Source organism: Talpa europaea, assembly GCF_964194135.1.
Source record: "Talpa europaea genome assembly, chromosome: 3".
Classification (NCBI taxonomy): Eukaryota; Metazoa; Chordata; class Mammalia; order Eulipotyphla; family Talpidae; genus Talpa; species Talpa europaea.
This window is the reverse complement of record NC_140069.1, coordinates 47,793,408-47,924,112: the sequence shown is the minus strand read 5'-3', so window position 1 is coordinate 47,924,112 and position 130,705 is coordinate 47,793,408. Positions and strand designations below refer to the sequence as shown.

The window sequence follows — 130,705 nt, the reverse complement described above, 5'->3', positions numbered from 1 at the left end:
TCTCTCAACAACAGTGAAAAAGCACATTCATTTCTCTACACTATAGCTGGTTACTGAATATCATTCACTTTTGTTATTTTTCATGTTCTGATGGATGAAAACTATCATTTTTCTGGTCATTTGTATTTTCCTTCAGTAATAGATTAGATTAGATTTGGACTGATCTCCAATGCCCTTTCATTTAAAGACATTTTTCTAAGGAAATATTTCTTTTCTGAAGGAAATATGGTAAAATATTTTGATGCTTAACATTGGATTTTTTTCACTGGCTTTACTTTTTATTTTTTGTTGAGGTCATATTGGTTTACAAGAGAGTACAGGTTTCAAGTGTACAGTTTCTCACCTCAGCAACTGGATATATCTCACCATGCCCAACACCAAATGTAACAATGGAATTTTTGATAAGTCATTAGTATTCAGAAAATAGGGAGCAGCTGCTTTTTGGACTAATGAAAATTAAAAATAACAGAAAATATGTTTTAATGAGTTTTGCTGCATGGTTTTAGAGTAAGATAAAAATAGAGATGGTGAAAATCATTAGAGCCTAAAGGAAGAGTCCAGTAGACCTACCCAAATCTTAGCTCTCTCTGGGCAGTGTTTGGTGCAGTATTTGTTGCCAGTCATTTTTTCTCTACTTGACAATTTTATTTTCTTCAAGTTGCACAATTTTCTTACTGTATGGTACTCTTAGCACGTACACCAAAATTATACTTCTGTAATTTACATTTCAACAATTGCTGCAACAGAGCTTGAGGAATGCAAATAATACTCAAGGTTTGAGACCTCATAAAAAACTTGAATATGCATTGCTTATATTTGGGCAAATACATAAATATACATAGAGATCTCCATAATTAAAATGTTGTATTAGGATAAATATAACATTCACAGAAATATTTCACATACTAGAGCAAAAAGTCAGTCTTTGCAAATATCGTAACATTTTCATACAGGGAGACAGAATATATTCTCTGAGTGCAATTAAGTTAGCAAAAATTAATCAAAAGATATCTTCCAAATACTTTTGGACTAATAAAATCACTTCTAAGTAATTCATAAGTCCATGAAAATAATCACAATTGAAAGTTTCCTTTTGATTATAGAAGTTCCAAATGAAATATTTCTATATTGAAACCACCAATGTGCTGGGAAAAAATTTATCAGAACCAATTATCCTGTGAACTAGCAAATACACTTCTAAGATGTATGTCCTAGAGAAACTGTCACATATGCCAACATGAAAACATGTGAGAATGTTCATTACACTATTGTTTTTAGCAAAATATTGTGAACAATTATAATGTCTTTCAAAAAAGGACATGTTCATACAATGGAATCATAGACTAGTTAAAGGGATGAATAAAAGATGAACAAAGAGTGATGCATCAATAAACTATAAAGCTGAAGAAAACAAAGTCATAATTGTGGTAAAAACTTTGAACATATGTGTAATAAAAGTATAACAACATACAAGGGAGGGATAGATATCAATCACAGACCAGTATCCCTGGGCACTAAGAGAAGGGAGTAGTATGCACTGGTTGGGGGATTTGACTATTTTGATGTTTGATTTTTCAAAGAATAAAAGTTAATATGGGGCCTCCCCTGGTGGCACAGCAGTTGAGCTCTGGGCTGCAAAGCTGTCCGCAGTCTCTGCAGCACGAGTTCGATCCCCGGCTGCTGGCGAGGGTCCCACATGGCGCGACAGACCTCTCCTAACGCCCGCTTCTCCCCTCAGCAGTGTATTTCGTCAGTCTGCCTGTTCTGTTCCCCGCTCTGGTTCTGGTGAATTCTCTCACCCTTCCGTGCTTCTGACTGTACCCAGTGCTTGTATAAATAAATAAATAAATCTTTAAAAAAAAAGTTAATATGACTTAATGCTAATATTTGCTAATAAGGAGTAGTTGAAAACACAGGGTCCATTATTTCTATACTTTTCTGAATTCTTAAAACTAGTTTAATTAGAACAAACAAGCAGGGCCTCCCTGGTGGCACAAGGGGTTAAGTCTCCGCACTATGAAGCTATCAGTAGCCACTGCAGCACTAGTTAGATCCCAGACCAGCGAGCTGACCCACATGGCACGGCAGACCTCTCCTGTCTTGCCTGCTGCTTCCCCCAACAGAGTATTTCAGTAGATCTACCTGTTCTGCTCCCACTCTGTCTCTGGTGAATCCTCTCACCCCCCACACCTCTGGCCTACACCCCAGCTATTGTATGCATACATAAAATAATTTAAAAAAAAAATAAGAACAAACAAGCAATAACATGCACTTGCACTTTACAGCCAAGCCAACCTTAGAGGTTGTTTGTGAATAAATGACAGACAAAATATTCAGCAGTAAAACATCAATTTACTACCTCCAAATATGTTTACCAGATAAAGTTCTATGGGATCAGAGGTGCTAAGTAGTAAAGGGAAATAGGGTTTGGGGAGCCTAATGCAGCAGGAAAGAGGAAAAAGAGGAAAGCAGGAAAAAAAAATCACCCACATTTCACCCACCTCACAGTGGATCCAGGACCCGGTCTGGTGGATAATAGTACCAGGAATCTTAAAATAGTCCCAAAAGGAAGCAGAGGCAGGGAGCAGGGAAATGCTGGACATTTGTATCACTTTGATGACTGCTGTGTGGATAATACATCTAGAAAAATAATTGATGTGAAATTCACATACCATAAAAGTAATCATTTTAAGGTGAAAAATGCATTGGCATTTAATAAATTCACAATGTGGCATAACCAGGAGTGATGGAAATATTTTGGAACTAGATAAATACATATCAAAAATATGCTCATGGCTATCTTCACTCTCAATCTTGAAGCAAATATACTGATTATATGTGTGACATGTGTCCACATACCTGAGAAATTTGAATTCCATCTCATCTACTTCTGTTATATACACTAGACCCACATTGAAACTCACATTTCTGCTCTGAAGTTTGGAAAAAGAAATACATTGTGTTGTGACTCTTCTATGTTTGATTTCAGATGAGAATAGCACATGAAGAGATTCCCTTATTGAAGGAATAACAATGAACTCAGGCCACATAAGTAGCATAGTCTAAAATCGTACCTGATTAATCTCCACCTGTCTTCTGGGGAAAGTGTGTGTCTGTGTCTCTCTCTCTTTCTCTCTCTCTCTCTCTCTCTCCCTCTCTGTGTGTGTGTGTGTGTGTAGAGTTCTATGAGTATATATTGGCAATTAGGTATATATCAGTGTGCTTTCATAAGGGTGATGTTGGTAAGTGCTAATATTTGCAAGTGTGGGGCCTCCCTGGTGGTGCAAGGGGCTAAGTCTTAGCACTATCAAGGGATTGGCAGCCACTATAGCATGAGTACGATTCCTGGCCAGGGAGCTAACCCACATGGCTCAGCAGACCTCTCCTGTCTCTCCCGCTGCTCCCCTGAGCAGTGTATTTCAGTCAATCCACTTGATCTGCTCCCCACTCTGTCTCTGGTGAATCCTCTCACCACCACCACCCCCGCACCTCTGGCCTACCCACCAGCTCTTGTATGCATAAATAAATAAAAATAAATTAAAAAAAAAAAAGATTCGCAAGTGTGTAGCTATGATTCCCTCTTCTCCACTTTCACAAATTGTTAAAATGCTCAATATAATACTATACAGTGTTGCTTAGGTCAAATACAAACATAAAAGCACAGTGTAGAATCTAAATATCTGACATGATATTATCATAATTAAAGAACATCTTCCTATAGGACTATGAATCCGTATCAGTTGATGAATCCAATGCAATGAATGGTATTAGAGAATGTACCTCAAATCTGAAAATTACAACTGGTAACTGGTGCTAATATTGTTTTTTAGGTTTCTATTTTAAACTGCATTTTTAGATTACACGTCTTCCTAATGAAATTTATTAATTTACTTTTTATTTAATTTTTAAGAATGAACTGAAGGTTTGCATTTTGAATATGAAAATAAATCCCCTTCATACTATGACCATCCTGTCATCAAAGTAAGACTGTCCTCACATTGTCCACAAATGTTTGGTCCAGTATAATTGCAAGGGAATAAGCTGTCACCACTGGCATAGACAACGTTCCATTGCAATGGAACTAATAAACTGTTAGGAGATTTATCCTGATACTCAATATGTGGTTTCCTTCCAATAACATTGTCTATTGCTAACTCATTTTGAAGGCATGACTTAATTGATGCCATGAAACTAAACCACATTTTCTAGCTCCTGTAAGAATTCTGTGCTTCTGAGTATTAGCTTTTGTTTTTTTAGTGACATCAGTTTGTTTTAACATTTCCATCTGGGGTTCTATTGTGAGAGGAGATTTAATTTAGGCTTTACTTTATTTTTCTGAATTTCTCATGAGCAGAATTTTGATGAAATAATCTTTGACAATCCAAAAGACCCTATACACTACTGTAGCATAATCCAGTTTCCCCCTCATCTGACAGTTTCTATCTCATCTGACATCCTTTTGGGGGAAAAATGAATATTTTAGACAGAAGACAAACACAAGGGAAAGGAGGGATTTGGGGGGTGAAATTAGGGGCAGATGAGAACTCCGGTGTTTTGGTGAAATGTATCTGCTTGCTTGGTGTACGGTGTACTGATTCTCAATCTTCCAACTTCCTCCACATTTCTACCCCATTTGACTCCCCCACCTGCAAGGTCAGCTGCTCCAAGGAGCAATTTATAAACTTGCAGTTCATATTGTGGTTGCAGTTCCAGGACTGACATGAAATTAAATCAGTCTTGAGTGCTATAGGATACAAAAGCTACCTTCCGAGTTTACTGAGCCCTCCACGACTCCTAATAAATCTTGGAAAGGTAGCATTCCACCGGTAACTGCCCAGTTTCTCCTCTCACAAAAGGTCCTTGAAATGGAAACAACGAAGTTTTCTTTGAGGCTATATTTCACAGTGCGAAGAGAAGGATGTACATGGAAGTCACATTTGCAGGTGCCCTTTTCCAACTCTGGGGCAAGCACTTTGTGTGACAATGTTAAATGAGCCTTTAACGTCTATGTTCCATGCTGTTGGGGGTCCATGTGGTATGAAAACACCCATGAAATGTTGACTGTATCTGTTAGGTTGCTCTATAACATATCCACGAAAGTTCTTAGTTTTTCACTGGCCACAAGGTACATCTTTACAAAGTCGTAGGAGCTTGTAATTATGTCTTTGCCACAAACATGCCACTTCTCAGTTTCTGGGGACTCTGGAGTTTACTTCCGGAGGCTGGTAAGGAGTCTGAAGAAATAGATGTTGTCATATGGTAATGCTGAATGCCCCAGCATAACTCATGTTTTCTGAATGCTCTAAATTTAATTTTAAATCATTAGTTGTATTAGCTTAAAAGCTTGGGACACAGAGTCAGTTACCCCGTACAGTGCAAAGTGTAACACTTCTACCTCTCTGGCTGAAGTATTAGGATCTCCAGTGATGGTATAGGTGTCAACTAGCTAGATCATGGTAACCAATATTTGGCCAAACACCAGTCTAGGTGTTACTATACTGACGACATTAGATGAGATTAATATTTAAAACAGTGGATTTTCAGTAACACAGGTTGCCTTCCATAATGTGGGTAAGCTCACCCAATCAGTTTGCTATACCCTAACAAGTTGAATATCCTAAGGAAAAAAAGAAGGAAGTTCACAGAAGAAGAGGGAATTCTACCTCCAGACTGTTTTTGGACCCAGCTACAATATCAGCTCTTCCCTGCCTTCCGGTCTGCTAGTCTGCCTGCAGTTCTCCTACTTGTCATAGTCCCAGGCACTCTAAATTTCTTTAACTCTTTCTTGTACCGCACATACATACACACACATATATATTATCTCTCTGGTGAACCCTGAATTATATACATTTTACAAATACGAAACAAAATCTCAGAGATAAAACACCATGCCACAGGCCACACAGCAAGCTGGTTAGCCAGAGGCAGGCTGGGCAGCACTCAGCCGGCTCCTGCTGGCAGGGACATTCTCCTTCTAGTCAAAGAAAGCCGGTGTCCCTCCAGCCTGTGGCCAGCAACCACCAGAGGGGCTTGTGAGAAGTTGCTTGTATTTAATCCTGTCATCAGTTTATTGGAAAGCTTTTCACTGCAGATCACTTGAGGGAAAGCGATTTGCTCAGGATGAATGTGGCCACCAATGTGTTATTTCCCTTCATCTAAACAGTGTCTCAGGCACACTTCATTGATCATGCCTCTAAGCTGAAAGGTCTCCTTAATGCTAGCCAGCAAATATTATGTTTCTCAAGCAGCCCAATGCTGTCAACCACATTTCCTGATCTACTCTGATTAGATATATAAACAGGCTCAGTAAAACAGAGCCTGAGCTTTGCTGTTAAAAATATAAGATAAGGCTTCCATAAAGATTCATCAGCAGCAGAGATGCTGTCTAAGTTAGATCTGAGCCCTCAGAGCTGCTGCTTTTTTGGCATTGTAAAGGGTCAGTGAGTAAGTAACCACAACTTATAATCATGTTTTAATAGTGGCTGGTATTCTCACCGAGTAGTACACCTTGGGGAGAAGAAAGGGTTGAAATAATTGAACAGGGTCACAAAGTGGTCTTGCATTATTGACCCAGCACATGATTGACATAGCTGAAAGTCCCTTAATCATTTATATAAGCTAAGTGTTCCCCAGCAAGGAATGGGGAAAAAAATGGGCTGATACCTGCAGGGTACAAAATGCTTATGCAGGAAGACAAAGGACTCCATTGAAACTCAAATAAACCAGACAATTAAGGCAAAGTTGCAATCAAACCCAACATCTTATACCTTCAAGCCATCAGGCCTACTTCATTTACATCTTTTACCATAAATATGCCTAAGACAGAAAAAGTTTGTGAAGTTTTATGATAGATAAGTGTGCTTAATTGTGTGCATTTCAAAATACTCATAACATTTGTCCAAATGAAGAACTAGCTGATCTAAAGGATCTTTTCAACTCTAATTTCTTTAAATGAGAACATATGCCTTTTCCATATCATTTTTTTTTAAAGATGATTTTTTTTTATAGAGGCATGTTTTATTTATTTATTTGTTTGTTTGTTTTGTTTATACATGCACTGGGTACAGTCAGAAGCGCAGGAGGGTGAGAGAATTCACCAGAGCCAGAGCGGGGAGCAGAGCAGGCAGAAGGACCGAAGTACACTGCTGAGGGGAGAAGCGGGCGGCAGGAGAGGTCTGCGCGCCATGTGGGACCCTCCTCCGGTGGCCGGGGAGCAGCCGGGGATCGAACCCGCGCTGCAGAGGCCCCGGGCAGCTTCGCGACCCAGCGCTCAACCGCTGCGCCACCGGGGAGGCCCTCCATATCATTTTTGGTATTTGTTTTCAGAAGACTAGAAAGGGTTATCAGTATCAGTTTTAAAGAGAAAAAGGAAGAGTGAAAATAAAAAGTTAGATGATCCAAAATGTTTGTTAGAAAAATGAGAAGTTAACATACTGAATGAAGTTTTAATGTGTTTTGATATTTATATATAATTTCTAAAATATATTGGGCTCACAGAAAGAACTGATTATCCAATTAAATGATCACTTGCAATTTTCCTCAACTAGCCTCCATAATTTCCACTTAATACTAAAAATAACTGCTAACTCAATTGAGCATTTACTTGTGCCGAGCACTGTTCTAAGCACTTTACACTAATTAGCTGAAAAAATTCTGTCAGCAGCCAAGGAGCTTGCTGCTTTTTCCCCTTAGTTGTTTTGGTTTATAAAATTATATGTGTTAAATTTAAACTTTTCTTAATTAAAATAGTCTTCTTCCAGTTGATGCCTAAGATAAGATGATGTTTTTATTTTCTAGGGGTTAGAGTAATCAGTGGTCCTGGTGTATGGCTACATATCAGAATGACAGGAGGAGCTTTCCAAAAATACAAGTTGCTGGCTCACACCCCATACCAGATGAAATCCAGGAATCTGCATTTCCAATGAGAATGGTATTTTCAATACTCCTTTCAAAGAAAAGGTAACTGCTTTGCATGAAAGTTAAGTAACAGCCTGAAGTTACAAAGATAGTAAGTGGAAGAGCTACATTCAAACAAAGGATGTCTGCAGGGTTTTTTTTTTTTTATATGATTCATAATTTAATAATTTTTAAATTCTAGCTAAAAGTAAACATCACTTACTTAGAATGCTCTTTTGTGTGTGTATCAGAAAAAAAATCGCTAACCATTAATTTCAAAGTAAATTCAGTGTTCTTAAGCACTTTCATCCAACCTCCAACTGATGATTTCAGGAACAGAGAAAGAGACTTCTTGAAGAAAGTTTTCTGAAACTTTCCTTAAGAGTAATTATGAAGGAAGAGTTCCATGAACAACTAAATGATTTAGTGGTCCAAAATGAAAACTTTTTTCCGAAGAGTGTTATAGGACAGGGGCAGCCCAAACCCCGCAAACCTGCCTATTCTACATGGGTTCTGCCATCCGCCGCATCAACACAAAACATAGGAGACTTTAATGGGAAGGAACTTTAATAAAACTAGGAAACAATACAGGTAAGGCAAAGAGTCTAGTTTCTAAATGAAGCATCCAGAGTTACCCGTCCCCTCGTGGGTAAAAGTCCATCCAAATGGGATTGGCCCAGAACAAGGCCCCAAAGCCTGCTACAAGTCTAAAGCATCTTCCAGTGGGGACCCACAGAAAAGGGTCACAAACAACTGGACAAGCCCGGAAGGAAAAGAGCAAAATCAACATCAAGATAAAAGCTGCTATTGTCACCTCTCCACGGGTCTCACCCACATCTGTGTCACCCAGTCCATGACCAAAAGACAAGTGCAGTTTCTTCACGTGTCTCTAGGCTCCATGCGCCTCCTCCAGGTCTCCTGGCTCCATCTTGCTTCCTTCCTCAGTCTCTTCTGCAGCTTCTCCTCTTTCTGCTCAGCTCCACCCTTCCTTGGGAGGGGCAGGGAACCTCCCCCTTTCCTGGGGACCACCCTGTTACAAGAGGACCAAAAACTAATATAACCATAGGGATAAAATCCACCAGATTTTAATATTAATTTTAGTAGATAAACCCTTTAATCATTTTAAAGCTCCTTTGTTAAATAAAACTAGATTTTTAGGACCTGATGTTTTTATTGCATGACTATTAATTGTAGCTGTTAATCAAAACATATTAAAAGGAGTTTTTGAAATTTTTTGGAAATAAACAATATGATTACTTCTCTAAATACATCCACTCTCTCACACAGACATATTCCCTCACAAACATAAATCATTCTAAGAGTTATGTTTGAAGAGAAGCTGTCCTATAAAGTACTTTTCTATTAGATTAGCCATATCATTTTAGAGTTGGAATTTCTTGTATATCAAAGGGAAAAGATTATAAATTTTTTTTTTAAGTTGTACTCCTGTTGGTCTTAGTGTTATTCATGCTTCTATAACAAGCAACCTATTTCCTTTTCCAAGGTCTCAAATGCTAAAAGCTAAAGGGACTTTGGGTCATACTGAAAGGTACATTTGGAGACCTTGTGCCACCTCTCCCAAGCTTTCAGAAGGGTGAGTCAGTATGGACCACCTTTCTACCTTTCCTTTAGAGTGGGGTATCATGAGGCTTAGCTTACACATGTAAATGTGTTTCAGGTACTTTGACTGGAGAGAATCTCTCAGATGATTGGGTCTATTAGCACAGCTGTCCAGACTTCTAGGACCATCGGTGTTTCTTTGGGAGAAGCAGAAATGACCCTGAACTAGAATCAGGAGCCCAGGGTGCCAGTGCTGTTGGGGTGTTAGGTGTAAGGGCAGGAATGGACCACAGTTCAGGTTTTCTGATCCCATGCAGACCGAGTAAAGGAGGAGTCAGAGTCCTTAGTGGGTTTTTGCAGGTCTTTTATTGGGGTTCACCAGGCATATGGCAGGCAGGGGTGCTGGGGGACCGGGAGGCTGGCAGGCCTCCCAGCCCCCAGCAAATCCTCACTCTATCTGGGCTCTCTGGTGTTCTCTCTGCTTCTCTGGTCTTCTGTTCGTTCTGCTGCTTCTCAGCTTCTTGGCTTCTCTTTCGGCTTCTTCTTCTGCTTCTCCTCGCGTCCCTGTGACGCCACCCTTAAAAGCACAGTCTTAGCCCAGGTGTACCCACTCCAGGTGCCCGCCATCAGGCATGCATTCAGGATCACAGGGTTCCCTCATCTATCCTGATGGCGGGAGGGCAGAAAAGCCTGATATTTTTCCTTACCCTACAGTAGGGTAAATGATTGTCAGGCTTTTCTGCCCTGCCGCCATTAGGATTGATGATGGATCCCTGCAGTCCTGAATGCATGCCTGATGGCGGGCACCTGGAGTGGGGCGTGGGCATACATAGGTGAGTACACCTGGGCTGAGAGACTGGGCTTATAAGGGCAGCGTCATGGGACGCCAAGAGAGCGAAAAGGAACTAGAAGGAGGAACAAGCAAGAGACCAGAAGAGAACCAGAAGAGAGACAATGAGACCATGAGAGAACACTGGAGAGCCCAGAAAGAGTAAAGATTTGCCAGGCTCCAGCCCCCCACCTGCACCCCTGCACCCCTGCCTGCTGTGTACCTGCTAAACTCAAAGCCTGAAAAAGCCACCAAGGGCTCCCAGGACTCTCCTTTACCCTGTCTGCTCAGATCCTACAGTGATCCTGCCCTGTGCCCTTCCTACTGCTGCAAGGTCACTCCCTGTCACTCAGTCCCAGGCAAATCCCAGGACCTTGTTGGGCTTTTGCCTCTAAAGCGTCAGGGGCGGTTGAAGCACTCCTGGGTACTCTCTGATGGGGGGTCTACAGCTTCCTAACAGTGCTTCACAACAAAGGTGCAGGACAGGCATTTGAGGGACACATTTCTGAGTATGGTAATTTTTTCCCAAGGGACACAATGTGAATCTCTAATAAAATCTAACAATGGAGGGCCTGAGCAAAGGTCTGTCAGGCATTCTGTATGTTATTTTAAAAGTTCCCACACATATTCCCCCACCTTTTCTAAGGAAAGGAATTTTATATTATAAACATTACACTCAGGCCTATACTGTAAAGTGAGTTTTTTCCTTAATTCTGTCTTAATTCTCAAGTACACAATGCAGAGATAAACAGATCTTACTTTTTACTGTTTAAAACTCTGACTTATTTATATATAAATCCAGAAGCCCTGCAGTCAATGGTGTGCAGGGTGATACAGGTCAGGTTACTCTGCCGTACACCACATTCTTGGTTGTAATTTCCTGTTTATTCAAGGTAAAGAAGAGTCTCGCTACCACAGGCTGGAAACAGGGAAAAGTCCTTTGCTCCCACAGGAGTTAGAAGAAATTTAAGGACTATCTCTGTTTTTTAAGCAAGCTGTGTTTACTCTAACCACTACAGGGTGTAACCCTGCCAATTTCCTCATCATGTTTATGTTCCATTGCTCTATTTATGTATTTCTTCCAAAACCTCATGATTGCAGCTGCACACGTTGTGATTTCTTTCCACCATAATATAACACCTTTCCCTGATATATCACATCCTGAGACTGCTACCTTTCCACACTATAAAATCCATCCTCTTCTGCTGTCCACTGTCTGTTGATTACCTAGCAACGTTTGAAATAAACATGAGGTTGACAATGATTCAATTCATGAAATAAAGAAACGACAATTCTCTGCAGCCCCAACCTTATGAAGTGCAACTCTTTCCCTCCTACCTGTTAAGTTTAGTTAAGATGAAAACTGTCTGTCTCACCAGCTGAGGTGTGAACAACTTGACTATTGAGGCTGAGCTTGCACATCCTTTGTCTTTTGTACCTTCAGGATTATTGGTAGAGTTAGTGGCCCCTGCGCTGCTAACCAACCACTGTGCTTACTCTGACACCCTTCAGAATGCAGCTGTGATTGGTGATTAAGCCCTTTGCCTTCAAAGCAAGTACTTAAAAAAAAAAAAACACTCATTTTCAGTTTCTGACTAATCTTCCCATTTTCAGATGCAATGCTGACTAATCTTTCTATTTTCAGATGTGATACTGAGTGGACTTACGGAAATGCAAAGTAAGGAGGTAGTTTAAGAATTAGCAAAAGTCCCTTAACGAGAAATAGATCGATCATTGAGGGACATCCTTGTGGGTAACTAGAACACATTCTGAGAGTACCTTACAGTCTTGAAACTAGGTTCTGTAAATGAGCCCGTGCACACTGATGGGAGGTAAGTAGGCCAGTTGTTCTGGAAATTCACAGTTGTGATGGCTCTTCTCAGTTTCTCATTCTGTTCTACTTCAGTTTTAACTCACGTAGGGTTTTATAGACTTTTGTAGAGTCCTGAATATGGCTACTCTGATCCAGTGTGTGTTGATCTCAGGCTGTTGACATTTCAGGAACAATCCTCTGTTGTGGGAGCTGTCATGGACAGTGGAGGATGGTTAGCATCATAGCATGAGATGATTACCATTCTTTTATAATGGTAACTTGAACATTCCCAGACCACCCCCCCACCAATAATCTACTAAATCATACCAGTTAGGAAGCTTCTACTTTCCAATAGTGGGGGGGACCTGTCTATGATATTGAATACAAAACACAAGGTGTGGTAAGGCAAAAGAACCAACACTAGGGGACTGCAGTAAAAGGTCCAGCAGAGACTCCCAAGAGCCCATTTAGTTGCCCGTGAGAAAAAGTACTCTGGGCCTCTGCCATATCGAAGGGTACCAAAGATAGACTAGAGCCGCATTTATCCAGTAAGATTTCTCTTTTTGCTCTTCCAATAGGGGGCAGGAGCAGCACACTGAGTGTGGAAGGAGGATTGAATGAGGAAAGAGGACAGGAGCAAAATATGACTCATTCTCTACACCTGCTGCCATTTAAGGCCAGCCAGGCTAGGACAGGGAAACCTGATAGATGAGAAACTTTGGGTTTCAGATCTACACGTGTGACTGGAGTTTCACCTATGGGTGACGAAGACAAAGGATACCTTAAAGTGCACTTATGGGGTGAGATATAAAGAAAGAATAAAATGCTTCCATTTTGTCATTTACCAAGTATTAAGTACTGTAACAGGCATATTGCCAACTTTAAGCTCTTCAAAGTGTATGAAAAGAGCACAAGTTCTGCATTGAAATTGTCATTATGACATGAAACAGATGGTCATTAGGAAAATAAAAAAGCCTAAAGAAGAGAAATATTGGCTTCTGTTCCCAGAAGATCCAAAGATTGTTCCAGTCCCACCCTGTCTTGGCTTCCTCTTTTGTAAACAGTAGTTTTTTTCTGGGGATTATGTTCTAGCTTCTTAGGTTCCCATGAATGTCTGCATACTGTATCCCATGGTGTGAGACCCATGGCTGCCTACTCTCCGCTCTAGATGCCCTGAGGAATGGCCACAAAACTCCTGTTCTATCCAAGGCTCTTAAAGGACACATTGATAATGGAAATGTTGGGCGTCCCTGCTGGCGCAGGGGTTAAAGACACAGCGCTATCAAGCTATCGCTAGCCGCTACAGCACGAGTTTGATCCCCAGCCGGCCAGGGAGCAACCACATGATGCAGCAGACCTCTCCTGTCTCGCCCACTGCTCCCCTCAGCAGTGTATTTCAGTCAGTCTGCCTGTTCTGTTTCCCACTCTGCCTCTGGTGAATCCTCTCATTCCCCCGCCCCCCACACCTCTGGCTTACACCCCACTTCTTGTATGCATAAATAAATAAATTTTAAAAAATAATGAAACTGTTACTGCAGGAAGACCAACAAGATGTGGCGCAGTATCCATAGATTATTTCATTTTAAAATATTGGGGGAGCAGCCTGACAAGATAGCAGAGGAGTGGAATTATCAGGTTTGCCTCCTCCACGTGTTCTCAAGCAACTCACAACAAAACAAAGCAAGCAACCACTGAAAGATAAATGGATGACTATCCCTTACACCAGGAGCAATGCACAAGGGAAAGGACTAGGAGAAACTGTCTATTGTGTTTAGAGTGCTACTGATACGGCTGCCATATGAGCCTCTCTGATGTTAACTCAGGAGCACATGCCTACATTAACAATTTAAAAGCTGGGTACTCCACTGCAGAAGGGGAGCACAGAGTCAGTGTCCAGGACAGAGGGGGCATCACTGGAAAAATATAGGAGTAAGGGAGCAGAATGGTGATTACTGATTTAAGCCTGAGGCTCTCAAACTAGAACTGTTGGAGTCCAAACTGGTAGGTAGAGCCAGATCAGATCACCTCCTTCTCCTCCTAGAAGAGGCTGTTATTTGCAGCATGTGGCTATGATTTACTAAGTACCTGACCAAGGGCAAACTGCCACAAACACTGAATGCTCTCACTATCCAGGGATTGAAGCACCTGTATATTAACAGCAGGAACAAGTACCCCAGGAAGAGGACCTAAACTAAAAAGGCAGAGAAAAATTCTCCACCAGGACTAAGTCTATTGTTCAACCACAATCTAGCAGTTAATGTTGGCATGGGATTAACTGTATGTAGTGCCCGTAGGCACAGGGCAGCTTCACTATCTATTTGGATAGAGGGATAAAGGAGATTACTGGAGCCCTCAGGGGATTTTTCAGGCTTTATGCTCTCAGGGAACCAGGTGCACAGGCACTCTAGACAGGGAGGCTGTCATGTAAGGAGGCAGGCACTGGCAGGGCAGTGGGCTGGGAGGCAGACAGGTAACCGAGCTTCCCAACCTTCCCCATGAGTCTCTATGTCTTTCTCTGGGTTCTGTCTGTTGTTCTCTCTCTTACATCATCTTGTGGTCTCACCTTTTTTGTAGTCACGCCACTGGCCTTTTCATTGTTGCTGCCGCCGCTGATTTTTATCACCACCTCTAAGTTCAGGTGTGCACACTTGCACATGTGTATGTACCCATACTACAGGTGTCCACGCTCAGGCACGCTTGCCCTGTGATCATGTGCCTTCTGCATTAACACAATCAGGGCCACAGGTGATAGCCACAGAGGCTAGTGGTGAAAAAAAGCCTGATTGATTCATTTACCCTACACTGTAGAAGATATTTTGACCAAGATATCCTAGGGGAGGGGCTCATTGAGGAATCCCACCATACAACTAGATACCAACGGTATACTAGGGAGCTTGAACCTTGATGTTCATGGAACTAGACCTGTTGACTCCTTACTGCTGTTAACTTTGTCAGCACCAGTGCCCCAGGCATCTGACCAGGTGCCAAGGCAGTAGTCTGTAAAATAGTAGATACCTAAGATCCTGGGCATTAAACCTAGGATTATACTCAGCTTCTCATAGAAGGGATATAAAGCCAATTTACTAAAATAAGGAAAAGGAAACTCCCTACTACAACCCATATAAACTAAAATGAAGAGACAAAAGAACATATAACAAATGCTAGAGCAAAAAAAAAAAAAACTTCTAAGAGAAGTTTCCATTGTGCATAATTGCTGAATATGCCTGCAGAGGAGTTTAAGGTAACAATTATAAAACATGCTTGCTGAATTAAGTAAAACAATGGATGATGTTAAACAGGAACAAAGACAAGGTCAAGAAAACACGAGACTGCTACAACCAGAGCAAATGGATCTAAAATATATTATAACTGAATTTAAAAACATAATAGAGGGCCTCAGCAGTAGACAAACACAAACAGTGGAGCTTGAAAGCACAGTCACAGAGAACCCACAAACTGAACAACAAAGAGAAAAAAAAACAATAAAAAATGAAAAGTGTAAGAGCTCTTTGAGATAACCTAAAGACAAATAACATCCATATTATACAGATCCCAGAGGAAAAGAAAAAGGCATAGAAAATTTATTTAAAGAAATAGTAACCACCAGGTCAGTCTGGGAAATGAACCAAGCAGATGTCCTGTCCAAGAGGCCCAAAGTGTTCCAGAAAAAAACAGAAAGTCTATAACTCACAAATAAATTGGGGAGATGACTAAGAAAGCACTCCTTCATTTTTTTTTGTAAAAAGTTTAAACATTTCTAACTTTACTTTCACTTTAATAGAACTCCAAAAGATACCTCTTTCTATTAAATACTCAAGGTTGGAAGACTGAAATATTTTCTAAAAGCCAGCTAAAACTTACTTGGGTAAATGTCAAGTTGTTTCCTGTCTGTCTATATAATAAATTCACCTACAGATAATCCATACATCTGTGGACATATACAAAGCGGTCTTTGCTTCAAAAGTCTCCAGTTTCTCTTCTAAAATTTTTGTTGTTTTGTGAACTTGCTGAATAAAAATATCAACAAAACACTAAATTATTTAGAAATAGAATAAATAGAAAATAATTTATTCATTCAAATTTAAATCTTCTTTGTTTATAAATACTATCTTAATAACTCTATCAAGTTTCACTTTGCAATTTGCATAATCCCTTAATGGTAGTGAAATATAAAAATTTCAAAAACACATTTTGCAGATCAATATTATTATTATGTTCCTGGATCCTTCAAAGTAAGCTTATCTGACAATTGAATTACCTCTAATCTTAAGATATAGGGATAAGAAAATGAACTCAGTATTTGGTGGGGAGAGATTTAATATAAATAATGGAAAATGTGTTGAAGCAAGAACATCCTTTATTTGTTCACTTAATCCATTCTTTTCTTCCCTATTTCATTTTCTAGATAAAGCAGTTTTTTGCTTTCCTGAAGATGAAGATTTCTATCCAAACTTTCCATACTTGTAAGTCTGTTGGTGCTACTCACTTGGGGCTGGATTTTTAGTACAACTTCTAGAATGAAGTAAATCCTCTTTTAATGTTATCTGTTATTCAATCAGTGGTATGCTAGATCTTCCCATACCAAGAACTTTGTGAGTTATCCATACAGCAACCTTTCTCTCCTCTGCTGTTGGAGCTGTAACAGATACTTGCAAAATTTTTGATAATGTAGCACACACACTCCAAACTTCCAAAGTTAGCTCTATTAGTCTATAAATTCTGCTATAAAGAAGAGGGTGTGATGGACCACACAGTGTAACATCTGTAGCCAGAGTAATTCCTGCTTCCTCTACAGTATTTACCTCAGGTGGACTGTTTCATCATTTCAATATTCTGACCTCACCATGAACAAAATCTCTCAACTCAGCAAGTGGCTCACAGCTCAAACAGAAATGAAATGTTCAAAAATAAACTACAGAAATGCTTAAGTAAAAGAGAGAAATAAACACACAGAGTGTCATAAACTAAATAATTTGTCTTGCAAAAAAAAAAAAAAAAAAGAACTGATTTTCTGGGGTATTTCAACTGTTACCCAGTCTTCCTGGACCTCCAGAAAGAAAAAGAAGGTAAATGCTTTGCTTGGGCTATGCCATTAACCCGCTTCTGTTATATTTCCTTAAGACTGGCTTTCTGTTTAACACTTAACCTCTTGCAAAACCTTTTGAATACCTCTGCCATTTCTCAGATCAGATTCAGCAAAATTCTTGTTGCCATTTAGCTATGAGTCACTCTTCCAGAAAATGTTTTTGTTCTGAGACCCATGGCTTCCTCAGCAGATAAAGTAACTGACATTAGAAATGACGGCCTCCTTCAAAGTTCAGTCTCCACTAAGGGGTAGTTTGATTTTGTAATGTTTTCTTATAATCTTGTTGGTTGACTGCCACCTATTGGTCGACTCTTCCAAATAAAAGCAAGGTTCACCAAGGATGAAATTGCTTGGAAAAAAAGAACTCTTATTTTTCAGTGTCTCTTAAAGCAATACATAGTCATTTTACCCAGTTCAATAATTCACATATAAACCAAGTAAATATACAGGTTCCAGGAACCTTTTTAAGAGATGATTGTGCTGTTTTTTTTTTTTTTCCCCATGTCCTTTCCTTTAATGCACAGTCTGGAACATGAGTGCCAACATTCTAGACTTTGAAGTCAAAGGCACAGGCTGGATGGTAGGATGGTGAGTAGAGGATTCAGTGGAACAAGGTTGCATGTAGCGCAGTGTAGTCACCTCTAGACTTTGTTATGTTACAAAGAAATATACTTTAGTTTATTTCATTTTAATTTAAACTTTTCATTTAGAGTCATGCTATGACAAAAAGCCAGCATTTTGCTCTTATAGTTAGATCTGTCTGTTATGTGTTGAAATATATCCAAATAAGATTATTGCAGATGTAATTAGTTAAGATGAGTCATTAATGGGGCCCTTATCCAATATGATGGTCGTCCTTATAAAAAAGGACAAACACAAACACACACACAAGGAGACCCCCAGCTCAAGAAGAAGGCACAGATTAGGGAGATGCTACTACTAGCCAAAGAATGCCACAGTTTGTCTGAAAATCACCAGAAGCTTGATAACAGGCATGGAATAGATTGTTCCTCATGGGCCTGCTGACACCTTGATCTTGGATTTCTAGTCTCCAAAACTGTGAGAAATTAAATGTCTATTGTTTAAGTCACTCATTGTGTGATGACACATTATCTTCACTAAGTAAAGACTGATTAAAATAATCTGAGCTTAATCTAGGCTAATATTCTTACCATTCTGATAACAAGAATTACATATGCATCCATGTGCCCACCTGAACTTCTATCAGAACCTGTTAGCTAAGTTCTTCATCAGCAGTTCTGGAGAAATCTCAGTTTATCTGAAACACTATAGTAAGGGACTCTTGTCATTGTCCCATGGAAGTCAGCTCTGTCACACAGGAGTGCACTGGTCACTCCAAATGTTGGTTTGTTTTGGTCTCTATGCAAATTATCTTCATTCAAGAGAAGCAACTATGAGGTTCTTGGCCAAAGTGTATTTCCCATTTTTGACTATTACTGGCCAGTTATTGAAAGAATAAATGAACAATGAGGTGGATTTGTATGACACTAGCCTAGGAAATTACATCAGACCTTTTCAACAAATTCTGGGCCAGGTAGGGCCTCTGGAGTCACATGTCCCTGGATAGAAATCTCAGCTCTACCATTTACGATGTACATGACCTTGGAAATTATGTGATCTTTCTATATCTCAGTTTCCTCATCTGTAAAATGGGCAGATAATAATTACTTTGTCACAAGGTACTGAACTGCTTAAAATGACTCATGCCATGGTGCTGCAGCCAGTTTGAACTGACTCTCAGAGATCGATAGTTCACATTCTTTATGGTTCTGCAAATCTTCCCAATCCCACATTCGGGGCATCATTTTATATCTTGAAAATAATTAATGAGAGTATAAACATGATGGAAACTGGTAAACCTCAGGGACTTTCTTGCATGGCCGTTGTTTATAAGGAACTTTTACAGGAAGCTCTACATAAATGTTAACATCATGACCCAGTAGGCACTGCAACTCCCTTGTGGTTTTGTGAAGGCATTTTGCTAATTAAATAATTTGAATTAAAATAACATCGATGGGATTCCTCTAGCAATTGATTACCTCAGAAGAATCAGTGCATACATTTGTGGTTTATAGATCTTAATCTTTAATTCACTAGGACTGGCCTTTGGTTCCATCATTGCTGTAAGGAGTACAAAGAGCGTAGGTGTTCCTAAATATTTGTTAAGTGAATAAATAATGAAGAAAATTTCCCAAACATTTGCATTTTTCAAAGGGCTTTCTCATCTATTTCATCTTTTCTCCCAAACTATTCTTTTACTTTGAGAGGTTGAGTTTTATCCCCATTGCATAGCAAGGAAACTGAAATCCAAAGAAGTCCCTAGTTAATGATTTGCTTTCTTTCAAATGAATTAATACATCCATTAGTCCAGCATTTCCCAAAATGTGTTTCATAGATTGTGAATTCTGGCAACTGTTAATAGTGATTATGTGACAGAGGAATCTATGGAAAAATATTTCAAGAATAGTGAAGTGAAAAAATAAAGACAATCTACTTAATTACTTCAGGTTTTTATCAGACTTTATTAAACCAATGTGCTTTGTGAACCTGGGGTAATATAGGTAGCATTTCTCATCTTTGCAGATTTTTTAAATAATGTATTCAGCAGCAATCCAGTGAAACTCTCATTGAAGCAGTGCTTTTCACACAGTACTGTTCATTTCAATGATCAGGCAATCTTGTTAAAATGCAAATTCTGACTCAGTGGGTCTAATACAGGGTCTGAGATTCTGCATTTCTAACAACCATCCATGGGATACTTTCCCACACGTAGACTGGCAAGACATTAGCATCTACCAAAATCAAGAAGAAATATTTGGCATCCTATGAAAGGGCAAACACTACTGAAGCACATCCTACTTGCCACTAGACCAACTGTTTAAACAAGTATGCTGTTTGGAAGGGATTAGGGAATGTGGAACAAACCACACGAAGAGCAAGATTTGGAGGAGCAGAGAGCAAGACTAAAGTTAGATAAGTAGGTCAGGCCTCATTCACCTAAAATGTAAGTGGTAAATTGTTTGGGAAAGGGACAGAGATGGTTAAATAGCCCCTCAATTCGTTCATGGGCTTAGGTGCCTTCATTTTTGTCATTAAAACCCAAGAAAAGGGCCTCCCTGGTGGTGCAAGGGGTTAAGCACAGCGCTGTGAAGCTACTTGCAGTCTCTGCAGCATGAGTTCAATCCCCAGCTGGCCAGCCAGGGAGCTACCCACATGGCACAGCAGACCTCTCCTGCCTTGTCCTCTGCTCCCCTCAGCAGTGTATTTCAGTCAGTCTGCCTGTTCTGTTCCCCACTCTGTCTCTGGTGAATCCTCTAACCCCTAACCTCTGGCCTGTACCCCAGTTCTTTATGCATAAATAAATAAATAAATCTTATTAAAAAAAAAAAACAGGAAGAACCAAGAAAGAGCTAGCGAGCAGTAGAGGAGAGAGCAGAGCAGGAGCATGGGAGGGAAGGAGGGTAAGAAGGAGGAAATAAGGAAGGAAGAAAGGAAGGAAGTATTGGTCTAATTTAGTATTATTTCCTCTCTCTAGTCATAATCTCAAGTTCCATGGGTTATGAATTTTTAAAAAACTCTAATAAAACATGGGATATTAACCTCAGAAATTAGAAGGGGAAAGTGGGCTGGGATAAAAAGAAGGCTAACCTGAGCCAGGTGAACGCATTATATATTATACAAAATATAATCAGATATTTAAAAGCTTCACAAATCTGCCTATTTCAAAGACCCTTCTTTCTGATCAGACCCTGTTCTTGCCTGGGAACCCAACTTTGGCAGGAGTGCTGCCAGCAGCTGCTCTCCCTGCCAGCTGTCTTGGTCCAGAGACTCCTCTCCTGGCAACTGTGTTTTAATAACCTTTGTGGGTCACACAATTCATAAATGTAGAGCTGGGATTAGGCTAATGGAGGTGTGATAAGATTCTCCCATGATGTTTCTACCGATGATTCATTTCTACCAGTTACAGCTTGACATATTTTGATAACTTGCTAGAAACAAAAAGTTTAAAACTCATGACTTCCTAGTAGATCAAAACCTTATCAGTGTAAAACAATATTTTTGCCTAATTTTATATTTTCCTCCTTGATTTCTTTAAGTTCATTTGTCACTCTTGTTTACATTTTTAAACTTATCTTTATCATCTTTCAGGATGGAAATTTAGATTATTCCTTAGTAATTAACTTTCCTAACTCAAATGAAGGGCAATGTGACTTTTATAGATGTTTAGATTTGCTATTGGAATTGATATAATCTATTTCATCTGTATAGTGATAATGTTTTGGATTTTTGTGGGGTTTGCTCTTTTATTTTATTGCTTGTTTTCCTTTTTTATTGGTAGGTATTTATTCTGTTTAAATTATGTTTGTGGTTATTTAATTTTAAAACAAAATTAACCTATATTTAGTTAGAAGTACCGGGTATGAGGCAGTATTTTTAACTTTTATTTGAGTAGAATGGACTCCTCACTACAAAAAAATGAATGATTTAACATTCATATTCACCACCAAAATTGTGAAATGTAAACAGTTTCACTTTTTTCCCCTTTGTTGTAGTTTCCAGAGCCATCGGGGTCAATACTGAAAGTATAATCTAGTTACATAGAGCTGGCTTGCTCTATGAGCTGTACACAGTGGAAATTTGGCAATGGGTTAGTCATTTTCTCATAAACATATGTCCTATGTCATGCATATTCCGGAATTCCTGATCTCTTGGAACCTTTGATTAGTGAGAATTCATAAGTGCCTGTTGTTTCACACTTGGCATTCAGGCATGGGAAGTTAAAAATAACTTTTGAAATATAAAAACAGCCAGTGACCAACAGGACTTTAGGAAACATTCTTTTTCTTTTCTTTTCTTTCTTTTTATTTTTTTTTCCCTCATGTTTCAGACCTTACTGTGCCTTACTGCCCTTGTCTTATCTCATGGATTTGTAGCACTTGTCACTTGGGACTCCTCATTATGGTGAAAAATGAAACAAAGGGTGATATTTTCCCCCATTACCTTGTATCCTGAGTTGGCCAAAATATATACACAGGCAATGGAAGAACTGAGAATTTGCCTTTTCTCTAACCTGTTTTAAAATGCAATGCAGACAGGCTAAATCCAGTTGGGAATTCTGTGGGTCACAAGTGTCATTAGCAGTGCATAGAAGCCCCCGTCTAGCTAGACCTGACTCTTCGGAATATTTACATGGGAAGGTTAAAATGAAATCATATTTTTGTTTGTGTTAACTTAAATTTTCTTCTTTGAATGTTATGATAGCTGCTTAGTGACCAAGCTGTTTTGTTTTTTAATCAGTAATACATTTCTTGTTTAATTCAAAACCAATGATACTACATATCTTAATAAAAACATTTAAATGATACATATAAATCTCTGTATATTAATATGACAGTCTAAACATATAATCCTAATCTGCTATTTGCTCATCCTATTTGTGTCATTTAAAATATACTGTTTAGATCAGATTTGACATTTCAAAAATTATCATCAGTAGTAACTCTCAGTATAGTCATAGTAAACAGTCCTTAGTATAATTTTCAAAATATGAAGATATAACTATATGTTCTTGTGAACTTAAAATTCTGCACCAAATTACTATTTTCTGGCACTGTGTGTGTACATACATGAGTATTTTCTATAATGGTTTCTTAAAATTTATTTAAAAATAATATCATCAATAAATGAAAATTATAAGTATAAAATATAAATAAGTATAAAATAAGTATAAATAAGTATAAAATAAGTATACAATAAAAATAAGTATAAAATTATACTTATTTTTGCAATTGCCATTTTAAATGGTTTAAGCAAAACATCCATCTTGACTTTTTCCCACTCATTCTTTGCAAGTAAAGACCTGCATCTTAGAAAACATTTTACCCAGTGTAGTATCCAACCTGAAAGATCTAATCCACATTTTTGCTCTATTGGTATGCTTTTCAAATTAAACTATTTTAAAAACTAAAATTAGAACAACTACTATATGCATCCCAGCACTATTTTACTAGGGCCCTATTTTACTATGTTTTCAAAATGGGTTATGGTATTTGTGCACCAATTTGGGGTGCACTAAAACAAGTTACTCAGTTTTCACAGATACTACTCTTTTTTTTTAAAGATTTATTTATACAAGAACTGGGGTACAGGCCAGATGCATGGGAGGGTGAGAGGATTCACCAGAGACATAGCAGGGAACAGAACAGACAGACTGAGTGAAATACACTGCCGAGGGGAGCAGCGGGCAAGACAGGAGAGGTCTGCCACGCCATGTGGGCTTCTCATCGGCCGGCCAGGATTGAACCTACGCTGCAGAGGCTGCGGACAGCTACACAATGCAGCGCTCAACAGCCTATGCCACCAGGGAGGCCCGCAGAGACTACTCTTGATGAATCTCCATATGCAAAGAACATCAATGAAGCCAATGTGGTACTATCTAAATAACAGTGAAGTTCCCAGATTTTTATATTTCTTATAAATGCTAAGGCTTAAAACATGTCAAAATGGGGCCTCCCTGGTGGCGCAAGGGTTAAGACGCAACCTATGAAGCAATCCACAGCCACTGCCGCACAAGTTCGACCCCTGGCCAGAGAGCAACCCACATGGTGCAGCAGACCTCTCCTGTCTCGCCTGCTGCTCCCCTCATCAGTGTACTTCGGTCAGTCTGCCTGTTCTGTTCCCCACTCTGTCTCTGGTGAATCCTCTCACCCCCACACCTCTGGCCTGTACCCCAGTTCTTGTATGCATAAATAAATTAATCTTAAAAAAAGATTATTAAAACATGTCAAAATATTTTCATAGAATTTAGCTTTTTCTATCTCTGGGTTTTTCTTCATAATTGAATTTAAAGCAACTTAAAAAGACTTACTATTTTGAAAAATTATACCTGTCACAGAGGCAGTACACTTCATATTAAAACATAAACATATTCTGTCTTTCAAGGGCTTGATAAGTTCTGTGGATTCACTAGTTTATGAAAACTTTCAAAATCCCTGATCTCTGGAAGGTCATTAGCTGACAGTGTTATTTACCAGGTTGGCTTAAATTCATTTCAAGGCATGATGCCGCCAGCATAGCCATTACAGGATATTAAAGTGTACAGTCAGGGCTTGTACCTTGAGTGTTAAAGGCCACAATGACTTAAATGAGATAAGGGCCATTGATCTTACAAATTGAGTGGCAATGACAGAGTTGACCACTAGATGGCAGTGTTCTCACAGTCAGAGAGCCGGTCCTGCTCACCTGAGCAGAGCGACAATCTGATTTAATAATTTTCCCAACGTTTTTAAATTTGGATGAGAAATATTTTTTTGCAAACTTATAATTGGTAAATATTTCAGGGTGCCACCAGACAGTGGTAAGTGCACACTTTTTTTTTTAATTTTTCTTTTCTTATATTGTTCATTTTTGTACAGTATTTGAAGCGCACATATTTTTAAAGATAGGTCAGCTTTGCAGTTCTTTGGGACTGTTCTGGTTCCTTAGTACACCCAGCATTTGATGAGTAAACCTCACTGAGTCACGGAGCTTAGGCCCTTGTTGGGGTGGGAGAGACTGAGCCCCTCTTTGAAGACTGAAGTTTGGCTAACTGGTTTCATTTCTTCATAGGACCTAGCCTGTATCTCAAAGACTGGGGATATCACCAGCATCACAGTAAACTCAGGACATGGAGGTTTATGCTGTCATATGTGATTTTGTGTCTAGCTAAGGTCCTGAAAGTAAACATGTCTGCACTTCAACCCCAGCTCCTGCTTTTTTTCACTATGATTTTCCTCCTGCTTTTTTTCACTACTGGCATCTTCAGAATCAATGATCTATAACTGTATGGCAGTTTGCCTGAGCTGCAGTGTTTTTACCTTTATGGACTCAATTTGTAGACAGGAAAACAATAGTCTCTGAAGTGCCCCTTGATTCCCCCCCTCAATATTTCTCTTTTTGTGGAATCCTTTCATAAAGATCCTGCTTTGCCTCTGGCTGTGCCTATAATAGGTCTTGAGAAATTTGAGTTCTGAGCACAATAGTTTCTTCAGTATTTCTCCAAGAGACTTGCAAGCTTGTTTGGAAAGATTAAGTGAAGTCTTCTTTCCAGGTTTTGTTGTTACTGATATATTGCAAATACCATTTCTGACCAAGAGCCAAAATCACCTCTTCTTCCTCTATCAATTTTTTAAAAACTACTGAATTTCTCAATGATAACTTTCTCTTACAGAGTTTTCTTCCTTGATACTCACTTTTTTTTTTTTTTCAGATTTGGTTCAGAGAGTGGATTATAGCTCCCTTAGGCTTCTAAATACTTCTGATTCACATAAAAGTACCAATTTATGCATCTGGTTGTTCTGTGTATATTCATTGGCAGCCTAATACTGTAATGGTGTAATTGCAATTGAAGATTATTTAAATTAGTACTACCACCTCTCTTTGAATTTGCAACTGAGCAATAAATTTCAATAGAAGTTTGAGCATAATTACTTAACTGTCCCTGCAGGTTTTCTTGAGATTTAAAGGGTGCGGGTCTAGTTGCTGACATTAGTTGGGTTGGCCCATAGTGATCTTGTTACTTATTTTCCTCCTCAGGACCTGTGGAAACACTTGAATAGCCTTTTGGGAGTACAAGGGGTGGACATCACAAAGGGTGGCCTGCAGCTTCCTGTTCTCATTCATATCCCTGCTGAAATTGCTTGACCCCATGTCAGTATCAAACATGTCGGTGTCAGAGACTTCAGACCAGAGGGTCCAGTTGTAGCAGAGCAAAGCTTAACCCATCATAAAGTCACACGAGTCCTCTGTCTTTGGGCTCTGACTCTGCTGGTTCAAAACCACTCCCATAATGTCAGCAGGAGGTTTTCTAGTTCCACAGTCTGGCAATTTGCCCTTCCTGGCACTCTGGATCTTGTAGCCACGAATGTGTCACTCTACAGCAGAGTTCCCAGGAGGCTTGACATCCAAGCCCCTGGGGTTGTGGGGCTACTGGCTATTGTCAGGCCTTTTGTCCATGTGCTGCATGTGTTGGCTAAGTGATTTTTAAAGTGAAGTATTTCTTAGACTTGATATGTTTTAAAATAATCCTTTTGTGCCATGGCAAATAATAGTTTTGGAAGGATGCCACCAATTTTCAGCTACCTTTTAAATCTCATTCTCCTTAAATATCAGCCTATAAAACAAATCTGTGATTTCAATGTATTTAGCAGAGAAACTGGAAGTTCTTACATATATTAATTCTATATCTAGTCCTCAAATGATTTTTTTTATTTACATCATCTTCGCATAAATCACCACCACTTGAAATCATATAGCTGACTGGTGAAATGAAACCATATCCATCTAACTTAGAATAAAAGAAGTAAAATGTATACTTCAATTTTTATAACTTATCCAGATATATAAGTGGCCAAAGACATTCATCAAAGATATTACCTCCTGGGGAATAAACTTGAGAATCAGGGTAAAGGGGAAATGAAACAAGAGGACATTGAGAAGATCAGTGGTGAGGCAGATGATTGAGTCATACTTTATATCAAACAACCAAAGAAAAAAATGATACATGTGATGGAGGCATTTTTGCAGAGCTAAAAAAAATTAAAAAAAAAGAGACTCACACAATAATTGCTGAGGTGATAACACAGATTTTATATTTGTTGTAGTTACTGGCAAACAAAAAAAAAAACAGAAATAACATGCTATCTCCAGTAAAATTCACATACATCATGACATCTATTAATTTGGGTCTTGACTAAAGTGCCATTGGTTGTGTTGGAGCAGCAAGAGAAGAGGTTGAAGAAATTACTTATTGTCAGAACAGAGGACACAGGGTACCACCCACAGGATTTTCAGGGCAAAAAGCCTACCAAATGATAGAAACTAATCCAATTATTCATTGTCAAATGCATCACATATTATATCGTTTGTAAGCAATTCAATATTGACATTTATATTCTAGCTTAACTGTTACATTTATAACTCCTTATCATCATTAAAAATGTGTGCTCTAGCAATTTAGTTTCAAATAATGAGAGGTAAAGTCTAACTTGAACATATCAGCAAGGTTTCCCAATAGGAGTGACTCGCAGAAAATGCGGAGAGAAAGATAGTTTATTTTTATATAGAATGCAGGAACCATGTTTCATGTGCAATGAAGTCAGAATCAAATTTCTGCTTTCTTTCCCACTCTTTCCAAACTGGAACTTAGACCCAGCAAGCCCTGCAATTGCCCACAGGAACCCCACTACAGGCTGGGGTGACTAATGCTAAGGGGCTTGTGTCTTTGCCTTGACTGCTTTCAACACAGAATTCCATTTGCTATTCTTTTGTTCCAACTGCTCTTTTTTAAACCTGTCTTGGAAGGAACTGTGGTTATCTTCATTATCCCCTGTCTCTGAGATGATTTCCATCTTCTGAATGATGAGTTTAATCAGCTCATGCTGTTTTTCCAGCAGAGAAGTGAGATCCTTCAGCCTAAAAGGATACACGTTTCATCAATTTATTTCTAACTATTCTTTTAACCCATTTACATGCAAACCCCCCACCCCCCTGGTTCTAAGTGTTCCATATTAGATTAACTGTGCTCAGGTCATAGCCTCATTCTAGTCATAATCCTACTAAGGAATTTTTAAAGTTTAAGTAATTTTCCTAAGGTAACCCTATTAGTTCATGGCTAGTTTTTTTTTTTTTTTCAGTTTCTGTTTTTTTTTTAAAGATTTATTTATTCATTTATACAAGAACCAGGGGACAGGCCAGATGCAAAGGAGGGTGAGAGGATTCACCAGAGCCAGGGTGGGGAACAGAATAGGCAGATTGACGAAGTACACTGCTGAGGGGAGCAGTGGGCGAGGCAGGAGAGGTCTGCGCGCCATGTGGGACCCTCACAGGCAGCCAGGGATCGAAAGGGTGCTGCAGAGGCTGCAGGCAGCTTCACAGCCCAGTGCTCAACCCCTGTGCCACCAGGGGAGGCCCTAGTTTCTATTTTAAAGATTAAAACACTGCTACACAGAAGGTCTGAGCAGCTTCCCAGGGTATAGTTAGCAATATAGTACAGTTGGTATAGTACAGTTAGTAACAGTTGAGTGGGGCTTTGAACTTTGGCAAATGTACACTAAAGCCCTTCTGTTTAATGACTGCACATAATATAGTTTCTCCAAAGATCCTCAAAAACCTTTATAGCTCTGATGTATGAATTCAGATGACTTGTGATGAAGACAGTTCAAGATACAGACTGGCCAAGTGAATGGTGAATAGCAGCAAATAAAATGCTCGGTCTAAAAAATGCTTCATGATTTTCAACATATTGGCACCATCAGTCAGTTAAGGTATGACTTAATATATGAAATATATAAACACTAATACATAGTACAGCTTTACACAATGCCTCATTGTTGAAGAGTTTTATGTTTGTCAAATACAAAAAAAAAAAAATGGAAAAATACATACCGGTATTTCTGTTTCAATATTTCTGTTTCTAAAGATGTATCAACATTTGGCATTTCTTGGTTTGCTTCGCAGGTGCCAAACAGAGAACGAAATAAACACTATGGAATAAAAGATTAGTAGTTACTTAAGTAGAACTAAATTTAGGAACTATTTCTTGAACACGTGCCAGAATTCAGCTATTGAGCCAGATATTCTAAGATATTCTACAAGCACAGATATTCTAAGACACAGTCTGGCCCTCAGACCTCATGGTCTGTGAGAAAAGTAGACATGAAAAGAACCACAAAACAAAGACATATAATGTAATAGAGGACAGTATAAGATGTGCTAATAATACAGTAAACTGATGTGAGGGATGGATGAAGAAAAGGTTTAACTAAATCATTTTATATATGCTCATGAAAAAATGTCCATCATAAATGGTACTATTTCACACAGGATTAATTTTTAATTCTTCAAAATGGCTCTCTACTGTTATCCAGCACAACTGAATTTCACATGATGATATTTCTGAAATGATATCTCATTTTTTTTAATTTGGTGTATTTTATTTATTTATTTTAAAGATTTATTTATTTATGCACACAAGAACTGGGGTATAGGCCAGAGGTGCAGGGTGTGAGAGGACTCACTAGAGAGAGAATGGGTAACAAAACAGGCAGACTGACTGAAATATACTGCTGAGGGGAGCAGCGGGCAAGACAGGAGAGGTCTGCTGTGCTATGTGGGTAACTCCCTGGCTGGCTGGGGATGAAACTCATGCTTTAGTGGCTGCGGACAGCATCATAGGTTGCCTCTTAACCCCTTTGCACCACCAGGAAGGCCCCAATTCGGTGTCTTTTAAACAACTGGTAGGCTGGAGAGGGTGCAGAGCAGATGTGAAAAGACCACAGATAAGATAATTCCAGGCAGGAAAAGAGGAGCACACGCTCAGGTCACCCAGGAAGTCACCTGGATGCCTGAACATGGGACTCGTTTGTGAAGGGAGAGGAAGGAAGAGGGCTGTCATGGATGACGTCCTGCCCAGAAAAATGACGTGTTGAAATGAGACTCTCTGGAGAAGAAGGGGGCTTGTTCACTTTCTTTCTGTAGTCAATGACAGGAGGAAGTATACATGTGAGCTGAGAAGATCATGGGTTTGTTTGGCCTGAGTTATTTATTTATTTTTTTTTAAGATTTATTTTTATTTATTTATTTATATAAGCACTGGGTACAGTCAGAAGCGCAGGAGGATGAGAGAATTCACCAGAGCCAGAGCGGGGAGCAGAGCAGGCAGAAGGACCGAAGTACACTGCTGAGGGGAGCAGCGGGCGGCAGGAGAGGTCTGCGCGCCATGTGGGACCCTCCTGCGGTGGCCAGGGAGCAGCCGGGGATCGAACTGGCGCTGCAGAGGCTGCGGGCAGCTTCGCAACCCAGTGCTCAACTGCTGCGCCACCGGGGAGGCCCTGGCCTGAGTTATTTTGAACATGCTGAATTGGAGGTACCTTTGAGAGGTAACAGTGAAGAGTCCAGGCAGACACTTAGCATAGTCCCTTTTTTTTAAAAAAGATTTTTTTATGTATGCATACAAAAACTGGGGTACAGGCCAGAGGTGTGGGGGTGAGAAGATTCACCAGAGACAGAGTGGGGAACAGAACAGGCAGACTGACTGAAATACACTACTGGGGGGAGCAAAGGGTGAGACAGGAGAGGTCTGCTGTGCCATGTGGGTAGCTCCCTGGCCGGGAATCCAACTCATGAACTCAGGCAGCAGTGGCTGTGGATAGCTTCATAGTGCTGTGTCTTAAACCCTGGGCCACCAGGGAGGGCCCTAAGCATAATCCCTTTAACACTATGATGCAATGGTGTTGCTGAGTCTTGGATACTTTATATGTTTTCTCTAATGCACACTTCCATGTATGTTCGTTTGTATCTGTGAATATGTACATGTGTGCTCTGCAGGTGTCACAGGGATGTGATGCATGTTTTACACAGATGCCACAAAGATGCCACTTGGCCAGGGAGAATAGATGTGTCCCTCCCCACTGCCCATCACGCATGCATTGAGAATTAATCATGCACTTTTTAAAAAAAAATCATAACTACAGAGCAGAGCAGACGTAACGTTTATAAAAGGGCACCCTTACAGATAATACAGTGAGTAAATGCCTAGCATTATCTAATTATTTGTGCTGGTATTTGCCACATGTACTTACAAATAATCCTCTGCTGTATCTGGGTCTGTTGGGATAGACAATGATGGATTTCTGATCCACTTTGCGTAGAAACCAGAGTGGCAGCTTCTTTTCTAAGCTGGTATGAAGTTCCACCTAAAGTGTATTTTGGATTTATTGATAGGAAACATTAGTTTGCAATTGGAATGATGACTCTGCATGGAAGGACTCAGAACAACAGAATGAGGCCTCTGTCGTGGTCTGTGTGGAAGAAAAGACAGTCCAGGCACTTGGGGTGGCTAACACTACAAAAGGGCACCCCTGGGAAGCTGAGGACAGCAGGACTGAATGCCCTTGCGGGAGAGGTGGGGAAAGCCTTGAGATCCACAACTATACATCTCAGGGCGTTTCATCAATTGTTCATGACACTCAGGTGTCAAATGGTTTACCCATAAGCTATCGTAAGTATAATTTCTGTTTCCAGAGATGCAATCTTTTGTCTCATTTAACATTTTTACCTTGAGTTTAGATTTAGGTTAATTCTCAGAGTATCAACTTTCTGTTTGTACTTGCCATATTTATCTTTGACACTTTTTAAAAAACTTTGTACCTGTGTTTATCTACATTTATTGTAATTACTACATAAATGAGATCTTGATTTCTAATCTAAGACTGCATGCTCTTAACTACATGGGCATTGAAGATATTTCTATTTCCAAATGATGAGATGCCAAGACTTCCCTTCCCTGTGCCACTTTCTAAAATCATAGCCCCACAACCCCCTTCCCTTTATAGCATACCTTCTGGCTTGCTGGCTATTTTTATGGCACTTTGTCACTTTGTATGTTAGTTCCAGTTTCAAGAAAAGCTTTGTTTTCTTGTACTGTATTAATGGCACCAATTAGGTGTTTTCTGTGAGTTTTTATAATAAATAATGTTTAGGGTTCCTTTTCCCCTTAGGTCTTTAGTCAAGATTACTTTCCCCTTGAGTGCAAACTGGTCCAACCACTGTGGAGAGCTGTGTGGAGATTTCTGGACCTACTAAACATAGAGCTTCCATATGATCCAGCAATTCCACTCCTAGGTATTTACCCAAAGGACACAGAAACATCAATTCCAAAGAACACCTGCACCCCTATGTTTATAGCAGCACTGTTTACAATAGCTAAGCTTTGGAAACCGCCCAAATGCCCAAAAATAGATGACTGGATCAAGAAGATGTGGTACATATATACCATGGAATATTACTCAGCATTCAAAAAAGATAAACACATGCAATTTGCAGCAACATGGATGGCGCTGGAAGGGATCATGTTCAGCGAAATAAGCCAAAAAGAAAAAGAAAAACACCGGATGGTCTCACTCATAGCAGGAATCTAGAAAACTTAAATAAGGGACCAGGAAAATGAATAACTATAAGAAAGTGAAAATCAAAATCAACAAAAAACTATGAACCAGAGACACTTTTAGGGGGGCGGGGGTGGGAGGGGAGGGATTGGGGTCAGAATGGGGGGGCTGCAATTGTATGGGGAATATAAAAATAAAATTTATTATTTAAAAAAAAAAAACATTTGCTTTTGACCCACTAATCTCACGTCTAGAAATGGTTTCTAACAAAAGCATTAAAAATGTAATCAAAAAAAAAAAAGATTACTTTCCCCTTGCCATATACATTTTTCAGAGATTGTGTTACTCTTACTTATACTTACTTGATTGAAAATTTTTTATTCAAGCAGTGTTTGCCAGCAGATAAGGCACATGGTTTGTCTTAACCTGATTCATTCTCTACAAAGTAGCTGCCAGGTTTCCTCTCTCAAATATGGCAAGCAAAGACTCCAGTCCAAAGTTGGGGGGTGGGCCTGGAGGAACCGACTGGGTCATGGTTCCTCTGGGCTAAGGAGCTTCTTCACCTCCTCTAACAGGGGGGATTTCCATGTAGACGAGTAAAATGTACCCCATGAGTTTCCTCTCATAATTTGGAGCACATATATAAATGTTCATACAGTTCTTACAGCTGCCTGCCCATGCTGAAAAGACGGAATAATGACGTCAAACAGCATCAAGTCCCCCAAAATACAATGCCTGTCCTCAGGACCCCAATGATTGTCACTTTAATGAGCACATCTCCTGAATGTGCTATCCCAGGGACTTACTGTCCTCACTTGGTTTGAGATGATTTTGTCAGCAGAACAAAGTTCTCTGTAGGGTGCAGAGCTGCCTGTCCCCACCTGCTCCTGCTTCTGTGGTGGGATCAGACTTAGGCTGGAAGTCTGATGCAGAGGGTCATGCATGGATTAGAGCATCATAATGGAGGTAGAGAGTTGCTTGAAAACAACTCCGGGGCAATAGGAGAATGCTCTCTTGGGTTTTCTAGCCATGATACCCTTGATACAAAACAAGGATGGAAAACACAGGTATTTACTTTGCCTACTTCCTTCATAAGGCTTTGTGCTGCTTTGTTTCAGGAAACACAATAAATCCAGTAGAGATCATGCTTTTCTAATCAACTGTGCTGACAGTGCCATTTAACCGGCTTCCCCAGCCATGTCTACTGTTTATATATATATTTTTGTTTATTTTCCCTGGTATTTTAAGAGTTATCAATTGTGCAGGACTGCTGACACGCCAGCCAGGATGTTGCTACATCCCTTCTCCCCCTCATCCACCTACCTGGAGTCTTACACTTCATCATGATTATGGTAATAGCCAACCATTAGAGCTTCCTTCCTCTAGTGTTTCCCACCAAGCCAAGATCGTCTTAAACACCACATTCATTTTGTTCCCATTCTTTAGAAGGACTGATAACTTTCCACTCACTAACCAAGTAACTTGAGGCACTTTCCATTTATCACAATTCCTTTCAAAGTTAAGGTCTTTCTGGGCTCACTGTTCTGAGACAAAGCCTCCCAGCATCTGCATCAGCCTTAATACCCTCCAGTGAGACTCCTTCCAGGCAAGGGGAGTCCTGTCACACCTGTTAGCCATTTCCCTTTGTTCTGCCTTCATTTTTTTGCTCTGTGAGTCTGCGTTTCTCCTTTCTGCAGTGGCTTCATGGCCCATATAAATCCCATCTCTCAATGTGCAGTTCATAGCCAACTCTTCCATTTAGCATTCCCTCAAATATTTTTTCATTTATTTTCTGTGCCTGATATTTTAGCAATTTAATTCATATATTTTATTCTTTAATGTTCCAAGCTGCCTGTGTAATACCTAGTCCGGTTACAGAGTACAGAATTTGAGAATGATTCTAAGTTGATATTTGATACATAATGCTCTCTAAGAGAGTTGGTTTATGGAACTCAAAGATAACATTCATTTAATTTCTCTGGGCTTGAATGCTACGTGGTACTATACCTTGCATATACCATGCAGTAAAAACATATGCTTTAAATATATGCTAATGTATAATGGAAGAAAGCAGTGTGGCAAAGAACAATCAAGGGAAGAATAAAGAGAGTTATATCTTAGCATGAATTTTTCTTTCTCTTCAATTGACCTAAGTTTCTGAACAAGTACATACCACTGGTCATCAGATAATCCTGAAGCATGAAATATTCCTATTCAAATTTGAAATCTGAAGACAATGTAAACAAGAGCACAGAATTTGTTTTGTGTTGTTTACCAGGAAACAAATTCACAAGATTCAACAGTCAAGGACCTATCCAAAACTGTTTCACAAATTTTACATCAAATTATCTACAAAAATGAAAGGGATGTCACAAAGGAATAAAAGCTCACAGATACAACCAACACTTCAATCTAACAAAGCTGCGGGGACCTTGTAACTCTGTGCTCAGCATGTTAAGAGCTCTGTCCAGCAGTTGGGCTGTGACAAGAGAGACTACCTCTTACCTGTGATGTTCTTGGTCCAGCTGCTACCTACCTTGTCACCATATTTGACATAAAATGAGGCGGTTTCTCAATTCCTCCATTGACATTGTTCTAGGGCATTTTTTTTTTTGATTCTCAAATACAGCAGGGAGCACAGAGAATACGCACAGTGCACAGTATAGTTCTTCTCTGTACAATGTTCTCAGAAATCAGTTATTCTTCTGTGTGAATAATTACCATGCCAATTTCAATAAGTTTTAAATAAATATAATACTGACCTGCATAGCAATCCTCTTCAGTGATGCATGTTTCTGGACCTCAGCAATGTCACCAACTGCCAAACCAATCTGAGTTCCAACACATCAACGACACACTGAATGAGTTTAATGGCTCATCTGAAAATGGACTAAGGCCTCTCTGGCCACAGTAGGAGGAGTGGGCACATAATTTATTTAGTGACCTCAAAACACTCTGCTTGCACACCTGACAGAACAGTGCAAAGCTGTATATTCTTTTGTGATAGTCCCAGCGGTAGGTCTTAATGTTATTGGTGAAAACTGAAGACACACAAATTAATCTGAAATTCACCTTAATTTAAAATAATAATATGTCATTTGGGAGGACAGGGGTGATGTGATATCACATGCAGCTGGTGTAGCCAAGCAATATGGCTGCTAACCACAGATGTTTAGCATATGATATAAATGAGAATAAGTGGACAATATGGAAAAGTTAAAACATTAAACAGAAGGAACAAAGAAATTCATACCTCACATGTTTGGCAGGAAAGGTACAGTTGATCCCTAGCCTAACCTAATGTAACACATACCATTCATCTTTACTTCCTTATTCTGCTTTGTGGTTCTTCATAGAAAGTGTCACGCCCATGGAATTACATTACATATTTATTTGTTTACTGCTTAACTTCCTGACCAGTCTTTAATCTAAAGACTGGGTGTCAGTCTTTTTTGTTCACCTCTCTTTACCAAAACCAGGAACCTTTGTTTCTGGAACCTAGTAGATTCGTGATAAGTGTTTGCTAAGTGAATGCATCTTTGCATCCCCTGCGTTTTACATTCTGCCTAATATATCCCAGGCACATAATGAAAGTGGAATGAGTGAATTTTTATAGTAGTGCCTTTTTTTTTTCTCATGGATGGAGGTTAAGCATTATTATTAATTATCCCAAGTGATCAAAAAATAGAAAATATAAGAATAAACTACTTACAAGTAAATTCATGAGGACAATTGGGACAAACATTGTGAAGGTAATAAGTTGTGCAAAGGACAAAACTGGATATACCAGTTCATTTCTCAAAAATGGCTCTAGGAAAGCATCACGATAATTGGTATCTCCTAGCATCATGGTGAAGGTCTGGATTATAGAAAGCAATGGAGAGCTGAAAGCATCCTGATTAAAAAAAGAGAGTAAAGTAAAAATGAAATGAGAAATGTTGTAATGAAGAACTCTTTCCTAGAAAGTAAAATGATAAAAATCATATTTAAAAATTTTTTTAAGTCATGGACTGAGGTTCTGGAAATACAACCATAAGAACTACTAATAAATTGCTAGTGAAGTCATTGCTAAGATTTTTCTGTATGTATAACAAATCATCATGCATTATACATGAACCTTCTGACCATAGAAAAAAATCATTTAGTAAGACTATACTTTTCCTGCAATAAAAGTCATATGAATGCTATGATTATCAGATAAAAATATTCACATACTATTCTGTTATTATTAATTTTTAGGCTAGTTAGATTTAAAATAAATATATATTCAATTTCAATATTTGAAGTAACAAAATCAATTACCCATGCAAGTGACTCACCTGTAAATTCAGGAGCACATAGAAGCTGAGTCCATATGCCAAAAAAAGGAAGACAAACACTACGGTAGACCTCAACATAGTTTTCATAATGACCTCCAACATAACAATGAAAATTCCACAATTTTCAAATCTGGGAAAATTTTAGAAATTAAAATATTTATACATTTTTCTGATCAAATTACATTTCATTCAATGTCAGTATTTGTGACACACTAGGCACTTGATTTCACAGATGAGACCATAAATGACAGCTACTTTCAAAAAGGAGACATGAGAATTCAGGAATAGCCAAGTTTCATTTTGAAACTGTTCATTGACCTTCTATTTTATTTTCTTCTTCTTTTTCTTTCTCATTAATATTATCTTTGTGTTCTCACTTGACCACTGCACATTACTTCAACCAAAGTGAGAGAAAATTCATAGCTTTCCATTATCAAAGGTCATGCTATCACATGTCTAATGAAGGAATTAGAGAGAGGAGTTATGCTTTGCATTCAGTGGGGGCTGATTCAATGAGCTCATGTCACCAAAGCCACCTACAGAGACGCGCATATGATTTACATTTGCCATCCTCAAAGCCTCCCTTGGTTTCCATTTTCTCTTTTAGCAATTTATACTGTGAAATATTTGGGGGGAACTGTTGGGTGTGGCAGTTAGCTTGTACATTTCCTTGAGCAAAGACAACTTGTTCAAAGGGAAAGTCACAAGTTTTAAAAGCTTGAAGGAACTGCAGAGGTGTCAGAACTAGTTTCCATTTTTGGCTAGTAACTAGCTAGGGTCACTGATCATGTCAAAGCCAAGGGAGCAGCAGTGCTGGGACCTGTCTTAAAGGCTACTGTTGTCCGGACCACTGCTCTCCTCCCACACCCTGTTCTTTGTAAGGAGCTAGGCTCAATCCCTAACACTGAGCTCATGACACACTAATGCTGATAATATGGTAAAAAAGCATAATATCTGGGGCTGAGAAGACTTTGGTAAAATGCGTACATCTTATCTTCTGAAATCTTGAGCAAGTTAACTAAATGCTTCAGCTTATTTTATACACCATGATTAATAACATTTACTTCTTTTTATAAAGATTATCCAAAATCACATATTTATCTCAATAATATAGTAACTGTAAAAGGTAAGGGAGCTTTGTCCTTTTAACTCCTCTAGAATTAGACTCTTTAGGCTTACTTTTTCTCTTATACTACTATGATTTCCTATACTTATCACTTCTCTTTGTTTTAATTTAAAGTAAATGCACAGTAATAATACCATTGTTAATACCATTTATTTCTCCCTACATTTGTCTAGACCAGTGGTTTTCAACCTGCAGTGATTTTGCCACCCAGAAGATATTTGGAAATATATGGAGACTTTTTTTGTTGTTACAGCCAATGAGGAAGACACTACTAGTATCTGATTGGTAGAGGTCAGGGATGCATCTAAAATGTTACAGGCTAGGAGCCTCCCTGGTGGTGCAAGGAGTTAAGCTCAGCATTGTGAAGCTATCCACAGCCTCTGCATCATAAGTTCGATCGCTGACCAGGGAGCTACCCACATGGCACAGCAGACCTCTCCTGTCTCGCCCGCTGCTCCCCTCAGCAGTATATTTCAGTCAATCCACTTGTTCTGCTCCCCACTCTGTCTCTAGTGAATCCTCTCACCCTCCCCACCTCTGGCCTGTACTCCAGTTTTTGTATGCATATATAAATAAATCTTAAAAAAATAAAAAATAAAATGTTAAAGGCTAGTCCCTCAAAAGAAAAATTGCCAAGGTTGAGAGGTATGAACTCCAAGCCTCCCTCCATTCTTCTTTTACAGGATACAAAATGCTGCTCCATAATCTAAAACAACTGGACAAGTTAAAAGCTAATTGTAAGTGTATAGTGTTTATAACATTTTATTTGATATTAAAAAGCCTAATAGATGTAGAAATCACTTAAGCTGGTTTTACCTCTGAAGATACAATAAGAAGTTCATCCAATAGAAGAATATAGAAATTGCTCCACACTGCCACTGCATGTAAGCTGGTAAACCAATGAACAAGGGTGCCACAAAAATGATGCTTGTTGTATAGATGATCCATTCAACTGCGTTGTTAATATCCAAAAAGTAATTCCTTTTCTGAGGTTGAAAAGAATGAGAATTACCACATTAGCGACAGAGACCCAGCATCCTATAGGTGGGGAAACATAGCTAGTAATAACAGTTTTCTGGCATAGTAGCTGGAAAGAAATTTAGGACTAAAGAACCAGCTGGTGCCACTCTGAATTGAACTCAGAACCCTAAGTATCGATGGGTTTTGGAGATGACCTGGCATGTGGGGAATCTGATGCCTAAGGAAGCTTTATAAGCTTGTAGGCTTTCCCCATGGAGAATACTCCATGTTAAGGAAACTGAGGGGCTACAAGTTGACTTAGTAGACTATCGGGGGTAAAGGGAGCAGACACAAATTGTTCTGCACATGTAACTCTTCACTCCCCCAAAACTTAACAATTAATAACATTCTGTTGACTGGTAGCCTTACTATTAATAGCCAATATGAGTTTCATATGCTACCTGTATTATATACTATATTTTATAATAAAGTAAGCTAGAGAAAAGAAAATATTAAGGAAGAGAAAATACATTTACAATACTGTACTGTATTTATAGATTCCATAAATTAATGTTTGCAAGAAAATCCATATATAAGTCCATATAAGTCCACCCATACAATTCAACCTCATGCTATTCAACGGTCAGATGTAATTCCTTTCTGCCTATACAAGGACATGCAACGTGCATCTCCCAAGATACAAATGAACTAAAATTGCTTTTAAGGAAGTTTTGAGACCCATGCTAAGACTTCATTACCAAAATATTTGGTGTCATTTAATATTCTTAAGAATTTTATACTTTGACATCAAATTTCCTGTAGGGAATATGACTTAAATACCAATAAGATAATTGGGGGACGGATTTGATAGAGATATTTTAACTTTATAGTTCAACTTCTAAAATAATTATTCTTAAGAAATTAAAAATAATGATAACAGATTAAATAATATCCTCTAAGCCATTTAAGGTACAATGGAATAATTCAGTCAAACCTTCAGAATGGTAATAATTTGTTAAAAGTGTATATTCAGAATGTATAATATCAAGCAAAAGCAAAAAATTGTAATTATCAACATTCTTTAATGCAAATATCCATATGCTTATATTATGTCATAAAGTAAATTTTTATATAAAATGAGCTTTGTATAAAAGATACATAACTTACAAAAAACAGCATTCACAAAATATACACCCCAAAATCAATAATAAAGGCATTTAAACCTCCACATGAGAAAGATTGGTGCCATTTATCAACCAAAGCAAGACCTACAGATAATTTTACATAATTCTTGGGTCAACCTGAACGTGGCTCATCCATTTTTGAAAGTAGAGTATAAAGTAAAAATTATGCTACAAAAATTTCACAAATTTTATTGAACTTTGAAATTTTATCCAATACAGCAAAATACTTCTGTTAGAAAAGAAAATCAAGAAAAGCCTCCTTTGAAATGGAGTCTTAGATCAACATTATAAACATTTACATTCAAAATGATTTAATGAAAAAAATCTATCATGTTAAAATGTGAAACTAATATAAGAAAAATAACCCCAGAAAATTCATTCCTGAGTTCATTTTCAGCCAGTAAAACTGATATGGCTGAAATATGGACCATCTTTACTTTAGTCACACCAAACTAGCACTACTCAGTTCAGAGACCTTATATAATATCATTTGATTTCCTAATTTTGAACATTTTATGCTTGCTATTCCCAATCTATATATTGTTCAAGGTATGTGATTTTATTCTGACATACATTATTTTAGTAATATGTTAGCAATTAATTTATATTCTGGATTGTTAAAAATATTATAATCTTAGCAATATAAAATGCATCGTGTACCTGTTGAAATATTTGAACCACTTCTTTGCAATATCCAAATATGCTGGCAAGGAAAACGAATATCATACACACTTTTATAAGATATGAATTCTGAAACAAAAAAAAGTATAAGACAAGCACTTATGAGGATTATAAATTAAAACATTTTAGTTTCATAATTTCTACTATTTTTTGTTTTGCTTCATTTCTATGTATTGTCTATTGTTTACTTTAAACAGAAAATTACTGTTACCAGTCTAACAATGACACATACTCATTTCAGTGTCCTTAACATTTATATCACTCCCCTGTTCCCACTAAGTATCATTTGCTTCTCTCCACAATCCCTAGCAGTTAGAAATCTGCTTTCTTGTATACCTATTTTAAAGTTTAAACTTCAGCAATCAAACTACTATCTCACAGTGTCAGTTTCTTTTAAATTAGTTTCAAACTCATTTATGGGCTTCTTTATTTATATTCCCTCTCATTCCACAAAAGATTTTAGAAGAAATTGCTACCATAAATGTACGTTTTAGTCTATTTATAGTAATTAAAGTCTTGATACTTTAGACTTACTATGGGGTTAGTATTCCTAAAGAAAAAAACACACCTTTGGTCATCCTGTATTTTTAAAAGTTGAAATATAAAAACCAATTGAAAATACCGTTGTGTCTAAAATTTCTGAATGATCGCTTGTTTCGTTGATGATTCCAGTTGAGTTGAAAGCCATACCTGGCTTTATACTGATAACAAGAAAGGTCATAGGCAAGAGACCAAGACAGTAAAATCCTAGGTTCATAATATGGGCTCTAAATCCATAAGCCAACCTACAAAAAGTAAGCAAACCATAACTGAGTCATTTCAACCAAAACAATTCACATACATGTGGGAAAAGAAATTATAATCACTTAAAAAAAATTTTGCAGTGAATTCATAGAGCTTAGAACCAAGAATACCTTCAAATTCACCTTTTTCATTTTAAGAAAAGGAATCTCAATTTCCATGCAAGTCATGACTTACTTAAAATCTCTCACCAATTAATGGAAGAGAAGAAACTTTAGCTCTTACCTTCTGACTCCAGGTGGTATGCTTTTCCCAGAACAACTCTCACATCACCCATTACTGTGCTCTGAACTGCAGAGCCCAGGAATGATCCTTCATGTATGATTTAGTGACACTCCCCCATTTTCATTAATGTTTCATTAATGTTATTTAATGAATGTTAAATTTCATTATTGTTAAACATAAACAACAGCATTTTTAGATACCAAAAATTTGCCATTGGCATTTCTTTTCAAAGTGTAAAACATTAAAATATTAGAATCTAAAGCATTAAAGTACATTAAATACACATAAAAACATAACTTTTAAAGTCTTTTAATAAATTCAATGGGGATATCATTAAAAGGAAATATGACTTAATACCCACCATTTCATAAGTAAATATTCTTTACACACAGGATGGTTGAGAAGCTCTATGCGGTTATGATGTACCATTACCTGAGAAATAAGGAAAGATCAGTAAAAATGCAATCATATTTTTAAGATGTTGAGTATAAGCTAAGATTTCCTGCTTAACTTGACAATTCAATTTATAAATTAATTTTGATATATACAAATAATACTTAAGAAAATTTGAAAACTCCAAAATTATATCAAGAATATATATACATATATTTAGGGCCTCCCCGGTGGTGCAGCGGTTGAGCGCTGGGTTGTGAAGCTGCCCAAAGCCTCTGCAGCGCCGGTTCGATCCCGGGCTGCTCCCCGGCCACCGGAGGAGGGTCCCACATGGCGCGCAGACCTCTCCTGCCGCCTGCTGCTCCCCTCAGCAGTGTACTTTGGTCCTTCTGCCTGCTCTGCTCCCTGCTCTGGCTCTGGTGAATTCTCTTACCCTCCACACCCTCCAGCACTTCTGACTGTACCCAGTGCTTGTATAAATAAATAAAAAATAAAAAATCTTAAAAAAAAAGAATATATATATTTAAAAACACAAACTAGAGAGAACCATTTATACAAGCTTTTGATTCAGTTTGTCTCTTTCTGTTTCTCACTAACTGAGAAAGTTTTTCAATCTTACAAGAAAGGAAAGGACATTAATAATAAATAAACAAGAACTTATTTTTTGAAGACACTAAAGCTTATCTTCCTAGAAAGATTTTAAATTGTAGAATTCACATGATAGTGGTTAGATTAGTCTATCAATTCTAAGTGCCCATGAATTAATGGTAACTACTAGCATCTATTTTAAAATTAATTATTCAAGAGATACACAGAGGGAGTGATGACGACATGGTGGGACAGGAACCCCCAAATCCTTCTTCCCCCAGAGAAACAGAGATAGGGAAACATCAACTGAACAATTCATAGACCAACTTCTTTTGTGAGAAATCCAGAAACCAGTTAAATCAACCTGCAGTTAAAAAGAACCCCATCAAACACAGCAAGGAAATTCTAATTTTTGGGGGAAATGCCCAAGTAACCCCCTTCTTTCTGACTTACTTGAATGTAAGCACTGACAGGTCCAACTAGATATTCAGACTTCTTTGCACAGAAATTTACTATGCCAGGCTAGCTGCCCCTCGAGGAGGGTGTCTCATAATTTAGGCTGGGTTTGCTATCTGTGGTGTCTCATAATTTAGGCTGGGTTTGCTATCTGTTAAAGCATTAATCAATCATGCTGACAGTTATCCACTGAGTGCAGTTGTTCATTCAAATGAACTACTATAAATTATACTAAGTGTATTTTATAGAGAGTCTATTTCTTTTTAGCAGCTACAAAGATTTTATGTTCTCCTATTCTCATTCTGGTGGTGGCAACAATAAACTTTGATAGAAATTTAAATTATTCTTTTTAAAACCCACATGCAGGGACTCCCTGGTGGCACAGGCATTTGAGCACAGTGCTGTGAAGCTGTCCACAGCCTCTGCAGCACGGGTTCTATCCTTGCCGGCCAGTGAGAATCCCACACGGCGCAGCAGACCTCTCCTGCTGCCCACTGCTCTCCTCAGTAGTGTATTCCGTCAATCTGCCTGTTCTGTTCCCCACTCTGTCTCTGGTGAATCCTCTCACCCTCCCACACATATGGCCTGTACCCCAGTTCTTGTATAAATAAATAAATCTCTTTAAAAAAAGAGATTTTTTAAAGATATACCCACATGCATACACAAAAATTCTCTGAAGTGCAAATGTCCTTGTAGTTGCTTTTAGTCACTTGGTCATTGAGTCTGAATTATAATAACAATTGCAAAACCTGAAGACTCCAACAGAGTTAAAAAGGTTTTGTGTCCCTGATACTTCAAGTACTCAGTAAGCCCTTGGTATCATGATCTGAGCAAAAGCTCCCATGCAGAGAAATGAATTCATTTAAGGCAAATGAAAATGCCTAATTGATTGAGACCAGTACTGTCCAACAGATACTTTCTGCAATGGTAGAATTCTTCTGTATCTGTGCTGTTCAATATGAGAGCCAAGAGCCTTGACATGTAAATGAAGAAGTAAATTTTGATTTTTTTTTTCAAAAGACTGCTTTTATGGCTGTACCAGTAGACTGAACCATGATTTGGATGGCATGGTAACATCAATACAATACCCATCACAGGAGCGAATAAACCAAGGTGTCTGAAATGGCTTTACAGTGATGTGATGCCTAAATCAGTTAGGGAAACAACTGCTCATGAACTGCTTTCTCATTTCTTGTTCCTCACAAACTCTTCTCCTTTCCTTATGGAGGCCTTTGACTCAGAAATGGCCTCTGCTGTCATCTTCTCTTCAAAGGGGGAGAATTTTCTGATGCCAAGTTTCTTCTCCAAGCTCCTACTCCCCAGCAGCAGTGGTGTGGAGAAATAAGTAGAGTCTGTGTCTTGGAACTTCACAAACATTGCACAACTCCTTCATTTCTGTTCATTGCATCGACAAGGAAGAAGACAAACCAGGCCAAGGATAGGGTAGCAGAGCCTGCCCCAGCTTTGCCTTGACCATGTCCATGCCAACCTCCTAGATCTGTCCTGTGAGGCTGTCAGCTGGTCCTGGGGGAGGTCCATCTTGGAAGTGCACTGAGAGATCAGGGATGATGGGCTGCCCAGCATGGCTGCCAGGAATATCGTTTTCAAACCCTTCAGTTCTGCAACAAAAATGTTGTCTCTGACGATGCCCAGAGTTGTCACCACAAAGATTTTATTGGAGTTGTATACTCTATGTTTCTTGAAAATGTCTGCTGTGATTGGGATAGTGGAGTTAACTGAATTTGCAAAGATGCTGATCCTGGCCTCCAAATTAAAGCAAGAAACTCCAGGGCCCCTCAGGACTCCAAGGCTCCATCAATTAAGACCACAGTGATCAAGAGTATGGAACTTTCAATGGGACCAAATTATAACAATTGTAGAAAATGATTGCTTTCTTTACTGAAAAACGAAGACTTGAGACACATGAAAGACACAGATATAAAACTATAAACCTAGAATTCTCTCAAGGCCCCTTTCTGGAAATACTTAGTAAAACATTACAGAACCAGTGTAGAAACTACCCAGATAATGAAAACATTAGACTTACGTTGAGGGTTGTAAGAGGTTCATATGTAATATCCTGTGGAGATGTTACTTTTTTGGTGAATTCTAATGGACATTGAAGATATGTAAAATTATATTCGATCTGTAGAAGATATAATTTGAAAAAATTAACACCTAGTATAGCCCCCAAAGTCATTGTTGACAAATCAAATGCACAAGGTATAATTCAGCTGAAAATTAAGTAACTCAAATAAAGTTGAGTCATTTCACCTGGAGAAAAAAAAGTAAGATATTGCATATTTAAGATGTAGATATCCTAGAAGGCTGCTATTTGGTTGTTTTATACCTCATAGTCACAGGAAAAGACGACTTCTTAAAAGATCACTTAAATCTTTTAGAACTACATTCTAAATATATATAAGTAATATAAATATTAGATATAGATGTTAAATAGTAGAAATAACCCTAAATAATGTTATTATAAATAAGTGAAATTATAGGGGAAAACTGAGAATCTAAGGGAAAAATTCTCTTGCCTATAGCTAATATAATAATATGGAAAATGAAGACAATGATTACCACTTTGGATGATCATGGAATGCCAGAAAATCTTCTGCTAATCTTTAAAGAATTATAGTAAAAGAAACTTCAATTTATAATGCTAAAAGCGACTTACGTAGTAGTCTCGACAGGACTTGTCTTCTGTGGAGGGCAGCATACAAAAATCTAAAAGTACCTTTGAAAGAGAGAAGCCAGCTAAGATACTGGGCAGGAAATTAGACAGGATTGGATCCCATTTCTAATATCACTCCTGAGATGTGCCCTTCCCCTTCCTTTGCTTCTTGCACTTCAAAAATAAACTACAGTCTTCTAGGAACAAAGTTTAAAATACATAGTGTCACAACTACTACAGCATGCCTCAGAAATACCAAATGACTCAGAAAAATGTACTTGAGAATGAAAGTGCATTTATTAAGATTTGGTAAGGAATATCCCATTATTTTTGCCCAAGGTTTGATGTCTTTCTGGCTTTCTTGAGAATATACAGATTATTAAGGATTACTTTGCACATCATCTTATAGTGATAACTTATTGTCCCTAATCAAGACCTTGTAGAAGAGTTTCCATAGTCAAGATCGTGTCTTCTGTATTCCACAAGAGTACCGTGCTGCTTCTGAATCTTTTTGCTACAAAAGTAATTGTCCAGGGTGAGGAATAGGATAGTGGGGGATAGATGTTAAAATGATAAATAGTTGAAGACATTATAGATGTTTAATAAATGCAGCTAACACTTAGGGGTTAATAGAGTTGCCCCTAGGGTGTGTGAGCACAAAATTTTGTTGGGTTCCTTTGATATGAACATTTGAGTCATCCCTATAAAATAATAAGTCATTATAGAAAACTAACTAGAAAATAATTACTGGCAAAAATGAAGAAAAATAAACCAATTACATAGCACAGTTGTCATAATTCTAATTAACATTATGTTGCAATTTCTTCAATTATTTTCTACGATTTTCACATGTGAGAATTCCATCTATGTATGTGTATATATATGTATATATACACACACACTAATATTAAGAATGCTGGTTAGAAAACATTTCATAAATTAATCTGTCTGTACCTCTGATCATTAGAACAGATTGCAACAACAGGAATTACTGAGTAAGAAAATGTGAGAGATCATTTTCAATCCCAATATTTATGTGCTCTTTGATGGGATTAATAAACCTAAAATGTTAATCTACTTTGGACAGGCTGCAATGTCCATTAGACATCATATAGAAAGACTGTCCATGAAACAGTCACACATACTTAGTGCTTTTGAATAAATCAAAAACAGTAAGTGGTAGTGGTACTAAAAAAACGTCATTGAGCAGTATAAAAATAGCAGGGTGTGTAATATGCACCAACCACTATCCTGAACACTTTATATATATTTACTTCTAATATTTGTAACTACATTGTGAGATCAGTATCAGCATAACAGCTTTAGAGATTTAGGAAATAAAGCTTAGAGAGGCAAAGTGATTCACCTAAAGCAGCACAGCAAGAGGCAAAGCTGGCACTAAATTCAAGAGCCACTGTCTCCTGATCTGGTCCTCTATCCCCACGTCACTATGTCTCACGGACTTCTATTATATTTGGATATATTTTTTCCTTCAAATGACATTTGAAGCCATTTGTCTTTTCTTCTTCATTCCATGTCTGATGAATCCCAAGTCTTTTTGACGTGTACTTTAACAATCATGTTCTCAACAGTTCATGCATGTTTGTCATTGCGTGAGCATCCTGTCAGTGCTGGGGTATGTTTAATCTAGTATAGGCTTACATTCGGAGGCCCACAGAGACCAGACAGGAACAACGGGCCCCTGAATGGTGTGAATGGTAGGGGCACCAATCTCCCACACAATGTAAAATCTGTATACAACTTCTGACTACCCCAAAACTCAATTACTCATAGCTTTCTGTTGACTGAAAGTCTTACCAACTAACATAAATAGTCGATTAACACATACATTTTGTATGTTATAAGTATTGTGTACTATATTCTTAGACTAAAATTTTAGAATTTTGTTCTCTAGAATAAAATTCTAGAGAAAAAATTATTAGGAAAAGGAAAAACATTTACAGTACAACACTGTATCAATAGAGCAAGTTTGCAAGAACTGTTTACAAATAAATCTGCATATAAGTGGACCTGCACTGTCCACTTATATGTCCAAGTGGACCTGTGCATGAGATAACTGTAGTGTGAATGAACTGTAGAACTATCTTCCTATCAAAAGGAATGAAACTGTACAAGAAATTTCTGACAATACATGGCAAACAACATGGCAGCAGAGCCAAATGCAAAAAAGGAAGAGGTAGATGGTCTCAAATGGGAGTGTGCTGGCCAGCTAAGGAGGCAGCTGCTACTGGGCCCAGTGATCCGGTCTTGAAAAGCAGACCCAGTAAAGGTCAGCTTCTGGTTTTTATAGGAAGGCAGGTATCTGGATCCTTAAGGGAAGTATTCTGGTTTTAACTGTTAGAAACTAATACAATTTTATAGATTTATTTATTTTTATTTAATTTATTTTTTACATCATTTTTCATTTTTGCACAATATATACATGTTCATTTTGGTTAGCATCCCCATGTAATTCCCATTAAAACAATAATGGGGAGGGAGTTCAATGCACTATGGTAGAGGATGATATGAGTGCTATGGTGGTGGATGGGGTGTGGTAACATACATCTGAACAGGTGTGAGCCTATTCTTCTGGATTATATACAGGGTTAGTCATATACCTCAATAAAAAAATAACATGCATGCCAAAAGTACAAATATTTATATCTATAAATCTATATTTATATATATGATTTATTTGGCCAGCAACAACCAACCACTGGTGGTCTCTGCTCTAGGCTTGGATGGCTTGAGTAAAAATTCTGTTTAATACATTTTCCTATTCTGTACCTAAAACAAGCAGGATTTTTTAATCCAAGTATATTCTTATTAAATATTTGTTAATTAATCAACTTCCTTACAGCCTATGAAAAACTAGAAACTTAATCTAAAGGTGAACATTTCTATTATTTAGGTTGTGGTCATAATAATAAATCCTCACATTATATTATATGCCAAGTATAGACCCAGAAAGAATTTTGTTTTGAAAACTTACTTTCATGCATTCAGGGAGGTATTCTACCATTTCCATGACTGGACATTTATTGCTTGAAGAATGATGACTAAAAACCTCTAAACATTCTTGCCATCTGCAAAACATCATAATGAGAGATAAATAAATCTTGATCCTTCTGTTCTGTATACCAACAAAGCTACCAGTTGAAACTCAAGATTGAATCTTATCAGAAAATGAATTGTTTCTAAAACTGATAACCAGTTTGAGAGTCTCTGTTGACAGGAGAGTATAGGATAAGTTCATGTAGCGCTGCACAGTTTACTTGATAATGACTCTTTTGTCCAACACGACACATTCCTGAACTCTGTGAGTCTCACAAATGTGCTATGAAGCTGTTATGTGCCTTGATCTAGAAATGGAAACTAAAGATCAGAGATTAAGCAACATATCTATTATCTCTCCAAGAGTTCACTAAAAATATTATGTAAGTAATGACTTTTAAAGCATATTGAGATATATTATTTTTCTCCTGTTTCTTCCTAGGTTGGGAATAATCACTGATGCCAGAGTACACTAAAAGATAGTAGGCAGGAAAATACCATACCTTTTATTCTTGATGGCCGAAAGAACCACCTCCTTCCTCTTATTGTGAATTGCAACATGCAAAAAGGAGGCCTGCTGCTTGTTCAGGACAATGTCAGCATCATAGCTCAGAAGAAGGGCAACAGCTTTGGCATGGCCTTCCCGTGCAGCAAAGTGCAATGCAGTGTTCTTTTAGAGAAAACAGAACATGAAAAATCCAGTGACAGTGGCTAATTGTCCTTTTGGTTATTTTATTGCATTGGTTCATTGCTGAACTACTTAAGAGAAATTATTAACAAAATTATCTAATACCAAAATACATAAAGTTTAAGACAGGTGTTCAAACACAAGCTTTAAACATGGCGTGCATAGGTTTGAGGTGTAAGGATGGCTGTGTGGGTGTATGTGAATTCTGGGTATTTTATTTTACTTTGTTTTTGTGGTTGGTTGATTCCACAAGGACAAAGGACAAGTATTCAGGGTAAGAATGTTGGAATGAATGCACATGAAAATAATTCTGGGAGATATTTATCTTCTAGTAGAGCAGTAGTTTTAATATTTGGGATTTTCATAGGCTTGTAAAGTTTTTAAAAATCAAAGAGTGTTGTAAGATAGCCAGCCTTTAGTATTGTCACATGAAGATATTGGAAAAGCTTCTACCCCCATTATTTCATGAAAGAGCCTACATTTCAATACTAGTTCTCAAAAAAGGAAGGAGCCCATCCCGCCAAATAAAGGATACTCCTTTAAATAGAGTACATTTAGTTTTACGAAAAGTTACTCCTGTCCTCTTTATTTTTCTCAGTTCACCAGGGAGAGTGAAAAATTTAGCATCTATCCACATGGGCCTGTCAATCGGCCTCTGGGAGATTTAGAGACTGAAGAGTGCAATGCAACCCCACCTCTTAACAAACTCCTAATTCTGTTTCCCTGTTACTCTTCCCGCATTCTAAGGGTCTGCATATTAAGAATCCAAGGAAAAGTTAGAAACAGGGCAAGGAAGAGCAAAAGGGTGGCTAAGAAGAAGGCTTTCTTGGAATTGGGACTTTTTTTTTTTTAAGATTTATGTTATTTATACAAGAGCCGAGGTACAGGCTAGATGCACGGGAGGGTGAGAGGATTCACCAGAGACAGAGCGGGGAACAGAACAGGCAGACTGATGAAATACACTGCTGAGGGGAGCAGGAGGCGAGACAGGAGAGGTCTGCTCGCCATGTGGATTGCTCCGAGGCCGGCAGGGATCGAACTGGCATTGCGGAGGCTGTGGACAGCTTCACAGTGCTGCGCTCAACTGCCTGCACCACCAGGGAGGCCCTGGGCAGTTTTTTTTTAATGCCAAGATTTGGGGTAGGTATGAGGACATAGTACATACCCCTTCTTCATCTAGTCGATCTGTACACTTCAAATTGGTGTCAAGGATGACCTTCATGGTTTGGGTGTACCCACCCAAGGAAGCATGATGCAAAGCGGTCCAGCCATTGTGGTCACTGTTAAAGAGTTAAGAAAAGATGTGGGTGTTCACGTTACAATGAAACGTGGGCAGGTTCTCACTTGGCCCATTAATCTGAATGGTGGATGGAGCACAAGACAAAAAAAAAAAAAAAGGCTATCTGAGTCCTAGCAACTAAATATTTGTTACATATTTATACCAAATGAGCTAATTTTAAAGCTCATGTCTTATGTGATCTAACTACAAAATGACTCACACATTTTTTTCTTTAATTTAGCTGATTAAAATATAAAAGTATATAATCACATTATCAAACTCTGGGGAATGGGTAAAATTAGAATTTGCATGTCTGTGTCAGACAAGTTTTTTTCTCCAGGTGCAAATGTAATTATACACACTTTTAAACCTCTTTTTATTATTTCATTGAACACTGTATTGAAACATTTCCATGATGGCAGTATTAGTCTTCATGGCCCAAAGTTATTGTGCCTGCTACTGTTGTCATTATTAATAATAACAAATGACAATACAAGGCTATAAGATACTTAGAATATTGTCTCTTATTCTTCTAAGAGTTCAGGTTTGAAAAGGTGAGTTTTCTCTTGTTCTCTTGAAGATGCTAATTTAATCCCTTTGGAAAAATCCCTTTTTGGAAAACAAAAAATAGCTGCAACACAATTTAACCTCAGTTCTAGTGAGCAACTGCTTTAGATCACAAGTTAGATATCACACAAAGTTAGATATCATAATTTAAAATAAAATAGAAAACAGCCTGAAAATCACAAATTAAAGAGAATTTATAAAAAAAGCTATATAAATATAAATAAGTCCTCACCTGAGAAACAATGCACCCTTTTTCAGAAGAAGCTGAACTACTTTATCATGCCCATTTTTTGCTGCCAGGTGGAGAGGAGTCATTCCATTAAGGTCACCTTCATTCAAAAGCCTCGTATCGCTTATGTCTTGTAGGAGCCTCTGACAAGTATTGATACGCCCATAACTTGAAAACATTAAGATTCATCAGGCAAAATTAGTTAAATCACAATGTAAATATACCCTAGAAACGTGTCTGCAAAAATGAGGCTATGGGGCAGAGTGGGGGAAGAGTCCTCGAGGAGTGAAGCAAACAGGGAGAGGGCCCAGTGGACTATGATGAATTACTGGTGCTTTGGTGGTGGGTGGGTTATGGTAACATACAGCTCAAGAGGTGCAAAACTATACCCCAAATCATATGCAATGTTGTAAACCAACATTACCTCAATAACAAATAGTATTTAATTTAAAAAAATTAGGTTTCAAATTTTCAAAGCACTATTAAATAGAGAGAAACAACCCTGCTGATAGAACACATAAACGGATCCTTACCTGGCTGCAAAGTGTAGGGGTGATTTCTTATCTTTGCTTTTGGAATGAATAGACACATTAAAGTCAAGTAGGTTATTTACAGAGACAGGTACCCCCTGCCTACATGCATAATGTAGAGGAGTACACCCATCAACATCTTCATCCATTACCAGTTCTTTAATATGTTGCATCTAGAGAAAAAAAATATTCTAAATATAATTCTGCTGTGAAGCTATTAAGCTAACAGTTTTCAAACTATTCTTCAAGATTATATATTTCAGTGAGGATTAATATCTATACCTTGAGGGCAAAAATGTGTATAAACTAATAAGCACTAGGGTAAAGTAAATCTGGGTAATGGTGCAGGCTATCTTTCCACACTGTATGCTACAATATTAAAGGTTCTGAGAACTCCTGAAGTGGTAAATGTACTTTACATCTTTAACCCAACATTTTCCAAATTTATCTGATCATAGACCACCCTCTCAACCTCCCCTTCCCTTCCCTCCCTGAGTAACACTTAAGAACTTAATGCTAATGGATTCTGTTAAGAAATGATATATATAACATTTGGGTTATCTTTTATATGTATATTACATAAAAATGAATACAAATGTGTTATTTAGTCCAACCAATTTACAGACATGTTTATTTTTAAATATTCAATTGTATGTATGCATTCGATTCTTTATTAAAGACATTGCTAATATAAAAGCTTACTTATAAAAATATGAACTTCAGAGGGGGGGGCGGAGCAACATGGCGGCGAGGAGACACTGCGAGTAAGATCTCCCATTAAAAAAAGTTAATAGGGAGGAAAAGCGGCAGGTCCCAGTGAGAACTGGGACACGGAAGATAAACAGACGACTCCAGCAAACTGCCCGAAGAAGAAAGTTGCCATAAAAGAGGAACAGAAGGGAGGGAAGCGCAGAACCCTGCTCCCCTCCCCCGCCCACAGAGGCGGCACTCTCCGACCCGCAGAGAGGAGGAAAACAACAAACCAAAACGCCCAACAAGAAAAACGGATGCAGCAAGTGGGACTGTGAGTGGAAAGGAACTATTTCAGCCACCACACCCCGTGAACGGGAGCTGAGGCGAACCCTGCAGGATCCACCGCGGAGGTGAGCTCCAGGCGCCATTAAAGAGAGCCCCGCCCCCCAGGAGGAGACCAGCACCAGCACACAGCCCCGGCCGCCCGGTAAGCTTGCGCGAAAGCGGCGCTCGGATTGCAGGATTGCAGCTGCCCAGGTCCCCGCGCCAGTGACCTAGGCTTGCGGGGAGACGGTGGAGGCCCTCCCTGAGTGAGCAGGAACAAGGCGCCCAGGCAGGGGAGCGGGATTCAAAAGGCGCCATTCCTGCGCCACTGATCTGGGCTACAGTCCGCGTCCTGGAACTGAGGGCTTTGGAACTGAGACCCGGGGCACGAAATTAGGGGCGTGGGTTCCCCACGACGGTGGGGCACAAGGCAGACACAGCACCCCAAAGCCGTTGAGGTGTACCCTACCATCCCCGCTCTGCTCCCTGTCCCACGGGGTGGAAAATCAGCTCCCCAAGGGCTCTAGGAGAGATCTCTGGCGCCACCTAGCGACTTGACCCCAGCACAGGCTACTGAAGGAGCTAGTGGCCAGCTGGGGAGTTAGCCCACACCGGGCCCCTTCCGAACAAGTAGTCTGAGCCCACAGGGAGAGCGAGCACCCACAGCCGGGGCAGACCAGGCGCGCAGAAGAGTGTGCCTGAGACCAGAAGCGCAGGGAGTGTGTCCCACATCACCATTTTAGAACAGGGACATTTCTTCAGTAAAGACTACCTGCAGAAGGCTTCCTCAGGAGCCAGAGGTGAGCGGGGGAAGTTCGCCCACGCCAGACCCCCTCTGGCCTGCAGTCCAAGCCCAGAGGGGAGCAGGAACCCACCGCCGGGGCAGACCAGGCGCACAGGGGAGTGTGTCCCCACATCGGCATTTTAGAACAGGGACCTTTCTCCAGTAAAGGCTGCTTGAAACTGACAGATGACTCCTGGAAGAACCAGAGGGGAACAGAGAAGCCCACCCAAGATGCCGGCAAGTCCCAACAACACAGTGTCCCAACGCATACGGCAAATTAGAAAACAGACAGTAGGGAGGAGAAGAACCACACGCAACCTAGCAACTCTCCAGAGAAAAAGCACACCACAAAAAGAAAGCCAGCCCCCAGATTGCAACGACAATAACTTGGAAGAATTTCTGAGCCTTCCAGAAAGAGAATTTAAAATTGCCGTGATTAAAAAACTGACAGAAGTCATAAAGGAAAACAATGATAAGGGAAAAATAATCAACGATCAGAAGAATGCAATTGAGTCCCTAGAGAGGGAAAACAATGGTCAGAAGAAAGAAATTGAGTCCCTAAAGAGGGAAGTAAAAGAAATGCAGGAGATCAAAGAATTAATGGAAGAACTAAAGAATTCTGGGAAAAGCAATGAAAGCAGAATAGATGAAATGGAAGAACGAATAAGTAATCTTGAAGACACAGAAATAAAAAAAACCAAAACAGAAAAGGAAAGAGAAGTACGAAGGAAAAAGAATGAAGAAAGACTTCGGGAACTATCTGACTCCATGAGGAAAGGAAATATAAGAGTTATAGGAATACCAGAAGGAGAGGAGAGAGATGTAGGAACAGAGAAAATATTCAAAGAGATAATTGAAGAGAACTTCCCAAATGTGAAGAAGGAGCTGAAAATTGATATACAAGAAGCAAGAAGAACACCAAACTTCCACGACGAAAGAAAAAATACAGCAAGACACATAATAGTAAAGCTCCCAAGAATCCAGGACAAGGAAAAAATAATGAAGCTGGCAAGAGGGAAGAAACAGATAACATTCAAAGGAAAACCAATCAGGCTGACATCAGACTTCTCCGAAGAAACACTACGGGCAAGGAGAGAGTGGAGGGACATAGTCAACAGACTCCAAGAAAACAGATGCCAACCAAGAATACTCTATCCCGCAAAGCTCTCCTTCCTCTTTGAAGAAAGAATATGGACCTTCCCAGACAAACAGAAACTCCGGAATTTCATTGCAACTAAACCCCCACTCCAAAAAATACTACAAGGAGTCCTAAAGCCAGAACCTCAGAGCGACGAATAACAATGAAAGAAGGCCAAAAAAAAAAAAAAGTTATTAAAAGAATAAATAAATAAAATCAAAGGAAAGACAAACACAATGGCAAATACAGATGTTAACATATCAATATTAACTCTAAATGTAAATGGACTAAACTCTTCAATAAAAAGACACAGAGTTGCAGCCTGGATTAAGAAACAAAACCCAACCTTTTGCTGTCTCCAGGAAACACATTTAGCTACAAAAGATAAAAATAGGCTCAAAGTTAAAGGATGGAAAACAATCCTACAAGCAAATGGACCAAAAAAGAAAGCAGGAACAGCTATACTTATATCAGATAAAACAGATTTCAAACTCAAAAAGATAAAAAGAGACCCCAATGGTCACTACATTATGATCAAGGGGACAATACTTCAAGAAGAAATAACACTCATTAACATATACTCACCAAACGAAGGAGCACCAAAATATATCAGACAACTGTTGTCCTCTCTGAAAACAGACATCAGAGAAAACACATACGTAGTGGGAGACTTCAACACACCACTATCAACAATGGATAGATCAACAAGACAAAAAATAAGTAAAGAAACCAAAGCTCTAAATAAGGACCTAGAGAGTGCTTGGGCTTAACAGACATCTATAGAACACTAAACCCCAAAAAAACGGAGTACACATTTTTCTCAAGCGCACACGGATCATTCTCCAGGATCGATCACATACTGGGGCACAAGACAAACATCAACAGATACACCAAGATTGAAATCATATCAACCATCTTTTCTGAACATGAAGGCATCAAACTAGAAATAAACCATAAAAAGAAGGCAAGGAACTTTCCTACCTCATGGAGATTAAAAACCACACTACTGGAAGACCATTGGACTAATGAGGAGATCAAAGAAGAAATTAAAAAATTTTTTGAATTGAACGACAAGGAGGACACCAATATCCTAAATGTATGGGATGCAGCAAAAGCAGTAATAAGAGGAAAATATATAGCAATAGAAGCTCACATCAAGAAACAAGAAAGAACGCAAAGAAACAACCTAATCTCGAAGCTCAAAGATCTAGAAAAAGAACAACAAAAAAACCCCAAAACCAGTAGAAGAAAAGAAATAATAAAAACCAAGGCAGAAATAAATGAAATTGAAACTAAAAAAACAATCCAAAAGATCAATGAAACCAAGAGCTGGTTCTTTGAAAAAATCAATAAAATAGACAAACCCCTAGCCAGGCTCACAAAGGAAAAAAGGGAGAAAGCACAAATAAACAGGATCATCAATGAAAGAGGAGAAATCACAACGGACACAGCAGAAATCAAAAGAATAATCAGTAACTACTATGAACAGTTATATGGAAACAAGTTTAACAATCTAGAGGAGATGGACAAATTCCTACAACTCTACAATCACCCAAAGCTAGATAAAGAAGAAATAGAACACCTAAACAGACCAATTACAATTAGCGAAATTGAAATGGTAATCAAAAACCTCCCCCAAAACAAAAGCCCAGGACCTGATGGATTTACAAATGAATTCTACCAAACATTCAGAGACGAATTAGTGCCTATCCTTCACAAACTCTTCCAAAAAATTGAGAAGGAAGGGACAATACCAAACACGTTCTATGAAGCCAACATTACACTAATACCAAAACCGAACAAGGACAACACAAAAAAGGAAAACTACAGGCCAATCTCCCTAATGAACACTGATGCAAAAATCCTCAATAAAATTTTAGCTATCAGAATCCAACAATGTATCCATAAGATAATTCACCACGACCAAGTTGGATTCATTCCAGGGGCACAAGGATTGTTTAACATCCGAAAATCAATCAACGTTATCCAACACATCAACAAAAAGAAATATAAAAACCATATGATAATATCAATAGATGCTGAGAAAGCTTTCGACAAAGTGCAACACCCATTCATGATAAAAGCCCTTGAAATTCTTGGGATACAAGGAACATACCTCAACATCATAAAGGCCATCTATGACAAGCCAACAGCCAGTATCATTCTCAATGGTGAAAAGCTGAAAGCAATTCCATTAAGATCTGGAACAAGACAAGGATGTCCACTCTCACCATTGCTTTTCAATATAATACTGGAAGTCCTAGCCAGGGCAATAAGACAAGAGAAAGACATCCAAGGAATCCAAATAGGAAAAGAAGAAGTCAAACTATCACTATTTGCAGACAATATGATATTATACATAGAGAACCCCAAAAACTCCACAGAAAAGCTAATTCAACTCATCAATCAGTTCAGTAAAGTGGCAGGATACAAAATCAACACGCAAAAGTCAGTAGCCTTCCTATACACAAACAATCAATCTGAAGAAGAAGAAATCAAAAAGACCATCCCTTTTGTTATTGAAACAAAAAAAATCAAATATTTGGGAATAAATCTAACAAAAGAGGTAAAGGACCTATACAAAGAAAACTATAAAACACTGTTAAAAGAAATAGAAGAAGACACAAAGAAATGGAGAGACATCCCCTGCTCATGGATTGGAAGAATAAACATTATTAAAATGGCCATCCTTCCAAAAGCAATATACAGATTCAATGCTATTCCAATCAAAATTTCAATGTCATTCTTCAAAGAAATAGAACAATTATTGATGAAATTCATATGGAATCACAAAAAACCCCGAATAGCCAAAGCTCTCCTGAAAAAAAAAGAAGGGAATGGAGGCATCAGACTCCCAGACTTCAAACTATACTACAAAGCCATAATCATCAAAACTGCATGGTATTGGAACAAGAACAGACATACAGACCAATGGAATCGAATAGAAAATCCAGAAATAAACCCACAGATTTATGGTCAACTAATCTTTGACAAAGGAGCAAAGAATATGCATTGGAGCAAAGAAAGTTTGTTCAATAAATGGTGCTGGGAAAACTGGGTCGCTACATGCAAAAGAATGAAGCTTGACCACCACCTCACACCATACACAAAAATCAACTCAAAATGGATTAAAGAACTAGACATAAGACCTGAAACCATAAAATATATAGAAGGAAATATAGGCGAAACACTACGTGATTTGCACATCAAAGACATCTTTACAGACACATCACCCAAAGCAGTGATAGTGAAGGCAAAGATAAACAGCTGGGACTACATCAAATTAAAGAGCTTTTGCACAGCAAAAGAGACAATAACAAAAACAAAGAGAAACCCCACCAACTGGGAGAACATTTTTGCACCCAACACTAATGATAAAGGACTGATCACAAAAATCTGCAAAGAGCTGATGAGACTCAACAACAACAAAGAAAAGAATCCAGTCAAAAAATGGGCAGAAGAGCTTAAAAGAAACTTCTCTGAAGAGGAAATGCAAATGGCCAACAGGCATATGAAAAAATGTTCAACATCACTTGTCATCAGGGAAATGCAAATCAAAACTACCATGAGATACCATCTTACACCAGTGAGAATGGCACATATTAAAAAAACTAGCAACAACAAATGTTGGCGAGGGTGTGGAGAAAAAGGAACTCTTCTGCACTGTTGGTGGGAGTGCAAACTGGTCCAACCACTGTGGAAAGCTGTGTGGAGATTTCTGGACCTACTAAACATAGAGCTTCCATATGATCCAGCAATTCCACTCCTAGGTATTTACCCAAAGGACACAGAAACATCAATTCCAAAGAACACCTGCACCCCTATGTTTATAGCAGCACTGTTTACAATAGCTAAGGTTTGGAAACAACCCAAATGCCCAAAAATAGATGACTGGATCAAGAAGATGTGGTACATATATACCATGGAATATTACTCAGCATTCAAAAAAGATAAACACATGCAATTTGCTGCAACATGGATGGCTCTGGAAGGGATCATGCTCAGCGAAATAAGCCAAAAAGAAAAAGAAAAATACCGGATGGTCTCACTCATAGCAGGAATCTAGAAAACTTAAATAAGGGACCAGGAAAATGAATAACTATAAGAAAGTGAAAATCAAAATCAACAAAAAACTATGAACCAGAGACACTTTTAGGGGGGCGGGGGCGGGAGGGGAGGGATTGGGGTCAGAATGGGGGGCTGTAATTGTATGGGGAATATAACAATAAAATTTATTAAAAAAAAAAAGAAAAAAAAATATGAACTTCATATATACACCTAACATAGATACACCTAACAATCCCTCAATAAGAATTAATTCCTGAATATAAATATGGAGATAATGTTTTTAACCTGTCAACACGTTGAGTCTTTGATGATGGAGTATTGCTAATTCACTCACATACTTGCTTTTTCCATTTATATGCAATTTGCATATTTCCATTTATATGCAGTCAAAAAAGCTGACTGACTATAGATGGAGCGATATGGGAACCCTCTGTATTTTTGAAAAATCAATCCCAATTAATTTATTATTGTCATATTCATAACCATCACCATTACGTTACAAATAAATATTCAAATATAACATCATTTATTTGCTGTAAATAATTTTAAATTCCAGAATCAGCCCTCAAAAGAGTAAAACTCATATGTTTTACTTTTAGTAAATGTACAAAATCACTTTACTCTCTAAATAAGCCAACTCAGTTAATGGAAACATACATATATATTATCACACACACACACATATATATACATATATGCAGATAACCTGCATAAACTCAGGTTGCAAATTTTTTAATCCACAAGGCTGTTGTACGGTCAAATGTAGAAAATTACGTCCTAGATGATCTTTTATGTCTACATGGGCACCTGAAAAAAAAACACACAAAATAAATATAACCACTATTCATTCATTTAAAGCATAGGGTCTATAGTGGATTTTCAATTAACAAAAATAAGTTTTTTGACTTAAAATGTTGCCAACTTTAAACACACAGGAAACTTTATACAGGAAAACTAAACATTTAAAAAATGGGCTTACCTCTGTGTATGTGAATAAAGGGTAGGGGATATGTGACTTATTAACATTAATATATGAGTCCTTACATTTTAACGCATAAAATATAAACATGGAGAGCTTGGAAAGTGAGAAAGAAGGGAGGATACCACTCTTCCTAGTTACCATCACACCAGGTTATTATGTTAAATAGTTACAGTACCTACTTCACACAGCATTAATTCATTGAAAGAATATAGATAAAATGCCCAGCAAAATGTCTGAAATATAATTGCCTTATTCTTAATATCATCCTGAAATTATCAAACTACTTCTCCCTTACTATACAGAAAATTATTCTAGACATGAAAATTATTCTACTTATGTCTGCATTCATAGCACCTGGCTCAATGACTGACACATAATAAAATGGTTAATAAATTTGGTTTATCTAACCAAATTGAGTAGTATTTCAAAAGATTTGAATTGGTCACTCTTGGTACCTCTAGAGAGTAGCAAATTTACAATATTCCAAGATGCAGAAGTAGTTGCTAGTAGCAGTGGAGAACGTCCTTCAGAATCGGTGGCATTAATATCTGCTCCCTAAAATAAAACAAGTCATTCCACATAGAGCTTAAGTACAGACAAACCAGCTTACCTTGCAAGTTAAAAATAATGCTAATTCCCTGGGATAGTGTGCTTGGGATAATATCCTTGGGACAGTTAGCACCCAATCATATGATTATAGAACTGCTAAATGTTTCTCTATAATTTATATGTTGTAACATCAGGAATCAAGGCATTCTTTTATAAATTTGACAACAAAAATTACCCTCACATGTTAATACTTTGATTAACATCGCAAGAGAATTATGTCATTACCTAAACCATAAAAAACAAAATCCTTTCACCAATATCAATAGCTTAATTACCACTGAATGTCCATGACAAAAATAGCCTTCCAAAAATATTATATATGTGATTTTTCAAACCTTTATAAGAAACTCCTCACTTTTTAGAAAACCTACTTTATTTGAAACAGAGAACTGAATAAATGGAACGGAAATGATTCAACCCTAAGGTAAAATTTTAGTCAAATATTTGATAACATTAGTACTTTATTTTTTCATTTTTTTATGCATTTATACTTTAAAAGTGTAACACAGGTCTCCCTGGTGGTGCAGTGAGTTGAGCGCAGCTCTGTGAAGCTGTCCGCAGCCTCTGCAGTGTGGGTTCGATTCTCGGCCTGCCAGGGAGATCCCCACATGGAACAGCAGACCTATCCTGTCACGCCCGCTGCTCCCCTCAGCAGTGTATTTCTGTCCGTCTGCCTGTTCTGCTCCCTGCTTTGTCTCTGGTGAATACTCTCACCCTCCCATGCCGCTGGCCTGTACCCCAACTCTTGTATAAAAATAAATAAATCTTTAAAAATAAAAGTATGACACATATGTACTTTTTAAATGAGTAAATCAACACTCACCATTATGTATTATGGTTATCATAATTGATATGACAAGAAACAGAGGCTTTTTAAAATTTCATTGAAAGAAATCTATCTTTTGGACAGGGTAATAAAGGTAGTATAAAATCTGAGCACAGAAAATGATAGAAGCACATCCTTTTTTGAAAACACAACAAATTCCATTTGCAGATATGTCAATCAGCTTTAGTAGGGAGGTCCTGCCATAACAGTTCTCTTGCCAGATGAAGAGCTACATTTGCAGAAAATCAGGCATGACAAGATTTGGTATATAATGCATCTTCCCAGGATTCTATGTAAATACTATAATTGCAATAGTTGCTATTTGGCAAAAGCACTGCTAAATACTACAAAGGGAGCTGCAGTCATTGCTGATGTGTTGGAGCTTAAATAAATAAATCATATATTCATTCGTATAAAAGGCTTATTAATTTTTTTAAATTTATTAATTATTTTTTTAATTTTATATATTTTTACATCATTTTTCATTTTTGTGCAATGTATGCATTTTCATCTTGGGTATAGTCCCCATACATTTCCCCCCACCTTGTTTTGATCCTACTCACTCCTCCCCCCTCTGTACAGTGTCTCTGGTTTATAGTTGCTTGTTGATTTTGATTTTTTACTTTTATTATAATTAGTCTTTTCCCTGGCCCCTTATTTAGGTTTTCTAAGCTAGATGGGATCATGCTGAGTGAAATAAGCCAGAAAGAAAAAGAAAAATACCAGATGGTCTCACTCACAGTGGGCTTATTAAATTTTAACCAAAAAAATAAACTAAAATTTAACTCAAAATCCTCTGTAGAGTGAAAAACCTTTCGGTTGTAACAAACCTTGGACAATATTTTTATGTTTTCAGTTTTTCACTCTTTTAAAGATGGCATGGAAGTGGCCAGGGTAGAACTTTACATTGGAAAGTGAAGGTGACGCCTGCTACCTGGCCAGCTTCCCCTTTAAAGCCACCTGCTCTGAAGGGGGTCACCAAGCTAACATTCTCTTAGTCTAGCTGAAAGGCAAAGAGTTTTCCTTGCCAGGGATCCACCAACTCCCGACACTAAAAACATGGATACATATATCGAGTATGGGTTTTGGTGCTTCTAACTTCATGGTAACTAAGTTTGGCCGTTATGTAGTCATACACAACAATTGCAAATATGTCAATCAGCTTTTAGTAAATGTTTTTGCTGATAAGCAAGAATTTAAAATTTGATTCATTTTTGCAAATGCACATTATGAAATTAAAAAATTTTATATGAAATAAAAATAAACATGTCAATGGAATAGTTACCATTGAGATTAAGTATTCTGCTAGTTCATGGTGATCAAATAGTGAGGCTCTGTAGAAAGAGAATAATAAGCATATTAAGGTACTGTTGATATAAACATAACACAAAGTTACCAGATTTTTAAAGTCAATTTAAAAATCATTTAATGAGGGCCTCCCCGTGGCGCAGTGGTTGAGCGCTGGGTTGCGAAGCTGCCCGCGGCCTCTGTGACGCCAGTTCGATCCCCGGCTGCTCCCTGGCCACCCGAGGAGGGTCCCGCATGGCGCGCAGACCTCTCCTGCTGCCCGCTGCTCCCCTCAGCAGTGTACTTCGGTCCCTCTGCCTGCTCTGCTCCCCGCTCTGGCTCTGGTGAATTCTCTCACCCTCCCGCGCTTCTGACTGTACCCAGTGCATGTATAAACAAAACAAACAAACAAATAAATAAAAAAACATGCCTCTATAAAAAAAATAATAAAATAAAAAAATCATTTAATGATAAAATGCTAGAGAATTAATCACCTTTTATAATTTCTAATTGATCTGATTAGGGTAATATTTTAACAATAGCAGGAGTGAAAAAGATCAAATAAATACATCATTAAGATTTTCTTCCTCATCTTTTATAAAGCCCATTCCATTTTCTCCATGTAAAACCTTTAAGAAGATGATCTGAAGTGAGCAGTAACATCTATACTAACAACTGAAAATAGAAAAGTTCAGGGTGTTATCACTGTAAATATGGAAAGTAATAGGTTTCATGCAATGTGTGCCTAAAATTCATCTGCAATGTTCAAAATGCTGCCTCTTAGGCAAAAGTTGTCAAGGCAGTGTTAGCTCTCTTACAGTTTTATGAAGTCAAACAAATCATCAGGAGAACGGAAGTCATTTTGGTATTACATCACACCTAATCATAAGGGTGATATTAATGAATAAAGCAAATAAAACTTTCCATCTATAATACCACTATAACAAATGTTAACACTAATGATTTAAAAACTTTGTTACTGGGCCTCCCTGGTGGCACAAGGGGTTAAGTCTCAGCACTATTAAGCTTTTGGCAGCCACTCCAGCACAAGTTCAATCCCCTGGCCAGGGACACACATGGCTCAGCAGACCTCTCCTGTCCTGTCCGCTGCTCTCCTCAGCAGTGCATTTCAGTCAAATCTGCCTTTTCTACTCCCCATTCTATCTCTGGTGATTCCTCTCACCTCCCACCTCTGACCTATACCCCAGCTCTTGAATGCATAAATAAATAAAATAAATCTTAAAAAAAACCTTTGTTTCTGATTGCAAATCCATTTCTTTGTTCCTACTCACTGTTACCTCAGCTTTTCTTAGCTTTTGTATATAAATCTTGGAATCAGCTTCCCAATTTTCACCCAAATTCACAAGATACTGTATTATATTTAAATTGTATTTAAATTATTAATTTTAAGAACAACATTAAGGGCCCATTTGATTTGTTCTTATTCCTCCCCAGTCTAGCTTTGCTAGTGAAAGTTTGCTGCAGACCAGTAGCATCAGTACTAGGAGTCCATAAAAAATGCAAATTGTCAAGAGATCTGGAATGAATGGAGGCTTGCAAAGTTTAAATGACCTGTCAAAGGTAACATAGTCAGGTAGGGCTGGAGCCCCATGCTTCTTACTCCAAAGCTCACTGTTTCAACTAAAACAATATACTTAGATCTTTGCATCACAGTAATAAAGGGAAGTCTATCCCAAAGGGAAAACTTTTCTTTGAATTCAAGACAAATTCCAGATGCCACTGGTTATTATAAAGAGATTCCATGATTGTAGGTCAGAATTACTTTCATCTGAATTGGGCTGAACTGTTACAAGAAATACCAGCCAATCCAAGTTGAGTATTCCAGCCTAGTAGTCACCAGGCTAAGCATACTTATGGGTCAAGTGGATAGACCTATTTTCCTAAAATAATTCCTTTTGGGGCATATTTGTATATTAAAGCCATGTTCTAAATGAACACATTTAACTATACCCAGATCACTGCATTTCTAAATTGGTTAAACACTGGAATCACTTAAAAGTTTTTTAAATTCCTGTGCACAGTACCCAGGATGACAGGCAGAAAACTTGCCTGTGAAGCGGTGTCTCCTGATTTCCATCCACTGCATTGACAATATCACTGCTGCCAGTGTAGGAAGATATCATCAATTTAACAATCTCAGTGGCTCCCTGGGTGGCAGCAAAATGAAGGGCTGTGCACTTGCCATTCTGTAAAGAGGTGACTGTTATCAGAATCAATGTTTAAACTCTCAATTTAGCTTTTCTTCCTACATCAACAAAATCATGGAATATGGAATTTAAGATGAGGAATAGTAATTTTATGTATTGAAAAGCATTAATATAAAAATCACAGCTGGCAATTTTGCTTCCTTGCAATCTTAAGGTCCTTCCCAGTCCTGCCAGCGCTTCCACTATCAGCATCACCATGATTACTCTTTATGTGTTCTCTTTTCAATTGTTTTGAGTAGCACTCAAAATCTTTAATAGAGATTAAAAATTTGAGAAGTTAAACTCTATGGGGACTACACCTGAGAGGGTAGGGGGAAGCAATTATTGTTTAAAAAATGAACAGTGATGTAAAAAATAAAAAAATTAATATAATAAAAAAAGAAAAAAAAGAACTTAAAAAATTTGAGAAATTCTCTTACCATGCTTCTACATCAATAGCAGGAAATAATATTTATGTCAATGTAAACTAACTATGAAAGAGCTATAAATCATTTTGGAAAATAATTTAATAACAATTCTAAAATTATAGTATCGTGGGAAAAATTATATAAAAGAGCTATAAATATATAAAACTATAAAAGAACTATACATAATTTTGAAAAATAATTTAATAACAATTTTAAAATTATAGCATCATGAAACAAATAAACATTTACCTCCATCATGTCCAGCTTGGCACCATTATCCAGGCACATTTTAATCATTCCCAAGTCACCACTTTGAACTGCCATGTGGAGCGGGCTAGATTTCCCATTATTCACAAAGTTAATATGAGACTGTCTTCTATATCCATGTTCTTCACCTTTAGAAGAAAATAAAACTCAAGATAACAAATATTATAAACAAATACAACTTTTTAAAAAAATATTTATTTATTTATTCATACAAGAACTGGGGTACAGGCCAGATGCGTGGGGAAGGTGAGAGGATTCACCAGAGACAGGGCAGGGAACAGAACAGGCAGACTGACGAAATACACTGCTGAGGGAGCAGCAGGGGAGATAGGAGAGGTCTGCCGCACCATGTGGGACCCTCCCCGGCTGGCTGGGATCGAACCGGCGCTGCAGAGACTGCGGACAGCTTCACAGCACGGTGCTCAACCACCTGCGCCACCAGGGGAGACCCAACAAATACAACATTTTTCAGTAAAGACTTGTTTTAGACTTATATAAAGCCCACACATAAATTTTGTTAAGTATTTTTATGAAATTGATAGCATTCACCATAATAGGTATCTTATAATATATGATGTAGGAAAACCTCTACTCACCATACTTTAATATTATTTCCATGCATCTCTGGGCACCTGAAAATGCAGCCTGGTGAACTGGGTAACATCCCCATTTATTTGATTTACATGGCTTAGCTCCTTTATTTAACTGGAGAAAAGGAAAGAATTTTTAAAAAACTCATATTGACTCAAGTAAAACCCAAAATCACAAGTGTAGACAAGAATTTACATGCATCTCCCAGATGATTTCACAATTCTATGCCTATGTAAAACTACACAGAAAAGTTCCATATGATATAAAATCTAGATAAAAGGTAATTTGGGAACTGGGCTAAGATTCTGAAACAGAGACAGTTAAAAATTTTCAAAGATGAAATAAAAAAGTAGATACAAAATTAACACTCTTAATACCTCAGTGAACTAAATAAATCAATACATCTTTCAATGAGATTAATGAGATTTTTAAAAAACTTTGCCATGACCCCTCCCATACTTATTCTCAAGTTACTTAATCAAATAAAGAGGTAACATTTGCCAGAATCATTTAATTTCATTAGTGTAGAAATAGTAAATGATTTACTTTTCCTAAACTTTGAAAATCCGGCATTTTTACTATTAAAAATCTTTTTACTAAAAAGATGTTTGAAGAACTGAATCATATACTACTTTGACCTCTGCATCAATCGTTTTCAACTATCTTTTTATAGGTCATTGCACTTCAGATTTACTTTGAGTATCTTTTATTCTCACAAAAGGAAAGATTTTGGAAAAGCAGTAATGTGTGAAGAAACAATATCTTTTGTAATCTTGCCGTCTAGGAATAGCATTGTTTTATATTTCAGAAAATAATACTTTTTTGTCTCATTTCTTTGCAAAAGTAATTTTTATATGTATACTGGTGGATCATGCCATTCAAAAGAATTTTTATTTAGTAATATTTTTAAAATTATGAATCTGTCAAGTACATACCCCATTTTGGAGTACAGAAAGTTCTAAACATATGATGAGTCCTTATTATTGAATGTCAATTTTTAGTTTCCTCCCTCTTATATATAGTTCAATGTTTTTATTATATCCTTGGGAAGCTTTCAAGAAATGAAATTGTTGAGTGAAAAAGTATTACTTCCACAGTTAATGAAATTCCCTGACTCATCAAAATTTTTCTAACACTGAATTATGTCAACAGTGTTTTCAACATTGCAAATTGAGACAAAAAGATATATCATTGCTTTAATCTATTTCTCTGATTATTAGAGAAATTAATTAAACTTTGTGTTCCTTGCCAATTTTCTATAGTGCATTGTCTTTTCCTTATACACTTGTAAGAATACTTGACAAGATAAATTTATTTCCATTAAAACATAAATAGGTGAATATAATCATATGTTTTGTCTCTAAAGGTCAACTGAGGTACAATAGATATTACTATATAGATATATAGATGTATTTCCTGGATAAAGACATCAAGATGTTGCATGTGACTCTTAATTATTTCAATCAGTAATTTGCTAGTATTTTTAATATTTCTATCTGTATGTTTAATTTAAAATGATTACAGGGGCCTCCCTGGTGGTGCAAGGGGTTAAGACGCTGAACTATGAAGTTATCCGCAGCCACTACAGTATGAGTTCGATCCCCAGCCAGAGAGGTGACCCACAGGTACAGCAGACCTCTCCTGTCTTGCCAGCTGCTACCCTCAGAAGTGTATTTCAGTAGATCTGCCTATTCTGTTCCCCACTTGGTCTCTGGTGAATCCTTTCACCCCTCTGCACCTCTGGCCTGTACTCCAGTTCTTGTATGCATAAATAAATAAATATTTTTTTAAAAAAAGATTACATATCTTTTTTGAGGAAAATGATCAAATATTGGAATTATATTTGCTTCATAAAATTAATTTGCTATAAAAAACTTAACTGAAATGAAATTTTTTTCCATGAATTTTAAAAGAACTTATAAAATCTACAGAAGTGTGTGATTTTAACTATTTCTAGAATTTTGATCATTTTCTTTGAAGACAATAAAAACAAAAATATGATTAAAGTACAAACCAAAATTTGAAGTGCTTCACTATTGTCTTTGGAACAGGCAATCACCACAGCTGTGTTTCCATTTTCTCCTTCCAAATTAAGATTAGTACTGCTGTGATCAGTCAAGACCTATACAAAAAAGAGGAATAATTATCAAAAAGTTAACTTGCAGGTTTGCAAAAAAGGTACTTGACTTCAACTTGAATATAAGCTCTAGGATTCAGGGACCATGTCTTTATCTTCCTTCACCCATCTCTCACAGAATCTGGCACAAAATCTTAAATATCTTGGGTAGGTATTACATTTCTCAAATAGATGAAATAATTTTAATTTCTTTATCATATCATTAAGAAATATTGAATTTTGGAAGTGGAAATAGACTAGGAATTGAAGATACTAGTTAACATAGCTCATTTTATACTTGTGTTGAGTGAGCAATGTTAACTAACATCTACAAAAAACAAATTTGTGGAGTCATCTGGAATGTGTGGGTTGGGAAGGAGGAAGAGAAGGGAGAAGAGAAAGAAAGAAAGACTAAGGGAGGGTAGGAGGGTGGAAAAAGGGAGAAAATGGTCTCTTTATTCTCTAGTCATTTTTCTTTTAATTACATTGTAAGGGCCTCCCCTGGTGGTGCAGCAGTTGAGCGCTGGGATGCGAAGCTGCCCGCAGCCTCTGCAGCGCCGGTTCGATCCCCGGCCGCCTGCGAGGGTCCCACATGGCATGCAGACCTTTCCTGCCTGGCTCGCTGCTCCCCTCAGCAGTGTACTTCATCAGTCTGCCTATTCTGCTCCCCGCTCTGGCTCTGGTGAATTCTCTCACCCTTCCACGCTTCTGACTGTACCCAGTGCTTGTATACATAAATAAATAAATATTAATTACATTGCGAGCATTCTGGGAAATGGCAATTAAAACTCCATTCTCTTCAGCAGAGAAAGGAGTTTCATATAACACTGGTATAGCTTAACTCAATTAGTTCAAATTTAGTCTGAAACAGAAACTGTTTCCATGATGTAAGAAATTAGCTTTCCTTATAATACGTTTAAGCAATTTTCTAATAAGATTTAATCCAAGACCCATTCCTTCCTCATCTTCCAGATGCTTACTGGCCAAGAATCTATAGATCTTTAACCAGTATTTTTTTGCTATTAAATCAAACAATATTTATCTAATATAATTATCTCTCTAGAGAAAAATCTTTTGAGTTGTCTTGCAACAAGACTATAAAACTATGACATGCTTACAATTAAATTATTTAATAAGAATTTATTGAACAAGTTGTGTCTTACACACTTTGGCTTTTTTTAAATCACACAAGCTCCTAACAGAACTACATTTTATAGAATGTACCCTGATATGTCAGCAACCTTGATTAAAGGACATCAAACTCATTACTAATTTATTTTAGTTTTGTCATTTGACAAAACTCTAGATTCACATGTATAGGAAACTCACCAAAGTCTATAACAGGAGATTTTTCTTTTTTTTAAGATTTATTTATTTATTTATACAAGAACTGGGGTGCAGTCAGAAGCACGGGAGGGTGAGAGGATTCACCAGAGCCAGAGCGGGGAACAAAACAGGCAGACCGACGAAACACACTGCTGAGGGGAGCAGCAGGCGGCAGGAGAGGTCTGGCAACCATGTGGGACCCTCCACGTTGGCCTGGGATTGAACCAGCACTGCAGAGGCTGCAGGCAGCTTCGCAGGCCAGCACTCAACCATTGCGCCCCCTGGGAAGGCCCTATTTTTCTTTTTGCCCTTTGGAGTTGGAGATCGCTAGCATCTGTTAGGTTGTTATCGCTGTTCTACCATAAGCACCATCTTTCACACAGTCATGTTAAATTATTGGTGGCAAGGGTCCCAGAGAGAGCAACTAAACTGTGTGCCCATTTCAAATTTACTCAAGACAGAGCAAGTCTGGAAGGTCTGCAGGTGTGGCCTCCAGGGATCCCTCTGATGAGAAATGAAGGAGCCTCAGGAGAAGGTCAACCACTGGATACTTTGAAGTTAAGCCCCAAGGCCTGCAGGCTATAGAAAAACAAGGCTACCTTCTAACTCCCAGGTCCCTGTGCCTCAGGCCCTCTGGGCAAGAGCTTGAGGTAACAATTTTTTTTCACTTCACTGCTTCATGATAAGCAGTAGAAGATTGGGAATGATGGAGGGAAGTGGCAGAGCAGACAAAGGAAAAGCATTTTAAACTGGCAAGAGCTAGTGGGGCAGAGACCTGACCCATGGACAGAATTGGCAGACGATGGCTACTTGCAAGAACATAAGGAGACACAACACAATTTCTTCCTCCTTATTCTATTCTCTTCACCTTTGGTGAAGCAGAGGGGTTTGAAAGTATATTTGATGGAGTTATAACTGGTAAGACCAAATTAAAGTAAAGCAATTAATTTCAATTCTCTTATAACCCTATTTTTCTTCTTGTTCACACATCACACAGGAGAATCTTTGTTATACCCACCGTCTATTTTAAAATCAATGTCGGTTTATTTCTAAACTTTCTTTTTCTATTTCTATATGATATCAACTTTCTATATTTGTGAGTCTGAGGATTTCAGATTTCTAATTTACAATAACCTTTTCAATTGTTATCCTGTCTTTGAATTCCCAAACCATACTTTATAGCCAAGGTTAATTAAGTCAATGTGCATTTTTCTTCAAAAGAGCCTCAGAGGAAGCATAAGAGCTCCTTGGAGAAACAGCTGACATGTCTGAGGGCTCTCTGAACTCAGATGATGTACAGGCAGCACCTGGCTCATGAAAAACGCAGACATTTAAGAAACGGTATTGCCAAAAGCCTTTCCAATAACTTCCTTCAGGGGCTTCTCTCACTCAACTCTCCCCTTCTCTTTCAGCAAGAACCCCCATTTACACATTCATTTATTCACTCACTCAGTAGTGCTGAGAACTGAACATATTAAAATTACTCAACATCCTTCAAGTATAAACAGTCAGAGGGGGAGAAAAGCACATTATATTTGATTGTATTATATTACATGTGTTAAGAATTACAACAGAGTTGTATATAAGGTACAACAGAAAAGCAGAAAGGGGGCTCCCCTCATGTCCTCTAAGCCTGACTTAAAGGAATCAGTGACTGGAGAGAAAGGCGTTTGTACTAGAGAGAGCATGGAGGTTGTGAATACCCCTAAATCTCTTTGAAGATTTTTATACAAAATAAGTTTTAATATGATGTGAAGGACCAAATGAGTCCCTCAAAATTCCAGTGTTCTGAAGTTCTACTAGTTAACTCATCCTCCCTGTATCTGAGGCTAGATAATTCTCATTCATCATTGATAAATGATTTAACTCACATATTATGGTATAATCAATAATTCTTCAAAAACATTCATTGAGGAATCCATTTTCACTTATAATCAATCATCTCTTAATTTTAATAATTCTAATAAGTCAAGTAAAAGTGATAGTGCCTTAACTTGCAAACACAAAGATGAAAACAAAGTTCCTAATTTTGGCCTTTAGCAGTTATGCAACATTAGGCAAAGTATTTCTCTCTGTGATTTCATTTCCTAAGCTAGGAAGTAGGGATAATAGTCATACTTCATACTTTTGTTTAATATTTTTATATGAAGATTAAAGCAACTAAAGCCTACAAAGCTCTAAGATGCTTGGTACATAAGAATTACTCAGTCAAGGTAAGACTACTAATATTATCACTGCCATCTCTCTCACCATCACCATGTGGTTGGAAATAAAGGTAATAGTGTAATCATTACATTGCATTGCTCTGCCAACTTAGGTTGGCCATGCCAGCCCAGAGACAGCTGGCCATGGGCACAACCCATGCTGTGAGGGTCAGTGCCCTGGGAGCCTGCCAACATCCTTACCTTCACCACCTCATTATGCAAGCCCTGCACAGCTAGGTGGAGGGGCGCCATCATGTTGTTGTTTCGGAGGTTTGGGTTGGCTCCTTTGCTAAGAAGAAACTTCACACTTTCAGCTTGGTTTTTTCCTGCCGCCCAGTGTAGAGGGGTATTTCCAAAATTGTCCATCACATTCAGAACTAGAAAAAGACACAAATATATGGGTTAGACTGTTCTCGTACTGTTTGAAACCCCCACTGCATGTCAATTCACTTCAAAACTCGGTGCTAAATGCTACAATAAGGCTTTACCTTCCTTATGAAAAATAAAAATATAGCTTTGGTTCTCAAGAAATATCTAATGGACATCTGAGAAGAGGCACAGAACTGTGGGTGCTGACTTTGTTGATGAGTGAAATGACAGTCCCTAGCACACACAAGAAATAGATCCTCCTATTGCCACATGTTTTTATCTGTGGTATGAATTTGGGAGTTGTTGTAAAATATTAACCCATGTGCCAGGCACTCTACTAGGTTCCATACAACCATTATTTCATTCAACCCTCCAACAGCCCACAAAGCACCTTGACCCTTTTTCACAAAGATAAGAAAAAGTCAAGATAAATGAAGCCTAGAGAGGTTTGAAATTTACCAGTGTTACATCCCTATTAAGGAGCTCTCTAAATTACCTTTTTGAACGTCAGTTTTTTCATATTCAAATAGGAAGGGGAGGACAAGGGAAGAAATGGGAAGGGAGGGGAAAGGAGGAGAAAGAAAAAAGGGAAGGGAGAGGCAGGAAATAGATGGAAGAGAAGGATGTATGTGTATTTTGTAATGTGTAATACTGTTCGGAGGAATATTTTAAGTTATGTCTCCAAAGACATTAGCCCAAAAACAGATGACTGGATCAAGAAGATGTGGTACATACACACCATGGAATATTACTCAGCATTCAAAAAAGATAAACACATGCAATTTGCAGCAACATGGATGGTGCTGGAAGGGATCATGCTCAGCGAAATAAGCCAGAAAGAAAAAGAAAAATACCGGATGGTCTCACTCATGGCAGGAATCTAGAAAACTTAAATAAGGGACCAGGAAAATGAATAACTATAAGAAAGTGAAAATCAAAATCAACAAACAACTATGAACCAGAGACACTCTATGGGGGGTAGGGGGTGGGGAGGGGAGGGATTGGGGTCAAAATAAGGGGATTGCAATTGTATGGGGAATATAAAAATAAAATTTATTTTTAAAAAAAGACATTAGTGGAGTGCTTGACTCATAGCAATGGTTCAAAATATCTGAATCAAAAGAATGACACACCACTAATAACTAGAATTACAGACTTGAGACCCTGATCCCACACACCTTTCCCTTGTATATTTCTGCAATAAAATATATTTTACTATTTACCCTGTAAACTCAGTATAAGAATATAACTTTCATACTATAGCATCAGTTCTAAAACAGACATGACTGTTTATTTTATCAACCATTTTAGTTAGAGGCCATATACTTTTATGTCTGAGGAGAGGGAAATGTTCTCACTCATAAATATGATTGGGAATCATTTATAATATCTGCAACCAAGATGCAGCCACATTTCCTATTTCTCTTCTTTAAAAAAATCTCTCTCCAATATATCCTTTCATTCATTCAAGAGCCTCATTTTTAAACATATACACACCTTCCCACACACACTGACACAACCAAGTCATACACACTTACATATGTATCCTTTGGCCATTCTGTGTGATCAAAATAAAGTGTTCCATTCAGTACCAAACTTAAAGAGATACCTTAACTTACAAATTTCTCATTCACTGATTAAAAATCTTGAATTTGGCTTTTATCTCTAGCACTTTTCAAAAATTAGTTTAATAAAGCTTATTCAGATCTAATATAGGAGTTATTGTGACTTTCCTACTTTCTCTCATTGTGGCAATTGACATTTTACTTCATCTTTCCCAAAAACTTCTCTCCTGGCTCTTGTCTCATCAACCCCCTACACAGAAGTCTCTTCTTCAGCCTTTTTACTGCCTTTTCCTCTACCATTTGCCCCTTAGTGTTGGTGAAATACTCCCAACTACCTTTGTTAGAAATTGCATGGTCTCTTAAAAGGTTTTCATGCATTTCCATAGTCTCAGCTACTTCCTTATGCAATAATGGCTCAGTAGGTTGGTGCCTTTCCTTTTTCTATTTCTAGTTGTCTACCAGATATTGTATTTCTAAGTAACTGTCCCTGGAACTTTCCAAACTCAGTATGATCAAAATCAAATTTCTTATGCCTTCACATCTTTAGGCTCACTTTTCTTCTGTTTTCTTATGTACCTCTTTTTCTGGATGTTTATACCATTAGCTTAATCTTTTAATTAGGAATCTCAAAGTCATTTCAACCTCTTTCTACTTACTCTTTGCATCCAAACTTTATAGTTCATTATTTTATTCTTTTAATTGAGATAACATTATGATCCTCCCCATCAGGTATTGCCACTGTAGAGTATCTGCTACAAAATCACCCATAGTACAATGCTATTGTGCTTCCTTCCATCTGTGTTCTTACTCCTACCCAACACCCTTACCCCTCTAGATGCTTCAGTTCTATAGTTAGCTTTCAAGGGTCACACACACAGCACATCTTCTTGATACACACACACACACATATACATACCACATCTTTTTGATCCATTCATATGTTTTGGGGTATGTAGGTTGTTTTCATATCTTGGTTATTATAAAAAATGCTACTGTGAACATAGGGGTGCAGGTTCCTTTAAAATTAGTGTTTTTGTATCTTTGGGGTAGATACACAGGAGTGAAACTGCTGGACTATGTGGAAGATCCATTTTTAGTCTTTTGAGAAACCTCCACACTGCAAGCCTACCAAATCTACAGGCAAACAAGATCCTGAATCTCTCCCTTTTTACTTATTCCAGCCTCAAAACTCTGGTGGACTCATATTCTCTTCAGTACTTAAATAGTTTTTTAACTGGCTTCTACTCCAACCCTTCTTTGACAATAGTGACAGAATCATCTTAAATAACATAGGTTTTATCACACATTCACACTGCTTAAATCTTTATGGCATTCATATTCTTTATTTGACTTTAAATGAATTCTCAAATAAGGTTGGGTGTACAAAGCTGGGGTGAAGAGAGAATGTTATATCTTCTTGGAATGCCATTTTTTTCCCAATGTTAATGAATTTGTAAGTATAGAGTATCCTCAGTAGAAATAGTAGAGAAGATTACATAAGATATTTAGAAATTTTTATTATCTATCATAGAGAATCAAAGAAAATCTGCTCTTGCTGTGGAATGTTCAAGATCTCTGCAATTTCTTGTGTAGTATTTCAATGGAAAGGACTGAACAGCAATGGTCTATATTGAAAACCACATTCCTGAGTGGGATATTCAGGCCCTTTATAATCCAGATATTGCCTACCCTTCAGAGTCACTTCATACCACTCTTCCAATGGATCTAATGGGATGATAGATTTATATAGCTCTCAATGTAACATTTTCTTACCATCACAACAGGAGTCATTGATGATCATCTCTATCAGCTGAATTTGGCCTTCTTCTGCAGCATAATGCAAAGGGGAGGCATTCATATCTTCATATTTTCTACATGGCCTTCTTTTCTTCATAAGTTTTTTCAATCCACATGCACTTCCTTCAAAAACCACCTAGAAACAAAAATTGTCACCACAATAAAACACAGGTAAAACTTCTTACTGTAAGTTAATAGTTAAAAGGTTATTATCTAAAACTCTCAGGCTTACAATGAGGTTAAAAATACTTTTTTAAGTATACAAAGTGCTTATAGACATATGGAAGGTGCAAGTAAATGCCTAAACATTTATGTTAACTGGCAATCTATTGCCCTATTCAACTAAGAATTTTTAATATCTGTTCTATACAGAAAACTAAGAATTTTCAAAGCCATTAATTATAATCATATTTAATTGTACTTTAATTGGATGACAAGGTTTTTATTAAAAGTTGCTTCTAGAATTCCTACCTATATTTGTAAATGAATATTTAGGTGTTGTCAACAAATATGAATGACACACATTATTCCATTGCTAAAATTTTTACACTATTGAGATATGATGGTGTTACTTAATCACACATGAGTTCAGGGATGACAAAATGATACTGAACTAGATATTCTGATATTTGGTTACCAAAGGTAAGGTCATCTGCCCTACAGTACCAGGAAGAGCAACATAAAGGTCTGCTCAAGCTGTGATCTTAACACACACCCAATTTATAAACTCTTAAGAGCAAGCACTAGATTCAGACACTGCTGAATTCATAATGACAAATGACCATCTAGTACTTTATACAAGCTCACCAGATTAATAAATAGTATGTATTCAGTATATGATATAGGTTAACTCAGACTGAAGATTTGTTAAAGCTCTGAAAGCAAGTCAAGGATGCCAAATAGGCAAACTAGTACATGTTCTTTCAAAGTAATTTTTTAATGTCACAGAATGACGGTGATCTAGTCTGCTATGCTCTGTATCTACTCGTATATAGTCCTATATTTCTCTGGGTTCTACACTGCATGAATATAAATGACAAGATATAGAACATAACAGATCGGATCACTTTTAAAGAAGCTGGTTCTAACTCTTTTAAAATGGAGATATCGGTCCTCCCCGGTGGTGCAGCAGTTGAGCGCTGGGTTGCGAAGCTGCCAGAAGCCTCAGCAGCACTAGTTTGATCCCCGGCTGCTCCCCGGCCACTGGAGGAGGGTCCCACATGGCACGCAGACCTCTCCTGCCGCCCGCTGCTCCCCTCAGCATGTACTTTGGTCCTTCTGCCTTCTCTGCTCCCCTGCTCTGGCTCTGATGAATTCTCTCACCCTCCTGCACTTCTGACTGTACCCAGTGCTTGTATAAATAAATAAATAAATCTTAAAAAAAAAAAAAAAAACTTTCTGAAAAAAAAAATAAAATGGAGTTATCAAATATATCTGTTTTAGGGTTGTTATAATGAAATGCATATAAGCCAGAATGGGGCAAAAAAGAAGGGAAACTAAGGTCAGAGATTATAAGAAATGAAAGGTGAAATTCTAAAGAATTAATTCTCTTGAAAGAAAGTTATTGAGGGCCTCCCTGGTGGCACAAGGGGTTAAGCACAGCACTGTGAAGCTATCTGCAGCCAGTTGGATCCCTGGCCAGCCAGGCAGCTAACCAAATGGTGCAGCAGACCTCTCCTGTCTTGCCTGCTACTCCCCTCAGCAGTGTATTTCAGTCAGTCTACCTGTACTGTTCCTCACTTTGTCTCTGGTGAATCCTCTCACCCCCCACACCTCTGGCCTGTACCCCAGTTCTTGTATGCATAAATAAATCTTTTTTTTTTTAAAAGAACATCATTGGTAAGGTTTTAACCATCAGTCCAATGGTTCTTTTTCTATATTTCCCATCTTGTAAGTTCTCTGCCATCTTTTTTATTTTATTAGTATTCCTGAAATAGTCTCTCTCTCTCTCTCTCTCTCTCTCTGTCTGTGTGTACATGTGTGTTTGCAAATGCACGCTGGAGAAAATATTATACAATATATCTTTTTCATCAGAAAATCATTACAATTGCGAACTCTCCTCAGTGTTCTATATATATTGATTGTAAATATTCTCACCACAGAGATTGCTATAGAAATACTCCAGAATTACTGCAGGTAATAATATAAAATACATAAATACATAAATCCCCTCGATCTATAAGACCTATTATAGCCTCTAAAAGTTTTACAAAACATAAATGGATTGACTGGAACATAGGCAATAAAACTAAATAAAGACAATTAAACAAAAACGTTAAAAACTAGGTTTTGTGATACAGAAATCCTTCACCAAATATCTCTAGGAGGTAACCCCTCCCCACCCCCACAAAAAAAGTTAGGGAAGTATTTCCAGTGTGATTTTCAAAATATTTAAATTAATTCCAATCCCATAATATTGATTCCAAAGACATTATCCTAGTGCTTGAAATTCACTCAGGACCTCCATTCTTTGGATTAGACCAAAAGGTGATGGCTACCATGCTAATATTTAGAAGGGTAAAGAGCAGGTATTCAACTTAGATATACAGAAAGACTCACCTTGGGAGATGTGATTTGTTGGTTTAGTTGATTTATTTGAAAAGCCCAGCTCACACACATGATTGACAGCGTCAATTCATGACAACTGTTTCAAGGGCAATTTGGCAATTTCTACCAAATTTACATCTACATGTACCTCTGATCCTGCTAGAATTTTGACATACAGACATACCAACTAGAAGGTAACAAAGAATAGACAGACAAAAAAAAAAACACCCCACAATACACTCACAAAAACACTCAATCACACGTGCAATAGCAAAACAAAAGCAAATATAACCCAGGTGCCCATCAAATACAGAACGGGTTAAATAAAGCATAACATATTTATAGAAGTGATTACTATAAAGCTGCTAAAAAGAGTGAGGCACATCTCCAGGTGCTATTTTGAAAATTATTTTAAAATATATTTTGTGAGTAAACCAAAGAATATATACATAGGTAACTGTTAACATGGATCCACTGTGAAAAGGATTTCTGGTGGGAGTTTGAAAAGACACTTTTAATGATATCTTTACATTTTAAAGGAGACCTCCCACTGCCAACAGTCTGGGAAAAAATAAAACAAAACAAAACAAAAAAAAAACTCCAGGGGCGAGTGTTCTGAGCACCTACCGGGCTCCCCCTCAGACTGCGCCATCATGCGGCGGCGCTAGGCAGTGCTGCCCTTCGGTCTGAAAGTCCCTGGAACTGCTTAAAACACTGATGTCCCCAACACTTCCCTGCCCCTCGACTTTAGGAGTCTCGAGATCAACTACCCATCTTTGTAGGGTCTCCCCTCCACAATTTCTCTCGATGTCCTCAGTCCCAGGAGAAATTGGTCATCCTGCCATTCCCTCTAACACTTCCCTTGCCGTGTGGATTTCTGTTTCACTCCACGAGACAAGAATGCTTCCTAACCCAGCCAGGGTGCCTCTTGAGTAACTAACTACATGTCTACTAGATACAGCCATTTAGCAGCTGGGTTCTAAATAAATTCTGCAAAAAAGGTTAAGTGAATGAGTACATGCCACGAAAGTGTCCTGATTTTAGGTGCTTGCCTAATTCTGCCAAATGTCCCAGGGACTCTTTGGCTCCGTCTCTCCATCACCGGCCGGAACAGGTTGAATAAACAAACAAGCTAACAGAAAGGACCAAGCAGGCAGGACCAAGTGCGGGCGTGTCATTAAACGCCCTTTTCACATTCTGAGGGTTCCTCTGGTACCGCTCTCACAAACCCTCAAGCAAGCAGCCCTTACCTCTCCAGCCATGTCCATCCCAAAGCTGCGAGCAAATAAACTTCGAACCTAGGAAGACAAAATTAAGAACAGACCCCCGCCCAGACTTCGGGGCGGTCCCCACAGCCGATCGCCCAGGGTACCTTTAAGGAGTCCTTTGATTCGTCCATGTCGTCCTCCACACCCTGGTAGACAACGCCCTGAGGCTCCTTCTCCCCAGGGCGCAGCATCTTCCTCACACTGCGCTTCATCGACCCCACCCGTGATGCCACCTGGCGCAGCTGCTGCCCACGTGCGCAGGTACCTGGGAGGAGAAAGCGCGGTGAGCCAGGCTGGGGCGTGGGCGGCTGCGGAGGGGCCGCCCGAGTTCTCAGCCCTGGCTCACCTGGCAATCCCCGGGCTGCTACAAACGCACACTCTGGAAGACCAGAAAAACTTCTGGAAGTCGTCTGGTCTAGGTTACTGGTAGCTCAGGAAGCTGGAGGGGCGCCGGGAGGAGGCAGGGGGCCGAGGCGCCTCCAGTGCGGTGCTCACCGCTTGGGGCTGAGCGCCTAAGTTGCCGGTCCTCTCTGCAGCTCCAGGGGTCTCTCTACGCAGAGGTGTGAGGTCTGAGTGAACTAGCGAATGGGGGAGCTTTTATAATAAAAACCCCAAGAACCCCCCTCCCCTCTCCCCAGGGAGGCCAGGAGGGAGGGAGAGGGTGAAAGAAGATAACTAGATGCATTGGGAAGATTTTTATCTGTTGGGGTATTTTTTTTTCCAGCAAAAAGTCGCTGGCCTGGGCTTCGATCTTGTCCGCTTCTTTTTAGAAGCTTCTTTGTTTTGGTAATTAGGCTATTAGGAAAAACAAAACAAAACAAAACAAAAACGCTTTCCAGAAGAAAAGGGAGGAGATTGGCTAAGGGCATGGATTTGAGCAACTAGATCAAGTCCCTTTGAACTTAGCTCTTATTTACTGCGGGTACAAATAGTAATCGCCTCAGGGTTCTTTTTTAGAATGATTGAAAACCCTTAGTAAGTTAAACACAATGTATTGACCGGTGATTGCTATTTCAAGCTAGCTTTGTTTGGAAGCTTTTATCTGCATGGGCCTATATTGTATTTCTTAATCTACACACAGGTGTAGATTGTGGAGTGGAAGGTGTGTCCCCTGAACTGGAGAGGTTAGTTCTACCTTAAGTACAGGCAATGGAGTCTCTCAAACATTTGCCACAAAGTTAGAAAGCAAAAAGCTTTCTTCCTAAACTGAGAACACTGCACCAGACAGAACTAAGCTTTGACCATCTATCAAAGGTTTGGATAGATGTGCCCCTTTAAACAGGCCCTGATTGTTTATATTCACCTGCTGATCACAGGTACCTCTCCAAGAGCCACATGGATTTAGGACCTGTTATAAAGTGGGCACTAAATAAAGGTTTGTGGACCCAGGGATTACACTGGACCGAACTCAAGAGTAGACAGAGCGGTCATGACGATATTGAAGACTATGGAAATGTCCCCCAAGTCTTCTGATACATATGTCAGTTTGCCATTAATTCCATCCTTGGAATGGAATTCCTTGGAAGGACAAGAGTGCAGTTATCACTAGTCATCAAACCTTGAGTGTGACCAGCTGGAACACTGGTGAAGGATACAGTCTTCATCTGAACCATCTGTGCAGTTTTCCCATCAGAGACTGTTCAGGGAGTACAGAGCAGGGATCAGCTACATAGTTTGCTGTTATTTTTTTAGATAAAGTAGGTAATGTATTTGGAAAAAAATAATGCAAGAATCAGGGGGATGGAGATAAAGAATAACTTTGAGTCACTGCCTACCATTTTATTTGCATTAGGCCCTCCCTTTAAGAAGGCACTCTCTCATAGGAATACTAATACTTTTTATTTATTATTATCATTTACTTTGGTCAATTGTTTTTCTCCTAACACTGAGCTGAAAAGATTCGGTATTACAAAAAGAAAATAAGGAGGAATCTGACAAGTTATTTGGGCAGCTGGTTAGAGGGCATGCCATGGCAGCAAGCATCAGTGGGTTGTGTGTGTTGGCTTTGAGAGACTAATGTGGGGGCCAGGGAATTACATCATGCTGGAAAGAGGGCCAAGGGTGGCCACCATTCCTCCTTTGAAATATTCTTGGTCTTCAACTGCCAGCACAGAATCTTCACAGAATGCCTTCTGTGTTCTTTTTTCTGTACCTCATTGTCAATCCCCAGAACATGTATTCTTTTAAATTTGTTCTTGTCTTAAACTGAAAGATACATGACTGACACTATAGATTTTACAACCCCCACACTCACCTTCTGCTTATGAAAACAAAGACAGAAATATTATGTAATTTTCCTTTTATCTTTTGCTGGAGTTGCCCACTTCAGGCATTTTTCAATCAGCGTCTTCCTAAGACCTCTCAGGAGTTCCCATTAGTGTTTTTTATTAATAGCTAAATTACTTCCTATTGATTAAAAATGTCTTTTTCATAGGCAGAGTTGCTTTTTAAAGTTTCTGCAAATCCTCATTTTTAAAATGCATATTGTAGAAGGGAACAAGGTAGTACCTGACCATTTACAATCAAGATCTTATTCTCTTTTAAGTTTAGTTATTGATATCCGGTAATGCAAATGCAATCTTTTTGTCACTATTTTAATTTCAAAGTAGAAACAATTATTAGAGAAAATAAACTTTTTTTTTGAGAAAATAAACTTTTATTACAAATTTTGACAGGGTAATTTTTATAATTAAATTACTTTTTGATATCTCACAGAACTAAGAAAATGAAAAATAATAATAGATACTTTTATTTAATTGTTTGGGAAAAAAGTTCTATACATATGTCAGTTTAGTGACTTTTTACAAAAAACTTAAATTACCAAAAATTATTTTGCTCCTTACATTAAAAAATTGTTTTTTCCAAATAAATTACAAAGAATTGCTTTTAGAAAAATATGATTAATCCAGATACATTATTAAAAGTACCTTACATTCATTAACTGCTGTAACTCATATATGTATGCATGTATATGTGTGTGTGCATGTGTGTGCGTGTGTGTAAAAAAATGACAAGGGATCCAATAAATAAATTAGGGAACAAAAACATACAATTGATCCATGATAAGAATTGCAGTTTAATGATTTTTTAATACATTTATACAATTTTGCAACAATTAACACAATACAGTTTTAAAATACTTCCATCAATTCAATAAGTTCCCTTGTTCCCAAATATAGTCAATCTCCTCTCCCCTTCCAGCCCCAAACAATTTTTTTTAATTTTTATTTTTTTAAACAATATTTGCTTCCCCCCACCCCCTCAGATTGAGTCCCCATAGAATTTCCTTCCCTAAGGCACCCGTGCACCATCACCACAGTCCCCTGTGCTCCTCCCTCCCTCCCTCTGATCCCTCTGCCTCCTCCTCCCCTGCAGTATGTCTCTGATTTGTAATTGTAATTGTCTGTTTTTACTTTGTTGTGATTTGTACTGTTATTATTTTTTTTTACAATTATGTCTTATTTGGTTCCCAAGCAACTTTCGATCTGCTTGCTATCTGTGTAATTTTGACTTTTCTAGAAATTTCAGATATATCAATTCACGCACTTGGAGTCTTTAGGATCTGGCTTCCTTTTGCTAAGATAATACAATTGAGAATCATCAATACTGTAGTATAGATAGCTTGTTTCTTCCTTCTTATTCTCCAGTTCTATTCTATTGTATGAATAGACCATATTTTCTTTATCCCTTTTCCAGTTGATGGCATTTGGATCATTTTCAATTTTTGTCTATCATAAATAAAACTCCTATGAACTTTTTCATCAAACATTTTTGTAGATTCTTTCACACCTCTTGGTCAAATACCTAGCAGTGAATTGTTAGCTCATTTGATAAGATGTACTTAGCTTTGTCTGAAACTGCTAGTTTTCTAACATGATGATACTATTTTATATGGCCATCAGCACTGTATGAAGACTTCAGTTTCTCCATATTCTTACCAAAATTTAGTATAAACAATTTTTTTTTACTGTGGTCATTTTAGATAGCATATAGTGGCGTCTAATTGTGATATTAATTAGCACTTCTTTAGTGACTAATGATACTGTCCACGTTTTCATTCCTTATTAGCTGTTCATGTATTTTTTTTAATGAAATGCTTATTAAGGTTTTTGACTCTTAAAAGTTTACTAAATTCTTTTGACTCATTGTTGTACATCTTTATACTATTGATATATAAGAGTTCTTTATTCTGTATATAATTGTTTATTAGGCAATAAATTTGCAAATATTTTCTCAGAATCTGTGATTTCTCTTTATTTTCTTAATGGTGTCTTTTGAAAAGCAAACCTTTTTAATTTATTGAAAGTCCAGTTTGTTAGTTTTTTTATGGATTGTGCTTTAGGTATGCCATATATAGAAATTTTTGCATATGCAAGATTAAAAAGATTCTCTTCAATATTTTCTTGGAGACAATTTATAGTTTTAGCTATCACATAGATCCATTTTAAGTTAGTTTTTGTGGATTTTCTTTCTAATTTGGGTTTCATTTTGTCTTCTTTCTCTACTTTCTTGATACATAATCTTAGGTTACTGATTTTAGTTTTTTTCCCCTTCTGAAGTAAGCATTCAAAGATACAAAATACTTCTAAGTATTGAATCAAGTGCATCCCATAAACTTTGACTTGCTGTGTTTTCATTTATGGTTTCTTCGTTTGACTCACAAGATATTTGGGGGGGAAAGTGTTGTTTAATTTCCAATTGTGGGTTTTCCCCAAATTTCTTTCTGTTGTTGATTTTCTATTCAACACAGTTAGTCAAAGAGCATATTTTGTATGATTTCAAATCATGTAAATTTAAATGTGATTTATATTTTTTATGGCTATATATAACTTATCCTGATGTTGGTACATGTACACTTGAACGGCATCTGTGTCCTGCTGTTATTTGATAAAGTTTCTGAATATCTCATTAGGTCCAATTGGTTAATAGTGTTGTTCAGGTCTACATTTTTAGTGATTCTGGTTGATCATCAGTTACTAAGGGAGGAATATATGAATCTCCAATCATAATCATTCATTTGCATCTCTTTTCTCAGTTCTGGTCAGGATTTATTTCATTTTGGGAAGTCTCAGTTCTTAAGTGTGTGCATATTTGTAATTTTTTTTCTGCTTTCTTTCCCACCACTATGAAATTTCTCTATGTTTAGAAATATTTCTTCTTTTAAGAAACCTAACGCAGAGAAAGATAGTTACCATATGGTTTTACTTATTTGTAGAATATGAACGGAAGGAAGGAAGGAAGGAAGGAAGGAAGGAAGGAAGGAAGGAAGGAAGGAAGGAAGGAAGGAAGGAAGGAAGGAAGGAAGGAAGGAAGAAAGGAAGGAAGGAAGGAAGGAAGGAAAACTGGAGAGACTATCAAGAATAATTCTTAGACCCTATGAAAAATGTGGTCCTTACTAGAGGACTTGGGAGGAAGGTGAAGCGAACAGAGGGAGAAGAACATACCAGAGGACTGGGTAGAGGAAAGAGAGGCAGTGGGTGGTTGGGCATTAGCACTGGGACTTCAATGGAGGGTGAGTGGATCACCATGTGAAAATGTGAAGTTATAATTTCAAAAGATTATATACTTATGTAAACAATTAGCAAATCAATTATGAAAACAAAGTTAAAAGGTATAAAAGGGTATACTCCTGAAAAGATAATTTTTAAAATATAATAGTTTTAGAATCCACAACAAATGAGAACTATGACGCCCCTCTCCACAGAAAAATCTATTTTGTCTGAGACAGCTACTCAAATCTCTATATTTGCTATTTACATGGTAGCTTTTTCTCCATACCTTTACTTTTAACCTATTTGTGTCTTTACTTTGAAGTATTTCTTATACATAGTAAATAATTATATTTTGCTCTTGTATACAGCTTGGTAGTTTTTACCTTTAAAGGCACTGTTTAGACATTGACATTTAATATAACCATTGATATAATACTGCCAATTTGATATTTGTTTTCTATGTCTTATGTCTGTTTCTGCCACTCTGTTTCTCCTTTATGACTTATTTTTTGCTCAACAATTTTTTTAGTAAGTCATTTCCATCCATTGGTAGATATTTTAAATGTTATTTTCTTAATCTAGTGGTTACAACATTCATATTTAACATCACAATTTACCTCCTCAGGTTAATGTTTATTTTAATCTAACAAACTATAGCAACTTTGTTACAATGTATCTCCATGTCCTCTCCCTCCTTTTTACTATCCTTATCATATGTAATATATTTATACAAACATGTATAAATATGTTGTATATTACAAAATACAGTGTTATACGCTTACCATATCCACTGCTTTGTATTATTTTTCTGTAAATTTGAATTACTGTTTGGTGCTTATCCTTTCAATCTAAAGGACTATAGATTTTTTTTTTTACAAGGACGTTCTACTTAAAAAATATTAAGTAAAATTTTGTTGCATGTAAAGATTTTATTTGACAGGGTTTTTTTTTTGTTGTTTTTTAACACTTTGAATATTCTTACACTGCTTCTATTGTATCTAATATGAAGTAATTAAAATATATCCTTGCTTTTCTTCACATAAGAGTATCAACTCAAGGGCCTCCTGGCTGGCGCAGCGGTTGAGGGCTGGGTAGCAAAGCTGCCAGCAGTCTCTGGCGATGCTATTCGGATCCCCGGCTGCTCCCCAGCCTAGGGAGGAGGGTCCCGCATGGCGCGCAGACCTTTCAAGCCGCCCGCTGCTCCCTTCAGCAGTGTATTTCGTCAGTCTGCCTGCTATGCTCCCTGCTCTGGCTCTGGTGAATTCTCTCACCCTCCCGCGCTTCTGACTGTACCCAGTGCTTGTATAAATAAATAAAGGAAGGGACAATACCAAACACGTTCTATGAAGCCAATATTACACTAATACCAAAACCGAATAAGGACAACACAAAAAAGGAAAACTACAGGCCAATCTCCCTAATGAACACTGATGCAAAAATCCTCAATAAAATTTTAGCTATCAGAATCCAACAATGTATCCATAAGATAATTCACCACGACCAAGTTGGATTCATTCCAGGGACACAAGGATGGTTTAACATCCGAAAATCAATCAACATTATCCAACACATCAACAAAAAGAAATATAAAAACCATATGATAATATCAATAGATGCTGAGAAAGCTTTCGACAAAGTGCAACACCCATTCATGATAAAAGCCCTTGAAATTCTTGGGATACAAGGAACATACCTCAACATCATAAAGGCCATCTATGACAAGCCAACAGCCACTATCATTCTCAATGGTGAAAAGCTGAAAGCAATTCCATTAAGATCTGGAACTAGACAAGGATGTCCACTCTCACCATTGCTTTTCAAAATAATACTGGAAGTCCTAGCCAGAGCAATAAGACAAGAGAAAGACATCCAAGGAATCCAAATAGGAAAAGAAGAAGTCAAACTATCACTATTTGCAGATGATATGATAATATACATAGAGAACCCCAAAATCTCCACAGAAAAACTAATTCAACTCATCAATCAATTCAGTAAAGTGGCAAGATACAAAATCAACACGCAAAAGTCAGTAGCCTTCCTATACACAAACAACAAATCTGAAGAAGAAGAAATCAAAAAAACCATCCCTTTTATTATCGAAACAAAAAAAATCAAATATTTGGGAATAAATCTAACAAAAGAGGTAAAGGACCTATACAAAGAAAACTATAAAACACTGTTAAAAGAAATAGAAGAAGACACAAAGAAATGGAAAGACATCGCCTGCTCATGGATTGGAAGAATAATCATTATTAAAATGGCCATCCTACCAAAAGCAATATACAGATTCAATGCTATTCCAATAAAAATTTCAATGTCATTCTTCAAAGAAATAGAACAATTATTGATGAAATTCATATGGAATCACCAAAAACCCCGAATAGCCAAAGCTCTACTGAAAAAAAAAAGAAGGAACTGGAGGCATCACACTCCCAGACTTCAAACTATACTACAAAGCCATAATCATCAAAACTGCATGGTATTGGAACAAGAACAGACATACAGACCAATGGAATCGAATAGAAAATCCAGAAATAAACCCACAGATGTATGGTCAACTAATCTTTGACAAAGGAGCAAAGACTATGCATTGGAGCAAAGAAAGTTTGTTCAATAAATGGTGCTGGGAAAACTGGGTCGCTACATGCAAAAGAATGAAGCTTGACCACTACCTCACACCATACACAAAAATCAACACAAAATGGATTAAAGAACTAGACATAAGACCTGAAACCATAAAATACATAGAAGGAAATATAGGCGAAACACTACGGGATTTGCAGATCAAAGACATCTTTACAGACACATCACCCAAAGCAGTGATAGTGAAGGCAAAGATAAACAGCTGGGACTACATCAAATTAAAGAGCTTCTGCACAGCAAAAGAGACAATAACAAAAACAAAGAGAAACCCCACCAACTGGGAGAACATTTTTGCACCCAACACTAATGATAAAGGACTGATCACAAAAATCTGCAAAGAGCTGATGAGACTCAACAACAACAAAGAAAATAATCCAGTCAAAAAATGGGCAGAAGAGCTAAAAAGAAACTTCTCTGAAGAGGAAATGCAAATGGCCAACAGACATATGAAAAAAATGTTCAACATCACTTGTAATCAGGAAAATGCAAATCAAAACTACCATGAGATACCATCTCACACCAGTGAGAATGGCACATATTAAAAAAACTAGCAACAACAAATGTTGGCGAGGGTGTGGAGAAAAAGGAACTCTTCTGCACTGTTGGTGGGAGTGCAAACTGGTCCAACCACTATGGAGAGCTGTGTGGAGATTTCTGGACCTACTAAACATAGAGCTTCCATATGATCCAGCAATTCCACTCCTAGGTATTTACCTAAAGGACACAGAAACATCAATTCCAAAGAACACCTGCACCCCTATGTTTATAGCAGCACTGTTTACAATAGCTAAGCTTTGGAAACAACCCAAAAGCCCAAAAATAGATGACTGGATCAAGAAGATGTGGTACATATATACCATGGAATATTACTCAGCATTCAAAAAAGATAAACACATGCAATTTGCAGCAACATGGATGGCGCTGGAAGGGATCATGCTCAGCGAAATAAGCCAAAAAGAAAAAGAAAAAAACCGGATGGTCTCACTCATAGCAGGAATCTAGAAAACTTAAATAAGGGACCAGGAAAATGAATAACTATAAGAAAGTGAAAATCAAAATCAACAAAAAACTATGAACCAGAGACACTTTTTGGGGGGTGGGGGGCGGGAGGGGAAGGATTGGGGTCAGAATGGGGCGTTTGCAATTGTATGGGGGAATATAAAAATAAAATTTATTATTTAAAAATAAATAAATAAATAAATAAATAAATCTTAAAAAAAAAGAGTATCAACTCAAGAGCCAATTTTGACAATCTCTATTTTTTTTAGATTAATGGATTTTTTAATATTTTTTTACTCATTTTTCATTTTTGTACAACGTATGCATTTTCATCTTGGGTATAGTCCCCATAAAATTCCTACCACCCTTGTTTTGAGCCTATTCCCTTCTGCACCCCCGTCTCTGGTTTATAGTTGCCTGTTGGACAATCTCTATTTTTAAAATTTGTCTTTATCAGATATTTATGAAGTCAGAGTCCTAGCAAACTTTGCCCACATTGCATAGATTGAGAATGGGGGAAGGGTGGTTGCCATCCTGAGAGTAAGTGGAGGAATTGATATTGAGTATCTTTGTCTAGCTGGATATGTAGGTATGTATCTACCTGCTTTCTGTTTGATTTTGCTAGGTACATATTAAAATTTCTTAATCTACTTTTCTTGCAGCTTAAGCTTCTTATCACTCTTTTTTTTACTTTCATACTTTTATACTGTTTTATGGGAAAATCCTTTACTTTGGTCTTGTAGTTTACAGTTTTTCAATAATGTCCATTTATCAATTGTTTTCAATCTCATGAAGAAATTTTTTTATTTCAAAATCTCTGATTGGGTCTCTGTAATTAATATACACCTACACTTTTATGCTAAAGTACTAATAGACTAGTCCTGTTAACCTCATTTTCCATTTATAATAGTGTTGTTTCCTTTAAATGTTGAATAATCCCTGTCTTATTATTTTTGTGTTTGATATCACTTTTCACTTGTCTCTTCTGTACTCCAGATCAGTCACTGGGGATGGTGTGGGAGAAGTCAATGTGCCACTGGCAATGTCCTCCCTGGTGCAATACTTTGTTTCAAGCATTCCACTGCCCACATTACGCTCTAACTAGTGCTGTTTGCTGTTCAGAATAAATCAGAAAGGGGAGAGATGCTGACCAGTCTCCCCAGTCAACCACTGTGATGAGTGCATGGAAAACACCTGTATATTATTCCTGTGGTCACTGGATCCTTTGTCACTGTTCCTGTCACAGTATTTTGCATGTTTAACTTTGATTTCCTTTATTTATATTGCTGCAGATTTAGTACTATCTGCTTTCCGTCTTTTCAGGATTCTTTGATATTTCTAGGCTTTGGTGTCACTTTTTTTTTAATCTTCTTGGCTTGGATTTACTCTTTATTTTAAAAACTATTCTTTGCTGTTACATAAGTTTCAGATGGGAAGGAGTTTAGATCTGTGTGCTCAGATAACTTTACTATTCTGGTTGCTTTCTTTTACTTTCCATGTGATTAAAATTTGCCAATTCATATAAGAGGGAGAACTTTTCTATATAGCATGTCTTCCAAAATTTAAGTTAAATCGAAAAGGAGTGGTTCTGGAGGGAAGTGATGAAAATAATGTTTGTGAGATTTTATTACTCACAGGTCATATCATTAGTGTAATGACAGCTAGGTTCCAGATATAAAATACTCTTTCACGTGGATAAACAGGTAAACTATACACATACACAGATGTTATGAACACCTACGAAATGCTCTTTTTTTAAAGGAGAATCAGAGAAATTCAGTGTATTGCTACGGAGAAATCTGAAGCAGATTCTGCCTCATTTACTTCCTGGAATACCAGCTGATATATATAGATTGTAAAAAAACAGAACCATTCACAGAGCCCTTGGCAACCATGCTTGAGAGAGATTGCTGGAAAATTAATAAAAATGCAAATATGATAAGATTATTTAAAATGTGAGATATAAAAAAAACTAATTAATTTGGCCTCCTAGATAAGGAAAACTTTGCTCAGAGTCAATTGTGATATTAGCAAATTGTATTTCAAATTTTAGAATAAAGTATATGTTTATTTTATTCATATTAAATTCTATCAACTGTTGCATATTTTATTCCTTAAATTGTTCAAATGATTTTTATTTCTGTATATTTTTATTTGTAGGTATTTAACCTGAAGCAATAGCCAAATTTTAAAATTTGTTTTTATGTTATCTGTCAATGAATGAGAGGAGAATACAGATTTCTCATAATTAGCAGTATTACTTTACAGGATTTGAAAGTACAGTCGAAACTTTCAGCTGATAATAAAATGTCTGTATGGTACAACTTTACCTGTTATGCACTTACTTAATTTATATGAATAATTCAGACTGAGACAGTAGGAGTATAAAAGAGAGTTCTTTTCTCTTTAAATCCTTTTGCTATTTACCTTAATGACTATTATGAATGGAACTTGTGAGCACAGGATGTTTTAAATGATTATTTAAAACTTTTTTTATTGTGTTTATCTTAAGCAATGGAACACAAATAATACTTTGTAGTTTACAGCACATCTTTAAGAGAAGGGTGGGGGAAGGGTAGGATCAAAGAGGAAGTGTGCATTGACTTTGGTGGCAGACTCTGGGTGATTTGGTGGTGAGTATCCTATGGTGGCCATACCTGAGAGGGAGATTCTTAATGTCACAATTAAAATAATAAATTCTTTAAAAATAGGAGTGGATGGATTAAAAAATTACTTGAAGTAAAAGAACTGCAGCACATGAAAAGGGGATAGAGTGAAGATGATCATTTTCGGGGAAAAGAATAATACTTACAATTACCTTTGGATTAATAAATGCTAATGATATCAAAATTTTGAAAACAAAAAATTCCTTGTTTATTATAAAAATTAATTAATTTAAAAGTAAAGACCAATGTTAGTATATAGAAGTATTCTTATTTTACTGCTTCAAGAATATATTCATTTATCCCCATCTGTGAAGAGAACTTTTAGGTTCTTCTTTATACTCTGAAGTCTAAAGCCTCCTTGTAAATTTTATACAATCAGAGTTCAAACATTAAAGTAAAATTAGATGCAAAATAAAATTTTACACAATGGGAACTAGGTCAGATTGAAATCAGATAACATCAAAAATTAAATGAGATTTTACATTCCTTACAGTTGAAAGCCAAACCCAAACCCAAACTATTTCAGGCTGGAAAATATTACAATTATAATAATTTATGTTAGAAACCTTAACTCCTCTAACATCTGAACAATATAGTTATCCTTTGAAAATTGAAAGTGACCAGATATTGAATAAAAATTATGCTTACCTATATTCATGGAAATTGACATCCTGTTTTTGATGTTAAGCAGGTATACATATCCAAGTAGTAACTGTTCCTTGTCATACATAGTCAATAGGTGGCACCCACTTTTATAGTCCTATGTATTTATACAAGGGGTTGTTCACTCTAAGAGTCAATATTATGCCTTTTTATTAGACTGTCTTATATAAGTGATGGGTGAACCCTAAGTTTTCATAATTAGAACTTTGAAATATGATTACTGGCCACTCAAAAGGAATCACCCATTTAATTATTTCTTACAAGTTTATCTTATTAACTGTGGCCTCTTAATAATGCAATATCACAAATCAAAATAATTAATGGTGGTAGCCTTAGGTGTATTATTTAGCTTCTGTGGATATGTATACCATCATCACTACCACTCAGCTTTCTAGTGTGCTTGCTGTTCTGATTCTGGTAAGTGAAAATGTACTGTACACACATTATTTCTAATTTATCATGCCATTGTTGCTATATGTTAGTGTTATGTTAGGTTTTATGTGTTATTTGGCATGATTTGGTAGGTGATATTTTTGGCTCTTGGAATGCTCAAATAATATTCCATATATATTAATGGTGATTGCTTCTTTCCACTATTTTAGTTTATGAAAGGTTTCATAGGAACACTCTATTTTTGAACACCAGAGGAAACCTGTATCTGTCTACAACACCTATGATTTCCTAATGAAGAAAATTAAATCTCAAAAGAGAGTAATTAACAAATTACTTTGTGAAATCTCTAATGAGTTTTAAATTAAGTTAAATTTCGGTAGCAAATATGACAAGTTGATTGAAAATGCTCATCTGATGCTTCCTGTTTTCTGTTCCTAAAGCATTTTACTCACTCATTCAGTTAGTAATTCAGAGCCATTTACTAAGCAGTAGGTATGTTCTAGATAGTATATTAGACCTTCCAAGGAGCTAGCAGCTTTTTGAGAAAAAGAAGACATCTGCAACAGATTATAGAGTTTATTAGCATAGGTTAACTGCAGTAATTGGTATTTCATGCAAAGTCCAGAATAAGTATTTTCAATCAGCCAAAACCTTTCCTGAATGGTTTTTCAGCGGGCAGGGAACTTCCCATACAGTGAATGTGCTATTTTCCTGTCATGGCTTCCTATGTTGCCATTATTATTTGTGTTGCGCCACATAAGAGGTAAAACACATGCAGCTACTCTTTGAAGCATTGCTTTGGACAGGTCTATTGTGGCCACATGGCCCTAACAACCTCAAGGAAATGGGTTAGGAAATGGGTTGCTTAAGCAGAAGAGGAAATGTGTTTGTTGATAGGTCCTTCCACAGGTGTTCTGGCACCATGGGTCAATTAAGGAGGGCTCTCTGAAGGAAGCAAAGACATTCTCATTTGGTGAGTAGCAGCAGCCAGGAGAAGATCAGGTGGTGAAGGAAGATGCAAGCTAACAAGATCACTGTAGACAGAGGAAGCACATGTCTAAATCATGGAAACATTAACTTAAGCAAGAACATAAGTTCTTCTGTGGGCGAAGAAGGAAAGGAGAGTAATGTGGTTGCTTTTATAATGGGTTGGTTCTTATTGTGGGTTCAAAATGCCATGTTTTGAGGTTATCTAACTATGATAGGGACTGAAAGAAGCTGATCATGAGTGGGGTCAGTAAAACCAATAAGCATGGCAAAGTGATCATAAAATCAGAAAGGGTGAACAGCGGCAGTGGCAATGAAGAAGGTGAAGTATGTATTAGACATCTGTGCATACTCTCTGTAGAAGTTGGAGGACAATTTGAGGGCAAGAGGGAAGGTAGAGTCTAGAGTGACTTCAAGGTTTAGGTTTCTGATTTCCTGGGATGGAGAGCAAGGAAAGGAAAAAGTGGGTATGTTCAGAGAGAAGGGAGGACAAAAAGGTTCTGTCATGAATTGAGAGAATTTCAAAACAGAAAAACTTAATTTTGCAAAATCTACTAAAGAAAATGAGTCCCTAAAATTATTCTTTCAGGATAGAAACTAGAATCTCACTGATGACCTTCCTAAGAGCAGTATGAGAATTTAAATGTACTATTGATTAATAATAACCATTGTAATAACATTGGAAATAAAATATCATGTTGTTGTAATAAATAATAGTACAGCTTACTTGAATGTTTAAGTGATTAAGTAATAGGTAAGAAAGGGCTTTCATGTTCATACGATCATATTTGGCAAATTATCCCAGAATTTCTGATTATGTTCTAAACATAAAAATAAAATATCTGTAGTACAGAACTACTGGAGCTTCAATTCTGATTTGCCTCCATAAGGAAGATTTTCATGTCTGCAGACATTTATTGATAAACTTGATGATGATAGTTATACATATCACTATTAATAATAAAATATTGTGCTAAACATTACAGTTTGTGATAATGATTTAAAAAATTCAGTATCAAAATAAAGACAATTATGCTATAAGCAAGAATGATGACATGAAATTGAGGGCAAAAATTCAAGATAGGCAGAATCAATAAGGATTTTTTCAAACCCTCATACTGAACAGTAATATGTATTGGTTATTATTTTAGTTGTCCATGGCTAACATGTTAATAGCAAATATTTCATATTTGATAAAAAAAACTGAAGAAGATTAAGGAAGAGCTCATGATAAGTTCGCAGAACTGGAATTGGCAAAACAGAAAAATTGTGGTTTTACTAAGAAAATAACCTCAAAAAATTAAAATGCCATTCTCCCCGATCTGGAATAACAAAATCTCAAAGAACTAAGAATGACGCAGACATTCACTTACAATCATTTATACACTTAAAAACTGAAATGCTGCACCTTTTTCACTATATGTTCTATGAGAAGTTTAAAAGTTTAAGTGCAGAGAATTCATTTATTTTAAACTTATGATGGGTTATTGCAAAAGAAAAGTGACCTGTCTTATATGTTTTATTGTTTTTGGCTTTATCTATGGACTCACTAGCGATGAAGAAAATGCAATAATTACACATTAGAGAGTAAAACACCCATAGACCAGCATGCAGAACATTATAAAAGTTGATCTATCACCCTATTAGGATATTAGCAAACCCATGCCCTAAGTATCATTATCCACACAACACTCCACTGCCAAATTCTCTGCCAAGGTCAGTAATTCCAAAGGTCTTGCAGTGACATGGAATTTGAAGTAAGAAGACTTGGGTTTGAGTCCCGACCTGCCACCTGGCATTTTGTAAACTTTGGTTACAAAATTTAATTTCTCTGAATTTAATTTCTCTGAATTTCTGATCTGTTAGGCACAAAAATGGAGTATTAAAATCATCTTCAATAGGGTTATGTTAGAGACAGAATAGGCAATGTGTGATAAAATGCTTATTAAACTATAAAGTGTTGTATAGCACAGTCATCTGGGTTGTACAACCAGCATTACAAAATACTTATTTACTGAAATAAATAAATGATGATTTCAGTTAATAAAAGAAAGCATTAGTAGCACTGTACAAGACAGAACATTTATGAACATTTCAGGTACAGAAACATTAAATTCTGGACTCTCCTAAAGTCAAAGGTGCCTCATTGTGGTTGTTGGGAATAAGATAAATCTTTGGGGAAATGAACACAGAGTACTTCGTAATAGAGTTGCTGTAATAAAAGAGACGTAATGCTTTATACTTTCTCTTTATTCCAGAGTCATCAAGTTACTTACAGTAATTATTGGATACTGCTTACTATATTGATGACTAGCTTTTTTTTTTTAACTTTATTTTATTTATACAAGAACTGGGGTTCAGGCCAGATGCGCGGGAGGGTGAGAGGATTCACCAGAGACAGAGTGGGGAACAGAACAGGCAGACTGACGAAATACACTGCTGAGGGGAACAGTGGGCGAGACAGGAGAGGTCTGCTGCACCATGTGGTACCCTTGCCGGCTGGCCAGGATCGAACCGGTGCTGCAGAGACTGTGGACAGCTTCACAGCACTGCGCTCAATTGCTTGTGCCACCAGGGAGGCCCTGATGACTAACATTTATTAATGATCACAGTGAGCCAGGTTTCATACTTGTTATCTTATCTAAATGTTTTACATTTATTCATTGAATTCTCACAACAACTTATGAAGAAACTTCTCTGTTTCCCCCATTTTAAAAAAGAGGAAATTAAGGCATAGAGTGGTGGAATGTGACATTTAAGGCTGTTAGGGACAAAGATTCCATAACATCTTTGTTTGCCAGTTCTAACATTTAATAATCAACATGATTCAACAAGTTGCCTCACATACACCCTCTATTACTGTCCTTTTGTAACTATTATTTTCATCTGTAAATATTGAGACTTGGTTGGCTGATTCACTCTGACTATGCTCAATAAATACTCCCAAACAAATTGCCTGCCCAAAAGGAAATTCTTCCAGATATAAATTTCCTGTGTTGTGGTTAAAGAAAATGAAATAAATTACAGTTACACATTTGTTCATGGAAGTACAAAATTAATCCAAATTAGAGTTAATATTGGACAAATTATTTATCACCCTCACTGGGAGATTCCAAGCACAAATCCATGAGGAAACATAGTTAATCTCTAGTAAAAGGGATGGTGAACATTATAACCCTCTTTCCTTCAAAATCACTTCACTGCTATTGAAAACCTCAAGGAGAATATCACACTTTACTTTTGTACCCATCAATATTTAAAATAATTTTCAATGTACAAATTGAACTGAAATATTAGAATGAATAATTGGCCAGGCATTAGCCTTCTTCTTTAAATGATACATTTATTCACTTAATGTTTGCTGAACACTTTCTGAGCCAGACGCTAGAGGTAAAAGAAAGAAAGAAAAAAAGAAAGGTATGATTTTTGGCCTGAAGACCTTTTCCTAAAGGGAAAAGCACCAAGTGTTTACAGGAGTCAAGAGATGGTAAACACATTTCATTCACAGATGTGACCTGTACAAAACTGAGGGCCTGAAAATCTTCAGTGTTCTTGGATTATTAAATGGACAGGTGAGGTGACTCCACAGGAAGGCTGAAGTGAGATTATGTGAGAAACCAAAAAGTAGAACAATATTCAATCTGTGTCTTGGAATAATGAGTTTATGCTGGTAAGAGGAATATACTGGAATGGGTTGTAAAGAGGGGACAAAATAAAGAGGGGACCAGTTAGGAGATTCTTTTATATATATATATTAATATTTTATTTTATATAATTCTTACATCATTTTTCATTTTTGCACAATGTATGCATTATCATTTTGGTTATATTCCCCATACAGTTAGGAGATTCTAATAGTCAGGAGGTGATGAGGGTCTTATTGGAGACAGTAGAAAGGTAAATGGCAAGGCCCAGTGAATGAAAAATGTTTTAAAGAGGAAGAAGCATCAGGGATTGTAAGCAAAATAAAGTGGGTATATGAAAGGGGACATCTGAGATTATTCTGTTTCTGGGTGGTGGGTGTGTTATAGAGCAGGCCCGATATTAAACAGGTTCCTGGCTGCGGGTCCTCACCCGCGCGCTTAAAAGGGACTTATGAATACTCCACTACAGACACACACAAAAGGTTAATAAAAGGTTTATTTACAAGGGAAAAGGAAATAAGGAAAATGTACAACTCAGGGAGAAAATAGGGAAATAAAGTCTTTAATGCGTCCTACCCGATCTGACGACCTGGAAACCCAAAGTCACTCTTAGAGCTGGCCGGATGCTGCGAGCTGGCGGAGAGCCAAAATGGGGATCCCCCAAAGCCCACGTGTCTGCCTTTTATATCCACCTGGCTGCTTAACCCCACCCTCTGGTCCCAGCTACCTTCCCTTTGGTGGTGATGGGATTTGGAGTTTCCAGTGTCTTTGGCTTTGGCCTGGGGTGGGGGTGGAATCCACAAAACCTGTATGGAATTAGCTTTAGGACATCCTGTTCCCCCTAACAGGTGGTATTATAGATCTGAGGATCAAAAGGTCTGAACTAGAGGCTGAAGAGTTGAGACCATCAGAGTAATTGAAATCAACCAAACTGAATAAATAGAGCAAAGAGTAGAAGTCAGATTTGTATCACAAATAACTAGGCACTGATGAAAAATGAGAAAAAAAATACTGTGCAAGCAAGCAACATACATGAGAGTGGCAAAATGTTGAGCCTATGTCCTGTTTAAAGCCCTCCTACTCAAAGTGTGGTTCCTGGACTTTGAACATGGACATTTCCTGAAATGAAATGTTAGAAATGAAGAATCTCAGGCCCAGCCCCAGAACTACTATATCCAAATATTTTTTCTAACAAGATACCCCATTGATACACAGGCCCATTAAAGTTTGGGAAGCACTGGTTTAAAGATATAGTTGTTTTTCAGCTCTAGGTAATTGTTCTCATGTTTGGAACATCAGTCTGATATTATCAAGTCTTCATTTTTTTTCAAGAGGCAATTTCCAAATTTAGAAGACAGTAGTGTTGTCAGAGTCACAGAAGGAAGTAGAAATATCTTAGGTGATTCAAATACAGAGACTTAAATAAACAAACTTCTTATGGAGACTGGTTAGGATCAAGAGGATGAACAAGGAAAGGTGAGGTTCCAGCGATCAGCAGCAAAGCAGTGGGAAGAATGATAGCCTATGGGGTTGAAGGGAAAGAGTGGAGTCACCACAGGCCATGCAGAGCCAGAGCACTGGGGGGCGGGGGTGGGGGGGTCGGGAAGTGCTGCCAAAAGGAATGAGGCTGTTGCCAGTGATTTAGCACTGAAGGAGGGAGGAAGCAAGATGGAACCACCTTAACCTCTCCCCTTCATCCTTCAGTGCAAGTGTATCTTCTGTTGACTATTTCATCTGTTAGCAAGCTCTAAGGAAGCCCACAAAGATCAACTACCAGGGCAACACAGGTGGGGAAAGAAGAAAGACCATGAAAATCCAACCAAAGGCTCTTTGGGTTGTATCCTGAATAAAGAGAAAGGAGAACCAAGCCTGATGGCCAGGGAGTTCCACCTGGACCACACCCTGTCAATGTGATGCTATTTTGAGTTTGGAAAAAGAATGTGTTATAGAGGAGTGGCTTGTACTGAGAGGGAGCCCCAGAAGCTATTCAAGAATCTCCACAAGTAGGAGTTGCCACTTTTTTTTTTTTTAAAGATTTATTTATTTATTTATACAAGCACTGGGTACAGTCAGAAATGCAGGAGGGTGAGAGGATTTGCCAGAGCCAGTATGGGGAACAGAACAGGCAGATCGATGAAATACACTGCTGAGGGGAGCAGCGGGTGGCAGAAGAGGTCTGTGTGCCATGTGGGACACTCGCCCGGCGGCCAGGGATTGAATTGGCACTGTAGAGGCTGCGGGCAGCTTTGCAAACCAGAGCTCAACCGCTGTGCCACCAGGGAGGTCCAGGAGTTACCACTTTTAAATATTTATTCTTATCATTTTTTTGTTGCTTTCAAGAGCTGTCTTCCCTCCGCTTTGTCTCCTGTACTCTGCATGTTCAGGTATTTATCTTTTCTCTTGGGTGAGCTTCATTTAATAAGGACTTCAGTGCCATTCAGTGAGAATAATCTGATCCAATTCCTTCATGTGTTCAAGAAGTAAAACTCTACGCTTATAGACCATGCTTCCACAAGATGTTGGTTGCCGTGGTAAGTCACAGGTTCAAATGCACAAATAGGCACCAGACTCTAATGCATACTAAACAGATAACTCTTTTTTATTCTTGTTGTTCCTGTATGGATGTTACTCTTCCATTATAATCAAGAGATATGTATTTATATGGCCAAATGTTGTTTGATTTTCTGTAAAGTTGTCTCATCTCTACTTTAGTGTTATTGCCTAGTCACAAATGTGTCTAATCACATGAAAATTTAAAACATCAGGCAATCTATCCTAGAAGTGAAGTAAATATTTGGAGAGAACATAAACTCATATGTGTTTGTTCTGGAATAGTAAGCACTACATAAGTTCCATCTTCATTTGTTGTTTTTTCCTTCTGTTGGGGTGAACTTTCGTGCTATATTATTTTGATTTCACAGAATAACTTGATGATCTGGTATATAAAAATGAAATCTCATCAGAGGTACATATGCTTATAATTATTTTTGCTTGGTGGCGATGAACTTCTATTCATATATTAACACTTCTTTATACTGAATCATTATAGTATTACTGTAGGATTGAAATATTTCCTCAAATATTATAATCCTCTCACCTCACTCATTTAGCCAGAGCAAGTTTACATTTCAATATGTGACCTGACTTATCAGCTTTCATATATATATGAAATATATATATATAATTATACCTTTATATATAGTGTGCTGCTATGTTTGTGCACAAAATGTATTGAGAAATAAATCATATTTGATTTATTTTTCTTGCTTTCATATTAATTTCTGTTGACCACCTACATCTGGCATGTAGCACATGCTAGAATTCAATGTGGGAAAACTCACATGGGGACTTTGGTTTCAAACAGTGCTGGCGGACAGCCACAATGCCATGCAGGACAAATGTTGTTCCTTGCCTACAGACATTGTTCCATTTTTTTTTCTTTGAAAATACCCCAATTTAATTCACCAGTGATTGGTCTGGATATGAATACCTAGAATTTGAGACCTGAGAAAGTTTGCTGAGGGTAGAAGGACTTCCAGAACAATTTTTCTCCTTTGTTAACTGAGCAAATCTATGATGAACGACCGTTTTCTTTTTGCCTACCTTCTTTCTTAAGCTTTGGGCATAATGAGGATATATTTTATGTCTGATGTTGGGCAAATATTTTGTGACATGAAGCAAACAATTTGAGAATGGACAATGACGTGGTTAAGATTGTTACAAGAAGATGAACAGATTCTGTGTCTGCAACACTCTCACAGAGCTATTGAATCTATCCTAGAACTACATGTGCCTGTGCTTTTAATAAAATGGTAAAGACTTTCTTTTCCTTCCAGTTAAAAAATCCCTGCTAATATAGACTCTCCCAATTTCTCTTAAAACGCCAATGATAATACAGAAAATGCACTAATAACTGATTCAAAAAAAAAAAGAAACAACAAAAGTCCTTTTCATTATCTTTCCTGTTTACTAAAAATGGTCCAAATTTGGAAGAAGTCTCCTGTGTGCTGGAGGAAGAAGAAACCAACACAAATCAAGCAGAGATGCTGACTTTATTTTTATTGGGGACAAAAGGACTCATTACCCATAACTTCAAGAATAAAATTAACTAGCAGGAGTTTCTTCCATGTCTTTCTTTTCTGTTGCTGAGGCCAATTATAATGAAGGAAGAATCAGTCTTGACAGGTTTGCCATTATACTATTCTGTTTTTGTCACCATTAAAGTTTATTAATTGAAAATTTATCCTGGTTCCATTCATCTGAGGACTACTAAGAGACAAAACAAAGGGTCAGACGAAATCAAGCAAAAACATACTCTAGAAATCTGATTGTAGAATTGAGGTTACCAGAGGAGAAGGGAGAGTGTAGAGAGCAAAGTGGGGAGGAGGCCCCCTGGGAGAATAGTGGGTGTCTTAGTGGGGGGGGGGTTGTTAATTAACAGACATCTGAAGAAGTGTGAACCTATAACTCTAATTTATATACACTGTTGTAAAACAATGTTACCTTAATAAAAATAATTTTTTTAAAAAATTGAACTGAAAAACAGATATTTTCTGCACATGACAAAAAATAATGTTATCATGGAAAACACCTCTGTATTTCAAGCTTAACCCAACTTCCTCAATGATGACACAGCGTTCCTAACATAAAGACATGTTAAGTAAATATAGGTCATGGTAAAATAAATTTCTTTGGCCATCATTAAAGAGTACCATTAGTTTAAACATCCTGTGCTCAAGAAATACTGCAATTCATTTATATAAATAGCCAAACCACAGTGATAAACATGGTCAGTGTATTATTATGTCACTTGAATCCACAAAGCTACAATTTGCTGTAAAAAGCAAATTTCCATTTTTTTTCCACTTGAATTACTATTTGAGTCTCCTTACCATAGTAAATTTAAATACTGAGTTTTTAAAAGCAGCTTCATCAACTATATTTTCTCATGTTTATCATTCAGGAAATAGAATATAGTAAAAACACTTTTTAACAAAACTAGAATGTCCATCATGAGGTCCATAGAAAAGGGGGCATTTTAAACAGAGTTTAAATGTGTATGCATAGTGTCTAGAGAACATTATCATTTATTCATTCAACAAACCACTGGTAAATTAAACTTGCTTATATGTATAGATATTCATAGGTTTGAACTAATAGAAGAAAAATGTAAGGAGAACAACATCAGAATTCAATTCCAGATTGAAGGAAATTCAAGAAAAGTGAACACATGAATTCACAGAAAATGTCCCCACTTTGTACACATACGCATTTACATAATATAATCTCCTCAGAATCAGAACAGTCCAATTCCTATTTTTAGTCTTGCTTGACAATAATGTCCTGACATTTTTGAATCTGAGTCTTAAAATATGTACCTAGGTGCCTGTAGTTATTTGCATTTCTACACTATTCTTCCTCCTCTTTGCAAAGTGTCTAGGGCTGCAAAATTGAGGCACTTTTTAAGAAATTCTGGTTGACTTATGTCACACAATAAGATGCTCAGTGACAACTCTATGTCCTCCAAAAGCCTGAGACAATTCCAGACTTGTTTAGAAAGATGGAAAGAGGAGAATAAAGAAAAGGTGAGTTAGATAAAGGTGTTTTTCTCTAGTTAAAACCTGTAGAGATGCTCTGTTTGGAAAGCTGACTGCTCACTGCATTGTTTATAATATTAAAGGGATTGTTGCCAATTTTTTAGTTTAATGAAGTTGCTGTGGCTATGTTATAAGAAGCATCCTTATATTCATTTGATTGTGTTGCTTTGTTTCTCTAAATTCCATATCTGAGGGAAATCACCTGGTATTTGTATTTCTTTATTTTAAGATTTATTTATTCATGCATACAAGAACTAGGGTACAAGCAAGCGGTGTGGGGGGTGAGAGAATTCACCAGAGACAGAGTGGGGAACAGAACAGGCAGATTGACTGAAATACACTGCTGAGGGGAGCAGCGGGAGAGTCAGGAGAGGTCTGTTGTGCCATGTGGGCAGCTTTCTGGCCAGGAATCGAACTCGTGCTGCAGTGGCTGTGGATAGCTTCATAGGTTGCGTCTTAACCCCTTGCGCCACCAGGGAGGCCCCAGTATTTGTATTTCTCCTGACTGATTTTGCTTAACATTAACCCCCCCGGTTCCATTCATACCACATTGTTGCAAATGACAATATTTCATTATTGTTTATAGTTGAGTAGCATTCCATTGTGTGTATCTACATCTTTTTTTTTTTTAAGTCATCATACACATTTTATTTAGCTATTTCCTTGGTAATCTCTATTTTTTATATTGAGATAACATTGTTTTACAGCACTGTATGTAACTCAGTGCTTTAGAATCACTCCCCTTCAGATGTATATCAACACATACTTGCACCACAAATGCACCCACCACTGAACCTTCTCCACACTGTACTCTCCACCATCCCCAAACCTTATGGTAGCCTTAATTTTATAGATTTCTAGGTTTTGCTGTTGGTTTGGTTTTAATTGACCCTTTGTCTTATTTCTCTATATTCCACATATACTTGACACCAAAAATGCCTTAAGAAAGATTAGCCCTGGGCCTCCCTGGTGGCTCAAGGGATTAAGATGCAGCACTATGAAGCTATTCACAGCTACTGCAGCACGAGCTTGATATCCGGCCAGGGAGGTGGCCCACATGGCGCAGCAGACCTCTCCTGTCTCGCCCGCTGCCCCCCTCAGCAGTGTATTTCAGTACATCTGTCTGTTCTGTTCCCCGCTCTGTCTCTGGTGAATCTCAGCCCCCACACCTCTGGCCTGTGCCCCAGTTCTTGTATGCATAAATAAATAAATACTTAAAAAAAAAAAGAAAGGTTAACCCTTGCTGATGGGAGTAGCAAACAGAGTCGATCCAAAGAGAAAAGCAAGGCACAACGTGAGAACCACTGGGCAGCCCAGGAGATGGGTAGAATGTGTGCCTCTGAGCTCAGAGACTTGGGATCCGTTGACTTTCTAATCCCCACATCACTTCCAGTTCAAGGGTGTCCTAAAACAATCTTCAACTTGCTTTTCTTTGTCTGAATGCATTTAGTGATCTAAGCGACTTTCTGTGTCTTACAAAATGGGGACAAATTTCATCTTTATTATCTTACTCATTGAATCAAATGTTTGTCTTGGAAAGCTGCTTCAACCTCATTGACTCCATTGTAATTGTATCTATGAATCTTGAAAAATTATGAGCAATTTAATAAAAGGTGATAGACAATGTAATATATAAAGAATATATTGCTGTTATTGTTATTCATTCATTCATTCATTCATTTAACCAACATCATTTCAGTTAATTCTATGCTAGGTCCTTTGCTACATACTGTATACCCAGTGATATATAATGAAGACATTGCCCCTGCCATGATTATTTTCATTATTTGAAAAAGAAAGGAAGAGAGACAGGCAGAGAAATCATTTGATATTGGTCTACTTCCTAAAATTTCTGAGAATATTAATATATTAAGTTCATCTTTATTATTACAATATTATAAAAAATATCATTATTGTGAGTCAGGATTGTGGAGAGGTGATTAGAGTGGTCTAGTAGTCTAAATGCCTGGCTATAAAAAACAGCTGCCACTTCCAGGCTACAGACCATGGGCAAGTGACTTAACCATTCCTTTAAACTTGGGTAGAATAATAGTACTTATCTCACTGGTTTATCGTCATGAATAAATTTCCACTATTCCAACTTTTGATATTTTAATATAGAGACTATTCCAGATTTGTTATTCTTCTGTGTTATAATAGCTATTCTAGGTCTTTTATCTTTTATATAAATTTGAAATCAATTTGTCAATATCTATAAAGTTGTTTGCTAGATCTTGGTTGCATTAAATCTATAGGTCAAGTTGGGTAATTGACATCTTAACAATATTAAATCTTGCAGCCCATGAACATTGGGGAGGCAGGCCTTAAAGATACTCTGAGCATCATGATGCAATCTCTTGGGGGTCAGAATTAAAAGTCTAGGGATAGGAGGCTGGGTCTGCATCTGTGATAGCTACATTCTACCCAGGGGCTCCCCAGTACTGTTATAAAAAGTCTTTGTACTTGAACTGGATAAGGAATATCTTATCTTACATCATTAATGAATTCTTATTTTGAGTGATTTTTATGAAAGTGAATGTTTCTTCTAAAGCAGTGGAATATAATTTAATATACTGAGAAGGAATTTTTGCTTCTGGTGATATGGAAGACCTGATTTTCTCTACATGACAAAATGTACCAATAGCAACTCCTAATGGCACAGTTACTGACCTTAGTTAAAATCCCATCCTCATTTCAGTCAACCTTGAGAAATCTACCTTTCCTCTTTTATTATTCATATTCATCTCTTTAAGGTGAACCCTTTTCTATTGAACTGCTATGTCCACTTCCAATTACTGTTGCTTCCCACCCCTACCACCCTCACCCCTGCCCCACCGTGGTTTCTGCATTATTACTCAACATAGTTGAGGTTTTTTTCAATGTTTTTCTGAGCAAGAAACCTCAATTCACTGTGAGAAGCTTAATATTAAATTTGTGCTCTTGGAGAACACTTTTCATTTTCTAGATGCATAATGCTGCCCATCAGGGTACTCAATAGATGAAGATGATGAGGCTTTTAAAACCCATTAGCATTCCAAGAGTATTTCCCCTTCTTCCTTGGATTCAGATCATTTGCACATTGTTTTCATTTGGGAGTGGCACCAATAACAAGGGAATTGGTTCTTGACTGAGTTCCTGAAATTAAGCCCATTTAGAAAGATTCTTCTCTAAGTTCACCTAGATCTCAGATTCAACTCTTTATAGAAATCTCAATTAAAGCTTTTCTCAAATCCAATTTCTATCAAATTTTAGCTATACCATATCTAGACATTCAGCCACATAAATTAAGTTATAGTAGAAAGTATTGAGAATAAAAGGCTTTTTTTTAATGGAAGTTAAAATTATGTTTTTAGAGCATGGAGTATAAGACTATCATAAAGCAGGTTTACTTTCTAAAGATTAAAACTATAGATTTTTATAAAATTTGAATGTTTTGTTGTGATTTCCAGTCATATGTTATACCCATGTATTATGCCACTTGTGTAGAGGATCATGTTTTGCCATGCTAAATAAGTGAGGGATGATATGCTGTATAGTAAACCGACCAAAAAGGTGTTCAATTGCCCTTGAAAATGAGCTACATCTAATGTATGCTAAGGTGACTTTATCACATAGAACACATTTTAAAATTCTGTTTTAAAATACATTTTAAAATGTTAGTTAATGGAATCAAAATTAAAATGAAAAAGCAAAAAGGGGCTCCCTCTCCATCCTTCAGTGCCAACACTGCTCTCCTTTTTCCACTCAGTCTTCCTTAAAAGGGTTTGGAGTCAAAAGGAAACAATGAGAAGTGGATATGCAGTAAAAGAGGTTTTATTAGATAGAGCAGAAAAGCAGAGGCTGATACAGTCACTGGGTGAAACTCTGTGGGGACAAGGTGTCACATCAGAGAGTCACACACGAGTTGGAGAGAACTGTCTCTTTTTTATCAGCCCATTTTTTAGGCAGGTGGGGGAATGGAAAATGTTCTGGCGGTTTCTAGACCCACCATAAAGTTTGGTAGTCAGACGCCCTGTGACCTGGATGATGAAACTGTTTGACTATGTGGAACTTCTAGCAGAAAAACAACTTCTGACCTCGTAGCAAGAAGGTAGCTGATGGGGGGTGGGTTAAACAGGAGACCTTTCATTCCTGACTCTTGGTGCATTTGCTTCTGTGCCATGGCAGTAAAAGCACCAATATGAAAATCGGATGACTTTGACTATAGTTCTGTTACAGCGCATCCCCAATGTGAAGTAGGTTGGCCTGAGTGTGGGTCCTCACCCATGTGTTACAAGGGACTTATAATGACACTCAACTGCAGACACACACACAAAAGTTAATAAAGGGTTTATTTATAAATGGGGGAAATGAAGAAAGGAATAATCCAGGGAGGAAGAGAGAGAGACAAATTGGTGAATGTGTCCTACTGTAACAGAGTGGTGCCCAGAAAAAGGGTGGGTTCCAAGTATCCTGCACTACCTAAGGGAGGGTGGAGCTGAGCAGGGAGGAGAAGAAGCTGGAGAGGGGAAGGAAGGGAACAGGACTGAGAGCAAGAAGGAGACCTGGAGGAGCCACACAGAGTAGAGAGACATGTAAAAGAAGCTGCACTGGGATCTTGGTCCTGGACTGGTTGAAACAGATGTGGGTGAGAGACCCATTGAGAGACCCAATGGTAGCTTTTATCTTGATTTTTATTTTGCTCTTTTCCTCCCAGACTTGTCTGGCTGTTTCTGACCTTTTTCTTTTTTCTTTTTAAAGATTTATTTTTTTATTTTATTCAAGAACCAGGGTACAGGCCAGATACGCGGGAGGGTGAGAGGATTCACCAGAGACAGAACTGGGAACAGAACAGGCAGACTGATGAAATACACTGCTGAGGGGAGCAGTGGGCATGACAGGAGAGGTCTGCTGTGCCATGTGGGACCCACGCCAGCTGAATGGGATCAAACCGGCACTGCAGGCTGCGGACAGCCTCACAGCGCCGCGCTCAACCGCCTGCACCACCAAGGGAGGCCCTGACCTTTTTCTATGGGTCACCGCCAGAAGGCACTTTAGACTTGTGGCAGGCTTTCAGGCCTCTGGACCTATCCTGTTTGACTGGAATTTTACCCACGGGGGGATGGGTAACTTTGGGTTCTTGATTTGGAAACTACATTCTTTGTTTTTTCTGTATTGCATACTAATTGTAAAGTTCCTTTCCATTAAAGGTCTATGTTTTGTCTTGATGAGGTAGATGGCATCTATTTAGAGAAGGCAAGTTTGGAGGTTCTGGGGTGCCCCTCTCCCTGCCCTGTAGCAATACCAGTTATGCAGAGCTGGGACACCGTTAGCACGCTGAAGGCCAGTGAAAAACCAACAACCAGCAAGGCCCACCTGTCTCTAGTTATATACCAAGCCTGGCTGCTTAACTCCATCCTTAGTTCCCAGCAATCTTCCCTTTGGTGGTAATGACATTATGGGATTTGTAGTCCTTGGTGCCTTGGATCTTCTTGGTCTTGGGAGGTTTGGGGGTGGAGTCGATAAAACCTGTGTTTGTGGAGTTCATTCAGGACATCCTCTCCCCTCAATAGTTCAGACTATCTCTGTGGTTTTGGTAGTTTACATAATCTTGCCAAAATCTCACTCTCTCTACCAGCAGGATTGGGGTGATTTTGTTCACCTTATAATTTCTTATACTAGTAAGTATAATATCACAGAATATTTAAAGCATATTTTAGTAGGTAAAAGTTCTTATTACATTCAGTGCCTAAAATGTTGCACTTGTTTAAAAATGTTTATAGAAATGAGGCAACATTCAATATTACAGTGGGCAGGATTGGGCACAGGGCAGGTTTTCTGCGATTCTATGCAAACTGGGTAAAGGAGGAGAGAGTCCTGGAGCCCTCACTGGCTTTTACAGGCTTCTATTGGGATTTACCAGGCACACGGCTGGCAGGGGTCCCAGGGGGCCAGGAGGCTGGAAAGTCTTCACTCTGTCTGGGCTCTCCGGCATTCCCCCTGCTTCTCTCATTCTCTCTGCTTTTTCTGTTCCTGCTTCTCTGCTTCTCTTCTTCTCGGCTTCTGCTGGCGTCCCCATGATGCTGCCCTTAAAAGCCAAGTGTTAGCCCAGGTGAATCCCATCTACATAGGCCCACACCCTACTCCAGGTGCCCACCATCAGGCATGCATTCAGGACCGCAGGGTTCCGTCATCTATCCTAATGGCAGGAGGGCAGAAAGCCTGATACTTTTACCTCACCCTACAAATATCTGTTTTATTTTGTTTCCATGCAGCTAGAACTATTTCTAAAATATTTTACTTCTACCAGTATCATTTATTAACAGATTATGTACAGCTTGCAGACCTAACATACAAATTTATACAAATTACAACAAAAGTTCACTTAGCACTTTTCCACAAAAAAATTAATACAAATAATGGTTAAGTTGCTATAAAAGGCCATATAAGGGCCTCCCTGGTGGCACAGGGGTTAAAATCTCAGTGCTATTAAGCTATCCCCAGACACTGCAGCCTGAGTTAGTTCCCTCCTCCACCTGTATCTCCCCTCCCCCATGAGCTAACCCTCAAGGCACAGCAGACCTCTCCTGTGTTGCCAGCTGCTCCCTTTAGCAGTGTATTTCAGTGGATCTGCTTGTTCTGCTTCCCACTCTGTCTCTGGTAAATCCTCTCATCCCGCCTCTCTTCCCTCCCCCACCACCCCGCCCTGCTGCTGGTGAGTGGAACGCCTTGTTGATAGGATTGAAACCATGGCTGATCTCAGTTACAATACTGAGTCATCAAGCAGATGAGAAGTGCCTGGAAGGCAGACTCACAACCCCCAATAGTATATGCAACAGCACATTTTCTAGTTTCACCCCTTCCTTTTCTTTTTGTCCTTCTTACCCTTACAACTGATGCTGTATGATTATTTTATCAATAATAAGGTCAGGATCTTGCTCTTCAGCAGCATCCTGCATCCTACAGCTTGCTCTGCAACTCCCATTTGTCAGTGCAGTGTCGTCAATGCAACACTTAAAGGTCTTTAATGGGTAAGTATATTAATTTGCTAAGGCTGTTAAACAAAGTACCACAGAGTGGATGATGTAAACAGCAGAAATGTATTGTCTCACAACTCTGGAAGTTTATAATCAAGGTATTGTTAGCTTTGGATCCTCCTATGTGCTTCTGGTTGTCTCTTGGCAGTAACTAACATTCCTGATCTCTGACTTCATCTTCACAGTATTCACTGTGTGTGAGTGCATGTGTGTTTGTGTGTACGTGTGCACACACCTCTGTGTATATGTCTATGTCCAAATTTTCCCTTTTTGGGTTTTAAATGTGTAGAGGCAGGACTGGGCACAATGCAGGTTTTCTGATCCCATGCAGACCGGGTAAAGGAGGAGTCAGAGTCCTTAGTGGGTTTTTGCAGGTCTTTTATTGGGGTTCACCAGGCATATGGCAGGCAGGGGTGCTGGCTGGGGGGCTGGGAGGCTGGCAGGCCTCCCAGCCCCCAGCAAGTCTTCATTCTATCTGGACTCTCTAGCGTTCGTTCTGCTGCTTCTCGGCTTCTCTTTCAGCTTCGGCTTTGGCTTCTACTGCTGCTGCTGGCGTCCCCGTGACGCCGCCCTTAAAAAGCACAGTCTTAGCTCAGCTGAATCCCATCTACCTATGCCCACACCCTATTCCAGGTTCCCGCCATCAGGCATGCATTCAGGACAAGGATCCCTCATCTATCCTGATGGCGGAAGGGCAGAAAAACCTGACATTTTCTTTACCCTACAAAATGCAAACTTTAAAATCAACCTTTAAAGACAGACCATTGATCTATGGCTCTGAGTGGGAGAGGAAGGAGGATGGTGAGAACAGGGACGCAGGGGGAGAGCACAATGGACTTTGGTGGAGGACTTTGGGTGCTTTAGTGTTGGCAGAGCTACAGTGACTATAACTGAGGGGACAAGTCCTATACTGTCAAAACACTGGCAAGAATGTGGAGCAATGGTACTTCAATAACAACAAATAAACTGTTTTAAAATGTTTCCTTTTATAAGAACACCAGTGATATAGTGTGAGAGGTTCACACTACTCTAATAACCCTATTTAGGATAAGATCTCATTTTGATTCTTAAGTACTTTGGGCAGTTAGAAATTTAATATCTTTATTTTGGAGGGACACAACTCAACCCATAAAAAATAATGCAGTAAAAAAATTTCTAAAAAAACATAAAATATAATAAAAAGTTATCCCCAAATTTCACTAGCTAACTGTCATGTTCAGGCTGTTTCTTGTGTTGCCAGGTGGTACCATATATATGTTGGTGGGCAGAGAGAGAAGCACCCCAGGATCCCCAAACCTCCTTTCTCCAAATGGGTTCTGCCATCTGCCACATGAGCACAAACATATTCAGTGCGTAAGACCTTCAATAGAAAAGAACTGTCATAGAATTAGTGTGTAATAGAGAGAAAAGAAGAGAAAAAATTGTTTAGTTTCCAATTATACACCCAAAGTTACCTATCCCCTCATGGGTCAATGCCCAGGAAAACAGGGTTGGCCCAAAGCCAGGCCACTGAGGTCCCCAAGCTTGCCACAAGTCTTAGGAACCTTCTGGTGAGGATCCATAGGAAAGGGGCAGAAGGAGTCAGGAAAGTCTGGAAGGAAAAGAGCAAAATCAAAATACACATCAAGATAAAGGCTGCCAATCATCAGCCTCCTCATGTGTCTCTCACCCATATTTCTGTCTCTTTTAAGTGTCTCCTCCCATACAGCCCAAGTCCCTAGTACAAGTCCAAGGCCAAGAAGCAAGTGTGGCTTCTTCACATGTGGCTCCTCCAGGTCTTCTTTCTTCCCTAGCCTTATCTCCCAAGACCTTTTTAGCTTCTCCTTGATGCTTAGCTCACCTTTCAACAGGTGGAGCAGGGAACATGGACCTCCCCTTTCTTCAGGGATTATCCTCTCATGCTGTACTTTAATAAATGAGCTGAAGGTTATATATAAATAGGATTGTTTGAAAGCCTGTCTAAAAAAATAAATAAATCCACACTCCAGACATATCACAAACACACACATTTCCATGCAACCAAGTAATTATTCATTCACCCTGATAGAGAAAATGAGAATTTATTCTCTGGAGATAATAAAACAGAGTGACATGACAGCAGGAAAAGAAAAAAAAAAAACATTGTTGAAAATGGAAGTTAAATAAGTGGATTACTAAGTAGATTTTTACATATTGCACATCGAGATACCAACTTCCTTGCCCATTGGAATCCCAAAGGACTAGCAACAAGATTTACACCCCCTAAGCTAAAGATTAGAAGATACCTGGTTCAGAGTAAGTTCCTTGGGAACAGACTGAGGTTTGCCTGCAGAAGGTATAGTGGAGAGTGTTCTCATGAAATATAATCCTAAGCAAGTGAGGACAGCAGGCTTGGGCAGAGGGAAAGTAAATCCTCAATACAATTGTTGCTGAAGCTACAACTAGCCTTACAAGCAATTCTGTTATTGGGATGTTCCTTCAGTATTGCTCCACCTTGATGAGGAGTCAGATATTTGTGGTTTTTTTTTTTTTTTTAGCAGGCAGTTATTCACCATGATCTGACCCCTTGGGCTGACGTATAACTTTGGATGAGGCAGTTCTCTATGTCATAGGACAATTCAGTGAATAAGGAACAGTGGTGCATTGGCTCTAAAGACAGGATGCACCACTGAATTTAGTACAATATTTAGCTGAGGCGTCTGACCAGTTTTAAAAAAAATTAAGGACACTGATGTTGTTGTTTGCCAACAAAACAATAAACCCAATCATATCACTCTATAGTAAAGTTCATGGTCAAAAAAAGCCACAGCTGCACTCAGCTTCAATTAGCCTTATAGTGCTCTACTTTTCAATATAAGTAGACAGCCAAGAATCACCATGGATTTATGGAACTTTCCAAAATTAAAAGATAGAAACCGATGTGAACAAACAGGGAATAAAAGCAAAGCATAGAGAAAGAATAGAGAGGGAAGAAAATATTTTTAAAAAGAAAGTCTAACATCAATATCATAAAAAGGAAAATATATACACAAAAGGGAAAAATGTTCTTGGAGTAATATGTTTCAGATATCTAAAAATTTCGATGGAATGCTTAAACATTTTTTTCTAAATTCAATAGAATGGTTCAAAGAAACTATTCCAGAAATATTCTGGGAATAGAATGACATGAGTTTGTAGATAGGAGGAGCCACCTAGTGACCAAAACTACATATAAAAATAGAAGAGAGCTGCAGAAAAATAAATGTCTGAAGAGAAAAAAACAAAATTTATAAAAATGAAAAATTATTTTTAAAAATTAGGAGAGACATCTCAATAGCAATAGGTATCAAAGGTAATGAATTAATATTTTCAAAATTAAGATGTTTATCTCCAATCTGAAATTTTATACCCAGAACAACTCCCAATGCAATGTTCAGATAGAATATACCTAGCCCTCTCAAAAAGTTCTCTCCTATGTTTTCTATTTAAAAGTGCCAAAAGCAGATGTCCCTCACCATATCAAGGGACCAGAGAGATAAAGAAGAGATGAAATTCAAGAAGGATGAGATTCACCACAGGATCTGAGGAGAGGAAAGTAATCCCCGGGATGATGGGGAAGAGAGACTGCAAGACTGCACTGTGCCATGAGACTAGGAGGCTGCCCATCCCACTGAAGCAGGCCTGCGACTGTGACAGAGACTTACTCAAGAAGGTGAAATGACAATATTGACATAGAAAGTTAACAAGTAAAAATAGGATAATTATTCATTCCAGTAAAAAAAAAAAAAAAAAAAAAACGTTTTGGAGGTAAAAAAAAAGAGCAGTGTGTGTTAAAGAGTCCACTTTCAGGGCCTCCCCTGGTGGCACAGCGGTTGAGTGCTGGGCTGCGAGGCTGCCTGCAGCCTCTGCAGCGACGGTTCATTCCCCGGCCGCCAGCGAGGGTCTCACAAAAAAAATAAAATAAAATAAAATGAAAAAAAGGAGTCCCACTTTCAGTAGCACTTACACAGTCATAGTAATGTAAAATGATGATAAATTTAGGAAGTTAGTGTATGTGATAGTGAGAAAATGAAAAAGAACTTATGCCTCATCTTGTATTTTCAATAGTCAGTGGAGGACTAAAATCTAAAAATCAGCAAATGCAATGTCAATAAGCAGATTCTATTTTGATACAGATATAAACAACAAAATAATAAAATTGAAAATTGAAAGTTGCTGCATTTGTGGGGTGGAAAATAGTGATGGCATATGTGACAGATAAAAATGATAACAAAATATATTTATTGCATGATTATACTCTATTAAAATAAAAACCCTCACAGAAATGACAGTCATTCTCACCCTCCATTTGGAAAACATGTTTCCATCAATTTCAGGAGCCAGTAAATGGTTGCAACCAAATTGACTACAAAATCCTGTCTCTCCTTTTGGTATATTATCTTTATATAAGAAGATAAGGAAGAGTAAACATGTATATTTGAAATAGAAATAATAGCCTGTATGTAATAATATAATAATGCAAGGCCAGATGAAATTTCCTGAGAAATTTAAAAACCAAAGAACATACATCACAAATTATGTCCCGACAAATTAAGAAAATTCAGTCAACACTCCTAATGGTGTTTAATTTTCATTGCAAATATTTCCATTACAAAGGAAGGGTGGGGGGGAAGGAATAATGGGAAGCTCTTAGATTGGGCTGTTATGTTATTATAATAGCTTACAAATATAAAATATTAGGGACAAATAATCTAAAAGAATTCAATGTTGAGACCAGAGTTAGGCAGAAAGGAAAGAAGTTTGTTGTCAGATAAAGAGAAGGACAGGATAGCTCTGAACAGAGAGGGGTCTAGAGAGAGCAGGTAGCCCCTGAGGAGCAGGAAGCAGGGGCTTTAGTCAAAAAATGAGTGGGGTGGTGACAATGTGCTATGCCTTTTTCAGATAGGCAGAACTCGAAAGTGGTTTTTCTCTGATTGGTTTCAGCTATTCATCATTGATTGGGGCTGGGGTCTCCTTCACTGGATGACATCTGGTTCTTGGTGGGCAAATGATGTTACTGCTAGCAAACATACGTGTTTGCTCTGGGGATGGACAACTTGGACCAGGTGACATTTGGTTCCTGGAATGGCAAACAGTGCTAATCCTGACCAATCCAGCTGTTTGTTCTGGAGGTGGGCCAGCCCTTGAATTTTCCTGTTTTCCGGTGTCTTATCTCAAGACCAAGGCTCACCATAGCCCTGTCTGCCTGCCTACATTCCCAACTTACTTCCTCCTTCACTCTGACCTGTGAAAAAGATTCTATAACTTGCTAAATTGGTATTTACAAATGTGGATCTTTAAAAGCTAGAAGGACTCTGAGAGACTTTATAGTTAGTATAAAGTCCTCATGAAGGAATCTTAAAATCCACAGTAACTATCTATATTGATTTGATGAAATGCTAATTTTAAAATAAAGTGCATTGTTATTGCTAGATATCTTTATACAGTCTCATCGTACATATAAAACCACAAACAATCTTTCTGTCTACTTCCCGGTCACCCAGACCTAGTTGCAAGAAGGGAGAGAATTGGAATACGGGGGAAGAAATGAATTCCAGGCCAGTTTCAATGCATCCCACCTGTAGTGCCAGGCAACCAAGGGCAGGACCAGGGTTTGGGGAAGGGGTACCTTTCCCTAAGGGAGGCCAGACAATTAAGGACTGAAGGACTCCCTGCAAAAACAATACTAATTCTGTAAGACAATAGATGTAAAGTCAACCAAAACACATACTTTAAACATAAACATCAGTTCTAAAAAGTCACAAGTTTTAATTACTGTGAAGTTTTGTCAATTAACTTTGTATCTGAAGCTTAGAGTTCTAAATCTCAGAATCAACCGGTGGCCAAAGAACATTTTCTTACAAAGTGATTTTGACTTGTAAGGGCCGCCGTCACCTAAAAGTGGTATCCAGAAACTTCAATCCCAGACATTGCCTGAAGTCAGAGAGCTACTTTTGAGTAACATCAGGATTCAAATCCAGACTTGCTGATTCCAGAGGATTTTTCCCTTTCCACATTATCAATCTATGTGTTCTTTACAAAAGGACATTTACAGATGACAGAAGAATGGAACAGTTCTTGGAAAATATCCTTCTAAACTGATTCAATTCCAAGTGATAGGACAGGAGCATACTGGTCTATAAATCTTAATATCAATTTGAAAATTTATCACAGACACATAGCATGCAGCTCTGCATGACTGTGCTTCTGTCCTTCTTTCAGATCAGATGTTTACTTTGTTGATTCACATGATATAATTGAAGAGTGATGGTTTTGGTGTCATATGGATTGGATATATTTTGTTCTTTTGCTTTGATCTATTTTTTCCATGCAAATATTTTGAAACTAGCAGCCAAAGTCTTTAAAATCACTATTCTGGATGTGTTCAAGAATTGGAAAGGAAATGGGTAGGATGATAGAGAAATTTGGCAGAGATATAGAAACTCTAAAATATAACAAAATAAAATTCCATAAATAAAAATTTGAGCATCTGAAATAAAGAGCATATTGACTAAACTCAACAACAAATTGGATGCAAGAGAAGAAAGCCTTGGTAATTTCTAAAGGAAGTCAGTAGAAATTATCCAAGCTGAAGTATAAAGAAAAATATATTTTGACAGGGTAGAATAGAGCAGCAGAGAATTTGTGAGACAATTTTAAGTAGTCTGATATACATGTAACTGGATCTCCGAAAGGAGAGAGGAGAATGGGGTAAATGAAATATTTGAAGACATAATTGGCATAAATTTTCCAAAAGCAATTAGAGACATTTAGTTCTTAAATACAAGGAACTCAGTGAACACCACAGAAAAACTACAATTAAAATTACACTTAGGTATCCCATTCTCACAATTGTAAAAAATTATGAAAACAAAATATAAAGGGAGAATCTAAAAACAATCAAAAAAGATATTTATTGTGTTCAGGTGAATATCTAAAAAATAACTGCTGATTCTCATCAGAAGCAATATAATTCAGAAGACAGTGGAATAGCTTCTTTGGGGGACTTAAAGGGAAAAAAATCTATCATTTTAGAGTTCCATATCAAATGAAAATATCCTTCTAAACGTGAGGAGGAATAAAGACATATTGAGGAACAGAAAAAGAAAAATGAGAGATTTCAGCAGCAACAGACTGTATTACAAAAAAACAAAGGTAACACATGTTAATAAAAATGATCCAAGTGTAGGAAGGTAGGATAGTCCAAAATGGGTAAAACTCTGGATCTTATAAACCACGATTTTTTAATTTTTATATGCTTAAAATGCCTTTGATACGTTAAAGCATGGTGCCAAAATTTTCTATACAGGTTCAGATAATAAATATTTTAGGGTTTATAGGTCATATGTTCTCTCATAATTTTTTGACTGCTGTTGTAACTAGAAAGCAACCATAGACATTGTATGCGGCTGTATTCCAATAAAATTGTGTTTATCAAAACAGTTATTATAATAGATTTAAAATATAAAATATTAGAGATAAATGATAAAAAGATATGCATTACCAGAAAACTACAAAGCATTACTAAGACAAATTAGATATAACTTAAATAAACGGAGATACACGCTATGTTAATGGATTGGAAGACCCACTATTGTTAAGACTTCAATAACCCTCAGATTCACCTATAAATTTATTGCAAGTTCAATAAGAATCCCAGTAGGCTTGATTAAAAAAAAAAATCAACAAGTTTTTCCTATATATTATATAAATATATATTTCCTATATATTAATTACATAAAATTCAAAGAACCTGGAACAGCCAAAATAACATTGAAAAATAACCAACAATATTGGAAAACTTACACTATCTGATTATTTTAAAGATTATTTATTTATTTATTTATACAAGAACCAGGGTACAGGCCAGATGCGTGGGAGGGTGGGAGGATTCATCAGAGACAGAGCAGGGAACAGAACAGGCAGACTAGACTGACGAAATACACTGCTGAGGGGAGCAGCGCGGGCGTGCGCGACAGGAGAGGTCTGCAGCGCCATGTGGGACATTTGCCTGCCGGCTGAGATCAAACCGGTGCTGCAGGGGCTGCAGACAGCATCACAGCGCTGTGCTCAACCACCTATGCCACCAGAGGAGGCCCTACACTATCTGATTTTATTGTTTATTATAAAGATACAGTAATCACACAGTGTTTTTATAGTCATAAAAACAGATAAATGGAACAATGAAACAGAATAGAGTCCAGACGTGTCAGTTCATATAAGGTCCTTTTTGACTACGGTGACAATTCAATTGGGAAAGGATAATCTTTTCAACAAACAAAACATTGTTGAGATTATTAGATCCTTTATTAAACAAACAAATGAACAAACAAAAACCTCAGTCAATATCTCACACCATCTACAAAAATTAATTCAAAAGGGACCACAGGCCTGAATATGATAGGTAAAACAATAAAGTTTATAACCACACATCATCAGGGACATAAAAATGAAAGCCAAAATGAGATAGCTCCTGTGAGAATGACCCTTATCAAGAAACCAGAAAGAATAAGCATTGGCAACAATGTGGAGCAAAAGGAAACCATGTAAAATGTTGGTAGGCATGTAGACTGGTCCAGGAGTTGTGGAAAACAGTATGGAGAATTATCAAAATATTAAAAATAGATCTGCTATATAATCCAGAAATTCCACTCCTTGGTTTCTGTCTGAAAAATGCAAAAAAAAAAAAAAAAAACCTAAAAACAAAAAGCCTCTAATTCAAAGAGATACATGGATTCCTAGTTAACTGCAGCACTGTTTACAATGTCCAAGTTATGGAAACAACCTATTAGCCCAAAGAGAATGTGTTGCTTAAGGAGATGAGGTATGTACACACAATAGAATACTATTCACATACAATTTTTCAAAAATATAGTCCCAACCAACTTGCTGGTTAATAAAATTCCACAACTGGAGGATCATTCTTTTGACCATGAGTAAAATATAACTAACTGATAACGGCAAATCCTTCAGCTCAGTTTAAGCTCCGTAAAGTAGATCTACTGTATCCTTCATGATCCACCTTCTCTCTAGTCACTCTGACACCTCTCCCTAACTCTGTACCCAAGGCAAAGAGAACTATATTTGCTAATTCCATGTTCTTGTTCACACACCAGCACACAATGACTTCTATTCTATCTAGGTACTCCCTTTGCCCCCTCCATGTCTGACCACCCCCAATCATCATTGAAAATAAGATCCATCATGCCAATCTTCTTTACCAACCACCTCCACACATCCCCTCCTCCTTCTAAGCCCTACTCAGTATAGATGAAGATTCCTTTTCTCCTGTGTTTCCTTAGAATCCTCTTTACCTCTATTATTACACTTAATTCAAAAATTGCAACCACCTTGAGGGCAAAGAATAATCTTTCAACTCTATACAGAATGAGTGTCAGGCTTTATTTAGAGAACACAAAGTCTGTACCTTACCATGATCCATAGTCTATATGGAGCCCACAAATTTGTTTTATTCAACCTGCAGTGTTTGTAAAAATTTGACATTAAAATCAGAATGCTTTCCTGCCCAGCATTCCTGCATAGTCATGACCCATAACTAGAGACTGCTTTAAAGACTCCATTTCATCACAGTCCTCACCATTTTCAAATGCTCCCAGTACATACATCAGAGCCCACATGTCTTTGACTTGTCTGCCATTTTTGTTGGGTGTGATATTTCCTGGAAACTATGGCCATTTCAACTTTAATTCTTAGTAAATGAATATTAAACATTTTTTGGAATTATTGAAGACATTTGCAGATTAGAATAAATGGTAAGAGAAAACTTTTCAAGACCATTAAATATATCCCAAGGCCAGATAGGGGTGAATTTTTAAAATTCTATTATTATATCTTAAGCCAGAGTCATTCATTTTCATGATTCTAAATGTCTCCAAATGGTTCTCCACATTTTCCCAAAGCCAAAATAGTCACTGTGTTCATAAACTACTCCATGTTCATCTCTAACATGTTTTTTTAATTTCTTTTTTTTCCTATCAGATCAGAATTTTTATTTTTTAATTAGCTTTTTAAATTTTTTTACATCATTGTTCATTTTTAAACAACATTTGCTTCCCCCCCACCCCCTCAGGTGTAGTCCCCATAGAGTTTCCTTGACCAATGCACCTGTGCACCATCACCTCAGGCCCCTGTGCTCCTCCCTCCCTCCCTCTGATCCCTCTCCCCTGGCCCCTGCAGTATATCTCTGATTTATAATTGTCTGTTTTTGCTTTGTTGTGTTTTGTACTGTTATTATTTTTTTTACACTGATGTCTTATTTGGTTCCCCCTATATTCCTGCTATAAGTGAAACCATCCAATGTTTTTCTTTTGCCTTCTGGCTTTGTTCACTGAGCATAATTCCTTCTAGCTCCATCCATGTTGTTGCAAATGGCATGAATTTATCTTTTTTGATTGCTGAATAATATTCCATTGTGTATATATATCACATCTTCTAAATCTAGTCATCTATTTTTGGGCATTTAGGTTGTTTCCAGGTTTTACCTATGAAAAATAGTGCTACACTAAACATAGGGCTACAGGTGTTCTTTTCAATCAATGTTTTTGTGTCCTTTGGGTAGATCCCTAGGAGTAGAATTGTCAGGACATATGGTAGCTCCATTTTTAGTAGACTGAGAAACCTCCAGACAGCTTTCCATAGTGGTTGGACCAGTTTGCACTCCTACCAGCAATGTAAGAGAGTTCCTTTTTTACCACATCCTTGCCAACATTTTTTGCTGCTTGTTTTTTTTTTTTGATATGTGTCATTCTTACTGGTGTAAGGTGGTATCTCGGTGTGGTTTTAATTTGCATTTCCCTGATTATAAGTGATGCTGAACATTTTTTCATATGCCTGTTGTCCATTTGCATTTCTTCTTTGGAGAAATGTCTTTTAAGTTCTTCTGCCCATTTCTTGACTGGATTGTTTATTTTGTTTTTGTTGAGTCCTGTGAGTTCTTTGTGTATCCTTGTGATCAGTCCCTTATCAGTTGAATGGAGTGCAAAGATTTTTTTTCCCAAAAAAAATGGGGTGTCTCTCTGTTTTGGCTAATGTCTCTTTTGCTGTACAGAAGCTTCTCAGTTGATGTCCTTCCAGGTGTTTATCTTTTCCTTGACTATCTTTGCTTTGGGTGATGAGTCTTTAAAGATTTTATTGAGAAAAAAAAATTTATTGCGATGCATGTCTTGTAGTGTTTTACCTATATTTTCTTCTCTATAATTTATGGTTTCAGGTCTTATGTCCAGTTCTCTTATACATTTTGAGTTGATTTTTGTGCACAGTGAGATATAGTGGTCTAGTTTCATTTTTTTTGCATGTGGTGGTCCAGTTTTCCCAGCACCATTTATTGAAGAAACTGTCCATGTTCCATTGCATGTTCTTTGCTCCTTTTTCAAAGATCAGTTGTCCATATGAGTGTGGTTTTATTTCTGGGCCCTCTAGCTGGTTCCATTGGTCTGTGTGTCTGTTTTTGTTCCAGTACCAAACTGTTTTAATTATTATGGCTTCGTAGTATAGCTTGAAGTTGGAAGTGTGATAACTTCCTTTCTCCTTTGTTTTCATCAGCAGGGCTTTGGCTATTTGTGGTTTTTTTTTTTTTTGTGGTTCCATATGAATTTCATCAGCATTTCTTTTATTTCTTTGAAGAATGTCATTGAGATTTTTATTGGAATAGCATTGAATCTGTATATTGCTTTTGGAAGGATGAACATTTTAATAATGTTCATTCTTCCAATCCATGACCAGGGGATGTCTTTCCATTTCTTTGTGTCTTCTTCTATTTCTTTTAACAGTGTTTTGTAATTTTTTTGTATAGGTCTTTCACCTCTTTTGTTAGTATTTGATTTTTTTGTTTCAATTATAAAAGGGATGGTTTTCTTGATTTCTTCTTCTTCAGATTGATTGTTTGTATATAGGAAGGCTACTGATTTTTGAGTGTTAATTTTGTATCCTGCTACTTTACTGAACTGGTTGATTATTTTGAGTAGTTTTTCTGTGGAGATTTTTAGGGTTCTCTATGTATATGATAATATCATCAGCAAATAGAGATAGTTTTACTTCTTCTTTCCATATCTGGATTCCTTGTATGTCTTTCTCTTGTCTTACTGCAGTAGCTAGGATCTCCAGTAGTACATTGAAGAGCAGTGGTAAGAGAGGACATCCTGTCTTGTTCCTGATCCTAAAGGAAAGGCCTTCAGCTTTTTGCCATTGAAAATAATATTGGCAGTAGGTTTGTTGTATGTGGCTTTTATTATGTCTAACATGTTTTATAAGTGTATATAATAAATGAGATTGATCCTATTGAAGAAATGTAAAACTGTAACTTACACCATAGGTTCTACTTTAAGTTTATATAAAGCTAATTTAGATACAACCAAATAATGGGTTCTCATTAATCTGAAAAAAAATTTCATGATAATCTATTCCTAACAAAATACTTGATAATTAAATCAGATTTGATTATTTTTTGTACATCAGAATCCTAGTAATACTTGCTCACTGACCCAGTACTTCGTATCTTTTCTCATTCCATCCATAAAGCAAATTATTTCCTGAAGTGGTTTCACTGGCATATAAGTCAGGAAGTCATTTCTAATTGTTGTTAAATGATGCTGCTTTGAAAGCACTATCTTTAGAGGGCCATCCTGAGGCAAAGTGGTAAGTCCCTTTTATCCAGGAAGGTCAAAGAAGCACACAGAGGAAGCACTTTTATTATCCATGTGCTCTTTGAGCACAGGAGGGTGGATATGGTGTTCAAAGCATTTCCTAAAATATTTTCCAGAAAGTCACTTAAAAAAAATGGGAATGAAGGAATGAGTAAAAATTGTTGACTATTTAGAAATAAAACTATCCATAAATACATAAATATTCTTCCACAATATAGAAAATATACAAGTAGTATATATATATAATATATATATATATATATATGTTAGGGATTATGGGGAAAATGCCCTTTATAAATGGAAGGGGCATATGTAAATGTTTTATTATAATCATACAATAATAACATATCTTTGGCTTTATTGACCATTATATTTCTAGGTGACATGGCTTTTCTCTTGTGAATGAAGACCTCCTAGAATACAAACCCATTTATGTGTTAGAGGGAAGTGCTATAGTCAGATTTTGCCAGACCTGGAGACATAGAACCTACCATTCAAAGGAGTCCTATGACTTGGTTCTATAGTTGAGAGTCATTATTATCTGTCCAGGGCATTAGTAGTAAAAGCTTCAAAAATGCCATTATATATAAATGTGTGTGTAAATACACACATACACACACACATATATATATTCCTGTTAATATTTTGTTTAGTAGGGCCTCCCCTGGTGGCGCAGTGGTTGAGCGCTGGGCTGCGAAGCTGCCTGCAGCCTCTGCAGCACCGGTTCAATCCCCGGCCACTGGCGAGGGTCCCACATGGTGCACAGACCTCTCCTGCTGCCAGCTGCTCCCATCAGTAGTGTATTTAAGTAAATCTGCCTGCTCCGCTCTACCCTCTGGCTCTGGTGAATTCTCTCACCCTTCCGCGCTTCTGACTATACCCAGTGCTTGTATAAATAAATAAATAAATAAATAAATAAATAAATAAATCTTTAAAATATTTTGGTTAGTAGTTAGTTACTACTAATTAATGAATCCATTGTCCCCAGATGCCTCGCACCAAGGCCCTGTGCATAGTAGTTGCTTAAGAGATTGTTTAATTTCCTGGGTCTGACTTCTGGCACCCCCAGTATGTTTGTGGCCAATGCACCACTCCATGCGTGGCTCTATTTAATTGGTCTGGCCCCTTGGTCAACAGAATCCTGAATGCACTTATCTCTAGTGATGTTTACAATGTGCAACAATAATAGTGAGAAAAAGCTGAGAGTGACTGACCCCACTGCATGGGTGAAGTAAATGGAATGTCTTCTATGTAGTTAATTAAATTATGGAAAGAAATATGATAGATGAATTGATAAATATGTATAGAAATAAAATAATTAGAATTAATTAAAATCTATCTACCTATTTCTTTTTCCTTCTCTTCATCTATCTATCCATCCATTATATGAATATAACAATTACAAATGCTATATAGTGCTGTTCTGGTAGTTAGGTTATAACTTTTCATAAGGAATTGATTAAACAGGGATATTGGTTTGCTCAGACTGCCATAATAAAGTGCAGTAAACTAGGTGATTTCCACAACAAAAACTATAATCTCACAGCTCTGCAGAGAGATGGTTTCCTTTGAAGGTTGTGAGGTTGAACTTGTTCTATGCTGTCTCTCCTGCATCTGGTGGTTTGCCGACCATCTTTGGCATTCCTTGACTTGTAGATACATCACCCCAGTCTCTGCCTTCCTCTTTACATGGTATTCTTCTGTGTTTATCTATCACTGGATCTAAATTTTCTCTTTCTTATAAGAGCAAGAGTCATATTGAGTTAGAGACCCACCTTACTCCAGTATAACTGTATCTTAACTAATTACATCTGTGATTGATCCTAAATTTTCAAATAAGACCATATTTTGAGTTACTGGAGGTCAGGACATCAACATGAAGAGCTCTTGGAGGGGAGGTAACACAAGTCAACACACAACACCAGGGATGCTTAAGAGGAGTGTCTTTGTTCACCTGTCCTGTGTTTCTCAGATCACATGCACTTTCTCTTTCTCACATACTACCCTTTTCTTCTGTAAAGATGTCCTGGGACAGGTGCTGTTTTGAATCACAGGCTTTATTGCAAATGGTGACTCTTAGGCCAGGCAAAACCAGGTTGTAAGAGCCATTTCACTGACACTAGTAAAGGAAATTGTCCCTCAACCATAAAGTCTGAGGCTCCACTACCAATTATGTGGTAGATGAAGTGGCTTCCAAGGGTGCCTGTGTCCTCTTAGAGTCCTGCTTGCTACTGGTCTCCATTCTGCTGCCTAATGCTGAGAGGGATAGTTGCCCTGCAAGAACAGAAACTTTCAGGTTGCACTGGATGGGCTCCTTCACTACAGGTGCCCACTCTGATCCACATCCTGAATGGGATCATAGATCTGCTTCCAAGGACTTTATAATTTAACAATTTCACAACCACAACCACATGATCTGCATGAATGTTATGGTAAAACCATTTGGTTAAGACACTCAAAAATGAATTTCCCATCCACCCTACAGTGGTACCATGCTTGCCAGTTTGTCATTATGAAACAGAAAAATTGGTAAATTTTACAAAATTAGTTTAAAATATATCACTGGATTTCTCTTTGTGTAAACTGTGACTGGGTCACAATTAAAATTAAAGTTTCTCATATATTCCATTCTTACTCAAATATTAGACTAGCTGGATATGATGGGAGTTTATTTGACATTAGTTATTTATGTAATAATCAAAGCATTTACTAAGCTCATACTAAGTTAATAATTAAACAGCAGAATTTCAGTTATCTAGAATTCTCAGGGCATAAGTAATAGATGACAGAACTGAATTTCTGGATGACTACACATAATCATTTTCAGTCATAAAACTTAAATAAGTAAATAACCTTTGGGTAGGATTTTTCCTGACTAAATTTTGTTTTGTTCCTTACCTTAAATGTAATTGTGTATCAGTATAAAAATAAATTATTCTGAATTTTATTATAGTAATTACCCCATCATCTATTTAAAAAGTACAATAATCTGTCCTACTTTGAATCATTCAAAATTGCTCTTTTGAGATCTCATATTAGATTCTGATTTTTTTCCTGTCCTTTCTTTAGATATTGGATCATGTATATAGCCATACTACCCCTCTTGTTTCATGTCTACTTATACTAAAACTCTGTTCTTCCAATCTGCTATGGAAACCAGGTTCTCAAACTGTGAGATTTCATTGCAAAGTGAACAAAAATGGGGTGGGCCTAGGCACCAATGTGAAACACATGTATTAGTGTTTGGACACTAAGGTGCTTGCTTAGATTTTTCTGATGCTCCCTGTACTTCTAAGATTATTATATTTCCATTAGTTTTTGTGCCCCTAGAAATCTGAGGTTTCCAAATACCCAAGTCCTTTGTAAGTGAGTATTCTACTAATTAACACGTGCATTTTCATATACAGGACCTCTTCTTCTCTGAACCCAGTTTTTACTATCAGGCATTGCAGCCACATGAAGAAGACTAAAGACATTTACAAAGGAGCAGGCATTTAAAGATCTTAATGGAATATTTATGGGATGAACTTAATCAAGAATAAGTACCTATACCCCGGGGAGTGAAGAAAATGCAAAATGAGTGGGTTCTCAGGGAGTAGGATGAAATTATGTAAATGCAAAGAGTTCCTGGAACTAGGTGAAGAGGAAGGAAACTGGGTAAGAGTCAGCTAAGCCCTGAGGAATGTACCTTGGAAATGACTGGGGCAGTGTTAGGGAAGGAGCTGCAGGGCAGGAAGCATGAGATGAACTGTCCCTCATTCAATAATCTGGGTATTTTGTACTTCAGTGTTCTGGGTAAAGGATTCAAATGTGTTATTTTCCAAATACAGTGGAGTTATGGTTTACCTTTTGTCCCCTCCTCCACATGTATAGGAGGGGCTACAGTTAATTTTGGTTCAAGTAGATGCAAATTAATGCCTTCTATCACCCTGATGACTGATTCATCATTACTTCCTTGCTCCTTCATCCTATTCTATCATGCCCTCTAGTTCCTTTGGAGTGTCCCAGTGTTCAGGACATTGAGGACACACTTTTCAGTGTTGTGACCACAAATACCATATCACAAAGGACAGGGTATTATTAAAGATGATGATTTTTCCACTTCATCAGTACCTAGCATCTCATTCTGGAACAATTGGCACTTGATACCTACAAGTAGAAAGCAGACCTATTAGCATAAGTCACATCAGATTACCAATATCCAATCAGTTTCAACGTAAAAGTAATCTTTCATAAAGTCAATCTAATGTTATGTTTCTACCTCTTGTGAAAGAAAAAACTACATGCAGCTCTTTGGGCCTCTGGTGTGTGTTTACATAGACCATTCACCCAAGAAAGAGTTCAGGGCTGATGGTGTTATGTAAGTCCATGTTTTTTCCAACTTTATTTCAAGTTTATCACACTTTATTTACTCTTCATAAAAACCTGATCTCTCTCCATGGATATGTTTTCCTTTTAGCTGCCAACAATTTCCCAATGTTGCAGCATCATGGGCTTTAGGTTTATAAAATTAAAGGAGTCACAAGATGCATTTTCACATTTCTTCAGCTGTGTGCTTAAGAAATGCTTTGCAGAGTTATTCTTTTAGAACACAGTGTTTTACCTTGTATTATGAAAAAGTCTACTATGCTGGAAGTCAGCAAATAGTAGTTATTACTTAATGGAGATTTACAAACAGGATTAGTGAAACCCATGTTGCATTCAGTGCTACATCTGTTTCCTTCATAGCAAAGATGACCTCTTCTAAATGCAGAAATGCTGAAACACATGCCTCCTAGATATAATTGAAGGAATGAGTTCTCAAAAAGTACTCAAAATCATATAATTTTGAACTAAAATGAGATTAGAAGCTATCTAATCCAAACTTCAGATCCTTAGAATAGGAAACAGGCTAGTAAATTAAAGACCTTATCCACTGGGATTGAAATCCAAATTTCTTAACGCCCAGTCAAATCTAGGTAAACTGCATAATTTAAGAAATTCTAACAGTTTCTCCTTTATACTGACCTTAGTTCCACTTACAAAGATAATACCTATTGGAAGAGGCCTACTCTGGACATATTGGAAAGAGTTTATCTGAACATTGTTGGGAAGACAATACTTGATTCAATACCAGGCATAATGTAATCATGTAATTAAATCAACAAGTAATTGAATCAATGAATGATCAAATTTATTTTTAAAATATTACCTCCCCCAAATACGAACTGGCTAGCATGAATGTTCTTATCTGCGTTTCAGCTTTTTCCAGCCTGGCCTCAAATCTCTCACACTTTTCTTAGATTGTAACCCTAAAATACTAGTTCTTAATCTTCCCTGCAGTTTGATATCACCTTTGGTAATTCAAAAACATGAAGGCTGTGGTCCTGCTCTTGGAGACTTATTTGTTTTGTCTGGGGGGATGCCTCTTTCAAAATATCCCAGGTGATGGGGTGATCCTGATATTGTTGGGGAACAGGAAGTCCTGAGTGAACTCCTCCTACTGGGGAGTCCTGATGTTTTATGGACTCCACCACTATCTCCATGCCAAAGAGATCCCAGTTTCAAAGACTACAACTCCCATCATGCCATGACAATCTGCCATGACTCGTGACTTTGAAAAAGGGGGGATTGCTGCGAACTAATGATGGAGTTAAGCAGCCATACTTGGTGTATAACTGAACACATGTGGGCCTGGGGAAAAACAACAACAACAAAAAAACATTATTTTGCCTACCTTCAGTGTGCACCCAGGGTCCCTGCTCAGGCAGTATTACTGGTAGGACATATTGACAAATTAATCTCTCTTTATCTCTCTTTTAGTCTCTGTGTTCTCTGTCTTTTCTTTTCCCTTGTAAATACATTTTTTATTAACCTTTCTATGTGTGGCTTTCCTTGAAACTTGTTCTGAATTTTCTTTTATTTTAAAAAGATTTATTTTTATTTATTTGGGTATACAAGAACTGGGGTCTAGGCCAGAGGTGTGGGTGGTGAGAGGATTCACCAGAGATAGAGTGGGGAGCAGAATAGGTGGATCTACTGAAATACACTGCTGAGGGGTGTATTGGGTGAAATATGAGAGGTCTGCTGTGCCATGTGGGTCAGCTCCTTGGCTAGGGATAGAACTCAGGCCACAGTGGCTGGCAATAGCTTGATAGCACTGAGGCTTTAACCCGTGTGCCACCAGGGAGGCCCAATGTTCTGAATTTTCTTTTCTTTTCTTTTCTTTTTTTTTAATAATAAATTTTATTTTTATATTCCCCCATACAATTGCAAATGCCCCATTCTAACCCCAATCCCTCCCCTCCCGGCCCCCACCCCCCCAAAAGTGTCTCTGGTTCATAGTTTTTTGTTGATTTTGATTTTCACTTTCTTATAGTTATTCATTTTCCTGGTCCCTTATTTAAGTTTTCTAGATTCCTGCTATGAGTGAGACCATCCGGTATTTTTCTTTTTCTTTTTGGCTTATTTCGCTGAGCATGATCCCTTCCAGTGCCATCCATGTTGCTGCAAATTGCATGTGTTTATCTTTTTTTGAATGCTGAGTAATATTCCATGGTGTATATGTATCACATCTTCTTGATCCAGTCATCTATTTTTGGGCATTTGGGCTGTTTCCAAAGCTTAGCTATTGTAAATAGTGCTGCTATAAACATAGGGGTGCAGGTGTTCTTTGGAATTGATGTTTCTGTGTCCTTTGGGTAAATACCTAGGAGTGGAATTGCTGGATCATATGGAAGCTCTATGTTTAGTAGGTCCAGAAATCTTCACACAGCTCTCCATAATGGTTGGACCAGTTTGCACTCCCACCAACAGTGCAGAACAGTTCCTTTTTCTCTACACCCTTGCCAACATTTGTTGTTGCTAGTTTTTTTAATATGTGCCATTCTCACTGGTGTAAGATGGTATCTCATGGTAGTTTTGATTTGCATTTCCCTGATTACAAGTGATGTTGAACATTTTTTCATATGTCTGTTGGCCATTTGCATTTCCTCTTCAGAGAAGTTTCTTTTTAGCTCTTCTGCCCATTTTTTGACTGGGTTATTTTCTTTGTTGTTGCTGAGTCTCATCAGCTCTTTGCAGATTTTTGTGATCAGTCCTTGATCATTAGTGTTGGGTGCAAAAATGTCCTCCCAGTCAGTGGGGTTTCTCTTTGTTTTTGTTATTGTCTCTTTTGCTGTGCAGAAGCTCTTTAATTTGATGTAGTCTCAGCTGTTTATCTTTGCCTTCACTATCACTGCTTTGAGTGATGTGTCTGTAAGGTGAGGACTTACACCCAGGCCATCTCATTTCCCTTTGGGATTGCCCTATAGCAATGTCCCCTCAATTAAGAACACATAAATGTATAAAGTAAACGAATAAAACAAAATAGCTCTGGGATTCCTGTTAAGCATCACTGATAAGGAATGCCTTTCTCACATTGGTAGTTCTGGCACTGTCAGCCGCAGTTCTGATCAGCCCAGCCTCAGCACCTGCAGTTCTGCTCCCACATGCTTCTCATCCATAATCACAAGCATTTGTCAGGAGCTGCTCAATCTAGCCCTGAAACATAAGGCAAGCTGGCTGTGTATATATTAGTTAGCATTTATTTGGGGTACTTACTCCCTTCATTCCAATTGTCTGAGACACTGCTTACAAATTGCTGCCTCCCATGCATTAGAAGTGCCTATAAAGTTTTCATGAAGCAATAGAAAACAGGGAGTTGTTCTCCCCAGCTGGCCTCTCCTGGAGTGCAAAGTAGTCCATTTAGCTCATGTTTGGATTGTTCTTATCCTAACCCCATCCCATACCACGTGCATCCTTTGAAGCTGATACTGTGTATAAGCTTTTTGTAAATGATGTTTAAAATCAGTCATTCTTAAAATGAAAGCAGATTTCCCCTAAGAATATAGGTATTTAGATTATTCTTCTAGATTGGTGTCATAAAAAGAAATGGTTGGGGGCCTCCCCGGTGGTGCAGCGATTGAGCGCTGGGTTGCGAGGCTGCCCTCAGCCTCTGCAGCGCTGGTTCAATCCCCGGCCACCGGGTGAGGGTTCCACATGGCGCGCAGACCTCTCCTGCGCCCGCTGCCCCCTCAGCAGTGTACTTCGTCAGTCTGCCTGTTCTGCTCCCCGCTCTGGCTCTGGTGAATTCTCTCACCCTCCTGCGCTTCTGACTGTACCCAGTGCTTGTATAGATAAATAAATCTTAAAAAAAAAAAAAAAGAAAAAAAGAAATGGTTGGTTAAGGCTGACACTCTGGACTTCTTGGAAAGATGTTCCTGTTACTCTGTTCCTGTTGGATTTGTAAGGTGCATGATTGTGTTAGCTGTGGAACTACTGCCATCTGCTGAAATGTTTTAGAGTAACGACTTTCAGCCCTATGCCTCTCATTCCGTATTTCTTGGGTAACAGAGTCAATTCTTTGATTTCACACACTGTAGAGGCAGGAATGGGCACGGTGCAGGTTTTCTGATCCCATGCAGACCGGGTAAAGGAAGAGTCAGAGTCCTCAGTGGTTTTTGCAGGTCTTTTATTGGGATTTTACCCGGTACACAGCAGGCAGGGGTGCTGGGGGGCCGGGAGGCTGGCAGGCCTCCCAGCCCCCAGCAAGTCTTTACTCTTTCTGGGCTCTCTGGAATTCTCTCTGCTTCTCTGCTCTTGGCTTCTCTTTCAGCTTTTCTTTTGGCTTCTGCTGCTTCT

The 130,705-nt window shown here is 37.8% G+C and overlaps 1 protein-coding gene across 1 annotated transcript; it reads right to left on the bottom strand.

Moving 5' to 3' along the window:
- Positions 1-27,449: 27,449 nt before the first annotated feature.
- Positions 27,450-79,497, bottom strand: TRPA1 (transient receptor potential cation channel subfamily A member 1; the record flags this gene model as incomplete). Its single annotated transcript, XM_084229553.1, has 27 exons — positions 27,450-27,657; positions 28,630-28,727; positions 30,825-30,938; positions 34,892-34,960; positions 35,842-36,024; positions 36,449-36,578; positions 38,391-38,560; positions 40,379-40,468; positions 41,022-41,184; positions 41,787-41,857; positions 44,910-45,008; positions 45,543-45,602; positions 48,535-48,628; positions 49,100-49,266; positions 50,450-50,564; positions 51,363-51,527; positions 51,893-52,062; positions 59,603-59,703; positions 60,334-60,433; positions 62,599-62,647; positions 64,671-64,807; positions 65,485-65,630; positions 66,099-66,207; positions 68,108-68,215; positions 71,941-72,116; positions 75,447-75,606; positions 79,390-79,497. The coding sequence occupies 27 exons, from the start codon at positions 79,495-79,497 to the stop codon at positions 27,450-27,452; spliced, it is 3,360 nt and encodes a 1,119-aa protein (XP_084085679.1).
- Between the last annotated feature and the right edge of the window lie 51,208 nt (positions 79,498-130,705).